This window comes from Lagopus muta, chromosome 2 (assembly GCF_023343835.1).
Source record: "Lagopus muta isolate bLagMut1 chromosome 2, bLagMut1 primary, whole genome shotgun sequence".
Lineage (NCBI taxonomy): Eukaryota > Metazoa > Chordata > Aves > Galliformes > Phasianidae > Lagopus > Lagopus muta.
Genome location: NC_064434.1, coordinates 60,397,796 through 60,515,945, shown reverse-complemented (window position 1 = coordinate 60,515,945; position 118,150 = coordinate 60,397,796). Strand labels below are relative to the sequence as shown.

At 38.7% G+C, this 118,150-nt stretch overlaps 2 protein-coding genes across 12 annotated transcripts; one reads left to right on the top strand and one right to left on the bottom strand.

The window, feature by feature from the left end:
- The first annotated feature begins 757 nt into the window (after positions 1 to 757).
- On the top strand, positions 758 to 23,482 carry OPRM1 (opioid receptor mu 1). Of its 2 annotated transcripts, none has more exons than XM_048935117.1 (4): positions 758 to 1,181; positions 14,765 to 15,117; positions 16,127 to 16,647; positions 22,910 to 23,482. In XM_048935117.1, exons 1-4 carry the CDS (start codon positions 844 to 846, stop codon positions 23,045 to 23,047), a joined length of 1,350 nt encoding a protein of 449 aa, XP_048791074.1. In that variant the 5' UTR covers positions 758 to 843; the 3' UTR covers positions 23,048 to 23,482. The 2 variants fall into 2 exon arrangements, with proteins under 2 accessions (XP_048791074.1, XP_048791073.1); XM_048935116.1 differs by having other exon boundaries at positions 22,401 to 23,482.
- A 19-nt stretch (positions 23,483 to 23,501) lies between these two features.
- IPCEF1 (interaction protein for cytohesin exchange factors 1) lies at positions 23,502 to 101,077 on the bottom strand. 10 transcript variants are annotated; one of them, XM_048935109.1, is made up of 11 exons: positions 101,062 to 101,077; positions 77,089 to 77,139; positions 72,869 to 72,905; positions 72,038 to 72,207; positions 65,144 to 65,217; positions 62,505 to 62,576; positions 59,617 to 59,678; positions 57,812 to 57,900; positions 52,456 to 52,813; positions 41,177 to 41,367; positions 23,502 to 38,145 (listed from the first exon to the last, which is right to left on the bottom strand). In XM_048935109.1, the coding sequence occupies exons 2-11, from the start codon at positions 77,110 to 77,112 to the stop codon at positions 37,945 to 37,947; spliced, it is 1,278 nt and encodes a 425-aa protein (XP_048791066.1). In that variant the 5' UTR covers positions 77,113 to 77,139; positions 101,062 to 101,077; the 3' UTR covers positions 23,502 to 37,944. The 10 variants fall into 10 exon arrangements, with proteins under 10 accessions (XP_048791066.1, XP_048791064.1, XP_048791065.1 ...); XM_048935107.1 differs by lacking the exon at positions 101,062 to 101,077 and adding an exon at positions 96,963 to 97,328; XM_048935108.1 differs by lacking the exon at positions 101,062 to 101,077 and adding an exon at positions 92,187 to 92,229.
- Positions 101,078 to 118,150: the final 17,073 nt, after the last annotated feature.

Sequence of the window (118,150 nt, the reverse complement as noted above, 5' to 3'; positions counted from 1 at the left end):
TCAAGGAACCCTTCTGATTTCATTGATGAAGCAGTAAAAGAAACGGGTCCTGATAATTAGTGATCAGCCACCCTACCGGCAGTGTCTCTCTACACATAGAAGAGTGCAAATAAGCAGCAGGCAAGTCAAGCACCTGGTACAGTGTATGGACATTGCCTTCCAGTTAAGAAAACTGGTGTCCATATCTTTCTTTTTTGAATGCTATCACATCTGACAACAATCACACCAACATCTAGGGGAGAGGGCTCTTGTAGGTCTGGAGTGGAAATACCTGTGAAAACTGTGAGGATACAGGAGATCCAAATCATTTCCAAAGCACAATTCTGTCCAGTGTGCTACCGCACAGTTTCCCACGTTTTACTTTAAGTGCCAGCTACCCTTTCCCCAAGCCACAGAATCAGGGAGGGCACAGTCTGGTCAATATCCTTGACTCACCACATTAATCAGCTGCACGCTGACCCCCGCTCCACTCAGGCAACACTGCCAGACATTTCTCCCTACCCCACTTCCCTGGGGAAGCAAACGCTTTAAGCGCTACCCAGCCCGAGAAGCACAGCAAAGCAGACTCCGCTACAGCCGCGCACCCCTACCCCCAAGAAATGCTTCACTTGACACCTCATGAAGACCTCAGAGGGGAGTGAAGCTCCACCTCCCCCCGCCCGCGTCTTCCCCGCCGTCACAGCCCTTCCTACCGCCCCGCCCGCCACACACGTGCCTGCAGCTAGCGCCCGGGCGCGCCGTCGGGGCGGGTGGGAGCCGCCGCCTCCCCGGCACCGCCCGCGCTGCGCGTCGCTCGCAGTCGGACGCGAGGAGCCGGTGGCCGTTCTGACGCCGCCGCGTACCATGGCCGTCGCCTACCTCCTGGGCAACGGCTCCGCGCCGCTCCTCGCCGGCGCCCTGGAGGTCCCCTTCGGAGCCAACGCCTCTGCCGCCGCCGCCTGCCGCCCCGCCGTGCCTCCTTGTGTGGCCGCGCCGCCAGGCTCCTGGGGTAACAACACGGCGGGCTGGAACCGCTCTGAGCCTTGCGGCGGTGCCAACGGCAGCGCGGGCGGCGGGCCATGCGCTCCCGCGGGCGGCGGCGGCCCCTCTGTGGTTACGGCTATCGCCATCATGGCCCTCTACTCTGTAGTGTGCGTCGTGGGGCTTTTCGGCAACTTCTTGGTCATGTACGTCATCATCAGGTGAGTGCCGCCGTCGGGCTGCGGAACGGAATTCCGCCGGCGGCGGGATGCTACGGAGCCGGTGCGTGCGAGGGACTTCTGCCTCCTGGGTGCGGGGTATTTGAATGGTAGAAGCTTTGGGAAGGCGTCGGAGCGAGAAATCGCGGAGGGGAAACGCGGCGGGGCCGAGCGCCCCGTCGGAGATGCTCCACGGGCCTCTAGGGATGCAGCACCCGGCAGCACTCCGACAGCGGAGCCCGACTCTCGCAGCTGTCCGCTGCTGAGGGAAGGTGGAAGGGGACCGCGGCCACCGCGTGTGCGAGTGTACGCACAGCATTCAGCACGCGTCTGTCCCCAAACCTGTGCCAACACAAAAGCAAAATATAAATGGCATCGCGGCTCAATGCTTCTCTCTGCCTGGAATTATAGATCCTCTATCTTGAGTATTGATATGCGTGTTTTATGCTCGTATACATCTGTGTCTGTGTAAGTGTATATACATCCACGCGTACACACGGGATCCTGTCAGTTCCCCAGGCTCCCAGCTGCGCTGCAGCACTGAACAACATTGTTACCCGCAGGTCCTTCACAAATGTGCCTTTCACGCACGAGGAATCTCATACCCGTAAACCGGCTGCAAGCGGGTGCCAGCGAGATGAAACAGGCTTCGGCGGGGCCCGGGTCGGGTGGTCGGATTCCGTGGAGGAACAGTGCCACCTCCCGGGGGCGGCGGGTCGAAGCTGCCCTCGAATGCCCCGTTTCGGAGCTGGCCCGGTCCTGACTTCCCCCGGGCAGTTGGCCTTTCCGAGTCATGCTTCTGCAGGGGGTGCCCTTAGGGAGTGCTTCTTCCTTGCCGCAGGATTTGCAGTTCCCCCCTGTTCCGCCGGGCAGGCGCTGCGTGGGGCTCGGGGGCGGCTGTAACAAGCTGGGGTGATGCTCCGATGATTCCTTCAGTGTACAGCATAACAGCAGCTTTTGGGGATATCTCTGCAAAGCCCATACAACTAAACCTAATGGGAACACAACTTACACGCACCAATGGTTCAGACTATTCCTACTGCTTTTAACCATACTTTAGAGGCAGAATTGAGAAGATTCTTTGTGCCATGAGGATTTGGAAAAGCTCAGATCCAAGTTGTCTGTGTGAGAAGTGCTCTTGAACAGGAACATGACTGCAATGGTTTGAGCAAGCAGTGAATGCCTTCCTCTGGGAGAAGAAGCAGATGCACAATGTAACAGAACTGGGATGGTTGTCAGCAGTGTGTATGTTACAAGTTTTCCATGGAATTGTAAATTTATACCAGCCATAACCTGTTCTGGGTTCATATTTCTTATATTAATTAATTCAATTATACTTACACCACAAAGCCAAATTGAATGATGCACCTGCATTCAGCTTTCTATCTTGAGACAATCTTTCCCCGAGATTAAAGCTTAATACAAAAACCAGAAGCAATAGAAGGCAAAAAGTATGTTTTAATTTACAGAGGAAGACATAAATCAGTTAAATGACCTCTCTAAAACCACTCTGGAATTCTGCAGCAAAGACAGGACTGAGTCCAGATTGTCCAGATTCCATACGACATAATTCCTTCTCAATTAATATCATACACCTATTTCGCATTTTAGGATGAAAAAAAGCTTGTTATGATTGAATAGAGTCTGTCATTTAAGCATCACAGAAATGCCTTTCCTTTCTGTGCTTCTATATAGGTTTGATATGCTTGGGCAGCAGTAAGGAACTTCTTGAGATTTTTCCTGTTGCAGGCTATGCTAACATGAGAGCATTGCCAAATTGTATCATATGTATATATGGAGCAGTGAGCTTATATGCTTGTATTCATGAAACCTTAGATCCCACTAAAAATAGGAGGCAAACCTTTCCCTGGATCAAATTTGGCATACTATAAATCTCCTTGTCTTTGTCCACCTTTCATACAGCAACTGCTCAAGAAAAAGGTAGTTCTAAAGTTTGTGTTAATTTTTAGGTGAATTAATACTACAAGAAAGAAGATTTGAAAGTGATATTGGCAGCTTGTTTACCTTGAAAATGCCAGGAGCAGAGAGGGAAGATCATTGGATGTCTGAAACTGTCCCTACTCACCTCTTAGAGTCCAGTGAAAGTTTAGAGTGCATGCTAATACATCACACTCAGCTTCTTTGGAAACACTTTTTTGAATAGCTATTAAGTTATTTCTATAAGCAGGCGACTTTAAAGCCCCATCCAGTTGTTCCATCTCCTCCAAGTGAAGCAGATCCGTGGGCCTGGAGCCAGAGCTGTGTAGGTGCTTGCCTGATGTGTAACTGTCATTTTCAATATACAGTGTCATGGGCTTTGTACGCCTGTACATGATTATTAACGCAATCTCAACTGCCCTCCTCATTCTCCCAAATGGTTTCTGTTCAGCTGAGTTATTTCTTCCTTGAATTATTATTTACAACACATTGTATCTGCAGTGTGTGAAACTGAACCCCATGTTACCAACGTGTTTCCTTTGTGAAGTATGAAAAATGCCTTCTAAGTGACAGCAATAATAGTCAGGTTTTACTGCCAGCCACAGATTTCATTATCTATTTTCCTCATATGTTTTGTTTAAGCATGAACTACTAATACAAACACAGTGTCATTACGGCTACATTAACAGCAAATGCTACTGCTAGTTGCTGCAGAGTACAAGACAGTGTACAATTAGTATCATCGTGTGGCATTGAATTAATTTCACATCAATCTATAGGCTTTTCTTGCTTTCAAGACAAGTCAGTGGGATATGATGAGAGGGGGAAGAAGAATATGTCCTGTGATTAAGGAGGTGTGCACAGTGCTAGTGAGCTGTGATAGATCATAGCTAAACATCTTTGGCATCACAAGAGTGGAGAAGCTGAGGCCCCAGCCCTGCACTGGGTGAAATGCCCTGAGAGGGCTGCAATGTCATCAATAGATGCTGTCAGCACTCAAGGCAAGAGCAATGCCTTAATTGCTGTGCTAATCGTTTTGTCACATATCATAAATAAAGGAGCCTGGGGTGCCCCGTGGTCCTTCACAAGATAAGGGAAATGCCTTGTTTCATTAGAGTAAATGATTATACTAGCATTTATATTTTTTTTTAAAGTCCACAAAATTAAAATAAGGAAAGAAGTCTGCTTTGTGGTAAAGAGCTTTTTTGCATTTCTCAGGGCAATATCTCAACTATGTTTTGGGAAAAAAAATCATGATTGAATCATCATCTGATTTGGGAAGATTGCACATTCTACTGAAACCTTTGCTTACTTCAGCCTGGTTCACTTGTGCTTTGGGAATACTTTTTTAGTAAGAAAGGAATTTGGCATGTAATTTCAATTGTAGGAAGAATGGATGTCTTCAGAGGAATACTCTGACTTGTAAAGAAAAGGAAAAGTAAGGAGTTCATAAAGTGGATATAGCACATGGGGTGGAGAGAGTCTGATTTTTGTTAAGTAAGCTGAGAATGACCCACTGAAAATGAGAGGTTAAAACAGGCTGAAGCAAAAACTTTTTCCAGAAAAGCCAGAAGCTCTTCTTTGCAAAGCAACATGGAGTTATGGATGCAGTGTGAAAGAAGATCCATGGCATGCCTTGTGTCAGCATAGATTGGGGAATTTAGAAACCTAGAAATCCATAAAATTTGTTTCCTGCCCACAGCAATGTGAATGTCTCTTCATTTGGATGGCACTGCATCTGTCATCTCCAGGGAACCTAATAGTGGCCTTTCAGTATCTGATGGGGGGTTATAAGAAAGGGGACAGACTCTTTACCAGGTTCTGGTAAAGGCTGTGACAGGACAAGGGGAAATTGTTTCAAACTAAAAGAAGGGAGATTTAAAGCTGGCATAAGGAAGAAGTTTTTTACAATAAGAATGCTGAGACACTGGAACAGTTTGCCCAGAGAAGTGGTGGAGGCCCAATTCTTGGTGACAGTCAAGTTTTGAGGAAATCTGAGTAGGCAAGACCAGCCCAGAAGCTGAGTTCAAAGAGAGGTGCAGTGAGATGACGACTCTCAGCACACCACTTTGCACAGAGGCATAAGTTTCATTTGCACACTGCTTGCAATAAAAATTTACCAACCTCTAGTAGAGAATAAATGGTTGACTACTAAGGTGCTTCCCTCTCCTCCAGGATCAAGAGGAGTAGATTAGATAAAATGCTATGTATACTTTTATATTTTTGTTTGTTTAAGTTATATTGAAACAGCCATGGTTGACAACAACATCAGAATGTCCCTGGTCTCTCTGAGCTGAAGGCAAGGTCAGGGTGCCCAGCCAGCTCCCACCTGCAGAACATGGGGCTGCCCCTGCAGCACCTCCATCCCTGGGCAGAGGTATGCTGAAAACTTCGCCCCTCACTGAATTTCCTCATAAAAGTCAGTCTAATTGCACTGACTATTCATGGCATCAGTAAAACTAGAACATATTATAAGAGCATATTATTCATATTTCAATCGCTAGCAAACTGATGAGTTAATGTGAGCTAGCCTAATCCCAAGATACTATTTTGTTTCATTTTAACTTGCACTGTTTTGTTTTCAAATCATCAGTCATAGCTTTTAATGAATATGGTTGAAAAACTTTTCTTTTTGAATTCTCCTTCAGCAAAAAATGACATACAAAAATCTCAAACAAAACATGATGTAAGCCAAACAGTCTCAAAATCATTAGCTCTTTTCCAGGCATAGACAGTAACTGGTGTTTAGACAAAGAGAAGAAGAAAGAGAAGCGTCCCTGTGTGAGACTCCTTCTAACAGCCTATTGTACTGCAGACAGACTTCTGGGCTGCATTTTACATCACCATTTTTTCAGTATCTTTCTGTGGACATTCTTCTATGCAGCAGTCCCAAGAATATCTGAATCTAAAATAAGGTTGGAAATACTGTTACCTTTCAACAAAGCTGTTTCAAAGCAGTTATTTTCTAAAGTAAAATTTGAGAATTCTGAAACATTGTTAAGGATTCTAAATTAGTTATTTTTAAGTCTGGGTGCTCTGAGAGAGTGTTGTAAGGATTCTGTCTGATGGGCACTTTCATGAAGAAAGATCTTTTTAAATGGGGTTTCCTGTGAAAATGTGTTTTTAATCCTTGATTGTTTTCTTCAAAATGCAAAGCTACTCATTGTATCTATGTTTCAGAAAAATCTGAGAGAAACTATTTAGTGAGTTGTTTTTAGGCTCATCTCAAGCAAACACCTTACAATCGTCTGTTTGGCTTATACCGTGGAATTTGGCTTTCCTGTTGTGTTAATAGGGACTCTATCATTATCTTTCAAAGACCTTGCTCCTCTTAAAATTGGCTTCTAAGGGTATTCTCTAGCATTCCACAGCTTAGCCTAACTGTGTTAAGTACCATTCATCTGCTTAATGTTTAACATTATTTATTTATATTTCCCTTTGAATTTGAGTGATGAAAAAAGGTAAAGATGATAGGTGATAAGCTGTAGCTAGTCAAGTAACTGTGAAGGACATGAAATAGCACGTTTTTCCACCTTCTCACTGAGAAGTGTTCAATTATCAGCTATGAGATCTTATGTCTCAGATCAGGAATAAAACTTCAAAACAAAACTGTTTGTGTAGAATGGGATGTATGGCACAGAGCAATTCCAGCATGAGAGAATTTGCTTTCTTGAAGGAGAGAGCAGCAGTTGTGGTCTTTTCCTCTTTCCCGCTTGCACACTGCTGACGTCCATGTCAGCTCTGGGATGTGTTGCTTCAGTAGAAAAACATCCAAGGAGCCAGTTTCCCAAATTCTTCTCCTAAACTGATGATGTCAGTTTCTCCCTCAGAGCCCCAGTTCGAGATGCAAACTCGTTCTTTTCACATGGTACCAAATCCATGTTTGCTAGTACTTTACATGCGATCTTCTCAAAACATACAGTCACACTTCCTCTTTCTGTCATGCCTTCCTTCTTCACCTCCAGCTTTCCCCATTCTGCCCTCTTCACAGCCGTGTCCTCCTCCCTGTTCATCCTCTCTCCTGTCCCTTTGTCTCACCTTTTTTCCAGATCACACTCAACACTTTCACAAGAAGATCCTGATCTCTTACACACAAGAGACTGTACCCTGCATATTTAGCAAAACTCTTCTCTGTGTGGCCTCTGGCATTGCCTTGAGCCCCATGCTGCTGCTATGAAAGCATTTTACCATGGAGGATTGCCACTGCTGTTCCCCATCACTTCTCTGTGGATTCCACATCTGCTAGCAGTAAAACTGTCCTCAAAAGCTTCCCTTCCAGCTTCTTTGCCAAGCAGGGGATCTGTCATGTGCATTCTTCACCTAAGGAGATCAGTCTACAAATCAGGAAGATTTGTGGAAGATCTCTTTATCTTCCAAAAATAGGGAAAATAGCTGTTAACTTCCCTCTCCTATAAAAATGTAACCTCAGTTGTCGCTGATGTAGTCCTGATCACTTCCCTGAATGCACAGGGGAGAAAGTTAAGATGCTGACATCTTTTCTTTGCATGGGCAAAACAAAAAAATTCTGCAATAAGCAGAAGCACTCACTGCTGGATAATGGCAATATATTGGAGTTACCATTTTTAACACCATTTCTCAAAGATGTGTTACACAATAACTGCAAAAACAGCAGCCATTACTGGAGACTCATATGTGCTTCAGTGTCAAACTTGCAGAGATTGATCTAGAGATGGTTTAATAAACAGACCAGAATGAGTCCAGGAATAATTTGCAGATAATGTTTCCTTTATTTAACTAGATTGAGGGGAACAATTCAGTATACCAGCAGCTGACTGCACAAGAATTGCAGCATACATGTTGTTGTCATTTCTTCTTATCATAAAATTGCTCTTTGTGGCTTCTGGGAAAAGAAAAAAGAAATTGGGTTGATAGGAATTATAAAACATTGCAACATCTTAAATATTTGCCTGGCAAGTAGGTATGAATATATTTGAACACCTATCAGTTAATTCCAAGGATATTTTGCATAAACATGTAATTTAAAAAAAAAAAGAAAAAGAAAAAGAAAAATAATGAAAGAATGATGATAATAAAATAATTACCTGTTAGAACTACTGTGGAATTTGTGTGTTCTGTCTAGAATAATCTCCTTGCTAGTAAAATCTTTCAGTCACACCTGAAGTGAAAGGACCAGCTTTCCGCTGGTAAGTAGCTATTTTTTCCCAAAGATGGAAGCTTATTTTGTTTTCTCTGTGGAGGGACTAAGCTCAGTAATACAAACCAAACAGCAGAAAAAAGACCTCTATAGAACCCTCTTTGTAGAAAGAAAAAAAAAAAAAAGAAAAATAAAAACCAGCAGGAAAAGCCATTAAGGAAAGCAGCAAGTGAGTTTTAGCCCAAAGCCCAACACATTATTGTAATTAATTGAAAACAGGATGAGTCAGATGCCCTCATGACTCTCTGTCACTGGCACCATGTAATTCCTGAAAGGGCTGGTACTGGAACCTCACAGGCTTTTGTTCAGCTTTCCTGCACCATGGCTGAGATCTGAGTGAAGCTGCTATTTGGTTCTGAGTACAGAAGAAACCTGAGTAGATGCGCCTGCATGAATCCTTCCTTCCTTACCTGGTACGTGTAAGCAAATACCACCAAATGGTGGATCTGCAAACACCTTAACTTAGACCAATATGGGGAAAAGGCACAGTAGGATGACAAAGTTAGGAAGCTAGTTTTACGCTATATATAAATTTTTATATAGTTGCTGCATTCCCCACCATGTATGTCACATAAGTAGGCCCCACAGTGCCAGGCTTAGCACACCACTGCCGAACTATGCCACGCTTTGGCACCTGAAGTGAGGCATGGTACATTCATGGTTTTTTTTAAAATCCTTCTAATTAACCCACCAATGCACTCTTCTGTCTCAGAGCTCTGGTAGTTTTTGCTCACTTACAAATGTAAAATTTGGTGGATAAGCCAGATAAATTTTGTCTTTAGGCAACGGAGATCTTCCTGTTGCTCTGTGTTCACCGACTGACTTCAGCATTTACACTCCAGTCTCCTTAACAGCAGTGACTGGCAAAGGCTTGAACAGGAACAGCCGCTGCCTCTGTCTGTGTCAATAGCAGGAAATTTTGTACCCTTCTCCAGTTTTTGCCACAAACTGAGTCAGTACAGAATGTAAATAAATGTGCTTGCAGTAGCACAGTTTTACTGTAACATTTTCTGCTATAATTGCTGTACCTGCTAGAGTTGTCTTTGTTTCTGTTTGGTGTTTGGATGCTTCTCCTGAGAGACTGTTATTTTGGAATTACATCCGTGTATATGATCTCCTATTGAAAGCATAAATCAAAAGCACAAGTTGACTGTTAGCCAGTGTGTCATTTGCAGTCAAGGTGGACTGACTGCATATTAATGTGTTGCCCAAATTTATTGTGATATAGAGCTTGAGCTTAATGGCTTACAGCATTCTTGAGTATTCCTGAAAAGGAAAATCAAAGACTAGATCTTCAAGCTGATGAAATTGTGTGCTCTGTGACAGGTAGATTAGGCTCATATGGAATATACATGACTTTCAAAGCTCTAATCAGTAGCAGGCTGTTACCACAGCTGTGGCTGAGATCCTTTGAAAGTCTTTTACTCTGTAGAGAAAGATGCACTATAGTGCAAAAGAAAAGAAAGAAAAAGGAAAATTAGACAGGATGGCCATCAGTTAGTTCTATTACATGAGACCAAAGGTACGTTCCAGGTTACGGCTGGGAGTCAAACATACTCATTGGATTAATTGAGGAAAGAAAGAGTTATCCAGACCAGCGTGAACTGTTGTCCAGTAAAAACTGAAAGTACTAGATATCTTATGAAAGCACACATGAAAAGAACAGTTTTTCTTTCTGTTTTTGGATTGCATATAGAAAATGTACCTGAAGAGCCATGGAAATAAATGTTCATTTAAATTAGTTCAACTAGTCATGCTTCGCATGTTTTAATCTTTCCACCCAAGAAGACCTCAACAAATCTAATGCATGCACACAATGATTCTTCATTTGTTTAACAAGCCACTTATGCAAGAAGAATATGTATTTAAATGGTAACCAAATCTCATCCAGAATCAACAAGAATTGTGTCGGGTTGTCTGAATGCAAGACCTGATTGCTGGCCCTTGTTTCTTTAAGCAGCCAAGCCAGATTCATGAACGACTGCTTTCTGCAATAAATCTCCTGTAATTAATTAGGTTTTCAGATATTTTGCACTGTACATAGATCAATTGTCTCCCAATTAGCTTTGGATGAACAAAAGCTTGTATGCCTTTGTGTTGCTGAAAGTCATTGTTACCAATATATCACTGTTCCACCTATCTCCTAAGTGCAAAAGACTGTTTCTGCTTCTCACTGTTTTCAAATGAATTTGTAATGGCATGTATTGCTCTATTCACTGGGCTAAATGTGAACACATCTCTACCTTCTTTACACCGAAGATGGTACAGATATGGTGTAAGACTGATGTGTTACAGGACTTAAAAATCTGGAAGAGAATATGTTTCATCAGTCCATATGGATGTAAATGGCTTCTCCAACAAGTGGTATGAACAAGAGTGAGATAGCAGTATATCAGCAATGTCTGTTAGGCTTAGAAAAAGCAACTGTGTACTAAAAATGTAATGCACTGTTTGGTTTTCTTTTTAAGCAAATGTGAGTCATGTTATTTGTTCTTTTCATTTGAGCTATTGAGGCTTAAAACACTTTTCAAAAAATCGATCACCTCCAAAGGTGATCAGCTGAAGACGTCACTTCTGGAGTGGGCAAGACAGAAACAGAACTGTAGTGTGTCTTGCAGCAAGAGGGAGAAGCACAAGGATGCACACATCACTTTCCTCTGGTGTGTCTGGGAGCTAAACAGGGAGATGCTCATGGCCTCTGCTCAAGGTGCTATTACACTTTCTGAAATTGAGGCAGGGTCTTTTTATGTTCTATAATTCAATAATTCTAGTTTGATGATTTTTTTGATGGGTTTGCAAACTACAGCTGGCCCATGGCCTACCAGTCTAAGGCTTTTACGTTTCCTTGAATGTCAGGAACTTAGTGACTATTTCAGTAGAATTGTCATGTTTTTCCTTACTGCTTTCTTCTTACTGCAAGCAAATTCCATTTGAGTGGATCTCTACAGCTCAAATCTTCAAACTTCAGATATATTTTAAATCTTTGCTGGATAGAACAGTGATAAGACAAGGCTGAATATGACCTACAGAATTAGACAGACTTGAAGCTGTGAATCTAACCTGTCATATCATAGTATATATTAAGAAAAAAAACTTAATACAAATTAGTATTTTATGCTACAAAGTCTACTCTGACGAGATAGAAAACGTGTGCTAGTGGGTATCTGAATTATGATGAGCATAATTAATTTTAATATTAAGAGCAATCCAGAGATAAATGTTCACCACTGTCTGGTGGCCTTGAATCGCACTGCAAAAGCAGTAATATTTAAAATATTGTATTTATACACACAGTGCTGTTGGTGTTATAAGAAAGTTTTACTGGTAGCCCATGACTTCAGTTGCATAGAATATCCAATCCCCCTGAAGTATATTTCATCACATACACAGCTGTGTTCGTATGATGGAAATGTTTGCTCTCCTTCTTCAAATAGATAGACTGATAACTTAGCAAAAGGTAAAAAAATAGCTAAGATCAAGACTTTGAAGAGCTTCATTTTCAGGACTGTTATTTTTCATGATGTTAAAATCAGTTCTGTCAATATTTATTTTTTCATACAAAAGAAAAAAATCCTAGCAACACTGATAATCTACTTATTTGGAGAAATAAACCGTCAAAATGCACTTTTTAGCAGTAATGTCTTTATAAAATCTTGAAATATTCAGTACAGAGAAATACCCAGATCCCATAAAAGTCACTGAAAAGAATATTGTGAATTGCAATAGGCTTTTGTTCATGAAGCAATTGTGGAGGTAAATACTTTCTAGCACCTCAAAAGCTCTACTTCCTTTCTTTGTAAGAAGAGCATGATTATAAATGTGTAGGTTACAAGAGTACATCAAGCAGGATTTTTCATTAATAGTCTCCAGAGCCTATTATGTGAAATTACTATGTGAAATAATGGAAAGCCTCAGAACTTTTAAGCTTAAATTTGTGTAGCAGTAAGTGGAGCCCATGGTAGTATCAGCGAAGAAATGCTATTCCATTTATTTAGAGCTTTTCTCTGCCCTTCCTCTAGCACGCTAAACTGAAAGTGATTTACCTATTAGCTGATATAATTTTTTTGCTATGTCAAGCACTGTCTTTGAAGTATTGGAATGGCTTTAATTGCAGATAAAAAAATCATTATTATGAGTTGATGATGATGTGATTTCTAGACAGAATTTCTACTGAATCAGATATGACGGCAGTGACACTGAGCTGCATACCTAAGCTTGTATATTCTGCTCCAGCTGTGAAAACAGTGATCACTACAGAGCTGAGAATGGTCCAGTAGCATGGGTGAGGGTGCTGAGTCTGCATTTGTTTTTTGTCAGCTTCTGAGGGTTCAGAGCCATTGCCGCTCTTCAGCCATAATTGCTATTGCTGCCTGAGCCAATCAGGCTGGAGCAAGCTGTGCGTGTCTGCTCACACTGACATCAAACATGCAAGTTTACTCTCTGGATGGAGCATTAGCTAATCTAGGAACTGTTGTAACGCCTGTAAAAAACACATTCATTTTTGATAAACAGCAAGAGAGATAACAGAGGGCTTAGTGCATCTTTTTTTCTTCCTTAGTAAAGTCACTATTGAAATATTCCTATTTTTATTATCTTCTCCTAGGTTCTTCAACAAATTTCCCTCCACATATTTTCTCCACCTTCCTAAATTGCTTTTAGAGCTGCAGCTCATTGTGCCTCTCCCTCACTGCAATCCTTTGCATTTTTTTTTTCTAAATTATTCCCAGCAGATAGAGGCACAGATGCTTGTAGCAACTATGTCTTCCTAAATTGCTGTTACAGTCTGTTGGATAAAGGGAGTACTCCCCTAAGAAAAGTTTGCAGGGTACATTAAGTTCAAAGAATAGATTTTATTTAAAACTTGGAAGATCATAGTTCTCAACACAGCAGTCAAGCAGCAGCTCGGGTCTACTCAAAAAATGTTTAAAAGAACACCTTGGTTGTTATTTGTATCCTCATGCACAGTACGATGAGATGAGAACAAAAGCAGCATGAACTTCATCAGATGTTCATCATAAAAGTTATCTAGTTGCATCCAGGATGAAATCTGCATTCCCCCACCCCTGACAAAAAGTTACAAAGATGTGCTCCGTTTGTAGTCCTGTCATGAGCTCTTTGCAGCTGACTCGTGTTCTGAAGAGATCAGGGAGAAAAAAAAAAAAACACACAAAAAAAAACATTTAATACTGTATTTTACACTTTGTCTTCTTTGTCTTCTCCAACAAATTGCCCAAAGGGTCTTTTTAAAGGACTGTTCCATTTGCAAATCTGTCTATACAATATAAAATGTCTGATCAATTACTTTGCAGAATCAAAGGGGAATTTCATCATAAGAGCAAACCATCTAACCCCCCAAATTCTGGCCTCAGTGCCTAGCAACCTCAGCAGCAATTGGGACAAACTAGCCAGGAGTGATTACTTGGAATGAAATGTTCATTGTGCCATTGGAAAATATATCATCCTCACAGATAGTGGATGTCAGATGCTACTGATGTGACGCAAGGGCTTGAAACTATAAAGGGCTCTTGAAAAGAAAAAATGGATGAAACAAAGTAAAAATTTAATTCCACATTTAGGAATGCAAACACAGAGCATATAAAGTGTCCCTGCTCAGCTGTGGTTGGTGTGACGTATTTAAAGTTCAGAAAGTGTTTTTTGTGTTAGTGCCACAGACTTAAGACGGGAGTTCAAAACAGTTTGAAGTCTCACCTGTCAAAATCGACATTATGGAGCAGAGCAGTGCATGCATACCTACTTTAAGCAACGGGGCTCAGCATCCACACAGGGCTGGTGGTTTTATTGATGTGCTTAGTTCATGTGGCCGATAGCATCTGTCTTCTCATTCAGTTGGAATATCTATCCAGTTTGTAGAGGAACCTGAGATCAGGGTAGTAGTAACCCTAGTAGTAACCATAATAATGGTAACCATCATAACAAATTATTTTTAAATTATTTGATTACAAGCAGGTAAGTTAGTCTTAAAACAAAAGCCTGAATTTTCACACTTATTCCATAAGTAATTAATCATTACTATTTCACAACCAAGAAATGCTGTGTGCTCCATTGCTGTAGACTACAGTTCTGATTCTTGACATGTCATGAGAAGATACACAAAATCTGTTCATTTAGTACAGTGACCAGTGTGCACAAACGTTTCTTTCCAGCTCCATTAGTGGTTCTTTAGCAATCATAATATTGTTTCTTCTATGTATGTCCTTTCTGCACAAATTAATTTAGTGTTTTCTTACCCTTCTTATACCTGTTAGGTAATGTCTGACTGATTTATAAACATCATTGTAGATAAACCAGAGCAAGATAATTTGATTTAAAGGTGAACAGTAGAGGAGATGATCTTTAATACCATTTAGCATGTTATTTCGTGGAAGTAGCTTGTAGATGGTGCGCTGGCCTCAATTTTGTTTAATGTTGTTAGTTGTAGTCATTCACTTTCTTTGCTGATTTTTTTTTCTAGATACACAAAAATGAAGACTGCCACCAATATCTATATTTTCAATCTTGCATTGGCAGATGCACTAGCAACAAGTACTTTGCCATTCCAGAGTGTGAATTACTTGATGGGAACATGGCCATTTGGTACGATTCTTTGTAAGATTGTTATATCCATAGACTACTACAATATGTTCACCAGTATCTTTACGCTCTGCACCATGAGTGTGGATCGCTACGTAGCCGTTTGCCACCCTGTCAAGGCCCTTGATTTCCGTACCCCCAGAAATGCCAAAATTGTCAATGTCTGCAACTGGATTCTTTCTTCTGCCATTGGTCTCCCAGTTATGTTTATGGCAACTACTAAATACAGACATGGTAAGTCTTGTTTTTCATTCTCAAATTGAATAATTCAATGTTTGAACTCCTTTCTGCATTGTTTCTTTTTATTGTAGAGGTGTTGAACTAATTTCTGACCTGCAGACTGTATAAAGTTATGCCAAAAGCCATCTTTAACAATTTTGCAGCTAGCCCTACTTGACCTGACACAGCATTGCATGTGATCGGTCTTTGATGACTGGCAGCTCCAGCAGGATCCATGAGAATCCTGCTCCACACAATTACTGCTGTGTTTGGAAAAGCATCTGTGCCCACCCTTCTGGACAAGAGGGCCAGTGGTTTCTGGCATGCATTAAAAAAAGTGTGGCCAGTGGATCAAGAGATCCTCTTCCTCTCCTCTTCCTTGGTATGGCTGCATCTGGAGTACAGTATCAGTACTGCACAGAAGGCATTATTATACCCAAGATATTCCTGCTGAATTTGGCAGTTGCAGATAATGGCTGTATATTTTCAACTTTGCCTGGCAGAAGTCAGAGCATGTTCTGGAGCACTAGTGCTCAGAGATCTTCCTTCAAATGACAGCATTTCAACATATATCAAAAACACTCCATGTTTTTGGTATAGTAACCACTAGTGCGTGGTTACCAAGCATCATATCATCCTCTTCCCTTTTGCCCTGAAATGCCCAAATCTGCTGCAGATATGGTGGTTAAATCATCAGCAGGTTTTATATCAGAAGTGAGCCAAAGTTTAGACATTTATGACAATTCAGCTCTTTTTCTTCTTAAATTCTACACAGAATTCCAAGTGATGTAATGCAGAGGAGAACATGTTACTTTTTGGTTTTTTTTCTAACTGAAGCTTCCCACATGTTTTGCAACACTGTGTCCTATCACTCTTTGTCCCAATGACAGATATCAAATTCTTTTGTTTTAGTTATTTACATAACAAAAATCTATTTGCTTACAGTATTTAATATATATATATATATTTAAAGGAAAGCAAATATAAAACTGTCTTGTTCTCTGCTGTTTTCTTCTTTCCCTAGGATCTATTGACTGCACGCTTACATTCTCTCACCCTGCTTGGTACTGGGAAAACCTACTGAAAATTTGTGTGTTCATCTTTGCCTTCATCATGCCAGTCCTGATCATTACTGTGTGCTATGGGCTGATGATTTTACGCCTCAAGAGTGTCCGCATGTTATCTGGCTCTAAAGAGAAGGACAGGAACCTGCGGAGGATCACAAGGATGGTTCTTGTAGTGGTGGCAGTGTTCATCATCTGCTGGACTCCTATCCATATTTATGTCATCATTAAAGCCCTGGTCAACATCCCAGAAACTACTTTCCAGACTGTGTCCTGGCACTTTTGTATTGCTCTAGGGTATATAAATAGCTGCCTCAATCCAGTCCTGTATGCATTTCTAGATGAGAATTTCAAAAGGTGTTTCAGAGAGTTCTGCATCCCCACCTCCTCAACCATTGAGCAGCAAAACTCCACAAGGGTCCGACAAAATACTCGTGACCATGCTTCCACTGCCAACACTGTGGACAGGACTAACCATCAGGTATGACTAGCAGTGGAGATGTCATCTCTGGATCCGGGCCTCCCGCTTGGAGATGACATGTATTCTGAAGTTACGGTTTATACTGATTTGTAGCTGTTTAAAGGTCTGACCACCTTAGAGGCTACATTTGAAGCCAGTGTATTCATATACAGAGACCCCAGTCATGCACTGTGTCCTTTCTAGTCTAGTTGATGCCCAGAAGCTGAGCACTTTGCTTTCAAAGGTACCTTGCATGGTTGGGTCCAGTGTGCATGGGTACACACAGCATCCAAAACAGAGTGTTTCATTTGCAAAATGTTTACAACAGGTGAATGTTTTGAACAGATTTCTCTATTCATACTCCTTGTTTTCTCCTATAAGATGGCTACGTGTCTCTCCTGCTGTTTTATCAGTGAATTGAAAAGAGAAAAAGCTGTGCATATACACTTTTTGATTGGATAGAAGGAAGGCCTACAAGCCCTGTTTCTGCTGGAAAGATGTAAAAAGTAGACAAAAGTCTTCTGCAATGCAGTTCTTGTGCTAGATCATTATCTATGTTGACTAGTGTGGGTTTTGATATATATATATATAAATACACAGACATGTTAAGGAGTGTTGTACCATTTTGCCATTTAAGGTGTACAGAGCACTCCTTTTCTATGTAGAAAAAGCCTTTGAGGAGTAGAAATTTTGTAGCACAGCAGATACCAAGAGAAAAATATCAAAAATCTCATTTTAATTCAAACTGTATTTTCTCAGCTTTTGCAAAAAAGTTTTTTTGTTACCTATTTAACATCCATGGTCCTGTGATAATTCCCAAGTTGCCAAACCACATTCCTCAGTGAATATCAAGCAAAACATAAAAGCAAATTGTAGCATTCTAGCAAAGCATGTATTAGAAAGGGTTTCAATCTTCTTTGGAATTCACTGAAGAGAAGAAAGGCACAAGACTAGTTCATTCCTTGCCACATCACCTTTTTTTTTTTTTTGGAACATCAGCAGTATACATCAGTTGCTCCTACATGAGCTTCTTGGTTGCCCTTTCAGCCACAAACTAAGCACCTTTTTGAGGTGCAGCAGTAGTAATTACACCAGAAAAGAGGAAGTAGCAGGCTGTAGGGAGAAGAATAAGGTGTATTAAACATTTGCAGTTGTTGATGTCATTCACAAGCACGTGATTCGTACATGGTAGGCTGTGGCCTGTGAAGTCAGTTAGCACCTGCTTGGTCTTTGACAGAAAATATTAAGACTTCACCTTCATTGTCCAAAGAACTGATCCAGTTTCAGACTCTTGCTTTTTCTCACACAGAACAGGTTCTCATTTGGAAATGGGGGTGATTTCACAAGGGAAAGCTGTGATTGTGTTATCAGTCTTACCCACATTTCAGTGGTAGAGCAGTATGGCCAAATGTGTCATGGACCAATACATGTATGTATGTATGTACATAGTATTCATTACATGAAGCAAAAGTTTATTTGATAGGTTCAGCTCTCAATAGTGCATATGTGATCCTCAGTGGAGTCAATTTTGTGCACGTCTGACAACAGAATTCAGTCTTTACCTAGTAAGTGTCCATCATTCTACAGTGTAGCTTAGAGGCATTTATCTTCAACATTTACTTATAAATCTTTTTATAAATTTTAGAAGAGCTGTAAGCTTCTAAATTTCTACCCTTACCAAAAATTATTATGGTACTGGCAAAGGCTGATTAAAATAAAGCCTGTTTTGGTGTGCGCAGAGCAAACACAGAACAGAAGATGATCCTTCCCAGAAAAATATTACAATCTACATCAAGGAAGGGTGACACCTGAGGTAGGGACAGAAGTTAACTTTTTAATGGCAGTAGGAAGCAAGCTAATCACACAGTTGGAATTTTGGCTGATTGGTTTTACTTGTTAGCATCAGTGAGTAACAGTGGAATTAGTTAAGAAGAGATAAAACATACTGAAGAGAAGTGAAAAGGAAGGTGCTGAAGGGAAATGGAGCTGACCAGTAGAATGCAAAAGAGAAAGGGGAACATCAGGAATAACATCAGAGGCAGAGAGGAAGGAAACTGAAGCAAAGAGATTATGTACATGTAACAAAAGTGTGTTCGCAAGTGTAAGAAACTATGTGACTTTGTGACTTCCCAGCTTTCACTGCCTCTGTAACTCTTCCTAACAACTTACTAGCAGGTTTCCCTGAGGCCACCAAGAAGAAGACTTACTTGGAGACTCCTGTCCTCATAGATTTATTTGCATAGTCTGGTATTTGAGAGAATTTGAAGTGGCCACAAATGGGTCCAATCATTTCTCTCACTACCACCCAGCAGTCCTTGCTTTGGCAGATGCTGCCACTGGTTTCTTTCTGCCACACACACTCTCCAGATCGGACCTGAATCTTCTTACTGCGGCACTCCCTGGGTGCAGCACACCAGCTAGCAGCAGCAATATTTCTCATCCTCCACAGAGGCGATGGAATACATGCACAGCAAGCCATGTTCACAGCTGAATATAAATCTTCATTTTTATATTTTCTTCCACGATGAACTTTTCCATAAGAGACAAAATTTTTGGTGTCTCTTGTCATCAAAATGACAGAAAGGTTGTAGAACTTCTATTATGAGGAGCTTCTCTGAGTAGTGCTGACAAATGTAATTTGTATTTATTTATTTTAGACAGAAAAAGCCCTAGGGTGACTGCAGCTTTTTCTCTCAGAAAATGTAAAAAAGCACTTTGCTCAAACAGTTCGTGAGCTTCTGTAAATTCTATTGACAGGACATTCTTTTCACAGGTAAGTGCTTTCTGTATGGGCAAGCCTAGCCAGCATATCTGTATTGATCTAAATATACTGACAAGCTCTCTCTTGTATATGTAAGGCCTTGGAGAGCATTTGCTATGAATTCTATTTGCACAGCTGTATAGTTGTGGACACAGTTCACGTTATTTTCAAAGAAACAGATGTTCTGCAAGCTGCTTTTTTTGCCAAGTGAGAATTCTTACTCCTGCTAAAGGTAATGAGAATTGCAGACACTCAATTGCAGAACAGCTTGGGGCCTCACACTCTTAAAGCACTTAAAATAACCATTCACTTGTTGAAATAATAGTTGTGTTTTCTATCAGTGCAAAAGCAGGAACAGCAAACACAAACGTTCATATTACTGTGAGTTTAGATATTTTCCTTTGGCTTATTTCATGGGTCTTTGAGATTGCTGAAAGATTTTTCTGGATTCAGAATTTCATTACTGTTTTATCAGCATTTAGGGAAAGTACAAAACAAGTTCTGACATCCCCCAGAAACAGCACTGATGGTATGAGCATTTATGAAAATTGTACATGCTCAGTGGAGCAACTTGTTCGTGAGGGAGAAAAGACTGGTGGCTAGTCAAGCATTTAGATATAGAAATACAAAGGATATTGGAGTAAAGAAAAACTATTTCTAGGTTGAAACAAGAAAAAAAATTAAAACTGGTTTAACTAACTGAAAAAAAAAAGGACTCTCTTACAGGTTAGTTTTCCTAACATTCTGTGACAGCTTACAAACAAATATGGGGAGTACTGGTGAGTCATGTGCAGAAACCTGATACAAGCTGTACAGATTCTATAACTTCAATTTTTTTCAGGTTTTGCATCTACTTGTTTTCATGAAGAAGAACCTTTCTATGTGTTATTAGAAAGTTGGCATATGTCCATTGCATGTAATATGGTGCTCAATGATAAAACATTGATTTCTTATAAAAACTATTTCTGTTCAGAATTCTACAAGCTTGTATTAATTTAGCAGATTCATCCTTTTGTGTCTGAGTTGCACTGGCATGGGACCCTTATAAATATTCTACGTAGCAGAGAAAACAGAATGTTTTCCACATAATTTAATTAAAGGAGTTTACAAGTATAAACAATGCTATGAGGACTGAAACCAATTAAATCAATCCTAAAGCTGCATATTTTTGTGATGCATTCCTTAAAGTGAAAGTCAGAATAAATGGACAGCAGAACATTTCATTTTTTTCCATAAGAGCTGAATATTCTATTACAGTATCACAGAACTGTAGTGGTTGGAAGGCATCACTGGACATCACCTAGTTCTCCAGCCCCCTGCTAAAGCAGAGTCACAAAGGAAAGCATCCAAGAACGTTTTGAATGTCTCCAAGGAGACTCCACAACATCTCTGGACAACCTGTTCCAGTACTCTATCACCATCACAGTAAATAACTTCTTCCTCATGTTCATATGAATCTTCCTTTGTTCCAGTTTTTGCCCTTTGCCCCTTGTCCTGTCACTGGGCAATTAAAAGAGTCCAGCCCCATCCACTTGACTCCTGCCCACTAGATATTTATAAGCATTTATCAGAGCTCATCTCAGAGCCTTTCCAGACTGAACAGTCCCAGCTTCTTAGCCTTTCCTCATAAGGGAAGCTTTCCAGGCCCCTCATCATCATCCATCTCTGTTGGACTCTCTTTAGATAATCCCTGTTTTTCTTGAACTGAAGAGCCCAGAAGTGGACAGAGTACTCCAGGTATGGCCTCACCACGGAAGAGAAGAGGGGTAGGATCATCTCCCTCAACGTGCTGGCTACACTTTTGCACCCCATTGGCCCAGGGTGTCTCTGGGCTTCTTGGTCATAAGGTCACACTGCTGGCTTATGGCCAACCTGTTGTCCATCAAGACACATAGGTCTTTCTCTGCAGAGTTCCTCTCCAGCAGGTAATTCCTTTCCAGCAGGTGATTCAACTGAGAAGTGAAATTAAATTTAAAATTCAGTTCTGGATCTGGACTTCTCCAAAAGACAGATATTCAGATTCAAAATCAAGTCATTTTCTAATAAAAAGTTGATGAAGAGGAACTTTCTCAATGTAGAATAAAGAAAGCCCCTAAATATATTATGCTGACTTAAACAAGCATTTAAGTTATGTTTTGGCTTTGGATAAATTTATCTCCAATTAGTATTTCTAACAGATGTCACTTCTGAAAGTGCCTGGAAAACAGAGCAGTTAGAAAATAAACTTTCTCCTCACTCCAAAATCCCTAAACAGATGCAACATGTTGCCCTCTCTTCACAGTTCATCTGTGACTCTGCTTTCCATTAATAAACACCTTACAATATCTCCCTATTTTTGACAATTTCTGATTGCTGAGCAGTAAAAAGGGTTGCAGGTTTTCAGGATGTGATGTATAGTAAGCAGATTTTCTTGGTGAAAATTTCTGTATTGATATCATGCCCGTACATGAATAGGCATGGATACTATGGGCATCCAGGGCAGAGGGACAGACAGTTGTGATTAATTCCTGATGTAACTCCATCTCACACAGAATGTAAACTGGATTTTTAAATTCAAATCCAGGAGTTAGACAATATACTGATGTGAACAGAGAAAGCATGCTAACATAGCATCTAAAATACCAGCAATCTGCAATTGCTACAAAAGAATACAGGGAGTGAGTTAAATCCTTTTTTACAAGTGAAACTCACAGAGGGTTCCCATCTAGAAGGAAAACAGCTATGAAACAGACTCTCGTGCAAACGTGACAGCACTGAAGATTCGTTTCTGTGTCATTAAAGGTCAGACACAAATTTTTTCTTTTACCATTCTCTCTTCCTTGTTGTATTATGACAAAAACTCATCCTCACCCTGCTGCCTGGGCTACCAGCTCAGCTTCATAGGGCAGGATAAAGCTGCAAATGAGATGTGAATACCTCTTTAAAAAACACACACTGTAAACACAAACTGGTGGGGGGTTGGAGGTATAAATCAAGTAATTGCTCATTGTATTTGCAATTTCTTTCCTTTCAGTTGGAACTCCAAGAAGCTGAAACCACCCCACTGCCGTGACAGGGTCTGCTGCAGTATAGCTCTCAAAGCAATTACAAACCAGTGTTTCTGTGCAGTCCACTATGGGAAGGCATAGGATACGCTTTCCCTCAAAAAAGAAATAAAAACAATGATAAAAGAATAAACATAGAGGAAAGTGCCTGCTTTTCCAATCTGTCAAAAATTGCTTCTGCAGCACTTCTACATTGCTCGTAACAGAAGCATGAAACTCAGTGGCAAGCAGAGCCAAGAGGTATGGGGGCTTTCCAAGCTCCACTGTTCAAAACAGTCATTAACCAGGAATACATCTGTTAGTCTAAAAGCAAAGCTATCTGATATGCTCTGGCAAGTTACAATGGCATTAAACAGGTTGGAAACAAAAGTTCAAGAGACAGACAACTTTTGAAAAAAAAAGTTGTCAAGCTTTTAAGGACAGGAAATAATGGGAAATGAAGTTGGGTACTTGATTTACATGTAAGTTTTTTTTGTAGAGGTGTTTTCTGTGTGGGTTGTTTGTGTGCCAAAGTCTCACAGGATCATCTAGAACAACACGTTGGAAATTCAAGAGTTCTTCACTTATAAAGATTGCATGTTCAATAACTTCAAAGGGAAAATATTTCCGTCAGTGATCATTTACAGAAAAAAAACCTCCAAGCAACACCATTCTCTTCTACTTCTCACATAAGAACTAGACTTTTACAATCAAAACGATGAGGTATCAGTTCACCTAATAGAGTAAATGTAAGTATCCCATGCTGTTATTGGTAGAATTATCTCCAAAAAAGCATTGACTCTGTTATTGTAAACTCCAGTGCAAATAGATGTACAACTATAAGCTTGTCAGAGCTGGCACAGGCAACCAATGAATTCTCTTTAGATTCCCAAATTTCTACTGCCCTGTCAGCAATATCTCAAACTTGGAAGTCAACAACAGTCCCTGTGTGAAGTGTTTGGAAGAGTTAGCACATCAGAGCTGCTTTAAAAAAAAAAAAAAAAAAGGTTACATTTTGATAGAAATAATTTTTTTCTTAACCAAACACATATGTTTGTTTTTCTAACTAACTTAATACAGTCTGCATTTCCATTTTGTGTTAGTAAAACACATGAAGATTTATGAAAGAAACATCATACTGGAGTAAATATCATCCTAGTAAATGTCATCCTGTCTAGGTTTTAGTATGAAAAATAGAGATATCAGTGTAGATAACTTGTGGTGCAATAGTATTTTCTAGCCATTGTTTGTTACTTGCTTATAAATAAACCATCAGTAGTTAAGTGGGGGGTGGGGAGGGGGGGGCAGTATACTTAAGTGTACTCTAAAATACAGTTCTATGGAACAGGGTTTTCTTCATTTTATTTCTTATTTATTTCTTACTTTCACTGTTAAAATCGGTGTAACTGAATATACTTTTAGTGGAAAATCATTTGTCTCTGCCTTGGACTATGTAATAAAGACTGAAAGCCAAATCCTTGTGTGTTGTAAATTGAAGTAATACTATTCTTGTTTCACGAGTGTGATGTGGCTAAATATGTATATCAGCATAATATGAAACTACTCATAGCAGAAGTGCCTTTTTTCCATTTTCTGTTGAATATTTTGCCACGCTGTCATAGAGATTCCATATTTAATTTTGTATTAGTCTAGCAAGATTTCCTCATGTCATCATTAAAGTTTAAACCAGATCTGTCATCATCTAACTTATAAAAAAGCATGGGATAGGAACTTGAAAAAAAATTGGATGTGTTATTTTGCACTACACAGCAGTATTATTGAACTAACAAGAAGAACATAAACTAAAGAAGAAATGCAAGTTAAGTAGAGCTGTCCAACAGCACTGATTCTAGCAAGATCTGAACATCTATCATGCTAACATACAACAAGCTGAAATACAGTGAACAAGTATTGCAAAAGCCTTCAGCGGTAAATCAAGAAGAAAACTAAGGTCATAGTTTAATGTCTAGTTTGAAGTACCTTAGCTGTTACAGAATTTGCATAACGAGCTGAAAACATCATTTCTGTACTAGGAACGTAACAAAGCTCATGGGTAAAATCCCTTGATTTGCTAACAGCCTAAAATTTGAAAAGATATTTTAGGTTTCTACAGTCCAATAATTAATTGAGCAACCTGACTGCAAATATCTTTAGTAAGACTAATGTTGTATTGTAGGCATAATGGTCTGAGGATATGAGGAAGCAAATTTTATTAGTAGAACATTAGCAAAAATAAGTTAAATGCTCTGTTTGTTTATCAAAAGACATGGATGTTCGCTGCAGAGAAAGTATCAAGTTGTTACACAATCTGTATATTTTCATTGTAATCCTTTAATAAAAATGTTTGTGTTTCTTGTGTACTTCACATACTATATTCACATCACAGTATACATTGATCATCATGCCCTTTTTTAATAGCTCAGCTCTAGAAAATGCTGTGCTATCTATCAACCAATACCAACAAATCACCTTGGAGGTTTTTGATTATCTGACTGCATTAAAGAACACCTACCTAAAAAAGGAGAACATGCAGATAGTTCATTTCTTTTTAATAACAGGCATACATACCCATTCCTATGATTCTGTAATGCATACACACAGAATGCATAGTACAGCACAGAGGACCTCAGTGAAGTTTTATATATAGAAGAAAGCAAATAAATCTTCAAAATTAACGGCCCTTCTGTGTGTCCCTTATGCATACAAATTTCTTGATGAGTACAAGTGAGCTAAAGCAAGCCAGCAGCTGCTCTCAGCCTGTTCCCAGTCTATGCAAGTCCCTCAAAAACCCTGTTGTCCTCAAGGAATGTATCTGCTGCCACCAGTAGTTCTACTAGCCCAATTACACAAGGCAACAGAATCCCAAAGCAATCCCAAAGCAAAACTGCATCAAACCCCGTGTTCCACTTGTCTCATAGACACCATCAAGCCACAAAACAATTGAGCTTAGCAGAACACATGCTGATGTGAGGAAAAGACTGGGAGGTAATGTGAACATACCAGAGTATGTTCACTTCCCAGTGACATATTTGGATGTAGAAGACATTCATAATAAGTAAGTTCACTGTGTCTGAACTGTAGAGGCTGACGTGAACTGTGATGGACAGTACTGGCAACTCAGCCAGCCTTCAATCTTACTGCAATTTTGTCTGCAAGGAAGAAAAATGAAAACTCACAATACCAACTTAGAGCTTCCCTGATCACTGTTCACATCTCAGACAGACAGCAGGGCTAATTCTATTTGTGATCCTAGGTACAGTGTAAGAACACTGCACAGATCCCCACAGATAAGATATAGCTGACCTCTGGGATGTAGAGCTACATGCAGTCCCCAAAAAGCCACAGCAAAATAACTCATCAAATTAAGAGCAGGACCTGATACTTTTCTAAGCACAGGAATCTTTACAGCCATCTCATATTCCTACTCTCTCTGTTATACTTCACAGTAAGGATCAGCACAACTATGCACGTAGACCTGCATTCAGCTTCTGCATTCAGCATCAAATTAATTTCTCAGAAACAAATGCAGTTTTGGAGTGATGTGAAATGGCAAGTTAAATCCCTAAATGCTGCCTTTGTGAGAACTATAAATGTAGCATGAAGATAAAAGACATTTATTGTGCATTACTCCAATTAATCACTCTAATTCAACATCCTTTTCTGGAGTGCACACAAATTTGCGTATACCCATAGATGCTCAAATAAAAGTATATTATTGAATGTTCACAGTACCTTTTGCTGTATGATACTTCTTAGATAATGTTTTACTTCACTGTTATTTTCATCATCGTTACAAAGGGAAAAACAATACTTCTCTTTTCACTTATCAAAATCCCCAAAATAAACATCAGTTACATTAGTAGAAACTATGCATTTAAGAAGAATAATCTAGAAAGGAGCACAAATGGGGAAAAAAAATTATGCAATAAGCAGAAGATTGTTGTTATGTTGGGCAATAAAGAGCAGTAGGGTAACTGTGTTTTCACCAGACAGGAGGTAATACAGCAACTACAAAGCAAAGGCAGAAATTTTAAAGAAAAAAGCAGGGAGAACATAGGGAGTATTGGAGGAGAGGGAGAAGCTTATTACAGCAGTCTGTGGAGGTAACCCCCTACATGACTTCTGAAAATTTCCATGATGGGTTTTATTCAATTGTAGATATTTCTGATTTCACTGAATTTCCATATACTGCACTGGTTCTTCTGTGGGTTTCTGTGGTTTTGTTTTGTTACTTTTCATTTTGTTTTGTTTTTTTATTTATTTGTTTGTTTGTTTTGTCTTTTTTCCCCAACGTACTTCTAAGTTATTTCATACTCCTGATGTATGTTTGTTCAGGACCTGTAAGAGATTTGCTGAAGTTTTACAGTGATTATATAAATATTACTGCTATTAGTGGTATTTCTTTAAAACAAAAACACTCTGAAAATTTTTCAAACAGGGTTTTGCTCATCCCTTACAGGTAGATTCATCAATCCATAGATTTGAAGGCAAAAAACAAATGCTATGATCTTCTGTTACAACTTTTTACGTAACCACCCTGCTAGATGATTTAATCTAGACCACTGTGTAATGTAATGAAAACAAGTGCATGATGTAGTCTTGATAATTTCTTTCTTTTAATTTTATATTTTATTTTAGGGATGGGAGGGGTGGTGTTCCTGATTTAATGAGTTTAAAGTTCAAAAACCCCCATGATACTTTGGTTCAAAACATATATCTGCTACATATGTTTTAAAAGTGAAGCTACTTGAACTGGGCAGTGCTTAACTTCCTATCTGTTGTGACAATTTCTGTGGGAGTTCAAGGACTGCCTGCTGTTAGAAACCACTTCCATGCATATGGGAATTTTTTTTTAAGTTTGCGCTTGTAAGATACAGTTCTTACAGGGATTAATTTGATCATTTCCCTTGAGTGAAATCAAGGCAGAGAGGCAGGCTTCTTCAGGCAATCCAGAGCATTTACCAGCTGGGTACTTCATCTGAATCAGGATGACATTCAACATCATTAGGAAAAAAAGAGATCATATCAAAACCTTCCTAATTCTCTGAAGAAATTAAACGAGACATTTCGAATTTCTCAGTATTCTCCATACAAGGCACAGTTTTCACATTTTCTACTCATGATGTATTACTTACTGCCAACTAGACATCTTTTCAGTGTTGGTGTAGAGAACCAAAGTTCCAAACACATGCATGTCATTTCACTAATGTGTTCATATACTGACCTCTGTCCTTCCTGAAAAAATGCATGTATGGGGGCAATGTTCTTCCAAGAGTCATATTCTCCAAGGGCTTTATTTACTTTTCCAGCATAATCCCAGTAGCTCCTACTCATTTAATTATTTGCTGTTATCTATGAAGGTGTCACAGTTACCTTCCTTAAGCATATATTTTTGTTCCCAAATCCATGCCTTGGTATCTATGTGCATTAAGACATACACAGATAAATTCCAGGAGCATTCAAACATGAGTTGGAACATGAAGTTGAAACAAACTCTCCAATCTCTTTAAAACTATCCTACTATTAAATAGTAAGAAGATATATATTTCAATAAAAAAACACCTCAGTTAGCTATTCACATTCAAATTTAAAACTTCCACTGCAGCACATCTAGTAGACATAAACACAGACAGTGTGTCTGTGAATGTGTAATTATGCTGCTAATTCTCCTAAATATACATTATACAGTGAACACAGAGTGTCTATACTACCTCTACAGCATAGCTTGTTTAGGAGCAAAAAAAAGCCTTCCCACATCTGAATTTCCAATGACAGAGATAATGATGGCAATATTAAAAGACAATGTAAATTCTATATCGAATACTTTAAAAAAAAATTAGTCTTATTGCTCTGTAATGAACTGTATTATTCCAGAGGCCATAAACAGAGAGGGAGATTATAGTTATCAGTGTCAGCAATAGAAGGCCTCCTGTTCAGAATTCATTTATGGACAATGCTTGTCCTCTCTATTAACAAGAAATTCATGTTATTACATAAAGCAAATATTCAGTAAAAAGGTTTAGTATGTACGTTCACAGACCCATTGAACAGTTATATAGAATTGGAAGAAAACTCAAGGAGGGGAGTTGAAAGTTATGGTTCTGTACTAGGTTAAAATTCAGTGAAAATATATGAAAGTACAAGTAGTTTCACCTTTATTCTATTTGCAAGAAACAGATTGAAAAAGAGAATATTTTGATGTTCAGGAGAAATAATTGAGTCAAATTAGAAGCTACATACCAAAGGAGGGTACATTGTCCATCTTGTTTTCTTGATTGCAGACTTCGGTGTTGACAATGTCATATATAATACAGTATAGTATTTAACGTATTTTCTCCAATCGGTTGTCAGTCCTGCCACAAGAGCAATCAGTTTGATCCTAGATAATGTAGGTAAAAGGTTTGTTTTTTTTTTTTTATAAACAACAGATATTGAAAGGAAGCTTGTTAGCTTGTAGTAGAAGGCTCTCAAGAGAACTCAGCAGAACATTAATATCATAATTCTGAGAAAATCAAATAACTTAGATGTGAGTCACCAGTAAAATTATTGAATTGCCTCTGGATAACTGTAGCTAATATTTTTGTATTATTTTTTTCAAAACACAGGCCCTATACCTAAATTTTTTGTTGTTGTTGTTCAAAAAACAGTAAATGCCAAGTAGCAAGAGGAACAGAAACACCCCTAAGGGGACTGTGACTGCAGGCAACCTACATTTGGGCAGAGAAACAACCAAGGTTACCAAGGTCCAAGAGTACTTGGACCACTGTGGTTGTAGATTATTTCCAGAAAACCTGAATCCCAAAGTGTAAATTTGCAATGAAGTAAGCAAAGTATTCCTGAGACTGGAGTTTACACTCATATGGTTGCATGGTTTGTGCAAATGCATTTCCGACTGCACACAGCTATATTTTGGCTTGAGAAGAGACAAAGTCACTCAAGCAATATCTGGTTTATGGACTCTAACTCTTCAGATAGTAAACGGTGGTTATCATCATGTCTAGGATGAAATTCCTCTTGACATAAGGGATGCTTGAAGAGGAAATCTCTTTCCTCTTGCAGTAGACACCTTTCCTCCAGCAAATCATCAGTCCTCAAGATATGAAAAATACAATGTTATCATTGACTGTCACAGTCTACATTGGCAACCCCATGTCATCACCTGTTTGATTAGTAGAGCGGAATGCTGGAATTAATTCACAAAGCAGCTCTCAGCAGTAAGCACTTATCATCATATTACAAATGGGGTTGAATCACTGGATAGGAGTGATTTAATCAAAATCATATTATCATCTATGAATAGAAAACAAGTTAGGTACCTCAAATGTACATTCAAACTACCCTCTAAGCTTTGTCATAGGATAATAATATAGATCAAGGATAAGAAGGGTATTAAGAGGATAATAATACAGATAAAGATACAGATAATAATCTGCACCTTTAGCTCTCATTATGCCAAACCAAAACCAACTGCAGGGACAAATTTCAGTCTACTCTGGACCTCCTACCTGGAATTGAACCCATTTGGTCATGGATGACCTATAATAGAGATCCTAAATTATTTTTCTCCTGAATCCTGATATTTTGTAAGCCTGCATTCAAATACCTTCTTAGTAGACACCAGGTTTTGCTAGAAGCAAAGCAAAGATAGGTGCACGATGCAGTGATGTCTGATGTCTGTAACGTCTTATACATCCAGTATTCACTCAAACATTCTCATCTTAACTTTAAAACTGTCACCAAAACCAACCAACATGAGGTACCTGATATATTTCTATATCTGGACTTTGTTCCCAGGAGTTATTTCATGCTCAAATTTTTGTATGGCTAGTGCTGCCACACAAATTCTATCTTCATCACTCCTCTGAATCCCCAAGAATAAAGAAAGGGTTCTTTGTTTAATAAGTGGGATATCTGCCCCCATTTTCAAGACATTTTTGCCTCCAAAGTGCAGATGTTTTCTTGCTGCCTCAGCCCTGAGTACTCTCACCTGCTTCTTCCAGCCAGTGTCAGCATCATAATTCATCTTTTTTCTTGTATTAGAAACCCATTTTGGAACCAACACATAAGGTGTAGCTACCTGCAATTCTTCAATTTGTCATCAGCGAGTTTACTAGAATAAATAATTTCACAGCAAATAAATAACGCTCTTGATGAAATATCACATCAATCTGGAAAGGTGATATTTGTGTTTTACAGCAGTACGGAATTTTACTTTTACATTCCGTATGCTATTCATCCTTCTGGCATTTGTAGAGTGAAATTCTCAAATCACACAGAAAAGAACACCACCACCTGGGCCATTTTCACCAGTGCTATAATTTATGAACTTAAGTGCTAGCCAACAATTTACTGCCTGTAATATAAATAGGAGTTAAGAAAATGCACACCTTAGAAATGTACTCTATACTTTAGCAGCAGATGTGAAAGAACACAAATAATCCAGTAGATGATTGGAAGATGGTTTCCTTTGCAAGGACAATGACAAGTGGAGATTCCTCTAAATTTTAATCTGTCTTTGTGTGCCATATCATCACGGCTGTGGTTTTGGATTTTATGAGACTGCACAGATATTACATGCCATTGTCCTTAACATCACCATATGAACATTTTTGACAAAACAACCTATGACTTTTCGACTCTGATTTTTTAGGGTGGTCTACAGAACTAGCTGAAATTCATTGATGTTAAATAACTAGATAATAAAAATCATCTACACTAAGATATGAATTTGATGACAGGTTTTGGCTCTCATTCTAAATGCAATCATTTCATAGAATCATAGAATCATAGAATCACAAGGTTGGAAACGACCTACAAGATCATCTAGTCCAACCGTCTCCTCATCACCATTGCCACCACTAGCACTAAACCATATCACGCTGCACATCATCCAGACGCCTCTTGAACACTGCTTTCCTTTCCCCTCCCAGAAATATTTTCCCTCTCTTTCTGACATCCACTTCTGCATGGAACATTTTCCCCTTTGGACTGCACTTTGCTTGAATTTACTGCTATTAGCTCAGATCTACAGTGGACTGGTGTGCCAGACAGCATCTCACCATCTCCCACCTGCAGTAATCACTTTCACCTCATCTAGAACTTGCTCTACAGGAAAGTGAGACCATTACACCTACAGCAGTAATACAATCACTTCCCCTCTCACATGTAATTGTGCACATTTATATTTTGCTTGCTATCTCACTGACAGCCAGCAGGCTGTGCTGAGGGATCAGTTTTCTCTATCAGAAAAAATGCTGAGAACTATTTTCCCAAAGGCACTGCAGAGAGAACCTGCACGTCTGCCAAAGAAAAGCACCTGTCTGCCCAGGATTGAGAAGAGGAAAGATGTACATTTCCACATCAAAATAAAAGAGCAGCTTGTTACCTTGGGCATTATTCCATGCGCTATCAGAGTTTGTATCACACAATTTTATATACCTCTAGTAGCAACAACTAAAATATTTCTTGAACACAAAATGATAATATAGGTATTTTCCCCTTGATAGCTAGCAGTAAGTACTTACTTACTTCCAGCCTATGATAACGTCAGAAGAATTACAACCCCTTTCCAAAAAATGAAATAATCAAACACGACAATTGAGAAGCCAGGAATGGAATGAGATGGCCACGTCCTCTCTTTGTCACTGGTAAACATCTCATCTTCAACCCCACTGAGAAAGTCTGAATGCCAAGGAAAACCCAGTATTTTTATTTTTATTTTTAAGCTGATATAAAACAAGTACCTGAATCATAATGAGAAATTTTATTTCTCTTTTTATAGAACTTCAGAAACTATTACATATTTTGTGCTACAACAGAAGGTTTCTCTCACTTGCCTGCATATCAGAATTCCTCTCATATCAGAATTCCTGCAGCAAGTATGCAAGGAAAGATCCTAAGGAAACAGCTCTAGTTTTTGTAGGATTTTGGCTTACATATCCAGAAATAAAAGAGGTAGCAGAAACACTTGGTTCTGTGTGAAGCAGGAAAAGTAAAAGCACAGGCTGAGATCAGATTAAATCTCACTTGGAATGTGGTGCCTCATGTTGTTTTCACAACCACATGTTGCAAAGTAAAAGAAAAACAAAATCATCACTTGGTGAAAGTAAAGCTTTGTGGGAAGCAGCATCAAGACAATGCTCTCCTTCTATGAGGAAGAAATCCCCTTCTTTTCTCCCACTTATTCAGCTCCCTCTTCCTTCTTTGCCTGCCCACACAATATATCTTCCTCCCTTGTAACAGCTCTGGCAGCTACTGAACTTCTCTATAAGCCAATGTTACTCAGTATTGCCATAGAAAGTTATCCATCTTGTTGGGTCTGTTCCTTGCTGCCTGACACTACTGAGTTAACAGAGGTGCTAAGAAATGAGCAGAGCAACATGAGGCAACAAGTGGGAGCATGTAGGATGCTGGGGGAAGAAAGGGTGCACTTCTTTCTGTGCAGCTGTAGAGATGAGCTCACTTCATAGGAAACACCCCTCTGTGGTGCTCTGTCTACTTGGCCTGGACAGCTAAACTGAAACTTTTTACAAAGATCCCAGTTCCTTCTTAATTGAAACTGGCTGCACTGAGAGTTGAAAAAATCCAACCATGTCTCACACCTTTCAGAAGAAAGCATAAAGCATGAGGTATTCCTTAGTGGTAGCTACAGCAAACAATGAAAGAGAATTAGCTAATTTAAAAACAGAACTCCCAAAACTGCATTGCCAGACAGTGGAAAGCGTTTCTCACTCAAACCACTCCTTGATTCTTCCTGGCTCCAAATTACTCAGTTTACTATTAATAATAGTCCCAAGAAGAATTAACTTGTTTTTAGGAACCAGCAGGTCCTATCTTATTATGTAGCAGCAAATTGAAAAAATCTGCAGTGAAAAAAAAAATATGATAAGCAAAATACTCCTTCGTTTCAACTTTAATTGACAAGTGCAAACATAAGGCTCTCGTTCCCGAAGCTGTGAGCATCGCTACATTAAAATCAAGTCACACATGTGGGCAACAAGCAGGGAAAAGGCAGTGCTGAGTTCAAACACTGTGCCTTGAATTTGCAACTAGTGAATCAAATAGATTTAGAAGATAGAGTATTAAATTACTACCTGCCTACTGTTGCAGGCCCTCTCCCTGCATAGTTGATATCCTTGAGGATATTCCTTTAGGTATGGCTATCCCTGTCTACACAGAGTTTAACGGAGTAGGCTCATCAATTCCTCTTTTTAGCTGTTCCTCAACACTGAAAGCTTTACACGACAGCACTGTCATTATTACGTACACGTGGCATTTTATCAGGAGAGTAATTATGCTAAGCATTCAGGAGTAAAGTACCTAAATATTTCCTAGATTGGCATTAGTCTGCTTTCACATGATAGAGAAATGTTTTCCAATCTTCTTTTCTTTATATTAAGGTTGCATAAGTAAAACAATCATAAGCAATTTCAAGATCCAGAATAATGTGTGCAGGTCCTAAGGCATCTAGGACCCAGGGAGCACTAAAATTCATACAATTCCTAAGGTACAATCTAATCATATAAGCAGTATGCCCTTTAGAAATGCAACAAACTTACATTCTCAAAATGGACCTCATATGTACCAGATGGGATGGATAAGCCCCTGACACTGTGGTAGCTAGCACGGTTTCCCAAGGAAGTGAATTTTCAGTGTTAAAGGCTGAGTAACATGAAATCAGTCATTTCATGGTAATGCATTAAGGATGATGAACTTTCAAGGAATTACATGCGTATTCTATTTTTAAGTTTCTGCCAGCTCATAAGCCACTCCCCTAGATTTTTACCACAAAGAAATAAAATAGAAAAACAATAATTTTTCCAGAGCTGACAGATTTTGCATCTTTACTCACAGCAAATTTCAAGACATTTAGTACTCTCTTTAACAACTATCAACCTTTTCTTCCATATTGGATTGCCTAGCTTTTGGCAAGTTTAGTTCCTGTCAGTCTTATGCACAGAAACAAGAATTTCATAGATCATAGCTGAGAGAATTTTGGTCCTGTTTGCCACCTCAATTTTTATTTCATTTAGTAGAGGACCTAGTTCTTGAAAAAGAAAGAACATGGAAGCTTGGAGCAGATCAAAATAGGATAAGTCAAATGTTCAAGGAATGCTGAATGACATCTTAAAATGTCTGCTGCTTCAAAATGTCTCACACGAAACAGGAAATACCATTCTGGCACTTTTACTACAAGAAAACCACTTCGGTTTCCTGCTAACAGAAAGGCATTTCTTACATAAATAAGGCTAGCAAGGCTCTCATTGCAATTAGTCACTCCTGTGTCACCAAAATATATAGGGAGGTAGGAAGGGGAAATTTCCACCACAGCTCAAGAATTTTCCTTACATGGATTTCCTTGATACTTTAAGAGACAGAAAATACAAGTTTTTATATTAAGTTTGTAGGAGACAACTAAGCTCACAGGCTTCCATATGAGAAACAGCATGCTTATACTTTTTTTTTTTTCTAGTGAAAACTGATTTAAAATTCCCACATTCTACACAGTTTTAAGCCAAATATCACCTTTTTTCCCCCCGCATTCCTGACTGACATAAAGCATTTTTTTTTCCCATATGAACATTTCCTCCAAAAAGAAAATTATCTCTAGAAAAGGAGGTTATATTACATAATTTATTCCTGTTTCCACTGCAACTCAGTATTGAGTAAATCACCAGAATTATATGCAGAAACAATTCTCAAACCCAGCATGACACTTTTCCTATCTTAGGCAAAGAAATGTGATCTCAACTCACTCCGGTAGCTCATGCGATCTACAGCCTCAAAACAGAGAGATCTGATTTCCAGAAAAGCTACCAGAGACAGACGTAACACCTCCCCACAGTATGAGTCAGTAATGCAGTCCTTCCAAATTGAGACCAACCAAATTTATGCTCAGGTACCAGTTATCCTAAATATGACTGAGCAGAGCAAACAGTTGTCCAAGCTTCTCCTGCTGACAATGGCTCCCTGTCACGTCCATCAGTTGCAGCCGTTGTCCCAAGTATTGTTCTTCTCCATCTGTGTCTCTCACATTGCCGAATGGATGAATTGATTGATGAATCCAGGTGAGAAATGTTGCATTAATTAATAATGCTAGAAAATTAATCCCATTTTATTAACATTTTCACTTCTTATTTCCCATGCTTTCCATTTGTTTGGGATCTAAAAAGCAGCTGAAAAGAATGGAGAGAACACTGCACTTGCATAAAACCCATATATTTTTCTTGAACACACAGGAATTCTCTAAAATAATATCTGAATTAGAAGTAACCCTGATCAATAATTTTCTGCTCTTTTCTAAGAGGGTGATACAACCCATCCTGAGATTTCCAAAAACTCAGTAGCTCAACAATAATTACCTACTAACCAATGGAAATAGAGTAATTTAAAGTTATTTTAGGCTATTTTAACAAAGTCAAAAAAAAAAAAAAAAGTAGAATTCAGGCAGTCTGAGGACATTTGTCTCTGCATTTAAGAAATCTGTTTTGCATATCATGGTATAAACTGTGTGAAAAACGTTGTATAGGCTCCCTACTTCTTTCCGTAGTGTGATTCAGATCTACTTCAGCAAATGGAGTTGGCTAGGAATTTATGCAGAACTGCAGGGCACTGACTAGTGCAGTCAGCAACAGAGCAGTTAAGCATGTCTTTGCTCATAAGATCTAACTATTGAAGATGCTTTTGAAAAGAAATTGCATTTACATGCCTTGCTTCTGCATGGTCAGAAATTATCACTTATACGATGGTTTCCTAGTAATATCAGCTTTTGAATAACCTCAGGTTTTTACCTGCTTCCCCATTTAGTCATTGCTACCCACTTCCAGGTATCATCTAACTTCTAAGCCCCACCAGCAAATTAACTAACTCCAGTTATTAAGTCCTATGCCAACATTGTTCCTGACCCTCACATTCCTAAAACCTTTTATAATTGAGGCAATGATGCAATCCCGAGAGCAGCTCTGCATTCAACCAGCTACCATCTGCTCAAGTATCCTTCTCCAGTAATGTCTATATCAAAGGAAATCTGCTGACTGTTAACATTGCAACATTAACAATTGGAATTACTGCTTAGTAGGTGGAAAATATTTCATGTTACTACTATTTGTTCTCTTGATCAAGATACAATAAAATATATCTCTGATAAGAACAGGTGAATATGCTGTATTTTGCTTTAAAAGATAAACCCCATTAAAAACTAATGACAGTATCTTTACAAGATAGCAAACAGAAGAGCAGATTCCCACAGTACTTGTAGTGGCATCATTTGGAGTATGGTGGGTTAATTCTTGCTTTTCAAAACTCTGAAAAGTTCCTCCTACTTGCATTAATGCTGAATATGGAAAAGCAAAAAAAAAACCCTTGCCTTAAAATACACAGATTTTCTTCATCTGAATCACAAAGCTAGATTGAAAACAGAATAAGCAGTTACAGTAGAAGTATCAAGGTACTCTCCATTCAAGAGCCCTTTCAGTGATTTATACTGGAACAAAGAGGCATTTCAAGTCAACATGCAAGCACTCTCACCTAAGTGAGTCTGGTCCATGTCATCCTATTAACATTAGGAAATTCAGCATATATAAATATATAAATAAAACATATATACAGTACATAGTCACATTCATATAAGCCATAAAATGACATATATTTACAAAAACATTTGCAGCTATGCTTTGTTTTCAGTTCCACTTAAATCAGGAATTTAAGTTTTTAGCTTCTGCCTTGGAGACTTGATCACCTTGCTTGATTTGAGAGTTTGGAATGAACTTGTACCCTATCTACTCATGCTTCTTTAAAATATGGAAGAAGCAAGTAGCCTTCCAGGAAGTTCTGCCAAATCCATAAGAGAAGTTGAAATATGTTGAGATATTATTTACCTCACTGAAGAGCGATTTACATGTAACCAAACACAGAGAGACCTTCTGTTCTTGAAGAATGGCAGTACTTTGATCTGGTCCATAAATAAATGTCAGTGTCATACAACATTAGGCATTACAAAACTGGGTGTCTGAGAGTGGTGTGTAGTAAAAATTTATGCATAATTTCTACTCACTTTTTCTTGGTTTAGACTGGTAGAGCAGTCAAAGTGAATGAACGTAGAGATGAAAAAAATATATAAATTTTGAGTTACCATACAGGGTCAAAAAGTAGATAGAAGATTACATACTGTTGGCATTGTTGTAGATTCTTTTATCAGTAAGTTCAATGATTAATACAACCTCAATGATCTGACATTTATATAGTCCATATTATACAGCACTGTGACTTCCAGGAATTGCACATATACCACTTCTCCTAGTATGGAAAAAATATTTGTTCACTGCTTCATAAAACATTCTTCTTAACCCAGATTCAAGCATCCTTTTTTTGATTTAGAGGAATTTACAAAAGGAAATAAAGTTTTGCAGGAGGGGCTGTTTAACTTATGAAGAACACTTGACAAAAAAATCAACCTCACAATGCAGCAGTTTAAAGTGTCTGTATGTGAAGACTCTTGGGGAAAAAAATCTTGCAGTCAACTGTCAATCCATGGCTTCATATAGCACTTTCAGTGACAGGCAGTGGAGTTGTCTCTTGCTCCTCACTGTTCTCTGTAGACACATCCTGGACCTCCTGCTGCTGATAGATGTCTTGAACTAGCATGATGTTTGTGTTCCTCCACTCTCTGTATTTCATCGCCGTCAACTTTGGGTCCTCTAACAACTGGTTAATTGTAGCCAAGTCATGTTCCTTACACTAGGAAGAGATCAAGAGGTTATTTCTCATAAACGCTGTCAAGATCACCATCCATAACAAATCACCCTTGGAACATTACAGAACCATGTCACAGGGAGATGGCCAATGATCCATTCTCTTGGCAACTTGTTCTAATTTTTATAATCAAGGTTATTGAAGTCAAGTCCACAGCAAAAATTCCTCCTGGTTGAAGGAGAGATTATGATTTTATGCAGTTGTTTTGTTTTGCTTTGCTTTTATAGGATTCTTAGCAAAACTTTATGAATGAAAAGTTGAGAAAATTAGACACTGGTTCATATGCTGGCAGTGTAGCCTTTAAGTAGTTAGTGTACATGTGGGTGCTAATACATTAGTCACCGGATCTTAACAAATCTGGCCTCTACTTCCAGACAGGAGCAGCCTAGACTGTATAATGTGAATACCCTGGTTCAGTTGAAAAACAGGGGCAGTCATGTCATGATACAGGGAAGCTAAGAGACTTGATGTCACAGAATCACAGAATGGTTGAGGTTGGCAGAGATCATTTGGTTCAACTCCTACTCAAGCAGGGTTGCACAGAGCAGGGTGCCTAGAACCACGTTCAGGCAGCTTTTGAATAACTTCAGCGATGGAAAATCTACCAACAATACAGGTAACCTGTGCCAGTGCTGTTACCCAAAATACACTTACGTTCACATGGAACTTCCTGTGATTCCTTTTATGTCCACTGTCCCTTGTCCTCTCACTGTGTACCACTGAAAATAGTCTAGTTCTATCCTCTTTTCACATTTCTTTCTTCTCTATTGCCAAGTGTTTCATCATACCTGAGAAAACTATGCCTGCAATTGGCTTCAAAACTCCTTGTCAACACATACATATTCAGAATACTTCCTGACTGTAGCAATAGGCTGCCATCACATCCATATCCCACTGTTATTCTAATCAACAATTTTAACACCTCTGAACTTTTCAAGTAGAAAAAAATCATTAAACTGTTGGTTTACATTGGTCCTATCTTCAAAACCAATCCTTGTATGAGAGCTTCTGGCATCAGTGTGTAGATACACTGGTAGCCTAAGAGCTAAAGAATAAATAAGGAAAAAGAAGGGAGGAGTGTTTACAATGCACAGACATGATGGCAAAAAGCCATACTGCAGATTTTTTCTGCAGCACTAAATCTATTTTCCCACATTCATTAAGATTGTGACGCATTTGCACACAGCTTCTTTCTCTTCTTAACAACCCAAAGTATGTCTTGTTAATGATATATCATGGCAGAAACATTTATCTGTCATTAAAAAAAATTGTGTCAAAAGACAAAAATTAAGATTACACTGAATGTTGCATTAATCTTTTGCCTTAAAACTAAGAGGTTTCTGTCTAAAGCACTGTAAATATAGATCAGATGCAAAGCTTCTCTGATCTTGAAATTTCCAGTAGACCATTTCAAATTATCTCATGCCTCACATTTTATGTTAATATGATTGCCTTTAAAAGCACATCATCCTACTGATGCAAAGAATATAGCACATTCCCACTACAAGCATTTTCTCTTCAGACAGGCAAAGACTGCTGTGCATAGAACTCTGTTTGTGTCTGTCAGACACTGCAATATATTTGTCTTGTCAATACTCCAATCCCTTAACTTGAAGAAAGAAAAGAAATCAACACATTTTATGCATTGTGAACAGTCCAAAAATGATTTTTCCATACTAAATACAAATGTTAGACAAGTCTAAGTTTGTAGGCACTGCTAATGACAGTTTATACGATACTCCTGGGTTAAATTGTTGTAAAGCTATTCTCCTTGCTCATGTCTGACAGAAAGGCTTCTAGGTTTGCATTCAGATCCAAACTAATAAAATAGATTACTGCACAGCATACAACTCCATTGTGTACTAACTGGTTCTTATGTTTATTAGGGAGGTACATATTAGGGAAAGACTTAGATACATGCTTCCATATTTGTTTTCCTGTGTCATAAAATAGGTGTGTTTTTTAAACTTTCTGTTTTATAATAAGCTGAACTGCATTCCTGATGCAGAAGGATAATATGGTTATACCATGTCATAAGAGACCCATTTATCCTGAGGAGAAACTTCACTAGGTCTCATACGGAGCCTGGAAGTCCTGAAAAAGGCAGGATATCTGCAGTCCAATTTGACTTTTAGACTGTGTTTTCAGAAAGTTTAAGACAAGCCTGGTTGCCAAAGCCAAGCCTCTTGTTGCAAGTAATCACTGATTGTGATGATCAGAGAAGTTTTTACTCGAACTTCTTCGGGGTGCTATGTCTGAAGCCAAATACTCTTACCAAAAATATGAAAATCGAATCCTATTTCTAGCAAAGCCCTTATTTGGCATTTATTCTTTCTCTTTAGAACTTAAATGTTACGGCTATGCTTTCTGTTTGATTGAATACCATTCATAAGCAGGTTTTGAATTCCCATGGCATTCAAAATGATACTGGGTAAGCAGTCTCATAAATCTTCATATTCCAGACAAATTTACTGGCCTTTTCATGGAATGTTCCCCTAATCCCTCCACCCCTTCAGTCCACAGTACGTTTGCAACATAAAAGCAGGATGCTTTTGTTATTAAATATATTTGTTATAGGAGGTCTTTACAAAGGCTTTGGCACATCCTGTACATTCCCCAGTAATCACAAAGAAATCTTTTCTGGCTCATGGTCATTTTTGTGTCCATCATCAAGGTACTTTTTCTGCTCTTCCTTTTTTAAGGCTCCCTTGTTTATGGCATTCAGCTGAGCTTGCAGGTTTCCCAGCTAACTAAGAGAGATGTTCTTTATTAAATTCTCCAAATGGGCTGGAATTTATACAAAAAGGTCCCTTCTGAACTATTGCCTCCGCTCCCAGATCAAGTTTAACAACAAAACACAGACCACAATTCTGACTAAAAGAGAAAACAATTTCAGAAACTTAACAAACTCTCTGGAGCTTAAAGTTAGTCTGTAATTAGAGTTTGGCTTTATTCTTTTCTCAGCCAAACTATTTCTTTCTCTCAGGCTTTTCCTTGGCTCAATCTGTAATCTCACCTTTAGTGTGCTGTTCAGCATTCGAATTTTGTGGAGTTTCTCATTAATGGAGGGGTTTTTGCTGCGTTTGATAAATGACTTCCTAAGCTCCTTCTTGGTTGACAGCCGGCGATCACCAATGGGAGACAGACTTGCTTGTTCTAATGACTTGTAAAGTCTCTCCATCTCATCATCATCACATTTTTCATGATCTGCAAAGTAAAAAATAAAGTATGTATGAGAATATGAATATGGCAGCAGATAACAGAAACATTATGTTCAGCAATTAGAAAGACTCGGCCAAGTCAAAAAGTAATGGTACTATAATCAAAACCAAGGGCAGTTCTTAGGGTAATCATGCAGATGAGAATGACATACAGCCAAACTCAAATGTTTTTAACGATCAGGTTATGATTCATACAGATATGAGCATATGTTTTCACTGTTCAAGTGTTTCTTTAATGCTCTATACACACCACAGACTTTGAATAACTGTCAGTAGCGCTACACTCAAATAGCAAGCTAATTTGATAGCATCTACACCGATTTACCTTTCCCTTTCATGCTGCACACAGTTAAGCACACTTCTAGCTAACAATATACATGCCAGATTCTGTTTGGTACACCAACTTCTTGTCAGGTATTGATAATTATTGAAAACACAGCAAAGAAGTGAAACACAGAAATATGTCAGAGGCTACAAGAGAAGATACCTAGGAAACAGATTAAAACAGGACACCTTGGGTCACCTAATGCCTAAATCTCAAACTTCACAGTGCACAGCACAAAATTTGCTTGTGGTGCCTCAGAGTAAAGCCTTAATTACCCCTCGCTCAATTGCTTTGACAGTTCTGAAGCTGCAGCATCATCTTCCATGTCAGACAGGACACAAAAGGAAAAGTTAGCAAGCAGCTGAGAACAGAAGAGGATAAAATAAGATTTAACAAAATGAAGCAAAGACCTTTTTTCAGAATAAAACAACTTTAGAATGAACAAGCAGGAGCTCAAAATGTGCCAAGCACTGACTGAGGCTTTTGACAGAAGGCCATTTTCAGCAAAAAGCTGTACCACTTCTTCCTCAGAGCACATTGAAGTTTTTTCTATTCCAATATTTGCTAAAGGAAAATCTTAATGTCATTGGTGTTCTCAGGATGCCAGTAAGTACCTCAAGAGCCACTGGGATGATTTTCATGTTTATTACACTGGAGACAGTGGTTTCAGCTCTTCTTAAATGCAGCCCTCCATGTGCCAGCTGAACTGGCAGCGTGTTTTTTCTTTTAATTGAAAGTTAAACATTGACTTTTCTAAATCATCCTTAGTCAGCAAACATAAGGAAAATGTGCTCTTGCTCCCTCCTATTACAGCAAAAAGACTTCTCCAGCTTCCAGTGCACTCAGAAAGGAGTCTGCTCCTTATCTTTTCCATATTTTAAAAAGTACAGCATCCTCCTACATTCCTCTCTTTTCTAAATATTTAGGTTACAAGAAAGGTTTATGACATGCTACAAATATTTGCCTTCACTCTGTTGCTGGCCTTTTTTTCACCACTTTGTGATTCTAAAAAGGCTGCTGTAATTTGACAAGGACTAAATATAGCTTCCATCACTGGTACAGTGCAGAGAGAGGAAAAAGAGAACTGTTGTATATTTAACAAGCTGTGGGAAATAGGAAAAAAAAAAAAAAAAAGCGTAAGGCATAATACACTGCAGTAGTATTTCCTGAAAACTGTTGGCTCATGCCATGAGGCTCGTAATTATAACTAGCTTCCTGCTTTCTTACTTGGGATGAAGCAGCTGTTTGTTCCATTAGGCAGTTCCTGCACAGCACTGGCTCAGTCATGTTGCAGACCTCACCCATCAAGACTGCACACCGTATCATTTGCAAATGTAAGCTGTTCTTTATCAGATATCCAAGAGCATACCAACAGAAAATAATTTATTGACCAGACAAATACAAAGTCAGTGTTCCATTTATTTTTTGAGTCTAACTCACAGTGCTAACCTTAAAACTGTTACAAAGCAGCAGCCATGAGAAAACACCTCTCTGAATATGCTTCTTCTGTCAGGTACTGACAGTAGAGGTTAAGTACTCTTATATCTTCTGTGCATTTGTGGGTAAGGTAAGGAGGACCAGACACTCGGCACAGAAAAAGAAGCAGGAACTAGTGTAAGAAGAACCTAGCAGAAGGCTCCCTGATCATGCATATGATCAGTACTGTGCATTTAGCTCCTGTATTTTACAAGTTTGCAGCCTCAAACTCCTCTCCTATTACTTATTCTTCCACTACTCCCATTCCCAGAAGGAATCAGGTAATTTCACAGAATCACAGAATGGCTCAGGTTGGAAGGGACCTCGAGGATCACGAATCTCCAACCGCCTTGCCAAATGCAGGGCCACCAACCTCCCTATTTAATACTAGACCAGGCTGCCCAGGGCCCCATTCAATCTGGCCTTGAACACCTCCAGGGATGGGGCATCCACAACCTCTCTGGGCAGTCTGTTCCAGTACCTCACCACTCTCTCCATAAAGAATTTCCCCCTGACATCCAACCTAAATCTCCCCTCCCTCAACTTAAAACCATTTCCCCTTGTCCTGCAGTTATCAACCCTTTCAAAGAGTTGATTCCCTCCTCATTGTAGGCTCCCTTTAAGTATTGAAAGGTTGCAATGAAGTCACCCCACAGCCTTCTTTTCTCCAGGCTGAAGAAGCCCAGCTCCCTCAACCTGTCTTCATAGGGGAGGTGCTCCAGTCCCACTGAGAAGAACCTGACTCCATTCTATTTATACCTTCTTTTCGGGTACTAGTGGAATTCAGTGAGATTCCCACTGAGCGTTCTCTTCTCCAGCCTGAACAATTCCAGCTCTCTCAGCTTCCCTTAATCAGAGAAGTGCATCTGTGATGGTTGTACTGCATTACTCCAGATATGTTTCGGAGAAAGTACTTTTTGGAATAAAACATCTTACAATTTCTTGTGTCTCTAATATTTTCCAGCCCTCCATCTTCAGGTGGGTTTGCAGCAGTCATTTCCACATTTGTACTGGAAGTTATGATATCCACAAATAATAATTGGAATAACTGCAGGATTTCTGTGTCCTTGTAGGGCTATTTCTCCATCTCTTTCTATCTTTTACAGTTTCTTACACCTGAACAAAGGTCTCTGATCTACTTTCATATTGCAATGGCCGTGGCTTATGTCTGCTTTACACAAGTGCACAGGGCTTGTACGAGATGGGAAGTGGTGATGATTTGAGCAGCAAGAAATGCAGTCTGGACATTAGCCATATCAGTGCTGTGACAGCCAGGAGACCCTGGACCGCTGCAAGCTGCTTCAAAACAACAAATTTCGGAGGGAGAGGAAACTCTGAATTCTTCAGATAAAGTGTGGATTAAAGGAATGACAGTGAAGCCAAACAGAATTTCAGGAAACAGCTGGAAAAAAAGGGTGAGTGAGATCTACAGGCAGAGTGGAACCAGGCGTGAGCCATACAAAGCTTTGGTCTCCACCTTCATTTATACTGGTGGGTAGAAAGCTTCTTCTGTAACAAGTGAAGAATAACAAAACAGTATCTTAAAACTGCTTTTGTAAAGAAGATACTGTTGCATTGACAAAGAGTACATCTGCCAATAAACTGAGGCCAGACTGAGTTCCCCTGAGCTAAATTCAGAAAACAAACACCCATGTTCCACAGGCTTGAAGCCATTAGTGAGTGTACTAGTTTCGTGGTGTGAATTTTAGGGGCGAGGGCTAATGGAGAAAGAAGAGAGGCATTATGTCTAGCAATCAATTAACAAAATCAATAGAATGACCAGTGATTAAAAACAACAAAAAAATCATATTTCTTCTTACTCCTAGAACTGTGCAGTGCAGTACTTTACAAGCCTCTTAATGGAAGGAAAGTTAGCAACGCACTACCCATAGATTGTTCCACAAAACACCTGAAATAAAATTAATGCTTGATAACAGAAATAAGGTAATGTGACTCAAGGTTTAACATGGACTGGGATTTTTTCTCTGGATTCAGACATTCACAACACACTTGCTCAGAATTCTGTGTTGCTTATTTCCCTCTGCATCTCAGAACAGACCCCTAACCTGTCCATCAGCAAGTCTAAGAGAAAGCTCAGGCATTCCTGTACCTGGTCTGTATTTCTAGTCATAAGTGATTCAGACTCCTATGAAATCTGGCCAGTCTAGACCTACTATTGAATTGTTACAAAATATGTGCTTTCCGTCACAAAGTGAAAATTCATGCAAAAAGCACATAGCACTCAAGCTCCGGCATCAGTGTAAAAACAGATTTGTGTGTCAGGCTCACAAAAAAAAATGAGCTGCCCCTTTGCTGAGTTTTATTAAGCTCATAAGATTTATGATGATGGATATATATAGTCTGCTAAACAAAATCTTATGTTGCTGTGAAAGTAATTCTTCCTGTTTATTTCCATGGAAACAACAACAGATACAAAGAGCACAATTACACTATTTGATTAATTCTCAGCTACAAAACACTGTTTCTTGACACTACCACCACCACTAACATTTTTACCAGGAATGTACAAGAGCTGGTATGCCATGCTTACAAAAATCTTAATGGCTGTCTGGAAAGTGGCTAGTCTTTCACCTTACTGACACCATTGGTGAAACACAACACTCATCGCCCCACATCCCCCACAGTGCTCACATCCACTGTTCTATCACCAGAAATGTTCAGTAATGTCAGTGGATGTCAATAGCTGTCAATTTTTTTTCCTCGTGGAGGAGTTCAGTTCCACATCTTTGCTTCATATGCACTTCCATGGCAGATACCACTCTGTCATAGTGTCCCTCCGCTGCCATCTGTTCCATGGCAACAAAATTTAATGGAATATTGGCTAGAAGGTCCAACCACTACTGCCATACCATCTGCCTCTGATGTGACGGGCCAACATAATAAGATTGGAGGCATTACTTTCAGAGCAGTCTTAATTAAATGGGCAAGTTGGTCCTCACTAGTACTGCTCTGAAATGAGGTGCTGGAGCAGGTCCAAAGAAGGGCAGTAAGGCTTGTGAAGGACTTGGAGAATATGCCCTACAAGGACAGACTGAAGGAACTGGGACTGTTTAGTCTGGGGGAAAGGAGGCTGAGGGGAGACCTTATTGCTCTCTCCAAGTATCTGAAAGGTGCTCACAGCAAGAGTGGGATTGGTCTCTTCTCACTGGTGACAAGACAAGGGGAAATGGCCTCAAATTGTGCCAGGGTAAGTTTAGATTGGACATCAGGAAAAACTTTCTTACAGAAAGGGTTGTTAAGCACTGGAATAGGCTTCCCAGGGAGGTGGTTGAGTCACCATCCCTGGATGTGTTTAAAAGCTGTTCGGATGTGGTGCTCAGGATTTTGTGGAAGACTGTTAGTGTTAGGGTAGTATGGTTAGGTTGTGGTTGGACTCAATGATCTTTAAGGTCTTTTCCAACCTGAGCAATTCTATGATGCAGCTCTCTTAACTTTATTGAACTCCACAGTGGGGAAAGTGGAAAGGAACCAGGAGTGACCCCAGAAAAGTAAAGTCCTGCGCTGAGGTATTTTAACATTGCAGGGAAACAGTCTGTTTATGCTGAGACAATGAAAATGAAGTGAGATTTCAGGCTGGCCAGAACTTCTTACGAACTCCATTTCAAGAGGAGTAAAACACATCTTGTGGCTCAAAGCCACAAAGGAATTTTCACCAATTTGGAATTTTCCTCTACCTAACAGGAGATACCACAGACAAGAGCATGTTGCCAGAGGCACAGCACATCCATTTTGCGTGCCTCAACTTTCAGCTTCTGCATCCATGTCAGTCAACTTGCCACAGGTGGGCGATATTACAGTATAGAGACTCCCCACTCTGCAGCAGTAACGCAGGAGCCTGTCTGAAAACTTTCAGATATAAGACTATTTAAGCCCAAAAAAGTGAAATTATCCAGAAGTTTTCAGGCAGCAGCTGTGAAAAATCAAGCTGATTGCTTCCCAGTGGTGAAGAAATAGAAATTGGCAATGATTTGCATGAAGAATATTTTGTATTGAAAATCATCCCCAACAGAATATATATTACTAACTCTAATCTGAACCCCAGAAATTTAAGTACTTATTCTTCCATTCTCTAACTGGGATATCATAGCTCTCCAGCTGTGCATTAATCCCAGGAAAAAAAATCTTCTTTCTCCTGTCTTTGCTATACTTACAAGCTTCTTGTGGCTGTGCCAACTCTCCTGTTCCTGAATCTGCCAGAACTTTTGATACCAAGAGAGCACTGTATAAACCAAGGCTGGAGAGAGGAGATGAAATCATTACAACCCACTTATGCCCTTACCAATCCCCAGTATGCTCCCTATCCATTCTCCATATTAGTAGTCTTTCCAAAGGGAAATGACATGTTAGGGAAATCACATTTCTGAAAGAGCTACAGACCAGGAAATACACAAATTAAAAGGATCTGTCTTTGACCAACTCCTCATTGGCTAATGCAGAACTATAAAACCCAGAGACATGAGAGAGTGGGAGCAGTAATGGGAAAATTACATTAACACTGAGAGTCAAAGGCTTTTGATTACAACAATACAGCGAGTTCAGCAGAGAGGGGTGACATTTTTAACAGACTCCAAACTCTTCTAAACTGGAAACAGCACAAACAAGTATCTCTATTTTCAAGGTCAGAAAATGTAACAGCATAATTTTCACTGTGATTCCTAAAGTGTCTTTAATCTGAAGCAAAATGATCATTCAAATACAGCTGTTCTTCCATGCAGCGCAATATAGGCGTGCCTGTTGGATAGTCTCAGCCACAATACAGCATTTACTATAACTTATGCAGAAGGAACAAAGAGGCCAGAGTACACCAAAAGATCTGTTCTGGCTATTACTGGCACAGGCAGACTCAAGAGGGGAAAAGGATGTAAGTTCTGAGAAAAGAAGGAATTGACCACATCTAGTTTCTATGTAACCAACTCCTTCTCGCAAAAACAATCCACATAAAATTCAAATTGTTTTCAAGAAGCTTTCCAGGTTTCCCAAAATATCAGTGCACATCAGCTCTTTCACCAGCTATTATGAATGAGCCAGAGTGAAATAAATAAACCAGAGGTGGTACCATAAAATTTTCTTGCCAAGATGCATTAAGATCATGTGATGGTGATTATAAAACCCTCAGGAACCACAAGGAAGAAGGATGTTATTGCTACAGTGGAAGATACCCAAATAAATAAAAACACACATTCCTGTTGACCTCTCAATTTCTACAGCTTCCTTTTGTTATCGTTGTTTTTGATGATAGTGGTGGTGCTGTGTCATGGTCTGATACTTTCTGTTCCAATGGTTGCCAGAAGAAACACAAAAGATGGAGTTTGGCTGCAGAGTGTGTCTAGCCATCCTGGATGGGGCAAGAACAGCTTCTGTACACAGAGCACGTAGTCACATATTTGTTTGTATTCTTTACTGTTCCTTGTTTACATGTCAACTTCTTTGTGTCAGCACTGAATCCTCTATCACTGTTCATGTAAAAGGCTGTAATACTGAAGTATTAAATTATTCCCATTAAGTAAATGGAAATACAATCCTTTTTTTCTATACTTTTGTGCCACTCTCTGGTATGTAACCTCTGCCCAGTAATCAGAGCTGAGCAATAAGTCTGAGACTGCTCATAACACTGAGAGCTGCTGGAAAGTTTTTTCAAATATTATTTGGTACATATCCTCATTCAAGATGTGTACAATTGCTCAGCAGATCTCCCTAAATGATTTTCACTGAGAGAAAGGAAAAAAAAGCCTATAATCACTTAGCTGAACCTGTTGCTTCCTTTACAGGGTTTCACCCATTTTCCTCTTTGAGAAATCTCTGTCTATTTTACCACTACAGGTTCCTTTCTCACAGAACCGCAGAATGGCCTGGGTTGGAAGGGACCTCAAGGATCATGAATCTCCAACCCCCTCAGCACATGCAGGGCCATCAACCTCCCCATTTAATACTAACCCAGGCTGCCCAGGGCCCCATCCAATCTGCCTTGAACACCTCCAGGGATGGGGCATCCACAACCTCTCTGGGCAGCCTGTTCCAGCACATCACCACTCTCTCTGTAAAGAACTTCCCCCTGACATCCAACCTAAATCTTCCCTCCCTCAACTTAAAACCATTTCCCCTTGTCCTGCAACTATCAACCCTTTCAAAGAGTTGATTCCCCTCCTGTTTGTAGGCTTCCTTTAGATACTGAAAGGCTGCAATGAGGTCACCCCACAGCCTTCTTTTCTCCAGGCTGAACAAGCCCAGCTCCCTCAGCCTGTCTTTGTAAAGGAGGTGTTCCAGTCCCCCTGATCATCTTCGTGGCTCTCCTCTGGATCCTCTCCAACAGCTACCTGTCTTTCTTGTACTGGGGGCTCCAGACCTGGACACAGTACTCCAGATGGGGCCTCACAAGAGCAGAGTAGTTAGAGACAGTCATCTCCCTCCTTACTTTACTTGTATTTACATGAAAAGTTCTTCCCACTGAGGCACAGCTATTCTTTCTTCTTTCAAGGTAACAAATTTTCTCCTATCAACTTCCATGCCTGACTTTTGCCAGGAAAAACACTCTTTGGTTCTTGGAAAAATTCTCCCCTAGGTCTTGGCTGCTAACAGCTACAGCTAGCAGTTCCTCATGGGATTTTTCTAAGCAGAGCATGGCTGCTGCAAAGCAAAGTGCATGACAGGAGATTTTCTATTCTCACAAGGAAAAGGAAAGTATATATACATGCCAAGGCTCCGCAGGCAGAGAATTCAGAGACCGTAGGATTGTTCTGATACGTCCAGGGGACATGCACTTTAAGAACATGCACCAATGCAAGGCGTACCCTGCTCCTTCTGGGTGTAATTGCATTACACTGAAACACGAAGAGCTGCAAACAACATACTGTTCAGAAGCACTGAAAAGTAAATAAGATGTACTACACTGGCAAATCACCAAAGTATGCCCTCTTGTTCCACATCAGATAACAGTGGTGTTCTTGGTAGTTACTGTAAATCATGAGGTTTTGCAGATAGATATCCCCCAACTTGAAATTATCTCACAGTATTTGTGCATGTCCTTATCAACTAGCTGCAGAGGGAAATTCTTGAGGTATAAGCCATAGATAGAGAATTATGGGTTCTTTTTGATAATTTCCATTTGGAATTGAATTGCTACTTTAATTAATCCTTTCTTCACCTCAATCTCAAATTGAAATAGCTTAAGTAATCTCCTTACAAATTACTTCATTTAGTATTTCAGCATCCATTACAAGAAAAAAACATTACCAACATTCTCCATCTTCTCATACTATGCAGAGTGATAAAGAATAACAAATGTATGGTATACATCTTACTTGCTCAACAACAGTTATCATGCAGATAGTAACTTATGAGGTTATACAGTTTCTATAGTGACTGTCTCACTAAAATGATCTATTTCTGTAATTCCATCACAGATAAGCAGCATGGTTAAAACTGATGTGTTCTGCAGTCAGGGCTGGCTTAACAGTGAACAGTGAATTTGTTTCCCCAGAAATATTTTTGGAACAATTAAACTATCTTGCAAATGGCAGAAACATATGAAAATATGCCTTGATTTACATTTACTACATCATCATACAAACCTATAAAATTCTTCTTTAAATGATTACGATTGTATCTCACTAAATCTGTCAGCATCCATAAAACTACCTGTCACCCTTACAGTTATGATAGAAAGCTTTAGCCTGAGCATTACTGCAGAAACATTGACAATATCAGAGTATCATATTCTGAGCAAAGGCTGAAGTTTATACTACTAAAAAGCAACCACTGAATCTTTCTCAGTGGGATCGAGAAGCCACCATACTCTCTACGGCTTACAATCCAACAGTCCACCTGAATGCAATCAAATATGAACTCCTGTGTACATATATAACCTGAGACACACACATAAGCAGTGTGTCTCTTGGTCCATTCTAAGAATATTTTCCAAAGAGATTAATTGGTCAGATTTAACCCTAATGTTCAAATTACAGAACATGTGCTATATACTTATCACAGACCTTTTTAGGGTCCAATGTACAGCCTTTTCACTACTTTCAATGCCAAGACAGAAAAATTTGTAATCAGATTTCTCAAGAACTCTTCTAAAACATTTATTTTCTTCAACATCATTGAAATAAGACATTTACTCACTCTCAGTTTTAGTTCTTACTGACTTTCATTGCTTCAGAAAACTCTAGCAGGGCAGCTTCATAATTAAGCTGAGTGCAAAATACTCTGACATTAATTTTCACTTTGTCTGAAGCTTCTACTTAGATCAATTTTCAATATCTTGGTGGGTTGTTTTCTTTTTTTTTTTCTTTTTTTTTTTTTTTACTTTGTTTTGTTTTATTTCGTAAAATCATAACAAAACAAAGGTGTGCTAACTGTTGATAATTGTAAAACAATTGGAAGTGACAATGTAACTGATGTGCCTTACGCTACTTTAAGTGATTCAGCTCCTTGCTTTCTGTTCACCTACAAAGATAGGTGAACATAGATAATGGACTGAGAATCTTCTCATTTTCAGTATGCTGTATGCAAGAAATACTTTTTAAACTTCAACAGTTCTTTAAGCATGGAGACAAGCTTCGTTCAAAAGGCAAGATATACAGTCTTGCTATGGCTGTGTTAATACTAACAACAAACAAATTTTGTTACTGTACCGCGTTTTTTTGTTTGTTTGTTTAACAGTATATTTCAGTAGAAGATACCTATGGAGATACACTCTTAAACAAAATCCAGCCTTTAAGGACTTTCTGATTCAGGACTGCACTTGTTTTCTCTTGTTTACAATGAAGTTCAATGAAATGAATAATGCATACATAGCGGAAGTGAACACAACTGTTGACATTTTTATAGGTAAGATGATCTAACTTCTCATTTATCACTTCTTACAGACAGTGTTTTTCTCAGAGTTCAGTTTTGTGGCACTGCATATACTGTGATTCCACCTTTATGTCATGAAACTTTCTTAACACTTGGATTCAACTCTAATTAATAAATGACAGCTACCCTGAAACAGATGAAGTTAGTAAAAACACATTAGGATTTTATACAGAGGCTATGATCTTAACCTATATATAAAATTTGAGAAAAATTCTAAATGTACTTACCAATTCAATAGTGAGTAGTATATTTAAGGCACAATAAACCAAATATTTGTCATTTAAAAAAAAAAAAAAAAAAAACCATGCCATTTTAAAACTCTTCAACAGAAATATGATGAAAGAGAGGGGAAAGGAAGTTATGGGAAAATCCCAGACAAAACTCTCATTATCTCACCTTTGGCGAGTGTTATCTGTCCTGCTGCATCTGGCACAGTTAGGCAATGTGTATCCAGACCTAAGAAAGTGTTTTCAGGTCCACCACCGGGACAGATCTGACTTTCTGCTTTTTCTCCACAGTCTACTTCTGTCTGCTCATCAGATTGAATCTGTACACAGAAAGTTAAAGGCTGATCACTCTCTTCCATGGCAGAGTTGTTAACGAAGTCAAGCAGAGACTGCCTCTCAGAATAAACCACTTTGGACGTTAAGGAAGATGATGATTCTTGGGAATTGAAAGTGCTTTCAGGAGAGGAAAGAGAACAAGATGCTTCACTTGACAGTGTTGATGTCAAAGAGGATTTCTGTTGATCCTGCTTTCCAAAAACAAACAAGAAAAAAAAAAAAAAGAAAAAATTTTTTCCAAGTTATTATTTTTTCCAGGCCCTACACCTCATAGATATACAACTGAAGTGACAACTAACCAAAAACTAACATAATATGGTTGATTATCCATCCAAACAAACTTGAAGCAAGGCAACCAATCTCTCACAACTTCAGAACCTAAGAAAATAATACCATGTTGAATGCATCCTTTTTTGTCTCATAGTCATTTTCACTGTTTTTCCATTCACTTTATTTCTCTCATCAAAAGAAACCCAAATGAGACATTGAACCATAGAACATAAAGCTGCTTTGAAGTATTCAATAAATCCATCAATGCCATAACCATATATAGACAACATAAGAAATGTTAAAGCAGAATTGAAATGACCTCAGCAACCAAAACCATTTTATCCCATCCATTCTAGGGACTAAATATTTGCCAAGAAGGCTGAATAAGTACTCGTGGAAAGAAAAAACAGGCAGTCATGGAGCAGATGGCATAGAAATTGGAATGGTACAAGATTTGTTCTGCTCATTCACCTGCCAAGATTTATATTTGAGGAAATGAATCTGAAAACGGATCCATATTTCACTAGAGATGCACCAAAATTAAGCACATCTTAGGGTTCTTCATACTGTACTCATCACTCTGCCTCACAAATAATGAGGGCTCAGAGACAGCTAACCTATGGGAGCAGCAAGTGAGAGACGGTATATAATAGATGCATGATTCCATATAAGGAAAAATTAGAGAAGAAAAAGTTTTGAGAAATACGTAGTTTCCCAAACAAGCAAATATATCTTTGCTCACAAAGCTCACAGGCTAACAACTCTCTCTACAGCATGCATTTGCATTGACTGATTTGTACTATTATCTGTTAATGAAAATCAACAAGAACTAACACTACTCTGCTTTCTAGCTACAAAAAACCACTAGCATATAAGCCAAGATAGTCAATTGCATAAGTAACACGCAGGCAAGCACATAAATATAAGCACAAATTAATTAGAAGATGATCTATTAACAAATAAAATAATTGAAGGCATAAGGAAATAAAGATTCAGATTGCAACCCTTAGTGGAAACCATGAGGAGGTATAACACAAAAGCCAAATATTTTTTGTCTGCTACTTCAGAAATTTCCTGAAGTAAATTTCCTGCAGATGATCCACTACTGGCCAGACTCAGAATCAGAATACAAAACTTGATGGAGAGTTTTATGTTTGCCACACATATGCAGAATAAATCTCCTTAAGTATTAAAATAGATGATAACTAAACTGGAAGTACTGATAATTAGCAAAATGGGGTTGCTAGGGAAACCCGAACAAGCTGCAAACACAATAAAGGAGCAAGGCTGGAATATCTATCAATAATTCACTGGTAAATTAGAAATAAAATGTATTCATATAAAATAAACCAAGAGGGATTTTTTTTGGATTACGCTATAAAAGCTTCTGTAATTCATTTGTTGCTGTAAGGTATACTAATTCCTTTCTACATTAAGAAATGTGAGTGCATTTCCCTGAGTTTCTAGTCTAGTAGTCTCAAGTAGCTATTAATCACTTCGTAAGATGAGATGACTGTGGCTCACCATTTGTTTGTAGCACATTCTTTATTTCTCTAAATATTCAAAGTTATTCTTCCAGACTGTTGTAAACTCTGCAGGACTACATCTTATTTATATCCCTATTACAATAAGTGTGACACTGTGTTTTAGTTGCATGTTTGATTTTAAAAAGGAATTCTTCACATACTCACTCTAAAGCAGTGGGCAAGAAGGCATCTTTTTGATCTACGCATGATGTAGTTCAAGATGCCCATGTGAGCACAAGTGACCTGTTCATCTATCCAGGAGTTCATATTGAAAAAACAAATTGTTGAATCATAGAATTGTTCAGTTGGAAAAGACCTTAAAGATCATCAAATCCAGCCACAACCTAACCATACTACCCTAACAACCCACTGCTTAATCATGTCTCTGAGCACCACATAGCGTTCATACAGTCAAATAGACCAAAAATTAAAAGCCGTTGTTCATACGGTGTTGATAGTCTGTCTAATTTCACTTATTTAAAGTCTTAAGAGCAAGATGTTAGATCTCACCTCTAATTTTACTGGCATTCTTACATTAGAAGAAAAAGAAAGTGATGCTGAAATGAAAACTGCCTCAATGAATGGAATTTCTTGTTTCTATTACATATTTTTGTTTTCATTTTCATTTTTTGTTAAATAAAAAAAAAAAAAAAAAAACTGTGAAAGAATAAAGCAGACTACCACAACATATTTCCCTTTTTCAACACATTGTGTATACATGTTTTTCTTGGCATGACAAATGTTTACGTGAGTGACAGAGTCATTCCTTTGGAAGTTTTGTAATCATACATGTAATAATAAAAACTCTACATGGAGACACTTTCAAAAGCAGATGTCTAAGCTGGCAGATCATAAGGATTCCACTGCAGATCAGTGTGTCTCTAGGCATTTATTTAGAGAAAAAAATTATCACCATGAAACACCTCAGCAGCTATTTTGGAATTGCTGCAATCTATTTACTCAATTGAGCTGCTGATTTTTGAGCCATTCTCATGCAGAGAAATTAACACAGATGATCAGTTAAGCTCTTGTCCTACAGATGTTTAAGTGTATTTGTTCTTCCCTTGCTTTTTTCTTTCCCTACAAAACCTACAAAAACACATAAAACTAGAAAGCTTATAATCACTACTTTTGCTTTTAAAGTTTCAAAACAGTTTTATCGCAGAGAACTAACAGCAGCTGAAGTTTTTTTCAGGAAGTGCAAAGTGTTTACTGCTCTAAAACGTAACGTAACAGAATCTGCACCTGGATGGCTGTTCCAGACTAACAGTTTCCAAGCCGGAGTGGATCTCAAGAAGCTTGGATGCCCTTCTACTTCAGACATCATACATTTAATTTTCCAAAATGTCCATAGCTCCTAGTTCCTATTTTGCAAAATGCCTTTGGCATTTGGAAGACAGAATTATAACTTATAAAAAAAAAAAAAGATATTTCCAGTCTGAGTTTCCAGCATAGATGTGTTTGCCAGTTGCAAATTGCTGCCAGAGCATAGAGCAGAGCAGTGGCAGCTGGAGCTCTTTCCAGTTTCCATTCCTTGGGGTGAAAATTTGACTGATTGGAGATACCAACATTCATCCACAGGGGTGAGAAAAAGGGAAATCAGCAGCTAGACATAGTTACTGTACTATGACCTTCTAGACCTTGACTAGAAGATGACCTTCAAGAGGAAGGGTGGAGGAAACAACACCCCTCAAGCACCTGCACTGTTGCCTGCCTCCCACATGTTCCATGCTAAAACATTGAAGGCAGCTCTTAAGAGAAGCATACAGAAGGAAGGCAACCAGAGATCACCTCTGCAGCTACAGGCTGAGAAGTAGCAGGAAGCCAGAAAAACAGCAAACTGAAAAATAGCACCTGCTTAAAACTCATCATCTGGAAAGATGCCTGTGTTCACTCCGAGGTGAGCAGATGGGAAAGTCATTTACTGTCTCCTGAAGCCGATCCATTGAGGTATAAATTTCAAGATGCTTCATTATCGGCCTTCAGCCCAGAATAACTCTTGGAGATATATTGTCAAGTTTCCTGTATTCTCCAATATTTATAGCCACTTAGCCACATTTAACTTTCAGTTAATACAAGCAATAAAGAATCCTATTATATAGAGCATCCTCTGAGTGCCAGGTGAACTGTTTTACAGTGATTCATGAAGCACAACTGTTTAAGGAGAGGAAGTGAAGACTGACTTATCTGACAGAAACAGACGGGGCAAATAGATGACAATACGACACAGACACCAAACTTAATGTTAGCTATCTAAAAATTGACCGTGTTCATGCAAGCTTCTCCAGCTCATCTATGTTTTTCAGATTTTCTCTTTCTTCACTGCCTACATGACCACCAAACCAATGGATGTCATTTTAAAGTACCATTGCAAGAACCTCTACTACACCAACAGGGTAGCTACTACATTTTTTATTCATCCATGAGATGCAATAATCACAGAATCACAGATTCTGATCAAGAAGATTATTTGGTAACAAGTATATTACTGAACATGCCTAGATTTAACTTTCAGCTGGGAGAGTGAAAGGCTTGAAGTCAGGATTCTTCATTTCAGCTGTATTACCCTCCCAAACTGAATTATTCGTGTCCTAATACAGAATTAGTTAAACCTTGTACCTTGAACAAGTACCTTCATATGAGAAGAAATGAGATCACTGTGAAGAACATCAATAGTAAGGCTAGACTAACAGATCAAGAACTGGCTCATAAATAGGAGAAGCACTTGATTACACACACGAGGGTTCATGCTACTTATTCCAATTTCTGTAAAAAAGCGAGGTGGTAGTGAATATTCTGGACATGCTCCACAATGAGGTAGAAGGACAACATAGATTTTGGGAGTATAATTATTTTCTTTTTTCTAATGTCTTTTTCAGAGTCATAAAAGGAAAGAACTGACATAATCCCTGTTAGAAAACACCTCTTGCCTTTTACCTCTCCTCTTTGCCACAAAAGCATTTTCAAATTCAGTCTTCTAAAGAACAGCTCAGTCGAATACATAAATCTGTTGTATAATGCTACCAACATCACCAAACAAAAGATTTCAGATTGAATGAAGAAATATAAATATTGTGAAGACTAGGTTACAGTTGCATGTTAAAAACCTCATAAAGACACAACACACTTATGAAGCACAGTAACACCTTCCATTCTCAAACAGAGTGAATATGCTTTCCCTTGAAGGAGGTATTCTTGTCAGTGTGAGGCTCTCAGCAGCATGGGCTACAGTGCTTGCATGAAAAATCACTGGGCAGAGGTGAGAGGAAACAGTGCATTCATATCTCACAGGCACACAGCGAGAAAGTCTCCAGTCTAACTGGTAGCTCACCACCTGGAGAATGATTTGTTTCAACCATTGATCAAGTAAAACCTAATTATGGTAATACTTACTAACTGAGGAGGTGGTGGCTGGGCCACATATGAGGGAGGCAGTGTGTCTGTTATTTCTGGGTCATCATGTTCACTTTCACTATAGCATTCTGAGGCAGACATGGAAAATAAGCAAATATAAAGTGTTAAACCAAAACTCATTTATTCCTCACAGTGCTGTGCTCATCAAAGTTCCCCAAGCAGAATGTTGTGGACTATAAGATGTTAGTGCCTCCTATGCTGAAAATTAACCCACTCTTGATAATGCTCTGCTGCTTCATAGCAACATTTTCTTCTATTATTTTTTAAATAAACTTGCGATAGACGACAACACTAGGTGTCGCTGCTCCAGATAGCTTTACCACTAAGAAGTGGTTCTTTTTTTGTCCCTTCACAGCCTTTAAACGAAATGCTACACAGTCTGTGACAGAACTCGCAGAGACCTGTTGCATGTAGCAGATGCTGTCTCTTATTCTCTGTAACCAGTAAATTCTCCTGGAGCTGGCAACCAGCACTGGAGTTTTGGCCACAATTCTGGAAAAAATAGATTGCTCACATGATGCTTTGGAAACCATAAGACACCTTTGTCACCAGAGGGTAATTTGACATACCACGTGGCACAGTGGTACAGTTTCAGAGCTAGCAATAGAAGTAGACATAGTACTCTCAGACCATGCATACCATTAAAACAAAAAAAAAAAAAACAAAAAAAAAAGAAAGAAAACCACCAAGCTGACAGACCCAAAATCTCTTGAGAGGTGGCAAAGGGGCAGTCATAGTTTTCAATTGCATGTGTATCAGAGGGAGGTGTCTTCCAACACTTCTCAGCTACTTTTTAACAGTGGATTACATGAAGTGCTAATTTGATAAAATGAGACACACACAAGAAGGAGAGCTCACAAGTTAGGCATTCTATTCCCAGGGCCTGGCTGTAACCACTGAAAAAGATAACTTCCCTCTGTGAAATCTCCCAGCACACACTAGCCATTCAGACCCATAATATTATCCAATCAGATGTAATTACTGTATCTTCTAATTTAATTATTGGTGGCATGCATGTAATTTCAGGGTTATAATAACCATAATGTGAGGGGAAAAAACTTGTGAGAGAAAAAGATTTTATACACTGGAGAGAAGTTTCTAAGATGTTAACAAAATGAAACTTTCTCTCAGTACTGCTTGGAGAATCATAGGATTTTTAACAGCAAGGCTGTAGTTTTGTTTAGTGAAAGTACGTGCTGGAACATCTTAGCGTCAAGGACTGAGAATGGCTACAGTCAGCCCATATCAAATTCTAAGGCTCTGTGAATGATGTGTTCTTGAGGAGCCCTTGGTAACAGCTGTTTCTGATACACTAAAAAGCATCTCAAAGAGTTACAGTGTGTGGCACAGAGGGGAAAATCAAGTTGCTGGGAGCAAAAAAGTGGCTTTGTGTAACAGCAGTACCTCTGCAAGGGTGCATCCACACAAATATGTCTGTGGGTTTCTTTTCTGAAACTCTCTCGTGACAGATCCTGGAGCATCTGTGACAAAACATCTGTCATATTTTGCTTCTATTAATATTTTTTGGCTCTCCTATTTCAAGTCAGGTTTAATGACTCTCAACTCAGTCAATACAGCTCAAAAGATCAGTGGCCTCCTTTCAGCGATACCTTATCTCACCAGTGTTTCTAAAGCTCCTCTGCACTGTGTCAGTGTGTCAATGGGCTCTGTGGCCAGACAGACTCAAGGTGACAGTTAAAGAAAAGATCTGACAAAAATTTAGCCCATCAAAAACTGTAAAGGATATCATCTGCTTAGACACAAAAACTGTTGTAGAAACATACCTTCTTCGCTCTTTCCATTGGGTGCCTGAGGATCTACAGCAATCCCCAGCTTGCTTAGCCACCTGTGTTTGAATCAGGGAGGATATATTATTAGCAATATTTACATGCTATTTTGACTATTTCTCCCCTTTCAACATGTATATTCATTAACCCAAAGTCTGAATGTTTCCTTCTGTATCTCAGTGTTTCCTAAGAAAACACCTGTGACCTGATTACTAACATTCCCATTCCTTTTAACAACTGTGTAGGATTAAATTGCCAACAGAAGAAAAGCACTGAGCATCTCATAGGCCAACCTTGTAATATGTAATAGACTACCAAAAGGTTTCTTTTTCTATATATGGATTTTTGTCAATCAAATACTATAGCAAGCTGTGTAGTTCTGTTTTACAGCCCTCATGCTCTTCTCAGACTGGACCTGATGAGCAGGACTGGTTGTCTGGGACATGTTTTCCTCCTCATGTTGAGGAAAAACACTACCGATGACCAAAGAACTGCATTTCTGGAAGCTAAAGGAAAATGATTAGTGTCATAACAGAATATCAGTGACATTATCTTTCATCCAAGGTGATGAAAAAGGCAAAGGAGCCATAGAAGATGATGTCAGCTGCCCTTGATAATACCCTTTGTGTACTGTGTTTGCTTTTAAGTCATTTGGAACTATCCATGTTTTAAGAAGCTAATTATTAAAATACCTCAAGTCTTTCAGATTAAACTCAAGGCCTAAAGAGGGAATGCAAGAAGGGCAGCAATTAAAATTCATAACTTGGAGAAAATATGGTGCTAGATCTTGATTATACTGAAGTACTCGAATATTGAAAAATTGTCTAGTTAGAACAATGGTAATGTAACTGGGTTTTTAGACTATCATATATACAACTGAGCAGCATAAAAATTTCAGAAAAAAATGTGCAATCTCTGTAAAAATTGATTAATTACTTTCTTTTAACAGAAAAATTTTAACAGAATGTTTTTGTTTTTAATCTAAACAAAACAAAAATGCTGCTAATACAAGATTTCAATAAGAGCAAGGTAAGACAGACCACTAGTAATTGTGTGCATTTAAGAAAACAAATTTGCTTTTCATATTTGCATTACTATGACAAATGAATGCTGAATTAATGAAATAAACTACTAAATTAATAAACTCACTGTGTCTTAATCAATATATATGCATGAGAGTTGCAAAAGGTCGTGATCTACCAAGTATTTAAGTACACAAGTAGCTCAACATACAGGAATGCCCCAGCAACTTCAGTGGAACCACTCACATACATATGTATGCGTGGGAATGGAGCCAAGCAAACAGATGTCTTTTAGTCTGTTTTGACATATGCGTGAGCATGCGTGTACTTTATGTATTAAATCCATGTATTCTATACTTTGCCAAGGAAAACATCATCAGTTACAACAGTAAGGAATTAGCAGTAGTACAGTATAGTACAAGCTGCTCCAGTGCTAGGCTACTTAGCTTTCAGCCAATATGAAATTTACTCTAGAAGTGGAGTTTGAAGAAAATCATTCTGGGGCATAAGAGAGGAGACACCTGTGTAGATTTCAATCACTCACTTACATGAGACTAAACATTTCCAAAATGTCATTAAGACACTGACAATTTCCAGCTGGGCTCCAAACTAGTTGTTAATGTTCACATGTCCTCCATTAGCTCTCTTTTTTTTTTTCCTCCCTACATCCATCCTTCTCTCAGTCAGTCAGTTTCTTTACAGAAGTATTTCAGGCCATTTTCAGTCTTCCTCAGCCCTTCTTCCCTTCAACTGTATTGAGGAACTCTGGTAAGAAATGCAGCCATACAGAAATAGACAGTCATTTCCCCATCTGCAAACTCTAGGCTTCTCCAAGTTGCGAAGGGTAACAGGTTCTCACATCTATATTTACATGTATCTATACAGTCCAGATTTATAAATAGATGTGTACAGTTCTTTTCTGTCTCTGAAGTTACTTCAGAAGGTCTCACATATTCTCTCAACATTTTTCCTTTCCATTGTGCTGAAGAGCTATGGGGTCTCTAGGATGAAAAGTCAACTCTTTATAAGGAATCTCACAAAGGTCACCAGTACAGCCAAGATTAAAATTTGGCCCTATCTATCTGTCTTCCTATTTCAACTAAACTGATTTGGACCTGTTTTTTGGCCATTTAATGAAAAAGCATTGTGAACAGAATATGTTCTGAAGTAATAAATACAAAGAAGATGTGAATGTATATAAATCAGACCAATCTGGATCAATTGCAAGTAATATCTGATTCTAATAACTCAGTAGTTCCTTAAAAGGCACTATTAGGTACCCATTTTTACTGCTCTCATTAAAAAAACAGCATGAGTGAATTGTTGTTCCTATAGACATTTGTGGAAAGAAAAAGTTTACTCTGGCATAAAGATTGCTTAACTGCAACATAGTTTGGCAATGAAATAAATGTTTAGTTAAAATAAAAAACAGTTGTTTATATCTTTCTAACTATCCTTGTTAGCTGGCATGCTATTTTGAAAGCAAACAATATTACATTCAAGCACAAGATCATTTCTGGAGCAAAGCTAAGTACATTTTTTCCTCTCTTTCCTCTCTTCCCTTGCTTCTTCCAAGAAGATTAACTTGCTAGAAATCTTTGCACCTCTTTAGTGGAAAGGAATTCCTTCAAATATTTGCAGTCCAGTAACAAAATTATACCAACTACCAGATACTGATTTCAACTCTATTAGTGAGCGAATTAGTAGTATATTCCTTCTATTTAGTGATGTGGAAAAAAATATATATACTTAGTAATACCCTGAAGAACTTCATCAACAACTGCTCAACAGTGAGAGAATGAACTTTCAAAGTGTTTTCAGATGCAAGACAGGATGAAACAGGGCCAGTCACTCTCTACTCACGTGTTCATTTCCAGAACATTTTCTGCTGCAAAATAAAATGTCTTGATCTGTGGGTGGCTGATCTTAATAGCACTTGAAGGAAAAAAAAAAAAAAAAAAAGAGAGATGAGGAAAACTTCTTTACATAAGAAAAAGTAGCTGAATGATTTTAATATTTTAAATATTTATTCATTCCACTATATTAATCCAGATCAGCTTATCCATCCATACAGTTATTTCCTTAAAATTCAGGATTATTTTTAGCTCATTTCCTAGTCCATGTAGTATTTGGTATGAAATCTATGAATAAAAAATGAAGAAATAAGGAATAAAACAAAGGCTTTCATTATGCCACCCCATAGTTCCATAGTGTGCCAATATCTTGAATATATGTATTCCAACTCAAAAATAAAACAAACTTGAAAAAGGTTCATAAAAAGTGCCAAGGATGACCCAAGATACAGAATGTATTCTGTGTATGACCAATCAAGCTAAGAACCACAACACATAGAACTAATGGTAAAAAGAAGAGGGGTATGATACAGTAATGTCACTCATGGCATACACAGTCAAACAGGAACTGACGCTTTGCTGTTTTTTTCCATTATAAGTTGTAGGACTTACCAAAGAGGCAATTAGGTGGAAGATTTGAAAAAATTAAAATGGAGGTAGTGACTTGGATCTTTCTCCTATGAATGCTGTTACATCAACCTTAGTGAATTCCACCTGGTGGAAATTACCGAAGGTTAATAAATACACTAACCCTCTTCTGACTCAGGAAGATTCCAATTGGTAAATTGTTTGGAGGATGGAGGAGCATTTTAAGTAAATAGCACTGTAAGTTTTCTCTTTTCATTTAATCTTTGCTAGGCACCTGCCTTAGGCCAATTCAGAAGGCAAGATATCAAGTTGGACTGCTTTGGTCTGATCCAGTGTGCTCATTCTTAAAGCTGCCTTGAGAGGAAACCACCAATTCAGAAAAAAACATTTTTACCTCAAATGTTGACCAACATATACCTCTTGTATATTGTTCTAACATATTGTATTTTGATGCTCCTTCAAGAAAAGGAGAAAGAAAAAGGAAATTTACTCCTGATATCAACTGCTCTGTAGCTCACCAGCTACAGAACATACTTAGAAGAATATTTGACAGTCATAATAGACATGTTAGGGGAAATAAATTAATTAAATAAACTTTAAAAAGCAGGATTGATTTCCTTTAGGAATCAAAATTCCTAAATCCCAGGAACCCAACCCTTAGTCCCTGTATCTTTTTGCCACAATGCTCAAGCTCCTGGAGTGTAAGAGTGTCTCTCGAGTGAAAGACAACAGGATCCAGGGTGACATATACTGCAGCACACAAAATTAGTGATCTCTGACTCCCTTTTGCATCCACATTAAAAAAAAGAAAACAAACAAAAAAAAGAAAACAAAAAAAGAAAAAAATTAATCAACAATGTAACAGAGAATGATGAAGGATGGTGGAAAAGGAGCTAGCCAACTGCAACATTTTAGCAGTGTAAAATGAAAGAAAATCTTCAACTTTTTTTTTTTTTTTTTTTCCACTGGCACATTTCCAGCAGGGCATGATCTGTTCTGACCATATACAATGTCCCTTAAACCAACACTGCTTGCGAATTACATGTGCCGTACCCATTTGTAACACTCATTTGTTTCAGCATCAGACCATACTTTAGTTGAATATCCATCAGTACGACCTTCCAGAGTAATTTTCCTTGTAAAACATTGTCTCTGGCTCTGAGACTGCATAGTTTTCTTATGTTCCCTGTGACATGACACTCTCCTGTGGAAGTACAGACCGTTTGGCAGAGCCTCAGCTGACCAAGCAACTCGGTCTTCACAGTCCTCTCCTAACTTACTCCATACCCAGAAAGCAACAAACGTATTTTCATCTCAGTCACAGAGAGCCATCGCTACAGAACTGAAGGAAAACAATTTCTTTTGGTCCTGTGTTTCATGATTCAACCATCTTCCTTCTGACAAAATAAAATAGAGCTCCTAGTATTCAAAATTGTTGAACCCTTTAATCTCAGGAACACATACAGCTCAGCAGAGCATGTGACCAAAACAAAAAAGGCTTTGGACAGCAGCAACACTCCTCCAAACTCGTGAACTGTACTCATAAACAGCTGGAAGTCAGTGTTGCACATGGGGGTTGGAGGGAGTATTTTTAGTTGCGTTCACTGCTAAACAAAGTTTTCGTTCTCGGCACAAACTGAGACTTTAAGTACATCCAAAAGTTGTACCACAGCAGCCTCACAAATAGTCTCCACTGAAATGTAAGCATCATTATTTGAATCACTGTTGAACTCTCCACTCAAGAGAAGGCATCTAAGACAGATCGTCATTTATTCATGAGCAGTGAACAAAGAAGAAGAAAACAATAATAATAGTAATAATAAATTGGCATACTGTTTTACTTTTTAATTGCAGTTTTAGTAGAGCACATCTGCCAGAGAATTTTAAAAAATGTATTTGGTATACGTGTTGGGTTTTTTTCAGAAACACATTCAACATCTCATTATTTATACAACACAGAAGAGCTCCCCACAGTTTCAGTGTCAGGACGAAATACTGAAATACAGTACTTTGCATCAACGTAAAAAGCCATGCAAAACAAGTGCTAAGTGGTAAACTTACTGCTTTTTTTTGCACTCCGTTGCTCTGTCCACACTGAAGTCTGGAAGTCTGATAAATCCTTCTGCTTTTTCAGCCTGCAGTAAATAAACAAAGACAGATCAACCAATTGGCAAACTAACAGACTTCAATGTTTAATGTTATTTAACATGCAAGTGCTTGTTTTTAGCTTTTTTATACTATAAAAATACATTCTCATCACCATGGGGATACATTAACGCCCTATGTTTTAGCTATCTTTGAGGAAAAGAGCTGTTCCTACACCAGCTACCCTTTGTCCAAGTCCTGTATACTGGAAAACCACCACTCTTGTCTGTGTAAGAGTGTGAGAATAGAATTTGTTATACACCTCCAAATATCAAATAATCTGAAGAAGGAAGAATCTTCAACTCATATAACAATTCTAGGGTAGATTGGCCCACTTCATGACTACAAGGTATTTTTTGTTTGTTTGTTATAGAGCACCCTTACCTAAGATGTATGATTATGCTGTAAGTCTAACCCAGAGTCTGAAACTGCGATGGGCAAAATCTAGGTTTTGATCAAACCAGGACCAAAAGCAACAGTTAGAGGAACCCAAACCCTATGCAGCAATTCATAATCACATGATATGGTTCAACAAAGAGACCAGCCAAGTGTTGTGAACATATGGAAAATGAATCAGTAACACCTCTGTTACTACCTATCAGCCAGACCCTGTCAGAGCAGTATCAGCAATCCCGAAGATATTTGTAGGCCTCAGATCCATGTTCTTGCTGCCTACGGCTGAAACATCCTCTTTTACTACATCTATCTACATTCACCTAATCAGCCACGAGAGACAGACTGCTCCTAAGAGTGGCAATTACACAGACAAAATTCTGCAGCGTATAGTGATATTAAACAAACAAATAAACAAAAAACAACAACAAAAAAGTACATTTTAAAATACAGAAAACATTAACTCCTAAATCAATTCATTACTGCTCCCAGCCTTTATCCTTGGCCACATTACAATTCTGAAAATGTACACTGAGTTAACAGAAGTAAAATATACACAACAATTACCAAGACGGAGAACAAATGGAGATGACTGACAGCAACTGAAGTCAGACTATGCATGAATATGAAAAGACTATAAAAAGATGTTCAAGACAAGCCTTTGATTTTTAACTCTTGAAAGTATAAATCTCTAAAAAGATTTACCATAAGGTAAATCAAAATATAAGAATCATTCATCTAGTTTACATGCATTAAACATTCATAACAGATTTATATTTTACATCTTCACCAGTAATAGCATAGCCTGCACCAGGCTAAACAGACATTCATGAGGAGAATAAGTTCACACACTATGTAAGTATTTATACAAGGATTTCAAGTGTTCAGATTATGTACTGGGCCATTAAATCAGCTGCACTGAGTAACTCAGTGTGGGGAGACATCTGGGGTGCTCCCATTCATGCAGAGATGGGAATTTAACTTCAATCACTGGCACATTAAATGAGCATCTAATTTAGAAGAGTACTCTCTTAAATTTTTCATGGGAATAGACATGTAAGCCTTGATTTCATTTACTAGTATTACTACAGAGAACTCTCCATTCTTACGTAGCATCTAGCATGTTCCAATGGCAAAAAAAAATTAGATGATGTTCAATGCATCACATTTCAGCTTTGTGTTAATGCTACCCATTATTTCACATTTATTTATAAGAAAATTGTCATGTTTCATTTTATATATGAGAGAAAGAAAGACAACAGCATGAATTGTAGGAACTACTTCTTTTTCCACTACTGGTTGCACCTCAGGTGTGCCTAGGTGTAGCTCCATTATTGTCAGACAAAAGGAAGGAGAGGAAAAAAAAAATGGATATAAGTGTTATGGTTTTTTTTTCCTTGTGTGTCATTGCAGTCAGAAAGTAAAATTTCTAATAAACATAAGGAAATCTTCTTGGGATAAACATAACATTTTAAAACACTGAAAGTGCAGAGAATATTTACTTTTATCCAATATGTTATCTTTAACGTGATTTTAAGTATGCTGTAGTTAACTCACATTTCAGTCAAGCTTCCTTAGGATTTTATTTCCAGGATGTGAAAAAAACCTAAAAGTTCAGATTAAAATAAAATTAACCTGCTTGCTATTCTGTCAGGATTTTAAAAAGAATAAGCTGTTACATGTTGGGTCGTTGTTGTTTGTTTTTACATATTTGCTTCACATACAAAGCTAGACTTTTTGCTGTTCTCCACAGTAAAAAGCAAAATGTCTGCAAAAAAACTGCCTTTGTAAATTCTTGGGACAAAAAGAGGAAAAACTCACACTTTTTCAGTATTTAAAATAAATAAATAAATTATATTAATTAAACATAATGAAGGAACCCAATGAAAGAGGTAAATAACATTTTTAGTTTGCTTCTAAATATATTGTATGCATTTTTGTTTATTTAGGAGGTGTGGTAAATCATTTATTAGATCTTATTCAATATTTAAAGTGAATATAAAGATGCAAAACATTTTAAAAAATAAACAGTGCTGAAAAGTGAAAATCCCTAATTATGGCAGAACAGCTCTGATCTGCAATTCAAGGTACTCCTCATGGTTTCAGCCAGAGTTTTAGCACTGACCACAGAAGACCTCGTGGTTGTTGGAGGAATAGTTCAGTCCTCAACATATTTAGACATATTTAGTCCATTTTTTTTCTCTGCCACGTGAGACAACCTACAGAGCTGTGAATAATTTGTGTCATATATTGATCAGAGGTCCACTAAGCTCTCAGCACTATCTGCTGACATCAATGGCTTTGTATCATGCATGCAAGCATTTTCTGTGACTCAAAGGTGAAAGGTTCCTACTTTTAAATATCGCAATTATGCAGTTCCTGACAAAGCTCTGTGAGCGGGGACCAATTTAATCTCAGTGAATGCAGAGAAAAAAAACAAAGAGGAGTAGTGACAGCAGATCACAGCCTGCAACCCTTTGATTTCATATTTATATTTCTTTTCAGTTGTATCCCCATGACAACCATCATTAACACATCTTGCAAAACTGTGTTCAACCTCAATTGGAAAACCAGTCAAGTTGTCCTAGAGGCACATGGAGCAGAGGAGTTTGGTCCTCTGTCCCTTTCCAGCCAGCATTATTCAGGTATCTGCAACAAGCACAAGATCAGCCAGGAACACAGGATTATATTGGCTAAACTTCACCCTTTGTCCTTTTCCATATGCAGAAGTACCGATTCCTTCAAGGTTTTCAATGTGAGTCAACAAGAAAGAACTAAAACCACTGGGTGGGCAGGATCACACATCATTCTTTTTAAACTCATTTCCAAGGCACATGTGCCTATGGAGAGCAGTAGTGAAAAAAGGGAAGCAAACACTAAGAAAGCAGTTCTCCAAGGAGTCCGGTTTTCCTGAACGCATCCACAAAATCTGACTGCTCAAATTCATTTTCTGATGTTCTTCTGTATCTCCCTTGCAAATTGAGCCCTTCCTTGTTTTCTCCTACACCAGCTTTCCTTGCCTAGACTGTGGGAATATCCACACTGCAAATAAATTACAGTATGGGCTTATCTATCTCATATGATATCTGTGCATCATAAAAAGATCAAGTTTGTGTGGGAACATGTTTCAGAGAAGTCTACCCAGCGCTGCTGAGCCTACAGATGCCCTAACTTCAAGAATCTCAACACTTTACATGGAGACTGAAAAGGTTGTTTGGATTTATCTATGTGCTCTACTTTCCTTTCAGTAGATTAGAAGGATGACCCCAGTGTCTGATTTCTGGCCCTTCTCAGCATTTTATTATTTGGGCTCTGGTCTTTTTTTTTTTTTTTTTTTTTTTTTTTGTTACGCTATTCTGAAAGAGCTACTGTCAGCAAATGTCACCCAAAGTGTCCTATATTGACTCCACCACTCTGCCTAATACGGAAGATCCAGAATCAGTGTGAACCTAAGGCAGGTTAAACGCAGGCAACAGAAACTTCAAGAGTTTCAGAGATTGCCTCAAGACAGACTTCACCAAGAACATGATGTCAGCTGAGGTTATCCACCCAAATCTGCAATAGCACGCATTCAGTTAAAAATTCCACCCACTCTTTATTTTCTCCAACTCCATCAGAAAAAAAAAGGTTAGGTCCAGCACCCTGTTGCTATGCTACAGTTGCTAGTGTCTGGTTGACTGCAGTTTCTGCACAGGCACTAACAAAATATTCCTGTTTCTCACAGGAACGAAACTGGTCAGCAGAGCTACAAGCAGTCAGCGTAACCCAGTTCACTTGACCTCAGCCCCGGCCTCCATCACTGCCTTTCACTCCAGACTGAGAGGCCCACCATGGGAAGTCTGAGGTGTGTGAGAAGCAGGGATCCTCCTTCAGCACATCCAGGTGTGCTGTGTCGGTTGCCCTGCTGTGACCGAGGATTAGCTCTACTGAAGATGAAGGTACGAAATGCAGGCCAGGTACAGAAGTAAAAAGAAATAACAAGCAAGCCAGTGAGAATGTAACATTATTTTTCCTTCATAATTCTGGAGGGAAAAATATTTCTGAAAATACAGTGTGTCAAATTCTCCTGTCAAATTCATTTCTGTGTTTCTGTGATCTCAGATATAACTCCTGCAGTGGTACTAAGCATGGTTCTGGTCTCATCAATTTAAGCAAGTGTATTTTAGCAAAGGACACCTCCCTTACTTTCAGCACCCTACAGTTACTGTGATTCTGCAAATGTTGCCTGAATCTAAATTTGTGCAGAGGCTGTACTTTAAGTTGTCCTTTAGATTTTTAACATAAAATAGTGTGCGAGAGTCAGCAGAAGTTGAAAACAAAGAGGTACTACCAGCAAGCATGCTTCCAAGAAGTACTGTGATAGGTGTAGCTGTGTGAGCTTTTCAGAGTGAATGTAACTTCCTGGAATGAGGCTGTCACCTGCTCTTCAACCTTGTTTTTTTGGGGACAGTCAGTGACAGCAGTGAAGGAGGTGTGGACTGAAAAGATGAGTTCACTTAAGTATCAAATGCAGCCTTGGAGCACTGGGGTCTGCACAATCTTGGCATCTCTGTAGCCTGAGAGAAATTTACTAAAAGAAAAGGACGAAGAGAACTTTGCACTCTCCTCTTAACACCTTTCTCCTCCAAAATGGAATATATGCCGTATACTATCTCATCATTTTATTTATTCTATCTTGATTACTCCTCAGAATCATTTCTGTCCCAACACTTCTCAAATCTAACAGGCGTGTCAGTCAGCCAGCTCACCTTTCTGTTACAATTGGACTTGGGCTTGAAAGCAAGCTCATTCAGACTACCAAACACTACAAAAAAATAAAAACAACCCACAAACAGTAGAGTTGCTTTCACTTTACTCCAAAAAAAAATACTACATATCAATTTTAAATGCTATTTATTTTTTTTAAATGTCTATTAAAGTTTTTATCATGATACAGTTGCAGCTAAAGGGAAAATAGGAAATACTTTTCATCAGAGAAAGGATTTTTTTTCTATTTAATTTGTACATTGAATGAGATATGTTGCTAGATGTGGATTATTGCTATAGGAATAAACTTGCTATAGGAATAAACCCATACAGCATTTAACTTTTTAAAATGCTCTAGGATTAATGCAGGTGTCTTTAATCTTTCATCTTTTGTAAAATGAGGGACATCCTCATTTTCAGCGTAGCATTTTTACATTTAAGAAATCTGAAGACCGTTCATAATCCTGCACTAAATCTTCTCATTTTCAACCAGTGATGTTAGCATCCCCCTAACATTCTGCACACTTCAATTCTGGGCTCTGCCAGTCCATCCTTAGAATATGATGGGAGATTTTTCAGAAGTAACAGTGCGAGAAAGTGAAATTAACAACAATATCTGAATCTTCCTAGGGCACACAAAACATCAAATGTGTTCACGCAAGCGGAGCTATAGCAAACAGCCTGGAATAAAATCGGCTAATCCCTAGGACCCCCTGAGTCTTACACTCAGCTATAAGTTTCCATTGAAAACCCATCTGCAACCCACGTGAAACACATCTGCAGAGTGCCCTGAGTGCTGCAGCCAGGCACAGAACACAGCCATCTACAGAGGGGACTCCAGAGTTTCTCTGAGTTTCTCACTGTGACTCTAGTTTCTTTAATTGATCACGTAAATTTAGGGCCTACTGTTCTTTGTCTCAGACTATTCTCCACTCACACTGTAAGTGGAGTAGGCTGTTCAGGCTGTGTTAACAAAAAGAGAAATGCTATCTATGCAAGCTGTCCTGAGAAAAGCTCATCCCTTGAACCAAAAGATGGACCTTTTGTTCAAAATACTGTTTCTTTTTTACTTTTAGCATTGACTCGTTAGAGCAGGACATTAAAAAGCAGCAGAACATGTGAGCCTTTAATTACAGAGTTCCGGATGAGACATCAGTCAAATGAGATGTAAAGTCACTACAAAGAGCCATTGCAAATACCTGCAACCCTACCAGCTCAAACAGAGAAAAGCAATAAGCAAACAAAAAAAGCAAGCAAAAAATAAAACAACAAATAGACAAATGAATCTCGCATGGAAGCAAATGCAGAAAGAAGCAGGAGATAGACCTCTCAAAATCAAGCTAGCTAGAAGTTAGGAAACATTCCTGCTCTGAGTCTTGGTAGCAACTATCTACAAACTGCACGACCCAAGAAAACCTTTCCAGATTCAAATGCAAGCAGTTCCTGCAAAGATCAGTTCTTCAAAGAGCAGAGCAAGCTGCAAATTAACAGCTCTCAAGTACTCACTGTACTAGAAAATGCAGTTTTCTGAATGTTTCATATTTATATAGACACTTCCTAGATGTCAGGCCTGAGAAACAAAGAATCTAAACTGTGACCCCAGCACCCCTAGTCTTGGTCCCTGCAGATGCCTTGTGTCCATCCCCAGAGCTGGGTAGACACAGTACTCACCAGCTGACTGCTGTACCAATATAACGATGACTCCTTCAGAACACACCAGAACTTCTTCCATTTGTTACCAATGAAAGCTCCTTTTTCCTTCTTTTTGTAGAGCCATCCTTGGCAATCAGCTTGCCCCAGTTCTTTACATGATATCCTCCGTCGACTCATTATAAAGAACCCTGTGCCAGTAAAAATACAGTATTATGTTTGTTTAAAAGTAAATCACCAGGAAAAATGCTGCTGACAATTAAAGATATCAGCCTTATTTAGTGATCTCAACAAGTCATCCAAGCATATCTTAAAATATACTTAGAAGTCTTTCTGTTTTGTAACAGCTGTGACAGTGATACACATGCATTTGAAAAGGCATTCTGATATGCATTAAAAAAACAGTAAGCCATATATAATGCAGATACTAATTAATGTTAAGGTAACCGTACACAAGTTTTTGTAAATCATATATATACCTCTTGATCCTTTTAAAAGAAACATGCATGCATTTCTCTTCATGCAGCTGTGCTGAAAAGCAATACATCTATTTAAGTCAGGAGAGAAAACTATTATGCCAAGTACATGAAAACCGCTGGTGTGTGTGCATGCATCTGCCTGGTTCTACCTTGTCAATTTCCAGCTTTGAATGAATTAACATACCACAAGGATTTCGTCCAAAAAAACAGCATGCTGTCATTTTTTTTTTCCAGAATTAGTTCAAGAAACAGTAGTTAAAAAGCAGCCTTCTACCAGCCGAGCAGCAGTATAAAATCCTCACCCTCCCAAGATCAAGACATACTAAGAAAATAACAAAAGAGGAAGAGAATAGAAAAAAAAATCTCTAATTACCTTGACTTTTCTTTTTTGCCTTCTGACGCAAGGGAACCTGTAAGAAATGCAGGAAGGAAAGAAAAGAGGAAATATCAGATTGTGTTGCAACATTTGTCTAGAAAGGGGAGGGGGATGCTAGAGAAGGATGTGGTGGTGATGCTGGTGGTGCGTGCAGGATGGAAATACATAAGTCGCTTGCTGCTGAGGGGATGTTAGTAGCTGAAGCAGAAAATGTGTTAATTAGAATTGATGTATGTGTAGTTGAACAAGAGCAAATGTAACTCTATTATACATGTGTCTGTCTGCTAGTGCTTCCTGCTTCACACCCACAGGCAGCTTCTTTGCTATGTTCTTGTCTGAATTGCATTCTATGCAAAGTTAAAAAATAAAAGTTAGGACTCCAGCATTTTAATGCTTCTAGGAGGGGAATTTACAAATATGCAGTGATAAAAAATACATGGCCAAGTTTGATTGTCCTTTAGCACATTCTAAGCAGTCCTGAAAAAGAAAATCATTTTTCACTCCTCTTTACTTTGTCATGTATATTTTTAATACAAAGACTGTATTTCTCCATACATGAGTAAGAGTTTAATAAATTTCAAAAAGAAAAGTAAATAAATCATACTAGTTTGGCAGATTATCCAAAACACAATGCATAAATACACCAGGGTCTTGCCATACAGTACATGAAAATATTACTCACTGCAAAAATAACATAATCGAATTACATTTACTCATTTGTTGTGCACAGAAAATGAAATTAAAACAGGAGACCAGAGACTGAGAAAGAGGTCATCAGAAATCTAGGATCTGGGTTTGAGAGCAAGTCCTCTACCAGCAGACTGGCCGACTACAGTTAAAGCACTTCACTTCTCTTGATTTCAACCTTTCCATCTCCAGCATGGAAACAAAAAAATTCACACCGTTTATTTTCTCAGAAAGGTTTTGAAACCTCCAGATGATGAACGCTAGATAAGGTGATGCATGGTTTAATATGCTTGGCCACAACGTTGCTATGCAAAGCTGGTAACTACCTGATCCGCTGCAGAGCTACGCTAGGAACATTCCTAATGCAGTCTCCCAGAGCTAACAAGCAGCCTTAGAGCAAACAAAAGCCTTTTTCATACTATTGTTGAAGGATTTGATAGCTCTTCTCACAGGTGAATTAAAAATGAGTAAAGCTACAGCATCCGGAAACAGTATCACAAGAAACCACTGGTATCAGTACTTACAAGAGCTGGAGTGTTCTCTAACCAGTTATCCTTGCAGCATATATTAGAGAGCAGAACTGCACATTGCAAAGTCCTGTGCTTATCTGGCACTTATTTGAGACGATCTGAGGCTTAACCAGGAATGAATAATCTCAGATTCCTGTTTAATCATCATATATTCTTCTCTCAGCTTGCCTATTTTTTTCTTAATTCTACCATGATCTCTCAGTCTCTCCAACTTCTCCATGACAACAGATGAAGAAAAGCAGTGAGAAAACACATCAGTTGTATTGGAACCTCCATTATTTTCCCATCCTATGTGGGCCTACTCTCATACCTTCAATTCAAAAAAAGTAGTGCTTTATTTTAAGGCCCATGGAAATAACACATATTCTCAGTGAATCAATAGATCACGCAGTCACACTAATCACCTATTCCTTTAGTGTGACCAAAGTGGCATTAAGGAAAGCAAATAAGAATTAATTATCTTTAAGCAAAAGCTATGAAGTAGAATGATATTACTTCTTTGTCAATACACTACGGAGGGGTCAGTTCATCTTTAACCAACATAAAATTGTACAATGATAAAAGAAAACCTGACACAGGATGTGGCTCACTATAAGCAACTGAGGAAGAAGTAGGTCTTTCCACTAGCCTTATTGATGATCTAACACAACATAGCCTGGCCTATGGATCATTCATAAAGAGAAGGTTATATATGTTATATGTTATATATGTTATGTATAGGCTGAGGAGGAAAATGATTACTCAGTAAGAGATTGGAATAGCAAAAAAAAAAAAAAAAACAAAAAAAGCATTCACACAACTATTGCATTTATTATTCAATGACAATGATTGTTTCCTCCTGGCAGTTGACAGGGGGTGATGGATTTCCATCTCTTTGTATTTCACTGGAGGAACTGGGAGGCTAATCAGAGGAGGAAGGGCTGTTTCTCAAGACAGCATTACATTTAGTTTGCCTGCATAAAATCAGTGACAAATCCATAATAAAATCATTGCTCAGTGAAATTTCATGAATTAAGTTCAATTTATCCTTTTCTTCATAAGATTCCTGAAAGAAAACATAAATTTTTAACAAATTAATCCAAATATAAGAATTCAACAACTTTATGACATTTCTAGTTCCACCCAGAAGGTCAAAGTCATCTTGAAAAAATATGTGTCATTCTTCACAAGATGGAATTTCTAGTTGCAGAGCACAGCAAAGGAATAGGCAATGAAATCCAGTATTGTTCATCCAAACTTCCCTTTTAAATTTTGTAGATCTTTAAAAAAAATAAACAAAACTCTTTCTCTACTGCACCAGTGCTTTTAGTTAAATAGATACTTTATGAAATTAAAAAAAAAAATTAGAAAAAAAATTAAAAATGAGAATGTTTTTATCTTAAACAATCAGAAAAAAATTCTATATTAGCATTAATCTACCATAAGGTTCATGTAATGCTTCTCCACTTGGATTCAGTTTTCCACGAGAGCATCAACACATTTGCAGCTGAAAATCTTTCCTCAAAATGTAAATTAAATGCTCCTCCTCTGAAAATTGGCATACAAGATTTGAAAAACCTTTTCAGTGAACCCTGGTGAACAGAGGTTAAGAGGCACATTTAAGTTTCAGTCCTAGCAAGGGTAGCAAGGGATAGCACCAATTCAGAACAAAGAAAAAAGTTTGAATGTGGAATACAGAGTTACCAGTAAAACCAATACTACCAATAGGGCGCATAGCAGCAGTTTCAGAAGCAAACATACTTTAACTTCTAGACACAAATACTTACTGGAACAACTGCAACTGAACTAAATGTCATGATTTCACTACTGTTCTGACAAAAATTGATGTTTCCCTGTAAAGCTCAATTTCCTCATGGCAAAAAATATTCACTATCACAGGTTGAGCAGGGCAAAATAGAAATAAGAAAAAAATCTATTTCTATCTGCTGAACATGTCTGAAAACAACAATCCTCATACAGGTGTGAAATAAATGCAAAATATTAGAGTTAGTGTAACTTCCGTTGTAATTTTTATGCAGGGCTGTCAATACTGGGTATCTTTATCTATTTATTTATTTTTCTCCTTTATAGGTTTGGGATTGTTCATCTGTTTAGTAATATCCAAAGGCTGGAACAAAATGAGATACTGATGCTGCATGAAAATACAGGCTTTAAGCTCACTGCCCATTGCTTCTCCACTTGGCAAATACACGCATGTGCCAGCTGCAAAAAACTGAGTTTTGTTCTCAACCAGTTCTGTGCCAGGTTGGCTCCATCAGTAAGCAAAAAATGTACAAGAGAAGTTGTATCTTAAATGAGAGATTTTGCCCGTTTAGAGATCCTATATTTGATTTGAAACATCAAAATATTTGAAGTATGTAGCACCTTTGCCATATATTCCTAGCCCAAATAGGAGGTCTTGAGCAATTACCCCTGCTAATGAAGGGCAGCATCCCTTTGGAAAACTGCCAAGAAGCAGTCAATTCTTGCCCAGGTGATGCCTCTTCTTGGAGACTGTGTGGGCTCCAGCTTGCAAATGCTCCAGAAGAAAGTAGTGGAGTGAAATTGGTGCATGAAGCTGTTTGTGGGGGAAAGAAAACTTGCTCAGTGAGCAAAAGCAGGAGCAGTGCTCTAATACCGAAGACCAGGCTTCATGTCACCTGAAGTTCTATTCATGAATCATGAGTCTGAGAAGACAAAAAGGCTGCAATTAACAGCTGATCTTCTACAGAGCTATACTTTCCTAAAACCTCAAGGGTCCTACAGATGTGTGTCTAAGAAAAATCATTTTCTAAGCTCATGTGCGCTAAGTTATTTTTTCCTCATCCTTTAAAAGGTAGGATTGGAAGATAAGGCTTCAGGCCTATGCAACAGACTCCGTTTCACCTGAAGAGTAGAACTGGAACAGCCAGTGACAGTCTCACCACTTGACTTGGCTCATTAGCAAGATACAATTCAAATGTTGATGTTCTATGACCTCTTCCACTGATCAAAAACTGGCATAATTTCAGATATACTTACAGGGGCATTCCCATCAGCTTCCATGAATGGTTTCAAAGTTTAGAGAGAAAGCTGTAAAAAGAGAAGGTTTGTTTACTTTAGTTCCTCATTATATTTTCATCTAATATTAGTCTTGGCGACAGAGTGAAAAAAGGTTTAATGTGATATGTCTTGCCAAATCTTCATCCTTCCTTATTCTCTCGATCTCTCAAAAATAGATCTTTCCTTAAGGTAACACTATGTTGTGTGAAATAATTGTACTGATATAGAAGTCAACTATCAGTAAGAACCACTAAATATTATCCAAGTTTTTCTCTTAAATAAACATACTAAAACTCATCAATATGGTTTGATGGGAGCTGGTTTTAGTTAGTTTATTTGTTTTCAGAGCCTTTTGATTGGTTGGTTAGGGTGTTTTTTTAGGAAATAAATAGAACGTAAATAAATCTTGGAACCCCCCAGTGCGATAGATATCAATAGAATTTTTATTTCCACTTCAGCTGAGTTACTGTGTGTTTTCTGAGAATTTTAATCAATTAGTCTACTCTCTTTACTGAATGCAGAGGATTTAATAGTTCACTACCTTATAACAACTTGTAGCTTTCCAACCTGGACAGCAAAATCTGTGTAGTCCAGTAGCATATGCTAGGGGTTTTATTCCATGGATAAAAAGGTAACATGCTTTGTGTATACAATTTCCTTTAGTACATTGACTGCAGTCAATAGTCTGTTCCTTACATTATTTTCCTTATGTTTGTTATATGTTCATTTTACCAAAGAATCTGTGTAGCAGAGATAGTAAAGGAAAACATGCCAACTCCTTTGTTGCAAGCAAAATTCCTATAGAACTCATCTCTTTGTATGAAAGAATCTCTCAATGAAAAAGGAGAGAGTAGAAGACTTTGCTGAGGTGAGCAAGAAGGGATTTCTAGAGACACTTCAGAAGATTTTGTAACAAGAACATTTTCCTGTTATTAAAACAAAAAATTTAAGATATGTGCTATTCCTCCTACGTAATGCTTTATTTTGAAAATAAAATATTGGGAAATAAAAACCCACCTACTGGCTTCCAGCAGTGTCAAACCAAAAATAGAAATACAAACAAATTCACATTCTTCTGACTCTTGGCTTCTTCTATTCAAAAACAGAAGGACACACTTTCTAAAAGTAGCTCAAACTAAAGTATTATGAAGATGAGGAAAGATTTTATAGCAAATAATTTCAAGGATGTTTAGAAATAATAGCCATTATAAACAAGCAGAGGAAACACCTTTACTTGTACAAGCAAATTAAATAAACTTTAAATGTTGTGCCAAAAAGTAATGGAATAGCAGACAAAATTATACTAATTATTGTGACATGTGGCTTTTTTTCCTGTCAGTTCTTCATTTCATGTATGCTTTGAGGTTTTAGGGGCGAGGAGAGTGTGTGTAATTACACAAACTGCCAAATTTGAATCTGCCACTATACAAGAAATGAGAGGAGAAGCATTAGTTAATTGGCAAGGAAATGTTTCCGCCTGTGTGACTTGTGCCAAAAGAGTTGAAATGGCTTCCAGCAGGTCTTTCTCAATGACTTTAACTCAAACTTTTGTTTGGTTTCCAGAAACCAGCTTAAGCAGTCTTTGAGCCAGCATCCAGATTTCAAAAGCAGTATTGACTTCTGTCTCATTCTAAGCAAGCATAAAATTTATTATTCCCTGTGTATGGAAAGGTGTAAATATATGTTCACTAAAGACTGGCTCTCATATAGATAACCTAAATTTATTTCCCTTAAATAAACCTATTCTGAGTGAGATGTTACACTGTGAAATAACATTAAGATTTTTATGCTTACTCATGTTACTCAACAGCTGCCAAACCAACACTTAGGAAGGGCATGCCTTGTTTATCTCTGCACTATAGTAAAGTGCTTCATTTCAATTATTCACAGCTGTTCCATGGGAGAAGCACCTATCCTTTCTGAATAGATGAACGGATTAAGTGATGGAGTTGGATAAATATAGCCACTAAAGAAGAGCTATGCTATATCCACCCTACTGGATGGACCACCATGAGTCTACCAGGGCTGTCTCTAGAAACTGTAGTCCACCATCAAAATTCCCTCCCACACACTACAGTTAGATCTCCTGCTGAGCCATGTCCATTCCACGCCTATGATCTGAGGTGGCCACACCATTCCTCAGGCTTCACAGTAGTCCGGGAGCATGCCAGTATTTGGTGGTTTTGCTATTAAAAGGGCTTTCCATAGCACAAAACTACATCTGATCCCAGGAGATTAACAAGCCAGCAGGAGACAAGGACTGATTTTACATCACAGGGAGTCTGTCCTGATTCCTTACTGGAAAAGATGCAGCAGGAGAACAAGTGGCCTGGATCACCTCATTTCATAGCACTCGTTAAAGACTACAGACATGTGCATATCTTTGCCCCAACTCAGGCAGACATTAAATAAATAGGGTATCACGTACAAAAGGGTACCCTAACCACCAAGGTGAGGATCTGGTGTTCCGGTCCTCCCCTTAAGATTCCAGGATTGCAGTCATCTGTGGTGGATGCTGATGGAAAATGGAGCAAGTCAGAGAGAGAGAGAAAAAATAAAACTAAGCACAGTACAAGTTCTTCCACCTCAAGGGGTTTATAATGGAGAGAACAAACCTTAATCTCCCACATCCCACAGGATAAAATGTAATTAATCTACTGGATTAAATCTAAATAGGATGGTTTTACATTATCAGTTTGTAAACCTACATTTATTTAGCTTTATTTAGAGATGTCATTTAATTTCTGTCTGAATTGAATAAATTATGCCAAAAGCAGTTTCAGGTAGAAGATTTCCAATTCAATTTTGAGGGTTTTTTGTTTTGATTCAACTGCTGAACTATAAATATCAGATTGCATATCTTTATTTATTAGTACACCTTCAATCCTGCTCTTTCAAGAGTAGTAAACAAGTAGGTACATCAGAAATAGATGTTGCAATGAATGTGGAAATACAGTAAGTGACTTAACAGAAATATCTTGCAATCATTTCCATTTGCCTGCATCATCTGTTCTGAAATAAATAGAAATATCTCTGTTAAAGATCAAAGCAAAGTTAAGTGGGAAAAAAGAATGAGAAAAAATAGTTTGAAAAATAACCCACTGAATTTCCAATGTTTGTCATTTGGGGAAAAGAAAAAAAAAAAAACACCTATCTTAATCCATTAGTAATACTCCTCTCATGGAAGTTAAAATCTACGTGGCCTGACACTGTCTTATTATGATGACATTGGAGTAAATCTGCCAGACATGCCTTCCAAGCATCCCTCAGATGACATCCAGTGCAGGCATATGCTTTTCTGTTTTTGAGCAAAATATTTGAGATATGCAATATGAGTCAAACTATTTGTATTGTAGAAGCACCCAATATGTGCATAGCTCAGTGTCTATTCAGATGGCATTTAGAAAAATCCTGTTTTTTCTAAGCACCAAGTCAAGGTCATAAGAAAACCTGGAAAATAAATGTTTTGCCTTCCATTTCTCACATTGGTCACTGTCTTCAGCATATCTGCTAACTTTCTGTTTGGCTGCCTACCACAATCTGCACTTCAATGGGCAAGGAATTGACAGGCAATACGAAATTAGCAATGGCACTACAAAAATGTGCCTAGAAAATCAATGATTACTTAATCACTGATCTCACTCAGAAGCATTAGGAATAACATTGCCTCAAATTAATTATAGCAGTGCTCGAAGCACTGTCCTGTGTCAAGGAGACAGCCTTATATAATAGTCCTAAATTATCACATTACTTCTAACTGAGGTTGTTGTAACAATGCAGGGGAAAAGTTATCACAACGATTAGTAATTGCCCTGAGGGTTACTAGAGATCAATTTAATCTGTCAGAACCTTATCATTAGCTACTAATTAATCAGATCTAGTCAGTTATTTAACTGGTTAATTAAATGTCTAAATCAACAGTCCTACTTGCACAATTGATTTGTGATCTGCAGATTTGTTCCATTTCCCAGCTCACGAGGAAAGTCAGGTATTGAGCTGGTGACGTGCAATATGGCAAACAGGAAATGAAGCACTTTACACAAAAGCTCATGGACAATGCCGCCTCAGCTGAGTCTCCATTACTCCATATTTCCAAATGTAGATGAAACTACACCTTTGGTATTGAAAAGAACAAGTCTATTAAGGTATAATTATTAAAAAGTAAGTCATAATTGTCAAAGAATACTTTCAATATTGACCACAATGGATAAAGTTAAGCATATTAAGTAAAAATTAACCATTGAATAGCTGCATAATTTCTTATAGCAGGCCTAGCAGCAAGGAAATCCATCTGCCACATTATAACAATATCAGTTATAACATTATTTTTAAAGGTATTTGGAAATGATTCACTCCCCCCACCTGCAAGCAATTCAAAAAGGCAACTTCTGGCTCTGTTTGGGTGAGAGCCAGGATAAACTGGAACAAAGTTCACTGCTCCTGCCTCTGAGACAAAGAGGGTTTCCCAAGGGCCTGATGGGATGGTGGCCAGCCATGATCAGTTTGGCCGGGGAGCCAAGAGCGAGTGGCAGGGGACAGGCACTGACAGCTCCAAGAAAGCAGCTGCCTTCTAAAGGAAAGTAGCTGGGAAGAAAGACAAGTTTCAATAGAAGAGAGGAGCTCCAGATGCCTCGGGGCCTCACAGGTGAAAAAAAAGAGAACACAGAAATTAGCATTTCTGCCCCAAACATGAATTTGCATGCAGGCTCCTTACAACATTGAGCTGATTGCTAGTGCTGTTCTGCTCTTAGAAAGTCATGCAAATCCCAAAAAAAAACAAGTTTTGCTCTCTGTTTTTGAGATCAGCCATTCAGCAAACACAGCTTTGATGGAAAATGGCAAGGTCCAAGACCTAAAGAGCAAACAAGAGGGATGTCTCCTCAACATAAAGGACCAGAACTATATTAATGCTAAATGCAAATGGTGGCAATGGCAGGAACCTGAGCAATCCTCACTGGAAGTCTGCTCTGAAAAACATTTGCTATGAAGGCATTGCAGAAGGTTTTATGCACTTGTCAGTTATGAAAAGTAAAAAAAATTTTTAAAAAAAGGAATGACAGCAATAGTTTATTGCAAAACATTTTGTAAATGAGGAGGTCAACATTCAGAGGAAAAGGTGAAAAAAAAGTAAAGGTATTTTCATCAAAATGAACCCAACTTAAACCAGGGATAATTAAAAAAAAAAAAAAAAAAAACCTTCCAAGAGGAACTGACCAGTTCCTTTGGTGTGCCCCTGTCATTCCTCAGCATCCTTTCACGAAGGGCAGGAAAGGAGTCTGCTTTGCACATCCTAGCTTCCTGCTCTGCCCCATGCCACCCCAAAGACAAAGCAACTTCAGAACCTCCCCCTAGAACACAGTGGAATATTTTTTTCAGATAATTTTTTAATTCTCCTCTTCCCCCCAAATCACCATGAAAATGTAAATTGCCCTCAGAGAGAAGTGCTGTGGAGAGGGCTCAGATGCCTGTAGCTGCTCTTGCCATGACTGCAGAGCTGCCTGGGGACACCACAGCCTCACACCAGTACCAGCAGAGCCAGCGTGTGTGCAGCCATTATTTGACATAAGGACATGGAACCAAGACCGGAGTAGAAGCCAACTGGCTCATTCCATGCATGCAGCTCCTCTCTCTCTCACGCACAATGGATAGAGTTTTCTCCTATGCTCCAAAACCAGTTATTTGAGCAGTATGATCAGCCCTGATGAGAGGTGAAACAAGGACATTCAGTCCCACTACAGTTGTATGCAGTGAAATACATCAGGATAACAGAAGCACATTTCTGACTCCCATGGTTGAGGAAAAAGAAGGCTAAAAAATTGCTGCTTTTTGCATACTTTGAAGTTTGGGTGTGAATTTTCTTCCTTTCACCCAGGCAACGCTGGCTGTATCTATACAAAATGCCAACTATTCACACCTTCAGAGAAACATCAAGAGATCAGCTTTTTAAAAAGCAAAGCAAAATCATTATACCAATCCTTATGAGAATTAAGCAATAAATAGCTTCTTCTTCCATCAAAGACTTCCACTCCATGTATACAGTTCACCAACAAACAAACACATATCATGAAAACTGCCTGATTTTTCATTAAGAGTTCAGGAGCACTGAAGAATTTATATTCCTTCCACCCTTCATAGTATGCAAAACACAAAAGTGATACTCAAGTCACACGAGTGCAGCAGAGCAATCCTAGTGGGAGGTACAGCAAAGTGTTCTGGTGGACTGCAATGTAGGAGTATGAAATTGCTTCTGGACTACAAAGACTGGCCAGCTATAGAAATGTGCATGCTCTCTTCTTTCTCCAGGAATAAGAGATTGAGGAAAATTTGGTCTGCTCACATCTGTGCTTTACCAGATAAATTTATCTATTATTTATTCCTAAATTCAACACCCAGGTCTACATGCTAGCTAGTAACACGGAGTTTCTAAGACAGGGAGGCCACAAGTTGGGTGTGAGGCTGGTAGCCAGTATAGCACTTCTAAGTTAGACCAAATTTGGACTGCTGAGAGGTGAAAAAATCACCTCTGGGATAGAAGTTCACAGATACGACAAGAATAATGCTCTTATAAACCCTTTGTCCTTGAAATCCAACTTAATCAGCAATGGCTTCCCTGTTTCTAGATGAATTCAGCAATAGATTTCATTTTCTGTTAATCACATGAACTCCCACTATATGCTCAGAATACTATCAGCTCTTTTTTACTTAAATTATGTTTGCAATGAACAATGGGAGAAATCCACATAAGAAGAGCATAGTAATAAATATCTCCTAGAAATGTCCTCCCACCAGCATAAAAAAGGGTCCTGTCCAACATGAGCAGTACAACCCTAGGAAATGAAATAAAATTTAGAAAAATACAATACTGGTTGCAAATATTTGCTACAATTTTCTGCAGACATCAGCACCTCGAGGCATCCAGGATTTGCTATCACTCTTGCTTCTTCAACACTATAGCCCTCGCCAGAACATCTGCACACAGAAATAAATCATTAAAAATGACAGTTTGATACTCCCTTAAATGTAAGCTCAACTATATTAGACACTTGCATCAGTTTCTTGAAACTTACACGAGTGAACACTCCCTCACGCCTTTTCTAAGAGGCTGCCTTCATTGCAATAAAGTCTGAAAGTAAAGGAGGGAACATTTCTATAGAGGAAAGTTTAATGCAACAGAACTGTTTGCAGCAAACCAAAAATTGAATTTTCCACGAGAACAATTTCTAGGTTTTCTCACAAGATTTTGACTTTTAGATGCCACAAACCATATTTCGCCAAATTTTTTCCCTTCCAATTCCGCAACATTGCGGTTCTCCCAATACTTTAGACAATTTTAAGTCCCAGTCTCTCTCTCCTGTTTTTCTGATGAACTAGTACCATGCTCTTTGTCTCCTTTTCTGTTTGGATGAGTATAGGCTGATGTAAAGTACCTCCATTTTTGAACTTAACTCCTATACAGATATATTTCAAGTTTTGCAGAAGAAAAGTAAACAGCCAAAAAAGCTATTAGACTTTCCACTGATAACAAATGTTAATAAATTCAAAATAAAAGCAGCAGCATCAAATATTTAGTGACAGTTTATGGCTCACAGTAATTGTAGCCTCTATAGTTAATCTGACTTTTATGATCCTCTTTCAATAAATAATTTTTTATTTTTACTTGAGTTTTCCTTCCCATTCCATGTGCCTTTTTGGCAACAAATCCATCCAGGTTAGAATACTAATTAATGAGCAGTAAATGCCTGGAGAAAAGCTACCCCATGCTTAGTATTTCCCTTTACAGAGCTATAATTTATACCAGTTGAAGAGTTAGAGACTGATACAAGGATTTGAAAAGTCCATAATTTGTCTCATTTGAAATCAGCTCACTCGATGACAGAACTTTCAACACACACTTTTTCTGATTCTCATGCTTTCCTCAAGTGCCACGACACGTCCTGTTTGTGCTCGCAGCTTCTTGTGCCTTCTGACCAGATGTTACAACTTAGGACATCAATTTTGCAATCATTATCAAGACCAACATGGTTATAATTCTCCTGCCCTGTTAAAGTCTTTGAAAAGATTTGAAAAAAAAATCAGGAAGTCTCTGAAAGATTTGGATACAACTCCTCTATGCGTATCACTGGCAGAGTACAACTGAGTTACTACTTCAAAATGAGTGATGGTGCTTTTCAAATACATGAGCACATTCAGAAACACCTCAGCAAGGATACACAGCTCTGAGGGGAGTATCTGAATGTAAAATCTTACATAATACCAGTAAACACCCAATTTCTTGAGAAATCCATTACTCCCCATTCCTTAAAATCTGAACTTATATCCATTACATTACATTCAGTAATGAGAATTAACTTGAAAGAAGTCTAAATATGAGCAAGATAAGCACCAAATTCAAGCAAATTTAACATGCCAAAATGACAACTTTAAATCCTATCGACTAGTGAGGAAGCTTTTTTAAACTAAGAGGTTGACACTGTAACAATGACAACAGAAGATTTTTCATCTTCAAGATATCGTTAGTCCTGTTCTGTATTCTCTTTCACAGTTTCAGAGAACACGATGTTTTCACTGAATAAACCTGAAATCTTGAAAGATTTAATAAACTTTCTTAAGAGAGTACACAGAAAAAAACAAGGGCAGGTGGTTTTATCTAGAAACATGGATTAGATTAAATGGTCTAATGACTAAATGACTAATTAAACAAAAATAAACATTTCCAGCTTGTGCATTTCCTTTTCTTCCTGACTTTTTTTCCCCATTTATCTTCCCTTTTGTCAAAATCTGTACCCCAACATAGGGTGACAAAAAACATTAAGTGGAATAAAACTTTAATAATAGAATCTTAGAATGGTTTGGGTTGGAAGGGACCTTAGAGATCGTCTAGTTCCAACCCCCCTACTATAGACAGTGACACCTCCACCTAGACCAGGTTGCTCAAAGCCCCATCCAGCCTGGCTTTGAATGCTTCCAGGGAGGGGGAATTCATAACCTCGCTGGGCAACCTGTTCCAGTGTCTCACCACTCTCACAGTAAAGAATTTCTTCCTAACATCTAGTCTAAATCTATCCTCTTTCAGTTTAAAGCCATTTCCCCTTGTTCTCTCACTGCATGTCCCTATTAAAAGACCCTCCTCAACTTTCCAGTAGGGCCTCTTTGGGCACTGAAAGGCCACTGTAAGGTCCTCCCCACCACGGAGCCTTCTCTTTTCCAGGCTGAATAATGATGCCATAATTAAATTTCATTACGTCCTTGTTTAAAAATATTCGTATTTCAAAATCTACTGAAGCTTTTAAGTATTAATTTTGTAACTTGAAAACAACTCAGCAATAATGTAAAACAAACATTTGCAAGGTTAGAATAGGGAACCCACCTCTCGTGAAGTAGATAGGACTTTTATCCTCAGTACATGATTTGTTGAGATTTATGAGGAAGAAAAAATCCAAACTATTCCAGCAAGAAAATCAAAGTACTTCAAAGAAAAGGACTCTTAATTTTACCTTAAATGTCTGCTACTTCAGAGTTTAAACTCCATTTCTTAGCAAAAGAAAATGAGCTGACCACATGTATTAGGACAAAGGAATGCTGAAATGTTGAACTCAAGGTAGCCAAGGCTGAAACTCCACAGGGTTTTGTAAGTCAGGTAAGTGGTTGTAATAGCTCTATAAACTGGATGTCAGTCAAGGTTTTGGCACGTTTCCTAAAGTGTTGCTCATGCAGCCAGTATGTTCATACTGTATGAATTCATTGAAAGTAAAAGAATGCATGAGAAACAATGGAGGAAAGGTAGAGATTTTAACTGAGCAACTAATATTCTCACATATCTGCAAGGCAGCCATAAAGGGCCCAAACATAATGCAATGGAATATTTTATAAAGTGATGTAATGGACCAAAACAGGATGAAAATAATTTGGTGTGCTGAGTAGCTATCTCTAAAGCACTGCAAGTGTTTCCATCAGGAGGTGAGCAGGCTATCATGCAACCATCATCTCAAAGTTGATCTTGTCAGAAATCTTCGATGTAGGGGAACTGGAGAAAACCCTATGGACTCAGGAATTAGCTGACAGAAGAACAAGGTCTCTCTTCTGTTGTTGCAGAAACCTAAAACCAGGGTTCAATTGCTGTCATCCACTCTTCTAGAACTGTATCTCCACAATGCATCTTTGCTGGCAACTTGGTTTATTCCACATACAGACAATGTATTCAGAATACAGACAACTGAGAGCCTTGCATCCCCCCGCAATTGAGTATGCTATGTGGCACTTAAGAGAACAGCTTCAATCTTAGTCTCAGCAGGAGGGAAAGTGCTTTAAGTGTGCTGATTGTATGCCTGGGTGCAATCCACAAGACTCCACATAGAGACACAAGATAAAAATCACACCTGAAAAGAACCCCTCCAGTGCTCTAAATTGCCAGTACATAATAATAATACTTTCTGCTTCTCCACTCCACCCCCTTTACCTCCTTTCCCAATTTCCTATTTGCTCTTAACTAAAACGATATTCAATAACAAATTCTGGAAATGCAGCTTCCTCCTTACCACAAACATTTTCACAATGTTGCTTTCTGAGAAAATTTGACTATTTGACATCATCTTTGCTCTCCTTTACGAGTTTTATGAGATTCACACATATTATTTGGCTGTACTAGGGAGATACAGAAAGCTCAGACGCACAAGCAAATTAGTATCTGTCTGCTAAGACATATTAACTATGGTAGAGATTTAAGCTAAGCTAAATTACCTAGCAGCAGCATTTGCTTTAGATTAGGAGAAAATGAGCACAATTAATATGACTCAGCTCATGCAATACTTTGATAGCAATTTTACCAAAAAGCTATTCCTAGAGGAAAGCATAGACTTCGATGCACTGAAGAATAAGAGCATGAGTTCTCTTGAGACCTTGCAAGAAGAAATGAGGATAACAAAGCAGCTACACAATGTACCAGAGAAGAGAACTATGTAAAATTATTTACACTTTTACCACCCAAAATTTAAAGTAGTTTTTTGATGAAGAGTTAGTAATGAGAATTGCAACTTATTTATTTCCATTATAATAGACTGTGTGTGAGGTATTGTAAGAGCACCGTAGAAAAGAGAAGGGACTACTCCTAGTAGTTTCCACTTTAAGACAGGTTACAAGAAAAGGTTATAGACAAAAGCCAGAATTCCAAGATAGCAATGAGACTGTAGTCACCAGAACCATGTGTTCAGGCTTCAGATAGTGTCAAGTTTCATGTTAGTGCCTTAGCAAGGAGCTTAGAAAAATAATAATGGAATAGTTTTAGGAGCATATGAAAGCACCATAAGAGGGAAAAGGGGGAATTCAAAATGAGAGTTAAAATCAGCTCATGTAAGATACCGTCCAGAAGTGTAAATAGGCTGGGAGACTTCAACAAAGAAGCAGAGAAGAAAATTATACCACTGCAGTGAGTTTCTAAGTTTATATGAGGAGGTGAAACTGTTTTTGTCAAGATCAGAGAATTGGAGATTTCAGTAAACAGAACATGAAATAATGACAACTTAGATGACAGTTTATTCAGGTGCATGGAGAGTGAAAATAGTTGAAATAATGTGCAAAATTAACCATACTTGGAAACAAAGATAGAGAACTGAAGAAGGTGCTTGGAACATAATTTCACCATCAGAAGTGAGTGGGATGATTTAGCAGTTGGTCATGCTCAGTCCAGCTAAAAGCTGAGCCACAGCATATCGGAGAGACAGGCTAAACTCTACCAGAAAAAAAAAAGATAGCTATTATGTTACAGGAGTAGACCTTCTGTTTATGAATGGAGAATCCAAGTTGATGTTTGTGAACAAAATCACTCGAAGGGCAGAGAAGAAATGGATCAGAGGACAGGATCCTTTAGCAGACTAAACACAATATTTTGGGATATACCAGTATCTCCTGAAAGATTATTAATTTGTCCCAAAAAACAGATGGAGAACCACTGGCAGTCAGAGTCACAGAAAGAAAGATTTTAAGTAGAGATTCTCAGAAAAAAAAGTCAAATATAAGCGTCAGGATTAAATGATGGCAGAAAGCAGAGGTTTTTGTTGATTGATTGCACTTAATTAAAGAAATAATAATATACTAGTTGAGAAAATGGAGAAAGATTAAAGGAGGTTCTAGGGAAAAGGAATCCTCATCCTCCAAATGAGGAAGCCATATCTGCAGATGAAGTAGAGGTGCTATTAGGTGGGATAAGGCTATGGCACTTTGTTGATTTTTTCTTCTTGGAAGCAATCAGCAAAACCTGTTTAGAGATGAAAAAGACAAGAACATGGGGACAATTGAAGTATGACTTGGCTATGCCACAGGCAGGGGACAAGGAGGACAGACATGCTTCTATCAGAGGAATTCAGTCTATTCATGGGACATTTCCAGAGGTGCCCCACAGCAAAAGCAAAAGAAGCAGATGCCGGAGGGCATTCAGACTGAAACTTGATGAGAGGAAAGAGAAGGGAACGATTAGAGAGTAGAGGAGGCTGCAGAAGAGAAATATTTTTAGAAATGAATGTCACTAAGGCATAAACACATATAGATGCTTTAAGAATGACAGCTAAATGAGCTATGTCTTTAACTGCATGCATTGCTTTTCAGAAAAATCCTTAAAATACAGAAACACGGCTCTGCTTCAACTGAGAGAGAAACAGAGATGCAGAAAGGGGTAATATAAGTGTATTACCTTAGTGCCCATCTCCTAGCTCAGTGACTGTATAACCACATGCATCATAATTTCATTAGCAGTAAGTGATGCAGCAAGCAGGACCCTTTGTCCAGGCCCATAAATAGTACTAGCTTCATTAGCCATAAATAGTAGGTACCTTAGCAGATGGCAGAGTGATCCTTCAAAGACATCTCTTTGCACAAAATAATGAGACTATTCAACCTGTCATTTAGCAGCACAGCCCTCTGTGAAACACTCTGCATTACTGCTTCTATGTCCAGAGCCAACAGTATATGAGAATCTGCTTAAACCTCACCATGGCAAGCTGATTTGCAGCATGTTCCATCTCTATACCATTTATTAGAGGGAGTGTACAATACTTCTTCTATACAGTTTCTTCATGTGTTACCACTGCATCTTTTTCCAAACGTATCTTCATCCCATTCACTCACAATTGAGTCACAATTTTTTTGTTTTGCTAGGGTACATACAGGCATGCAGAAGGGATGGGCAAGATGGTCAAGTGGGATCAATTTGCCACCTGGAATTAACAAGGACAAAATAGACCAGAGCAGTTTAACCATCACTGAAGCTCTCTAGCCCATGCTAGCTTAATGCCCTAGTACACTTTGCAGCAAACACACAGATGTAGGAGCGCCTGCCTTGCTGGGCATGCAGTACCCTGCTGCTGCATCCAATTGAGGAAACACACTCAAAATCGAGAAGCAAATTTTGCTTTCTGACCACTGGACAGCCTCAGAAGAAATCAGATCTCCCAGTAAGAATGAGAACAAGCAGCAGGCAGGTTGCACAAGAAGCACACAAGAACATTAGAAAACCCAGTATAACTGGCTCTTGCCATTTACAGAACAAAACAGTTTTCTGTCACCCTATTTCTTCCAGGATCCCATGTAGGTGCAGTCCTGGAGCGCATGTTTACGGACAGTATACACTTTAATGTGCTATTTCACCTTCCTGTGCAATTAAATCAGGATAACCTGTAAACGAAAAACAAGTGCTGCGGCACTGTGAGTACCCACTCCTCCTGCTTTGAGGAGTAAACTGCTGTCTCTTAGGTGGCAGTGAGACAGAAAGCTGGGAGAAGTCAAAATGGTGAAGCCTCTGAAAGCAGAGATCTTCAAAACCTCTAACTTGAGGCACAACACAGGACTGCATCCTGCTCAAAGCGTGTGTACCCATGTCACCAGAGTCAGCACCCAGAGAGAGGCACGGTTTCCTTACCAGAAAGAGGCATTTTGCCTCTAGAAACTGTAAAAAAGTCACCACAGGGGAAGGTAAAGAAATAACATTTGATCAGAAGATACCAGAACAATTCCTCTCGCATTTATGAGTAGTTGCAAATCATGAAAAAAATGGTGTAACCAGCAGACAAGGAAATCCTATTGAATTAAATTGCAGCTCCTGAGCAGAGACAATGAGTCTTCTGAGGACTGCAATTAATATAACTGACCTCAGTAAGAAAAAAAAGAAAAAAAAGTTTTAAACCTACACCCTAAAAAGGACTTATTGAAAGCAAACAGGTAAGGAAAAGATTAAACAAAGTGTTAATCTCAGCTTCCATCAGAGGAGCGTTCTGTGCAGGAAAACTGGAGTCCAGAGATATAGTCAGTATTTTGGGTTTTGTGTTTCAGGGCAAAGGACAGAAGATAGTAATTCCAGATGTCCTATTTTTCATAGTGAGAGTGAACATATTCACATAGTACTTTCTCTGCATCTTTACTGCATCTATTCATGTCTGTGACAAAAAGATTAAAATTAATGTATTCCAAGATCTTTTCATATTGAAAACAGAACTCAATCTACCCAGCACTGTCACCACGAAACATTACATTCTACCCCTGTGTTGCACAGTACATACTCTACAAATGATACTAGCTTTGTACAATTTTAAGAAGCTAATATCAGTAAAGGAACTGCTGTTTCCCATATTGAATGCTTCTCTTCTGAACAAAGATTCTGATTTGCTTGATGCAATGATGAGTACGCTGTCACCCTGAGCTTTTCTGAATCTCGTTGAAACATGACTGAATTGAAGTTGTTCAAAGTAGAAGTTGTTCATACGCATCCTGACACTTGTCCTCACTCCACAAACACTCACTATTCCTGATGAATTCATAATTTTTAGGTGACCCATTTGCTTTTTTAAACTATAGCAGAGGAAAAGGGGAAGCATAAGATCTTTTACACAGCCATTTATAAAGAACAGCAATTACATGCCAGTGTGAACTTCCCTTATTGCACCAAGTAAATGTTACTTCTCACTGACTAAAACCAGTCTTTTTGCTTTAAGAAGAAAGGGAAAAAAAAAAAAAAAAAAAAAGAAAATATATGTCACTAGGCAGAAACAACTACGTCCGTCAATTAAAAGGAAAGAAAGAAGCCACAGCCTTACCAACAGGGAATTCTGACGAAGAGCCACACTTGTCCTGTCAACTCCCATCCCTCACGAAGCAGAGAGGAAACTCTTACAGGAATTGGTTGCAAAGCCGAAGTTGCCCAAGAGGAAACTGGTATGTCTTTTACAAGTCATGACTATGTAAACCACAAGCCAGGCATCAAAGTAAGTGCTAAAAGCCATGCTTATCAGAGCAATTAACACTGGAACCAAGCTAGGTAGAAGTAAAATTGAGCATGGAACAGAAAAATAAGAAATATTTTCAGGTAGCTAGTTTTAAACATTTTGTTTCACAAATAGAAATTGGTTAAAAACTTAGAATCAAATACATCTGAAAAAAGGCTCTGAGTGCATCGTAGGAGACAGAAGAGCATGGGATAGGTTCTCTGTAACAAATCGCACTGTGCAAGTCTCAGCACAGTCTCAGTTGCTGACCCATTCTTCAGGTGCCCCTTTAGCTTCGCTCTCCCATGTGTCCTCCAGGGAAGAACCCTGCACTCAGAGGTGCTGAGGGCGCAGGGCAGCCCAAGCCCAGACATGCTGAGGAAAGCCCTTGGGACAAAAGGAAGGATGGGCATGAAGCACAACCGGTTCTTTTTTTCTGGGTCACCTACAAGGTGTGTCCCAGGAAACAACATCCAAATAGGGATGGGGCTGACAGCAAGGTCTGCAGAGGAGCACATGCTTTCTAACACTTTTGCACCAACTATTTTTATTTCCCGTTTTTCCTTTCTGAGGTACTGACAAATCAAAATGAACGGCCCTACCAAAAAAATATGGGGCAGGTGTTTCAGTAAGTTACATGTTAATTTGTCCTAAGGGACAAAGAAAATAATCAGGACATGTAGTTTTGGGTACTTTTCTGGCCTATGCATTCAGTAGTATCAGTCATGCATTTTTGACTTACAGAACAAATCAACAGTTAACAGTAGCATAAAAACATAAATTTTAATTTTGCTCTTTACACCATTCTTTGCCTATTTCACCTATTGAATTAGTCTAGAATAGACTGAATGTGCACTGTTAAATCTTCTTCAAAGTGACAAACATTGTTAGAAATAAGGTAGATTGTCTCATGCTTTGAAGTGAACTTTCCTTTCTACTCTGAAATATTACAGACGTTTCTTCAAAGCAGCACAGAGTTGTGCTGTCTAGGGATGCACAGGATTTCCTCAGATCTCTCTACTGTGGCACGCAAATTCCAGAGTCCACAGGGAGATATAGGAACCACCCAGAGGTCTGACTGCTTTACTATTCAACACTATGAAATTATAGTGCCACCTGTAGGACACCCCGAAGAAATTTAAGCCTTGCTAATGCCACAAATGACAGTTGTCATAATTATAAGGCTTTCTATTAGTCTTGGCAGAAGCATAAGTACATAGAAAACAGGTGAGTCACATCAGTCTATAGGGAGTAACTGGAACACCTGGTTCACGCTGAGTAACGTGCACTGTTTTCAGTATATCAGAGCACCCAGAAAAAGATATTTTGCCACTGAGATGAATTTTTTGTTGAATGAGAATATACTAGAGCAATGAGTTCATTGGCTATCCACCTGGTACTTCTATAGCCAGGAGGGAATTACCACATTTTCAATAGCACCCAGCCAATGAACCAATCACCCTCAAACACACAAATCTGAGGAGCGCTTCCACCAAGGCTGCAAGCATTCTGTCTCTTCTTTTAATCCCCTTTACAAAGCACAAGTAAATCACTTTTCTTTTAATCCACTTTTTAGCTGTCAACCACATAACCATATGCATTATACCTTTGTGACTGGTATTTGTGTTTCATGCATATGGTATTTTGCATCAACTTTGGGAAGAGCTAGTTATTCCTTCAGAATACATTAATACACTTATATTTTCGTCTCTCTTTTTTTCCTGTTTACTACTCATTTTTCCACCTTCTCTAACACAAAAGATGTTGCCTGTAAAAACTTCTCTCCAATATATCATCTGAAGATGAGCAGTAAGACAAAGTTAAATGTATGAATTTTTGTTGTTAAATTTCCATAAATAGCATTTGAAGTGGAAAACACTCAACTGATTAACTTAATGGCTCTGTTGCTGAAAACATCAACTTAGAAGGAGTAGAACACATACAAAGACAGCTTCTTCTTAAGGTGCAGCTGTAGTCAAAAAACAGAACAAAATATTCAGATAAATAGGACAGGGAATGGTGAATAATATAATAGGTGTAGGAATGCTTTTGTGTGAATCAATGACACAGCCCTGTGTAGAAGACAGTGTAAAATAATCATCACAATATCTAATGGAAAGAATATTGTGAGACTAAATATCAGTGAAGAGAATGATCAAAAATTGACAGAAAAAAGGTCTCGAATCAAAATGAACTTAAATATAAGCAGCTTTGTAATAAATAACTGATAAGAGATTAAACAAATATTTCAAAACTATTATTTAGACTGGGAAATACATCTCTTTCCTAGTTGTAAAGAACTAAAAGCAAGGGAGGCAGGGGAAATAAACAGTTAAAGGTGACAAAAAAGACAGACTGAAGGAAGGGGATTTTTGGCACTTTTGGAAATCACCACTCCAGTAAATTGAGTGTGAAAGTCTGTGCAAAGTTGAAATTATTACTCTGTGAAACAGAGCAAATAGTGAACAACTGTGTACAGAGTGAAGCAAATAAAGTTATTTCCAGGAACATTAGGTTGACATATACATAGCAGAGGATAATTTTATTGTTATTATTAGCTTTCTCAAAAACACAGTAGAGGTGAAGAGTAAGAGACTGCCACTAACTTCTGACTGATGATGCACATCACAGGAAGAAAAAGTTCAATAGGGTGAGTGATGCAAGGAGTTAAAAAGTGATGCTGAAAATTGTGCATAAGTATGTTGAAGAAATCACTAGGCTCCTGTCTGAGGGAGTGAGTGGGGGAGACTGAGGCAGAAGGGAGATTTCTGGAATCCTGGGGACCCACAGGGAATCTCATGCTAACATGACTACAAGAACACACAAAAACTTGATAAGGGCATTGTGTAGGAATTCCCAATTCTCACTAGTCTGACAAGCTCATGCAAAGAAACAAACGATTGAAGAAGCAGAATAACCAGAGCTGTATGTGCCAGGAACATGAGGGCAGCTCACAGATTAATCTACTTCTCCATCATGTTCCTACAGCAGATTTCATGTTTGTTTCATAAGGATACTGCATAGGGGAAACGTCTGTAGGTTGAGAATTCGAGACGTGGTACTTTTATTTTCTCTTTGGGAGGAGAAGCACAGGAATCAGAAAAGAAAAGAAAAAAGTGCTCCAAGTCACAGATTTGCAATAGCATCTCATTATATATTGTGCCTTTTTAATTAAAATTACTCTGTTAATCTCTGTTTCTTAGCAGATGGGAAAATAAGGTATCATTTTAGCCTTCCTTTGCCTATTCAGCTAATTAAGTATCCGATGAAGGTACGAAAAGGTACTGGAAAGTCACAGAAAGCAGATTATATATCACTTATTAAAACGTGTACGTATGTATCGGTTGTGTGATTTCTGTCTCAGGCTTGAGACCACAAGTGGGAAGAGTTGCATCTCTGTCAAGGAGTATGATTCATACTTGCCATACCCAACTGTTACCTGCAAACCAGTTGTTGCTGGCACTTAACATCTATGATAGAAAGCTACCAACTCCCACAACCAAAGTGCTTTTCTCTTAAGCAGTAAACTTCTGTGAAGGTATTTTTCTGTTTTAACAAGTTTTATAACTAGGCGAATTTGAAGCTGAGAGAACTAGGAAGACCTTGAGCGCTCTGGTGTTGAAAGAATAGTGAGATGTCATATGCATATCACTCCAGCTTTGTATTCCTCTCTCCCCAGGACCACATCAACCTTGTGGGAGGTATGATTTTGCAGAATTACAGGGAAATCAGCTGTGTATTTACCTCTAACCTTGAGAATAAAATGCTGATGGACTGGCTGCCTCTGGGTGGGGGGAGAGGGGGAGAAAAAGCACTAAGAGGCTCCCACCCAGCTCTGACACTGACTCACCTCTTGATTGGAACTGACAAATCCACAACTCTACCTCCACACTTTTAAAGGAGGCATACAGTAATCACCTACGTTAGAGGAATGCGAAGAAAATTCACTGATATCTCTATTTTGGAGTTCTCCAAAATAAACATTTCACAGGAGGGCAGTATATTAGCTGTCTTTTCAGCGATGCTGTTATTGGAAAAGAGAAACTAAACAGTTTCCAGAAAAGTGACCAGAGAATTGCTTAAAGTGACTTGAAAACAGATGATTACCAAAGTTAAACATTATACAGTGGTTTTATTGCAGCACTATACTAACCAAGGAGTTTAGCATATGTACAGAATTCTAAATCCTACTATTTACTTAAAGTCATTTCCGGCACAACTTTATGCCACCACTTTCCTTTCATCTTTGATAAAATCCTTCTGCAGTTCCAGTTGTAATAATATTGCTGCTGCACAGAAAGAAAAAGGAACAAGAATCTTTACACAAATTTTCATACAAAAAATCTTCGGGATAAGATGGGATTTGTTGAATGTAATGCCTTTCTTGAGAGCGAAAAATTAACCAGTAGAATACACTCTACAAAGTTGTACTCCAAAATTCCTAAGGCTAGCACACCTACATACTTGTAAAGAACACAAAGTAAGTATGCTTCATCCCAAGTGTAAGATCAGCAAGTAGATAAATAGCCAGTGCAACTATCTATCATCACATTTAACAGTTTGCCAAAAATTTATCAATAAGTAATAAGCAACTTGGAGGTAACTCACCCAAAACGCACTGAATTTCGTCATCCACTGGGGTCTGCTGCATTTAAAAGTAAAATACTGTCCTTAAACAGTCATATGAAACGTAGAATGTATTAATTGCCTTCAAGATTTTAACTTGAAAAAAGTCCTTTTATGAAATAGCAGCAAGAAGAGGCTGACCTATTGCCGTATTTTTGCTTGCACACTTATTTTCCAAGCAACGGCGTTTAGAAATGGTACTGTCCCTAGGTGTAAATACACCATCTCTACCATTTAGATCAACTAAATTAAATTCCTTCCCAACGCACTTTTTATGTGAGTTGTTATGAGGAGAGCAGCCAGCTGCTGAGCCCCCAGGCCCTCAGGCAAAGTGTGTCATGCGGCAATGCCAACATGTTTACCAGGAAGTGCTCCGACCTCAGTTTCGTGCTTGCTTCTCACCAGCATTTTGTGCTGAGGTTGCAGAGCAGTTGCATTTTCTACTTCCTCTTTCTCTCTTTTACGCCACAGCAGTCGACCCATCTATCAGCATGAGAAGGGTGAATGTTGCTCCCTACCCATTCTTTCTATCCAGCTACAACTTTTAACATTCCTCCACTCTCTCACCCTATCTAAGCTTTTCATCATCAGCAGCCAGTCATACTAAGGTGAGATAAGAGAATTAAAGCTTTTTGTGATACATCATCATAAATGTTTGAGTCATTGTGGTCTAGTGATTAAAGTCTCCCTCTCTATTTTACATAGGCTTCTTATACTAGTATTTAAGCACTAAGATTCAAGAAATCTTGGTAAAAAACATACTTTTTTTTCCAAGTAATTTTTTCCTATTTTAACATGCACCTCAATATGGCACTTCACTGTGGTACTACATCTGCAAATCTCCAAACAACTTGAGGAACGTAGTTCAGTGTTGAGCCAATTCTATGAAGGAAAGTGAAAAGTTAGGACAAGATTCTACCTTGGTGGTTAAACTGAACAAGTAAGGAAAAAAAACAAGAACTTGTGTTATAACTCCACCAGCACTTCCACACTACTAAATATAGCAAGTCTGTGCAAAAGCGCAGAAAGTTTCCCATTCAGACACACTGAGGATATCTCACTGGTTTTTGCACAGTGACTGGAGAGCAGCTGCTTAGCTGAGTCTCAAAAAAGTCCTCCAAATCTTCCTTGATTAAGGAAGCAATGTTTTCTACACTATTGTCAAGTCTCTAATTTTCAAGTTCATCCACCAGCAGCAGAAATTTATTTTCCTTTTATACCAGAATGGACAATTCGTTTGGCAAGCTCATCTGAAAGCAGATTAGAAGAGAAGACAAAGAGCCTATCCACTGCTGTCCACCCGCGCAACCATCATGACTCAGTGCTGTTCCTACGCACTGTCCTCGACATTTCAAGCAGGGCTCAAAGCTCCTCCATCCCACCATCACTCCTACAGAGCTGCTCTGCCATTAGAAACAACTGCTCAGACCCAAACACCTCATGACACAAGGCTTTGGGCATAACAGCACTTAGACAAACACTTCCAGATCATCTCACGCATTTCAGTATTGGTAGTTCCTGTTAAGCTTTTTGTCTGATCAGAAAAGAGACAACAGGAACAAAAGAGACAGCATGAGTGATGCGCATGGTGCAGCCGGATGCTACAGCAAGGCTCTGCAAGGGAGATTACAGCAGAATAGGAAGGCAGAGGCCCTTCTGAAAGTCTTTACAGCATCAGAAACAGTTCCAAAATTAAAACAAATTTTCTTGAACACTAAAACCCCGTGTCAGTCTATGCTGACTGAGAAGAAGATAGATGTACAGATTTTGTTCCCAGCACGTTCTTTTACAGAAGCTTGGTTGCTACGTAAAAAGAAGTATAGATAATCTGAATGTCCAAAAGAGATGAAGGAGGTGAAGTATCTGTATCTTTGACAATGAAGAAAATAGATCTTACGGGTTTGAGTTTTTACATCTGTTTTGGTTTTGAATTTTTTTTCCTTCCTTCCTAAATAACTTACATGCCAGGTTTGAAAAGGAAATAAAAACAGATTTTTAGTCTAATCTCTGAATTGAATGTGAGTCAAAGTAATTCCAAACCTGCTCTTTGACAGTGGCCAAGAGCAGGAGCCAAAGTAGAGAGCAAAGGAACAAAGAAAAACATGAAGTGAGGACCTGCATGAGCATATTTGGCCTTCCATAGTTTTGGGACATCCTGAAGAAAATTTAGCACAGCTTTGTCTGCTGCAACAACTCTTCACTTCCTCTCTTTCCATTTAATTATGCTACTTGCTTTTTAGAAAGATTTTTACTTTCAGCAAAAGAAAACCCATACCAAGTCCACATATTTAATTTTGTAGTATGTGAAAAAGTATTTACATTTTATTTAAACATAGTGGTTTTGTTGTTGTTTTGTTTGTTTGGTAGTTGTTTTTTTTTTTTTTTTTTTTTAATTAGGTGGCACATTTTAATTTTTGTATGAGGAAAAGTGAGCATTCATAGCCAGGTGACCATCTCTGTGCCCCCTGATCATCTTTGTGGCTCTCCACTGGACCCTCTCCAACAGGTTTACATTTTTCCTGTATTGGGGACCCCAGATCTGGATGCAGTACTCCCGATGGAGCCTCATGAAGGCAGAGTGGAGAGAGAAAATCACTTCCCTATCTCTGCTGGCCACCCCTCTTCTGATGGAGCCCAGGATACCACCAGCTTTCTGAACTGCAAGAGCATGCTGCTGCTCATGTTTGGTTTTTTATCCATGAGGACTCCCATATCCTTCTCCACAGGGCTTCTCTTGAGGAGTTCTTCTCCCAGTCTGTATATACATCTGGGATTACTCTGACCTAAGTGTAATACCTTGCACCTATGTTGAATCTCACTAGTTTCACAAGAGCCCACCTTTTGAGTTTGTCCAGGTTCTTCTGGATGACATCCCTTCCTTCTAATGTTCCTACTCAGCTTCGCATCATTGGCAAACTTGCTGAGAATGCACTTGAGCCCATCACTGGATGAAGATGCTGAAGAGCATTGGCCCCAGGTCAGACCCTGGGGGACATTACTTATCACCAGCTTCCACCTGAACATAGCACCATTCATTATGTATATTCACTACCATAATAGTACTAATAATATTCACTATTCACATTTTTGATCTGATATAGCACACCTACAGCACCATATACTCCTTTACTGGATGCACCTCCCATTTAGGTTTGTTCACAAATCCAAGGAATTCTGGGTTTGTGAAAAATGTCTTCTTCATCCCAGAAAAACAAAGTTAGGATTCCCTTCCCGTGATGAGTGTGAATACATGAATATAGCTGGTTATTAATTTGCCACTACCTATTCTCTTGGTGTAACTTAAATATATAATTAATAACCTTGTAACTAATTCAGTAAATAGATTACATACTATGGTATGTAACTCGGCATTTCTTTTTCTTATTTGCTTTAGGACCTCGAATGAATGCTGCCAAAACCTTTCTGCCCCTTCCCTTAGGCTGTCTGCCAGAAATACACAGTTGCAGCAGTTCAAGATTTCTCTCTAGTCTAAGCCCACATTAAAATTTGAACCAGCATATGACCTGGTCTCCTCCAACTATACAGCTTTTAACTACTATCTCCTCTCTGCATTATGGAAGATATACATTGATGGCACACATCCCGTTCCAGCCACTGTGTCATGGCTGGATTAAGTGCCATTTTAAAAAAGTCACTCTCAGGACATGACAGCTGGCAGAGTGACCTCCTAGAGAGGACAAGAAGGGACAACAGGGAAATATGCTTGTGTGCAGCACTCACACTGTGGAGAGCTCAGGTTTCAGTGAGAGGTTCCCTTGAACCTTTGATACTCTGGACATAGATAAGGACATTAAGGCTCTAATGAGACATCTAGCTTCTGTGCACACATCCATAAACTCCATGCAATCAAAGGAAAGTAGAAGATAGTCAGGCTGGAACATCATTCAGTTGTGTAAAATGCTCCATTAACAGTAGTCAGCCTAGTTATTTAGATGTCCTTTAACAATCTTGACTTAGTACATACATGGAAAAACAAAAGCAATATACAACAAAGCATCTTTTCAGAAATAAGTAGAAAGATTTCTTGAAAGAAGTGCCACAAACAAGTCAAAGACCATACCAAAATCTGTAGAAGAGGACAGGCTTGTCTCAGCATTAAAATCCAGCAGAGCCTCCACCTCCTGCAGCAGTCTGCTCAGCCTTCTACAGCATCAGAAGACAACTGTAAATTTACCTTTCCTTCAGAGAGACTACATGCAATGGAGGAAGGCAGGGAAAACATTGTGAACAACTAATCTTGCACCTCTTTTTACACAACTTATCTGTACCACAGATTAAACCATTTACTTCCTCTTCTTCAGTAAGGCATTATAATCCAAGAACTAAACAGAAATAAGATGATCTTGACTGTTTCTTTTACTGTAAGAAGAAAATTAAATCACTTTAACAGATCAAAGTGGTGACTAAAAACCTTGAAAGAAATTTGGAAGACATTTTGGACAGAGAAATATCCAACCAGATGTTTTTCTCAGTAATAACAGCAGACTTACGTTTTTAGTATTCTTCATTAAGTACAATTTTGATGAATTTTCTGCAGACATAATAACCGAAGCAAACAAAGGTAACTTCATTGATCAAATAACTGATAGATGTCTCACCATGTACAACTGAATAAAAATCAGTCTGAACAGTTCAGAGATTGTCAGCAGAGAAGATAGACCATAGGGAGGTGAGCATTTTTTACAGTTCAGGAGCTTCCATTCCTGAACTTGCTTTGCAATTCTGAGCACACTCAGCTGACCTCCATTTCAGTTCCCTTTATCACCCAGTGAAAGTAACAGAGGTTCCCTCCCACATATGGAAACACTGTGAAGAACAAACGTAAATCCACTAAATAATATGAGGAACTTGGGCTGCCCAGCTGTTGTGACTACAGTCTCCAGGCACCACGAAAAGCAAGTAGACCCCAACAGAAGTCAATCCACCTCAGTATCAGCAGTTAACCTTTCGACCGGATACACTACAAAGATGCAAAAACTACTAATTGCTGACCAAAGTCTCATGATTTTAAGTTAGTAAAGATCACAGTGTCACAGTTGCAATTACACAGAATTGAGCTCTCAGTGTGAGACCAGAAGGCACCTTCTTGAAGAAGTCCTTTTGGTCCGGGTGGCACTGTGCTTTAGTTGCCAGGAGCTGCTACATAACAGTGTTAATGCAAACATATTCTTGTCAGCAGTTTTCCTTAGGGGTTTATGCAGTGTCCACTTACAACCCCTAACAGCAGAGCCCAAGGACAGATGTAAACTTCCCAAATGTACTGATTTATCTTCTTTAACAAGAGTTTTCCACACCGTCTACAGCTTCTAAGCCTTTACAGAATGAACTTACGTTTCCTTTCCAGAGAAGTTGGGTGGCATAGCACAATCCACATGTTCAAATTCTACTGTCACTACACACTGTCTCAAGAAAACATTTGCATTTCTCCCCCTCCACAACCACACATTTAGTAATTTCAGACATTGTTAGATAATAAGGGAGTTTCCCCAGCTCACCTACTGCTTTCCTTTCTCTTCTTCCCTTACATCCTCCAAGCTGATGAAGCAGGGAACGTGGATGAAGCCCCAGGAAGCCTATGTGAGGAAGAGCAGCAGTCCTTGCTCTGCATTTGCCAGCAGTGATGCAGAGCTCCCAGCCTCAGCAGAGAGATGAGGCAAGAGCCAGTCTGCCTCTACTGCCTGGGGATGCTCCACACCACAGGCAATTATACTTCTGCTTGGCTATTCTCTTCAGAGAGACAAGGAAAAGGCAACTCCAGACAGACACAGATGATGCTGTGTTTTCTCTCCTCAGACCTAGTGGCATTCCTTTTCAAACTCCTCAGAGTAAAAGATCGTGTTTTATTTGCTGCCCTTCTTCCAGAGTCCCAAAATCCTTGATCTTAGAACCTCTTCCAAGCCCAGAGCAGCTCAGTCCATGTTGCAAGTGTGTCAGATAAGCAGGGAGCTTGCACAAGGAGTTTGCTCTGTTGTAGGCCAAGAGTGGGAGGACTGGAAGAGAACTGGCATACCAATGACTGTATAAGATCTAGTGACAAGTGGCAAATGTCTGGGTGACTTTATAAGTATCAGTTTATTTGCTCTAGCTCAAGCGTTGCAGAGTGCATTACAAATTTCCTATGGCTGCTTCCCAATTCAGCATTCATCAAACAGCCAGCACCCTCAGCCAGGATTAAGGCCTCATCCTGATAGGTACAAAAAGTGACATCATCCCATCCCAAAGCCCTGCCAAAGATAAAGAGGGAGTTAGATGATAGCATTGTTCCTGGAAGGGGAATAAACAAATCCAACCATGCCCCCTCTTGGCCTCTATCAAAATAATGATTATGTGAAAGGGAATGCTTAAAGCCTTGACTGTGTGCAACATGTAAATAAAAATCAAGACTCAGATCAGGAAGATGTTTAGCTAAGTCTAAGCTCCTGCATGTAATAATTTTCTTGCCTTCTGATTAGAGCCAAGAAAATGGCTTAGCATTTTTCTTCTTCTCTAATCTAATAGCCTTTTTAAATGTTTTTCCTTCCTCCTATCTTTCCATTTGGCTTTATTTACGTAGACACACCAGTGTGGTAAATTTCAGATCTGTAATACGTGGCTTTCTGACTTAGGGATTATTCTGAAGGAGTTCTCATGTGGCTGTTACTCCAGCTAGATATTTACATACGTACCCTGTGAATAGCTTTTACTTATGTGCATGGGCAAGAGCTCTGCATAGTTCACATAATTTTTCAGAGTCAACATGTGTTTCCGATCATTACAGCACATTGAAAATATGTGCCTACCAAACACATTTTAAATGTATTTATACAAAACAGTATGTGGTTACCCTTGAGGTGTTTTCTATATATAGAAAAGCTGAAGCTTAAACTTCCTGTTCCCATTTTCTCCCTTTGGAATCTCCTCTCATTATTCATTGTATCCAGGTTTCCATTACGATTCAGATGTACATTATTTTTCACTGGCATTGAATCAACTCAGATGTGAATTCTGATAATACGCTTATGTATGATAAAACAAAAGACTATCCCCTAAAGAGACATCTGGACTCTCATTTTTTAGTTGGTTCAACAGCATTGGTTGTGCAGGAGTGAGCATCATTCTTCTGCTCAGTGTCTTCCTGAGAGATCACAGCTGAAAGTTGTTCAGTGTATCAAAAAAGTGTAACTATACATGACTATGAAAGTTTGTTACTTTCATATTTTTATGATAAATATTTTCAAATATTTATCATAAATTTATTTTAAAAAATTTTCCTCAAAAAAACAAACAAAAACAAACAAACAAAAAAAATTCAATCTTGCCCACCAAAGTGTTTTTAAATTTTTACTACAAAGTCCTTCTTATAATTTTGTTTTATCTTGTGGATGAGGCCAAAAAGTCTTTCTAAAAGTTCTTCCTGATGGGAAACCCAAAGCTATTTCTTTATAACAAGTTTCACATCCTAACCGTGCAATGAGCTACAAGCACTCTGTCAGTCAAACTACTAAACCATGAAGGTGAAGAGTCATGGCAATTCTTGATTACTCCACAGCATTGAAGTTGCTATTCTTGTAAGTCAGTATAAGAGTTAACAAGATCTTGCTTTTCTTAGTGCTGGGATACCTGATGGCACAGGCAGGTGGCAGCAGTCCTAGGTCCTGGGCTCAGAGCTCATAAATTCCCAGTTAACAGCTCTGGGATATCCTTCCTCTTCCTAGGAAACACAAAGTATGTATGAGCGCAGCCTGAGGATACATATACATTAAAAATAGATGACTTTGGACTAATCTAATGAACTCTAGCTGTCCTCTAGAAGTCAATAATGCTACATAAATGGATTTCCACACTTACAAAAGCTTGCAGGACCAAGTCCTCAATTAAGTAGATGCCACAAGTCTTGCTATTATTCAGATTTACAGAAGATGATCTATTCAACTTCACATGGTAATGTTCTTTCTCATCGTTACTATCAAGTGGATTTTTACTGACATCCTTTGTATGAATACCGGCATTCGTCCACAGGAGAAATAAATCATCTTTATACCACTGTTGAAGTCTGTCAGAGAGCAGAGAGAGACCCACATATCTTAGCTAGCCAATCAAACTCCAAGAAAAATAAATAAAAAGCAATGGAACTAGACGTTTCTGAAGGACTTGTAAACCAGACTTATAGACAAGATAATTCAAGATTCAGAAATTTTATGCAATCCATTTGAGATAAAATACAAGAGAGGGCGGAGCAGGCCAGCAAATCCAAGCTGCTAGTGACCACTCACACTTCCTCAAAAACTGAGTTAACTCAGTACTGTGTTCTCTTACAGCAGTCCATGAAAGACTAACCACCAAAACAGTCAAATGGCAAACATAATCTGCTCACACGGTGGTATTTCATAAAATGCTAAATAATACAGCAACAAAACATTGTCAGAAATTCCCAGTGAGAGAAGAGGATGCATAGATCCATCTGAAATAAACTTATAGGAATTAGAGCATGCTGTATGAGCAATCCACATTTGTGTTGACACTGACCTTGTGCTCTCATTAAAACTCCCATCTTGGTCAAAACCACCAGGAGTTCATGTAGGGTTACTGGCCAGGGTTACAAACAGGAGATCCTGCAGTTTACAGAAAAGCACCAGATCTCTTCATCTGGGCCACCAGTGTCTTCATACAGTCTCTTACGGGGTCACATAAAGGATGCAAGCATTTTAGGAAAAAAAAAAAAAGTATTGCACCTAACAAAGATTTTCCCCTCCTCCAACCTGCTGAATCTTCAGGCTAAAATTACAGGCACAGTGCCTGAGGGCACCACTGCTGAAAATATCAATCAGTGTCAATTTCAGAAGTGAGGAGGCCTGAGTTTCAGCCTCTGTGCTGGCTTCCCATGCATTAATAAGATGTTGTGTGGATTAACCTTGCAGACATCAAACATGTTTCGATGTGCGGAGTCGTCTTTGCTCTAATTTACAGAACTCATAAAGGATCTTCAGCAACAAACACTCCAGCTCCTCCAGTCACAGACCATTCCCTGTCATAGCTTAAAGGAGGTACTACAAAGAGCAAGGCCACTTAGATGATGCAGGGAAAAGAGCAGCTCAATGAGAAAAGACTGAAAGAGCTGGGCCTTTTTAGCCTAAAGAGGAGGCTTAGGAGATTCTTATGTACGTATGCAGATACCTGAAGGGAAGGTGAAATGAGAGCCAGGCTCATTTCAGTGGTTCCCAGTGCTAGGACAAAAGCACTAGGCTTAGTGAGCACAAAGTGGAACACAGGAGGTTCTCTCTGAGAAACAGGAAACGCTTCTGTATTATGTGGGTGATAGAGCAAAGGCAAAGGTTTCTCAGAGAGACTGCAGGGTGTCCTCCTTGGAGATCTTCTTAAGCCACAGGGGGGGCTGGACCAGATAGACCCAGTAGCTCCTTCCAACCTCAACCAGTCTGTGACAATGCTTGCTCTACCTCCAGCTATACAAACAGGGCCCGTCAGCTGCTGCAGCCACTTCCTGAAAAGAGAAGAGCCCAGCAAAGGTCTGTGGACACTGGGAGGACAACAAACCAACTCAGAAGTTCTCCTGTAGCCAAACTCTAGAATATCACAGAATTGTAGGGGTTGGAAGGGACCTCCAGAGACCATCGAGTCCAACCCCCCTGCCAAAGCAGGAATAGACCCTCTCTCACTCATTGACTCTCACCACAGACTCAAACGAGGGGTTGTTTGCAGTGAGGGTTTTATTATCTTATATACTTACCATGTTTGACACTTATTTTAAGTTTAAACTGGAAAAATCAAAACATTTATGTGAATTTTTATCCAAATCTGTAAATTAATTGGAAAAATACGCAGGAATTTGAAGTCAAATTCACAGCTAATGAAACTGAGCTTGACTGTGTCTAGCTTAACCCATTCTTGGAAGCCCATAATTTGCTTGCTGCCTGGTGTTACAATTTTAATCCATAATAACCATTTTTTTCCTATTCATTCTGATTAGGATTTCTTGAGAATATTAATGCATTGTTAAGACGGAATTGAAATGAAAGATTTTTTTTAAAAGGGTTAAATGGCGCCAGATAGTCTGCAATCTGTCAAGGTAGGCAAACAAGGGGGAAAATAAAAAGAAACTCCACCTTGTAAATAAGGCAATTGCAAATCCAGTTTCTACAATCTGGAACAGAGCCAGCACCTAAGAGAGAAGGATTGAGAGGAAAATAAGTTGTAAATTCCTCCAAGGTAAAGTTCCTGCTTAAAATGCAAAGACAACCAGTTTTAGGAAGGTCATGAAGTCACAACAGGTTTTCTTTGAAGTTCAACTTTAAATGTCAATTTGACCCCTTTTTAAAAGGGGAGACAGACACAGCTGCACTCCAAGTGCAAGAAAAAGAATAACAATGATTAACATTATGCTCTGCACTGAAAGTTGTTAGACAGCCAATGGGGCAGGGGAGAGAACCACAGAAAAAAAAACTTTCAGGACTTTTTACTGGCTCAGTTAAAGGAAAGGGGCAAAAAAAGCAAGAGAAATATACCTCTTATACAGGTGTAAAGTTGCCTTTCGTGTAACTTGTGTCAAGAATTTGACTTGAGCCAGATTTTTTTCCTTTCCATGTTAATGGGACTTGCTGTGCTGTCAGGGAAACGTGGCAACTGGCAGATCTATGCCTTGACTTTTCAAGTATATGCTCTTCTGAAGAGGCGTAGCAAGAGCTAACAAGTCCTGCAATTTCATCTCTGAGAACTCTTACTGAAGAGTAGTTTAAATTTGAGCAGAATTAGAAATGAATGTGTATACAAACATATATCCACGAATATACACATGTAAACGCACTCAGCATATTGCTCAGCAAGTTCCACTAAAACTAGGAAGATAGACTAGAAGATTCACTTGATTCTTCACATTTTATTGATAAATTAAGTAGAGTATGGGTATTCTGACCAGCAGGTGGGGAACTGAGGCACAACATGGTGTCAATAAACCAAGAAGCAAACCGTTCCTTCTCATGATTTTTAATTGAAGGTTAGTTGAACTCTGGCACACTCCACTTTCAACAACTACTGGCACCAGAAACAAAAAGACAAGGCATAATTTCATTAATACATTACTGTAGTCCATCAAATAATCATCACTTGCATTGCCCAGATATATTGCCAGAGGTAATGAACACACATGTATCAATAATAATATACTAATGCTCCACCTCATTGCCCAGAAGAGGCGTCTGATCCTGCTCTCCAAGGGAAGTGGAATATATATATACACCATATATATATGCCACCATATTCAAATACATTAAAGATCTGGCTCTAACTCTACAAAGCTCTCTCTTTGCAGCAGAACAAAGTCTTGGTCCTAGCACTTTATTTCTTCTCACCTTTCACATAACTGTATACAGGTATATATATATATACGTATATATATGTATATATATATATAGCAGTGACTGCTGAGTGTCACTTGCCAAGTGTAAAGCATTCCTATCACTTTGTGTTACTCACAGTCAGAAAGGTGGCAGATCACCCACATAAAGTCTTTTCAAGAAAGATCTTGGCAGAAAAAGTGATGGTAAGTCCTAACACAAAACTACCATAGAACCATAGATCATGACTCAAACCAGCCAGCAAAGCTGCCATGTTTCAGGCAGTACGTACCTGAGCATTCCCAAGATACTTTGAGTTGTAGTGTGGCTCAAGCAGGGATAAGAAGATACAAGTATCTTGTCCGTAGTTCTCAACATGCTTGAAAAACAGATTATTAATTATTAGTTTTTAGCTTAGATTATTATTCTCTTACATTGGTAATTTGCTGTGTATTAATACTCCCTAAAAAACTTAAAACTCAACTCCCCTAATCAAAGGTTTTTCCCACTAATAAATTGCCTATTCCATATTTTTATACAAGTTCTTTTCCACAATATGAGTCATATTGAAATTGCTCCAATTTAAATACTTACATTTATTTGCATGACTAATCATTGTTTATCAGTAACTTGACACTTCACATCTTCAAACATTTTAATTACATATACATCAGATGTCTGAAAACGTACCCAGGAACTAATCTTGGAATCATATGCACACACTCATCTATTGCTTCCTGAAATAACTGATGCTTTCCCATGTGCACTGAATCACAGTCAAGGTAACAGTCATAGGCCTGAAGAAGCATGTGTTACAGAAAAAATGTATGTTTCAGAGAGAAGATAAAGATGGCCAACTAGACTATTTGTGCAAATTTCCTGTGCTTCAATTTGTGACCATTTTTCCTTGTCCTATTGTCACTCAATAGAAAAAGAGTCTGGTGTCATCCCTTTGCATCCTAAACCCTAGATGTTTATAGATATTGATCAAATCCCCTCTGAGTCTCCTTTTCTCAAGGCTGGACAGACTCAGGTTGCTCAGCCTTTCCTCATAAGAGAGGTACTCCAGGTCGGTCCTTTATCATCTTCATGGACATCTGCTGGACCCTTTCCAGGAGATCCAGGAGTCTTTTTTATACCAGGGAGCCCCAAAATGGATGCAAGTGACGCCTTTCCAGAGCAGAGGGTGAGGATCGCTTCCCTTGACTCCAGGATGCAATTGGCCTCGGCCACAAGGGCACACTTCTGGTTCTCAGCCAACCTGTATAAAGCCACCAAGATGGAGGCTTTCATCCAAAGGCTTTATGTGCAAATCTGGAAAGAGACTTTCAGAGATCAAATCTGTCTCTCCCATCAGGTCAATTACATTTGGACTATTCCTGACAGAGGGCCATCTAATCTGCTTTTTAATGGCAGCAAGTAACAGAGGGATCACAGCTTCCTTCAGATCTCTAATTCAGTGCTTAATTCTCCTATTAAATAGATTTTTCTACTAACTTTCAGCTCCATGCTCCATTTAAGCCTATTGCCTCTTGTCCTATAAAAATCTGCCCTGTAATTTTTATTTATTTACAGAAATCTTCATCATGTTTGTTCTTATGACGACAAATCAGTTACTTAAGACTATTCAACACCAATTTATTCAATATTTTCTGAGAGGCCAACACTCCCTGAGCAAAGAGCCTTTAAAATGCCATTGCCCCTCCTTGTAAAAAATATCTGCTGTGGCAAGTACTTCATCTTCAGTGATGGGCACTGCCAGCTCTAAAATGGTGGTAACCAAAAGGAACAGAAATTCTCCGCTAGTTAGGTAAATAAGAAACATTCTGGAAGAACTTGCTGAAAACAAGAGCCCCAAATCTTTTCACTGTTTTCTGCTTGTAAGTGTGTGTGTTACCAAACACAGACACTTAACTTCTGCCACTTAGACTTTCTGAATATTTTTTTTATTTTTATTTATTTATTTATTACGAACTTGCCTAGAAGCTAATTAAATCATGGATCCAGAGTGCCATGGACATTTACAGATGTACGATTCTGATTGTTACAAAATGTGCATGATCTAAATAAGTAAGAGAGAGTGTAAGAAAGGGACAGAGCATTAAAAAAATCATAGCAAGTTTGCTTGCCAGTATCAACAAAATATCCCAGAGAAAACTAAATGCATCCTGTTATCTGGAAAACTAAAGCTGTCTGATGCATAGGAGAGTATCTGCAAAACTACTGTCTCCCCTAACCCCTACTACCTCCAAAAAAAAGAAAAAGAAAAAGAAAAAGAAAAAGAAAAAGAAAAAGAAAAAGAAAAAGAAAAAGAAAAAGAAAAAGAAAAAGAAAAAGAAAAAGAAAAAGAAAAAGAAAAAGAAAAAGAAAAAGAAAAAGAAAAAGAAAAAGAAAAAGAAAAAGAAAAAGAAAAAGAAAAAGAAAAAGAAAAAGAAAAAGAAAAAGAAAAAAGAAAAAGAAAAAGAAAAAGAAAAGAAAAAAAGAAAACAAATAAACCACTCACACAATTATCTCTCTGGTTGTCTCATTATTAATTCTCTCTCATTAGCTCTTCCTGTATTAAACAACCCTTCTCTCCTATCAAGATTAGGTTGTTGAATACATACAATTAAGGCTGCATAAGACAGAGGCTGAGTTTCCATTTCCCAGCCAGTGCTAAATCTCCTGACTTTGGGATGGGAGCAGCAGACCATCTCATCTGAGGGATCTCCTGCCTTTGAACAACTCCCACATCCTCCAGAGTGAAACATAACTTACACTAAGCAGATCACATCTAAAAAATGTATAAAACATTATTACTTTAAAATAAAATAACTTGCATAACTTGGTTGCAATGTACATTGTTTCTTCAATCCTCTGAATACAGTTTTAACTTACCACAAGTCTAGAGATCACTCATAAAGTTTGCATATGTGAACCAAGAGGGCTGCCCAGGCACCTGAGACTTCTTTCCCTCTTCCTTTTCTTACCACCCCCCTCAAAACTGCCCCATGAATACAGGAAGAGAGATCACCAGCTGCCTGCTGAAGGAAGAAAACAGCCCCTGAATAGTATGCATCATTCAGATGATTTGGATGATTCAGTGTTTCCACATGAACTTTGCTGAAGATGCACACAAATGGTGCTTTGTGCATTTCTGAATCGAAAGCATAATTAATAGTCCAAGTACATATCAAAACAACTTCTATTTGAAGAATAACTTTCCATCTAAAATGCAGCACTGTATCTGTTACCTTACAATGGAGTTCCAGTTCTAAAACCTATTAACAGCTAGGTTCGCTTGTGTTTACATACTCCAGCATCTCCACCCTTTATATACCTACATAAAAATTGTTCTCAAAAGTTACAGTGAACAGGGCAATGACAAGAGGATCTAGAGGCAAGCTCATCATTTTGAAAGCCACCTGATGTGATGTGCATTGGTTTTAGACTGAGGGCTGGGAGGGAACAGAAAAGCCAGATGTTGCTTTCTCAGATACCGCAACACAATAAGCAGCTGCTTGTTCCTAAGTATTTCACAGAGTTAACTGCAGCTACATTTTGAAAGTTTAAGATGCTCTCACTGTCTAGTAACTTGGAGGAGAATATCATTACAAATTTCCAGATATAGGCTGAGAACAAATGAACACACAAAAGCAAAATTAATACTTTTACTTAGTGTATTGGTCAAAGATGAATAAATAGTTCCTGTTTTTACTAATATTCCTTTGTCATTTGTTCAGAAGTTCACTTGATCACTCCTCATCAACAAAATCTTATTTCTATTTCATACGGCCATTTCCCTGTAGCCATAAATCAAGAATGGCTCTATTAAACCAAACAGATCAGATTAGATACAATAATAATAATGATAATTAAAAAAAAAACAAAAACAAAAACAGAAGAATCAGACCTTGTGCTGACTGGGAAAGAACCTCTTATCAGATCTGCCCTGTTAACTTTGCAGGAGAAATGCTTGTTTGTCCTAGAGAACAAAAGCAGCATGAGCACGCAGAACACAGTACTGCCTTCCAAAACGTAGAAGCAGCCCAAGGCACCCTCCAGGGGACATACAGTTAGTTGGTGCCTGAGTGCACATGCAGCATCCATGCCACGACAGGCCCCTGTGATTCAGCAAAGGCGGCAAGGGATTGAAGGTTGCAGTGTAGGTAATAATAACAGAATGCTACCAGAGAACCATGCATATCTTTTTCCACCAATGGTTTGTGACCCATAATTTTGTTTTTTATTGCCCTCATAACTGATTTTTGCTTCATCTTAGGATGCAGACATTATACATATGCAAGCTGAACAGTTTGTGTCAAACTCGTTTGTCTGGTGCAACTCCCATCTTGCAGCTCCTGCACTGAACCAAGATTGTCAGACCGATCCATCCTTGCCAAAACATCTCCCCCCTCACCCAGCTACCCAAGCAGCAAGCTGTGCGAGACCAGAGTGTCCCAAAATCTTCTGAAATTTGAAAATGTGCCAAATATTTCCCTAGCAACAGTGAAATTCATGTTCGCAGGAGTGAACTCAGGGTAGATTTCACACATCACTTAGAAGAGCTAGTTCAGGATTTCTGAAATTCTGGTGGTTGTTTTTTTGTTCCCTGCCATTTCTTGAAGTATTTTTCATGGCAGCTTCCCACCATACTCCCTCCTTTGGTCAACCACTGGGGAAATGAATCATGATACTGACATTTGAGACTCTTCCATATCCTGCTAGAGGATTCCCCCACACACAGACCATGTTCATTGTGAGCACAATGGCAAACTTTAATCAGAAGCAACTCAAGCACTTAACCTGTGGCCAGGTTCACTCACACAAGTACCCTCTGGTGTTTGTGCCTCGCAACATCTTGCTGCTCATCCAACCCTAGCTTCCTTGTCTTTTTTCCTTCGACAAAGGCCTTTCTGCTTAATATCAGTTGAATTAAGCATCCTTTGTACTAAGAGCCAAACTCATAGGTTGCCAAATCTATCTTTTTTTAAAACAGCATTTACAAAGGTAATGTGAGGGAGATACTGTAGTATAGAATATCTTCCAAACTGCTTTCAACTCTTCCACAGTTCACTTCTCTTTACCATGTTAGCGCCACTGAGATCACCACTGCTTCTTTAAGGGTTAATGCCCAGCCATGTTTTGGCAGCATCCCAAGCAAGCACTCCCCACCGGGAAATAATTAGATGGGCTTGATCCTAGATATTTGTACCTCCTGTTTCTTTCGCTACCAAAAACTTTCTAGACCTCTGTTTGGGGAGCTGAGCCAAGTCCATTCTCAGCTCCTGAGAGGGAGGAGAAGAGTCTGCTGCTGCAGTTGCTAAGTTCCTGCTTGCCACTTCTTCTCTCCATGCTGTGAAGGAAGTCAATAGGCAGCAGGAAAGGAATAGGCTGGAAAAGGGAGGGGGCCTGTGCAGCAGGTCCCCACCCATCTTTCCAACACAACTTACAAAACTCAAGAGCTAGGAAAAAAAGCAGACCTTATTTGCTCTCCAGTGATAAAAGGCCAGTTTGTTTATAGTTTGAGGGCCAGCTACTGCTAGGGGTGGTGTATGCAGCTTCAAAGCAGTCTAAGCTGGCAGCTGAGTAAGCAGAGAGGAATTCTTAGATGAACCAAGAGCTTGGAAATGTTGCCTTGCAGGCAGTGCTATTTTTACCAGAGTTCAGACAATTAAACAAACTAGATCATGTTATAAATATTAAAAGTTTTATAGCTGTTTGTGTGATAAATTCCTGTCAAGTCCCTTGGCCTTAATTTAAGGAAGAGTAGGGTAGACAGGCAAATGGAAGGGAAATAATAAATTTTGGATATCAGCTTATTTTTCCTACATATTCAGTTATACCAACTCCCATAAAACAAACAAACAAAAAAACTGAGACACACACAAAATACTTTTAAATTTCCACATCTTCAATGGGTCATTCAGTCAGTTTGGGGCAGACCGTCTGAGCAACCACCTCATGTGTAAGTCCTTGTTCATGTTTTGTAGAGAGACATTCAAGACCCCCCCCCCCCCCCCCCCCCCCCCCCCAGTTGCTCTATGAGAACCTATAACACATTTGAACAACTGATCTTGCAACAGAACAACCACTGAAGACGCAGGTGCTAAAGTTTGGTTGATCATTTCAGAGGGGTGAAAATCCTTAGTTCCATTATTATTCAGTATTCTTCATAAGGTTATTATCCATAACACAGAAGAAGGGGTTTCTTAAAGTTGCTGTTCTTACCCATCTACAGACAAAGCCTTGTGGATTGTTTGTGACCACATACTTTTATTAACTTTCACTGAAAACAAGTGAAGACTGCTTTAGAAATATTTGCACTGGAAGCAGCTAGTGGCAGAAGGAAGAGGGAAATAAGTAGCACTAAGAAGCATGTAGCCACTTGGAAAAGCCATTAAACACACGTATCACTTAAAGCCATGGTATTTTCTATGGCTTTTAGTCAATATTTTCCAAACCAAAAAAACCTCTAAGGAAAGATAGCAAGGCTCTGCCAGAGTAGCTTCAAATACTTGGGGATGAGTTGCAAACACAGCCCACTGCTTCTTTGTGACAACCTCTGTGGGTTGGATCCAGGAGCTCCCACACTGACCCATTCATCTTGAGAGACAGTCCACTTGCTGCAAGAAAAATAATAAGGAACTAAGTCATCTTGCTTACAGTGGCACTGTACAATGGAGATGGTTACCTTTGATTCTTTGGCTGTGACCTAGCTGCCAAACTGCCACATTGCCTGAGGAGCTTCCATCCTCACCAGAGGCCAAGGAACAAGCAGGAACTGCAGTCACAAATCAAACTAGGGATTTTCCCTGAAAATCAGCTCTGTACCTCACCTGTTCTGTGGTTAATTCTTCCATCTCCATACCCAGTTTAACAAAACATCTAAGCACTAAAAGATACCTTTGCCCTCTCCCAAAAACGTGCAAAAGATTAACTCCACTTCAGGGGCAAAGCCAGTGGTTTACATTATCCTAAGTAACAACTGAGGTGGCCTCACAAGGAGGCTTAAAAATAAATGTTTACATCCATTCCATGTCTTGCTAAAACAAACACATCTCTCCTACCAGCAAGAACTGGAGGACACCCAAGTGTCTGGATTTCCCCCTCACAGAGTACTTAATTCTCATTTTTCTTCCTATTGGCAAAATACATGCAACAGCCAACCTCTGCTTGTTTCATATTTCAGACATATAATGAAAAAAAAAAAATCACAACTTCTTAAAAATTACACTGACCCAGCAACATGATTTTCAAATCTGACCAACTACTTCTGGACCAGGTCCAGCGAAATCCAATCTAGCTAATCTTTTGGGCCACTGTGTGAGGCCCAGCAGGAGTTGATACAATGCTGCTAGCAGTTCCCAGCTACTGCAAAAGGCAACAAAACCGCTGGCTACACACATGAGAGCCGGGTTCATATTGTGCAGGTATAGGATGGACAAGGCTCACTATTTTAAACTAATGCTGCAGCAACATGGGCAGTGGAATTTGGGAAACTATGTAGACAGCAGCTTGACTGCTTACATCATGCATCTAACAGCTCAAGTGTCACGTGTGGAGCTATATATATATCTATATATATATATATATATATATATATCTACACTGAGTAACTGCCCTTGTCTCATACTCCAGCACCACACGTGTAGCAGTAGAAACAAGCGGGCACAGAAGAAACTTGTGTGGGCTGTCTTCTCCATAGAGCTGCTGCTATGCTGCTGACAGGGTGTTTGACAAGGACACCCATCCACATTCAATTTAGCCCTGCTCCTCTCTCTTCCTTCTCTGAACTGAGCCTTTTTGGATTGCTCTTTCTGCATTTTAGTTTAAGGCTTTAAGAGCTCCTTTAAGTGCACTTTATGGCTTGCAATACAACAAAAGCATCAGTATGCGATAGCCCAAATCTTAAAAGCACGTGCAAAGAAAATTTAAACTGAAGAGAAGAAGCCACATCACCTTCTCAGTTTTACAGACCAACAAAATCAGTTTACTTCAAAGGACCCATAAGGCATAAGCCTTTCTAATTCATGCTACAAGATGCAGCATCAAGATCCTAGTTACAGCCTGATGAAAAGGTTTAAGTTGGCCTATTCAGGATGTGGCTATATGCACAGACCAGTTTGTGACGATCACCTGTGATAAAACAGGAAATAAGATTTGTACACAAGTAGTTTTCATACAGAGAAAATTCTTTACCCTCTCCAACTCTGAAGGAAGTCAACTTCACCATCTGCTTCCTGGCTTGGAAAAGTTCAGATTTTTTTCTTCTTTCAGCTCAATGAACGCTCAGCTTGTATGGATTGTTTTTAAAACCACCTGCTTATGAGAAGGAACACAGAATCTATTCACCGATTAATATAAACTCAATACTCTTTTCAACTCTACTGGTCATCCAGAATCCATACACAGGTTAATTTCACTATCCATAGCAGCAGAGGAAACACGTGGCTTTAAGAATTGCCCTAAACTCTCTGCACAAGCCATTGGAATTAGTTTTTTATATCTTATTTCCTCTTGCACATTACTATCTAGAATAATATTTTCTCATAATGTTTATATATGGGAACACCCAGGATATTGCCTTGCAAATACTCTGCAGGCTAAAAATGAAGTCTGCTCAATATTTTTGAAGCGTACATTCCTGAAACAGTGTATCACTATACACATAACAGAAGTATCAAATATTTTCATTTCTGTGTTGTTTACATATATATATATAAATAAAAATAAAATTTTATATATATATATATATATATATATATATATATATATATATATATATATGTGTGTGTGTGTGTGTGTGCGCGCGCGTATTTTTCCCCCCCAATGAATCATGTCACTCTGCCACTGTACCAGAGCACTCAGAGCAGAATACTGTGTGTGTGGTACTGTACTAAATATGTATCTGGCTACACATGTTGCACTCATTAGGAAAGTGAATCTAGGCATAGCTTTTATTATCACACATACACATACTTATCTTAATTACCAAGAGATGAGCCAAGTTTCTGCATAACAACAGTTTTTAACTTGTTACATACCTTTTTTTCTGAGATTAAGCCAGCAATGACTCCTAGCTGTATCTTTTTTCCTTTTCCAGAACTACAGAGCACCCTCCATATTCACCGCACAGAGTACAGACTTAAGTGATCACAAACTTACAAGTTTAATTTCTTTTGCCAAGAGTCTTTTGGAGTTAAGACTTCCCAGATGTTTCACCTCACTTTTTAATTAATATGCTTCAAAGCAGTGACTAGGAAAAATTACTACAGAAGTACAGAATAGATTTCACCATTCCTAGATGAGATTAAAATGCGGAAGGAATTATCTGAAAAAGTTGAGTTATTAACATTTCTCCATATACCAAATCTTCTAACAGGAGTCATTACTGCAAAGAAAAACAATCCCATTCAGGCATATTACAACATTCATTGCTACAAGTCTTGACTGCATTTTAAACCATCCTCCCAAACTAACAACAGCATTTCTCCAAAATGATAATGATAGTACTAAACGATCTGTGCAATGTTGCTATTTGCTAAACATCAGTTTCTCAATGTTTCGCATTATGCACAAAGATAGAGAAGATCAGGTGTTTTAATCTTTATTCTTTACTACGGAAAACAGGTCACATAGGAAAATAAACCATTCCAAGTATAGTACTTATCATAGAAAAGTAAAGTTTGCTCTTAAACGCGTTTTCTGTTGCTCCCTGCTTTTCATGTTGGCCTTCCTACACTGATACTCATCTTTTCCCTTGTAGATGCTAGTAAGAATAGAGTCTGCTCCCATAAGTCTTTCAGCTGCACTTATGCCTCCCCCCCACCCAACCTCATG

Coding starts and splice junctions, on each gene's coding strand:
- OPRM1 (XM_048935117.1), top strand. CDS start 844: ATGGCCGTCGCCTACCTCCTGGGCAACGGCTCCGCGCCGCTCCTCGCC. Junction 15,118..16,126: donor AACTACTAAATACAGACATG/GTAAGTCTTGTT, acceptor TTCTTTCCCTAG/GATCTATTGACTGCACGCTT. Junction 16,648..22,909: donor TGGACAGGACTAACCATCAG/GTATGACTAGCA, acceptor TTTTTTTTGTAG/AGGTGTTTTCTGTGTGGGTT.
- IPCEF1 (XM_048935105.1), bottom strand. CDS start 73,217: ATGCAATTCAGACAAGAACATAGCAAAGAAGCTGCCTGTGGGTGTGAA. Junction 62,577..65,143: donor ACGGAGTGCAAAAAAAAGCA/GTAAGTTTACCA, acceptor TTTTCCTTCAAG/TGCTATTAAGATCAGCCACC. Junction 59,679..62,504: donor AATGTTCTGGAAATGAACAC/GTGAGTAGAGAG, acceptor ATTCAAACACAG/GTGGCTAAGCAAGCTGGGGA.